General features: G+C 31.3%; 16 protein-coding genes, 1 long non-coding RNA gene and 1 other non-coding gene across 28 annotated transcripts in view; 12 read left to right on the plus strand and 6 right to left on the minus strand.

The window, feature by feature from the left end:
* LOC137808708 (UDP-glycosyltransferase 91A1) overlaps positions 1-1,199 on the plus strand; it is a 1,609-nt gene extending 410 nt beyond the window's left edge. The window contains exon 1 of the mRNA XM_068609967.2: positions 1-1,199. This exon is cut by the window's left edge and continues 410 nt beyond it. Within this exon, the coding sequence (XP_068466068.1) occupies positions 1-1,090 (1,090 nt within the window). The 3' untranslated portion in view covers positions 1,091-1,199.
* A 3,627-nt stretch (positions 1,200-4,826) lies between these two features.
* LOC137808707 (receptor-like cytosolic serine/threonine-protein kinase RBK1) lies at positions 4,827-8,034 on the plus strand. Its single transcript, XM_068609966.1, has 7 exons — positions 4,827-5,741; positions 6,001-6,258; positions 6,358-6,509; positions 6,604-6,683; positions 6,773-6,911; positions 7,345-7,494; positions 7,581-8,034. The coding sequence occupies exons 1-7, from the start codon at positions 5,240-5,242 to the stop codon at positions 7,737-7,739; spliced, it is 1,440 nt and encodes a 479-aa protein (XP_068466067.1). The 5' UTR covers positions 4,827-5,239; the 3' UTR covers positions 7,740-8,034.
* Positions 8,035-8,668: 634 nt separating this feature from the next.
* On the plus strand, positions 8,669-9,530 carry LOC137805999 (Tetratricopeptide repeat (TPR)-like superfamily protein). Its single transcript, XM_068605873.2, has one exon. The coding sequence runs from the start codon at positions 8,811-8,813 to the stop codon at positions 9,468-9,470; it is 660 nt and encodes a 219-aa protein (XP_068461974.1). The 5' UTR covers positions 8,669-8,810; the 3' UTR covers positions 9,471-9,530.
* Positions 9,531-12,155: 2,625 nt separating this feature from the next.
* LOC137808723 (AP2-like ethylene-responsive transcription factor AIL6) lies at positions 12,156-16,574 on the minus strand. Its single transcript, XM_068609985.2, has 9 exons — positions 16,153-16,574; positions 15,478-15,913; positions 15,286-15,368; positions 13,918-13,926; positions 13,736-13,824; positions 13,494-13,567; positions 13,363-13,413; positions 13,183-13,259; positions 12,156-12,831 (listed from the first exon to the last, which is right to left on the minus strand). The coding sequence occupies exons 1-9, from the start codon at positions 16,259-16,261 to the stop codon at positions 12,398-12,400; spliced, it is 1,362 nt and encodes a 453-aa protein (XP_068466086.2). The 5' UTR covers positions 16,262-16,574; the 3' UTR covers positions 12,156-12,397.
* A 5,433-nt stretch (positions 16,575-22,007) lies between these two features.
* LOC137808709 (nucleobase-ascorbate transporter 11) lies at positions 22,008-29,474 on the minus strand. Of its 3 annotated transcripts, XM_068609968.1 has the most exons (10): positions 27,923-29,474; positions 27,563-27,660; positions 27,302-27,472; positions 26,917-27,017; positions 26,425-26,560; positions 26,189-26,239; positions 23,750-24,037; positions 23,017-23,251; positions 22,628-22,908; positions 22,008-22,543 (listed from the first exon to the last, which is right to left on the minus strand). In XM_068609968.1, exons 1-10 carry the CDS (start codon positions 28,608-28,610, stop codon positions 22,322-22,324), a joined length of 2,271 nt encoding a protein of 756 aa, XP_068466069.1. In that variant the 5' UTR covers positions 28,611-29,474; the 3' UTR covers positions 22,008-22,321. The 3 variants fall into 3 exon arrangements, 2 of the variants coding, with proteins under 2 accessions (XP_068466069.1, XP_090156034.1); XM_090299908.1 differs by lacking the exon at positions 26,189-26,239 and having other exon boundaries at positions 27,923-29,412; XR_016519361.1 differs by lacking the exons at positions 22,008-22,543; positions 22,628-22,908; positions 23,017-23,251 and having other exon boundaries at positions 24,278-26,239; positions 27,923-29,293.
* Positions 29,475-33,345: 3,871 nt separating this feature from the next.
* LOC137808710 (nicotinamidase 1) lies at positions 33,346-35,965 on the plus strand. The gene is made up of 5 exons (XM_068609969.1): positions 33,346-33,644; positions 33,784-33,967; positions 34,295-34,428; positions 35,006-35,191; positions 35,706-35,965. The coding sequence occupies exons 1-5, from the start codon at positions 33,501-33,503 to the stop codon at positions 35,781-35,783; spliced, it is 726 nt and encodes a 241-aa protein (XP_068466070.1). The 5' UTR covers positions 33,346-33,500; the 3' UTR covers positions 35,784-35,965.
* Positions 35,966-37,330: 1,365 nt separating this feature from the next.
* LOC137808713 (uncharacterized) lies at positions 37,331-38,347 on the plus strand. Of its 2 annotated transcripts, none has more exons than XR_016519362.1 (2): positions 37,331-37,556; positions 38,051-38,347. It is a non-coding gene; the product is annotated as an uncharacterized LOC137808713 (long non-coding RNA). The 2 variants fall into 2 exon arrangements; XR_011080728.2 differs by having other exon boundaries at positions 38,126-38,347.
* A 216-nt stretch (positions 38,348-38,563) lies between these two features.
* LOC137808711 (protein NETWORKED 2D) lies at positions 38,564-42,690 on the minus strand. 2 transcript variants are annotated; one of them, XM_068609970.1, is made up of 2 exons: positions 42,362-42,690; positions 38,564-41,797 (listed from the first exon to the last, which is right to left on the minus strand). In XM_068609970.1, exons 1-2 carry the CDS (start codon positions 42,453-42,455, stop codon positions 38,829-38,831), a joined length of 3,063 nt encoding a protein of 1,020 aa, XP_068466071.1. In that variant the 5' UTR covers positions 42,456-42,690; the 3' UTR covers positions 38,564-38,828. The 2 variants fall into 2 exon arrangements, with proteins under 2 accessions (XP_068466071.1, XP_068466072.1); XM_068609971.1 differs by having other exon boundaries at positions 42,134-42,690.
* Positions 42,691-45,573: 2,883 nt separating this feature from the next.
* LOC137808714 (Pre-rRNA-processing protein TSR2, conserved region) lies at positions 45,574-47,431 on the plus strand. The gene is made up of 4 exons (XM_068609972.1): positions 45,574-45,846; positions 45,944-46,032; positions 46,111-46,227; positions 47,042-47,431. Exons 1-4 carry the CDS (start codon positions 45,663-45,665, stop codon positions 47,249-47,251), a joined length of 600 nt encoding a protein of 199 aa, XP_068466073.1. The 5' UTR covers positions 45,574-45,662; the 3' UTR covers positions 47,252-47,431.
* A 1,199-nt stretch (positions 47,432-48,630) lies between these two features.
* Positions 48,631-52,286, plus strand: LOC137808715 (basic helix loop helix (bHLH) DNA-binding superfamily protein). 2 transcript variants are annotated; one of them, XM_068609973.2, is made up of 2 exons: positions 48,631-48,773; positions 49,451-52,286. In XM_068609973.2, the coding sequence occupies exon 2, from the start codon at positions 49,488-49,490 to the stop codon at positions 52,101-52,103; it is 2,616 nt and encodes an 871-aa protein (XP_068466074.1). In that variant the 5' UTR covers positions 48,631-48,773; positions 49,451-49,487; the 3' UTR covers positions 52,104-52,286. The 2 variants fall into 2 exon arrangements, with proteins under 2 accessions (XP_068466074.1, XP_068466076.1); XM_068609975.2 differs by having other exon boundaries at positions 49,456-52,286.
* Positions 52,287-54,591: 2,305 nt separating this feature from the next.
* Positions 54,592-57,309, plus strand: PAS2 (Protein-tyrosine phosphatase-like, PTPLA). The gene is made up of 9 exons (XM_068609976.1): positions 54,592-54,871; positions 54,965-55,076; positions 55,225-55,243; positions 55,348-55,436; positions 55,546-55,599; positions 56,296-56,366; positions 56,461-56,542; positions 56,837-56,933; positions 57,034-57,309. Exons 1-9 carry the CDS (start codon positions 54,801-54,803, stop codon positions 57,102-57,104), a joined length of 666 nt encoding a protein of 221 aa, XP_068466077.1. The 5' UTR covers positions 54,592-54,800; the 3' UTR covers positions 57,105-57,309.
* A 5,460-nt stretch (positions 57,310-62,769) lies between these two features.
* LOC137808717 (kinesin-like protein KIN-14B) lies at positions 62,770-79,718 on the plus strand. Of its 5 annotated transcripts, none has more exons than XM_068609978.1 (24): positions 62,804-63,338; positions 64,637-64,760; positions 65,178-65,264; positions 65,456-65,626; positions 65,726-65,832; positions 66,054-66,185; positions 66,305-66,483; positions 66,951-67,112; positions 67,796-67,887; positions 69,196-69,347; positions 69,551-69,724; positions 70,324-70,470; positions 71,632-71,817; positions 72,515-72,592; positions 73,057-73,112; positions 73,197-73,422; positions 75,830-76,021; positions 76,162-76,353; positions 76,757-77,107; positions 77,653-77,751; positions 78,299-78,439; positions 78,525-78,683; positions 78,887-79,366; positions 79,440-79,718. In XM_068609978.1, exons 1-23 carry the CDS (start codon positions 63,120-63,122, stop codon positions 79,340-79,342), a joined length of 3,882 nt encoding a protein of 1,293 aa, XP_068466079.1. In that variant the 5' UTR covers positions 62,804-63,119; the 3' UTR covers positions 79,343-79,366; positions 79,440-79,718. The 5 variants fall into 5 exon arrangements, with proteins under 5 accessions (XP_090156035.1, XP_068466078.1, XP_068466079.1 ...); XM_068609980.2 differs by adding an exon at positions 64,875-64,944 and having other exon boundaries at positions 62,898-63,338; positions 78,887-79,718; XM_090299909.1 differs by having other exon boundaries at positions 62,770-63,338; positions 69,177-69,347; positions 78,887-79,718.
* A 1,857-nt stretch (positions 79,719-81,575) lies between these two features.
* Positions 81,576-82,722, plus strand: LOC137808718 (uncharacterized protein At4g38065). The gene has a single exon (XM_068609981.2). The coding sequence runs from the start codon at positions 81,618-81,620 to the stop codon at positions 82,413-82,415; it is 798 nt and encodes a 265-aa protein (XP_068466082.1). The 5' UTR covers positions 81,576-81,617; the 3' UTR covers positions 82,416-82,722.
* Positions 82,723-82,864: 142 nt separating this feature from the next.
* On the minus strand, positions 82,865-86,514 carry LOC137808719 (ribosomal protein S5 domain protein). The gene is made up of 6 exons (XM_068609982.2): positions 86,160-86,514; positions 86,034-86,075; positions 85,507-85,622; positions 84,020-84,125; positions 83,824-83,877; positions 82,865-83,213 (listed from the first exon to the last, which is right to left on the minus strand). Exons 1-6 carry the CDS (start codon positions 86,454-86,456, stop codon positions 83,055-83,057), a joined length of 774 nt encoding a protein of 257 aa, XP_068466083.1. The 5' UTR covers positions 86,457-86,514; the 3' UTR covers positions 82,865-83,054.
* A 1,645-nt stretch (positions 86,515-88,159) lies between these two features.
* On the plus strand, positions 88,160-88,241 carry TRNAS-GCU (transfer RNA serine (anticodon GCU)). Its single transcript has one exon. It is a non-coding gene; the product is annotated as a tRNA-Ser (tRNA).
* Positions 88,242-93,891: 5,650 nt separating this feature from the next.
* Positions 93,892-96,524, plus strand: LOC137808721 (cyclin-D4-1). The gene is made up of 6 exons (XM_068609983.2): positions 93,892-94,475; positions 95,007-95,093; positions 95,185-95,283; positions 95,374-95,575; positions 95,667-95,788; positions 95,899-96,524. Exons 1-6 carry the CDS (start codon positions 94,164-94,166, stop codon positions 96,112-96,114), a joined length of 1,038 nt encoding a protein of 345 aa, XP_068466084.1. The 5' UTR covers positions 93,892-94,163; the 3' UTR covers positions 96,115-96,524.
* Positions 96,525-103,852: 7,328 nt separating this feature from the next.
* Positions 103,853-111,146, minus strand: LOC137808722 (ATP-dependent 6-phosphofructokinase 5, chloroplastic). 2 transcript variants are annotated; one of them, XM_068609984.2, is made up of 13 exons: positions 110,540-111,146; positions 109,965-110,055; positions 109,574-109,647; positions 108,489-108,600; positions 107,646-107,741; positions 107,420-107,521; positions 107,223-107,297; positions 106,777-106,917; positions 106,563-106,679; positions 106,381-106,485; positions 106,191-106,271; positions 105,082-105,210; positions 103,853-104,330 (listed from the first exon to the last, which is right to left on the minus strand). In XM_068609984.2, the coding sequence occupies exons 1-13, from the start codon at positions 111,103-111,105 to the stop codon at positions 104,163-104,165; spliced, it is 1,857 nt and encodes a 618-aa protein (XP_068466085.1). In that variant the 5' UTR covers positions 111,106-111,146; the 3' UTR covers positions 103,853-104,162. The 2 variants fall into 2 exon arrangements, 1 of the variants encoding a protein (XP_068466085.1); XR_016519364.1 differs by lacking the exon at positions 107,646-107,741 and having other exon boundaries at positions 107,420-107,604; positions 110,540-111,128.
* An 8,180-nt stretch (positions 111,147-119,326) lies between these two features.
* Positions 119,327-120,739, minus strand: LOC137806000 (zinc-finger homeodomain protein 1). Its single transcript, XM_068605874.2, has one exon. It carries the CDS (start codon positions 120,605-120,607, stop codon positions 119,948-119,950), a length of 660 nt encoding a protein of 219 aa, XP_068461975.2. The 5' UTR covers positions 120,608-120,739; the 3' UTR covers positions 119,327-119,947.
* Positions 120,740-123,326: the final 2,587 nt, after the last annotated feature.

The raw sequence follows: 123,326 nt of genomic DNA on the forward strand, positions 1-123,326 counted from the left end.
TTTTCTCGAATCTTCCAAAGCCGATTGGCTTTTCTACGACTTCGTTCCCTTTTGGGCAGCTTCTGTGGCTTCCAAACTTGGCATCAAAACCGCCTTTTACAGCATTTTCACTCCACCCTTCCTGGGCTTCATAGGACCCCCTTCCTATCTCACAGACAACAATTCACCCCGTCATAAACCTGAAGAGTACATCGTTGTTCCTCCCTGGGTCACTTTTCCCACCACCGTCGCCTTCCGTTACTACGAGATCATGCGAATCGTCGACATTCTCTCCGACCAAAACAACAGCGGCTTTTCCGACACGTACCGCCACGGTGCCGGTATTCAGAACTGCGACATCGTTGTCGTTCGAGGCTGCACCGAGTTCGACGCGGAGTGGTTTCCTCTGCTGGAGAACATTTACGGGAAGCCAGTTCTCCCGGCAGGGCAGCTCCCCAGCACGGCGCCTGTCGGCAGCGAGGACAACGAGACGTGGCGGTGGATGAAGGAGTGGTTGGACAAGCAGGCGCGTGGGAGAGTCGTGTACGTGGCGTTCGGGAGCGAAGCGAAACCGACGCAAGAAGAAGTGACGGAGATAGCTTTGGGTTTGGAGAAATCGGAGCTTCCTTTTTTGTGGGTGTTGAGGGTTCAGCGCGGGCCGTCTGACCCAGATGTGCTGCGGTTGCCGGAAGGGTTCGAGGAGCGAACGAAGGCGCGTGGGGTTGTGTGCAGGAGTTGGGCGCCGCAGTTGAAGATATTGGAACACGTGGCGGTTGGTGGGTTCTTGACTCACTCCGGTTGGACCTCTGTGGTGGAGGGTATTCAGAACGAGAAAGCGTTGGTTCTGTTAACGTTCTTGTCAGATCAAGGGATAAATGCTCGAGTGTTGGAGGAGAAGAAGATGGGGTATTCTGTGCCCAGAGATGAAGAAGATGGATCGTTCTCGAGTGACTCGGTGGCTGAGTCGTTGAAACTGGTTGTGGTTGAAGAAGAGGGAAAGATCTACAGAGAAAGAATTAAAGAGATGAAGGATTTGTTTGTGAATGAAGACCGACAGAATAGGTATATCGATAATCTCATTCACAACCTTAAAACCTTCTCTAAACGTTAATCTTTCGTATCATTGTTCTTATGTCTCATTTATGCTAAGGTTTTGTTTTACCTGTCGTTTGTTGTTTGTAATGGAGAATAAAGAGACCAAAATATTTGCTTCTGCTAAATCACATCACAATATTTAACTTAGTACATTCCAAATTAAGTTCATTCAAAATCTAATTTGGATAAGTTAACCTTATTATAATTGACTCCATTCAATCTAATTTAAATTGAACAGGAAAATTTTTATTCCATTTTATCTCGTTAAATTCAATCTGAATTTTAGATTTAATATATTTTATTCGATTTAATTTACATTTAGATTGAATTTTGAAAAATTAATCGATAATTACTTCTACCATGTAGTAAGTAGGTTCACTGCCGTAATTCTTCTTGACAAATGTATAGTTACTAATTTTTTAACTTAAAATTGACTAATTACATATTATTACTATCTCATATTTTAATTTTTTTACCACTTAAACATTCGTTGTTAAACATGTAACATTGTTTTGTTTGAAAGATGAAGATAAACTTGATGGTAAAATGATGGCAAAACCGCATAAATGGTGATATTTTATCCTGAAATTATTAAAATGGACATAATTTTTTTTATTACGACAATATAGATAAGTCTTAAAAACACGTTTGAAACAAAATTTGAGAATATAGCGTGCATGTATAATATGATTTATGTGAGAAAAAAAAATTCAGAATAAAATTTCTTAAATAACTTTATTGGTGTGTATTCTGAAAAGAACTTTTTAAAGAAAAACAAATTAGATAAGACATTTTTGTCATTTCACTTATTTTCTTTTATCAAAATAGTCCAATTCATTTTGGACATTTTTGGAATGAAAAAACTTTAAAGCACTTATGCTTTGGATAAGACACAGAGTTAAGAGGTAATAAAGAGTTAAGAGGTGATAAATGCGTTGAAAAGTTCGTAAATCAAGAAATAAAATAATAATAAAATGTAAAAGTTGAGGCAAAGTACTTTTCTTTCTTCTCATATTTGCGAAAATTAATTTATAATATATATTTTATAATTATTAAAAATTTACATAATATTATTAAAGTATTAAATTTTTCGCACAATCATCACACTATATACAAAATTCAATAAATTTTTTTCATAAATTTATCCTAATATACCTTCAATCCAAACAACCTCATTTTTCTTTCAAATCACTCCAAATCCAATTCCTCAAATCTTTTTCTTAAAAAAAAAAATACTTATAAATATCATTTCAAAACTAAAAAAAATCTACAAGCACAAGTTTATTGGAATTGATAGCGTGTTCAAATCATGTTTTGAAATATATTAAAAAATATATTTTATTAATCTTCTTTAAATTAACTTTAATGAAAGGAAGTGTAGTCCTTTTGAAGTGAAGAGAGTTTTATTCCACAAGGTCAAGTTTGAAACCCCATAAGCATGATCTTTGAAAGGAAAATAAAAGAAAATTAAAAGCGTGCAGCAAAATAATTTTAAAATAAAATTGTATTTTAAAAAATAATTTTACTAAAAAAATAAAAAAAGTTTCCCATATGATATTAATCCAAAGAAAATGGTGTTTTTAAACACGATTTACTTAAATTTATACATTTTAAAAATCGGTTCATTTCAATAATTTTGCAACATGTTCACATTGTAATAAAATCGGTTCATTTCATACATTATTTTACAATATAATAATATTTGCGATGACTCACAACCAACCAGTCCAACTTTCCTTACTGCCACAAATTAATGAATCATAGCACTGCAGTCCAAAGATAGCTATTAAACAAAATAAATAACTATGATATGAACTCATCACATTAAATGCAATCAATCACTTAAATAGAAATTGAATTTAAGGGACTGAAAAAAAGTTGTTTTTGTTTAAATTAAAAAATTATACCGTGTTAAAAAATAGTAATTTCATGGTTTTAATACTTATAATAAAAAAGTATTAGAATAAATTCTTACCAATATTTTCTTTTACGTAACAAACATAAACCATATAAGAACCATGAGATATTCTATATTCATGAAACTCCTTTTTAAAGAATATTATAGATATAATTTTTCACATGATTGTTCATAAAGTAAATACAATGTTAGTAGAAAGGGAAGATAACTTGGCCTGCATTCAATCTTTTTTCTTTATAATTTATATTTGAAAACATTATAATTTTTTTTTCCGAAATATATATTGTAATTTTCATATGCAGTATTTAGCTCTGGAGTTTTTAGTCAATATTTATTGCTTTGGTCCACCATGCTCTCAAACAATTGATTTAATTGATCGTAAATACAGAAATGGACTTTCAAAATATGCTTGCAATCTTATGTTGATAAAAAAATATGGTAAAATATTGCAATGCTAACAAAGTTAAAAAAGGACTATTAAATTTGGAACAACTCAGAGCCAAACAAATAAATTACTTTTCTATTTAGATTGCGTTTTAAAAAATAAATATAATTAAGACTATTGTATTTTTCCTGCATGTAACTTGTAATAATATTTTACAACATTTCACGTTATATTTTACTATATTATGATTATTATTAAAATTTCATGTTGATATGTTACTACAATATAATCGTATCATCTCTTCATGCCGATTAAGATTCCTAAAAAAATTCTAAATAAACCAACTTTTATCTTAGTGTATGGTCTTACAACAATTTTTTATAGTTGTATAGTACTTTGAAGTTAACCACCATTAACTGATATTTTAGTTTTTGAATGTATTAAGCTATGTAGCATAAAATTGATGCGACATGCACGCAAGAAGAAACACAGATAGAAACCAATTTTCAATTTTTATAGATAAAAATAGTTAGTTGCAATAGTAATTAAATTAGAGACCATTTTAGAAACTTTAAAAAAATGGTTTATAAATTAGTTTATATTATTGTTAAATAGTATCTAAATTGATATCTAATTAACCACCAATGTTTTTGCTACCAAATTTAAAAACTAAATACTTGGTAGTTAAAATTTGCTAATTAGATACTAATTTAGAAACTATTTAATAATAATATAAACTAATTTATAAACCATTTTTTTTTTAGTTTCTAAGATAGTTTCTACTTTAGTTATTATTGTAACTAATTATTTTGGTCTCTAAAAATTGGTTTATATTTCATGATTTTTTTTGTAGTGATATAATTATAAATTATATAAATTCACAATAAAGATATTTATGTATATAAGTATGTTATAAAAAAAATTAGCCGGAAGATGTTTTTATAACCGGTTCAAAAAAATGTATTTCTTATTTTTATTATCATAATAAATTTTTTATAATAAATTTGAGTTTTTATAAAATTAATGTATTTCTTTTTTTTTAAAACTGTGTTAGAACCGTATTATAATTGTCATAAATTCAACAATATTTTTTGAATTAAATAATACGTATTCTATGAGTTTCGTATGAGTATCGATATGTGTCTGAATGTTGGATATCTAAGCCTGCTAATTTCTAAGGTTAAGAACTAAAAAATGATATAGAAATGCAAGTTTGGAGATTTTGGTTTGGTTTAATACTACTTGACAAACTAAAATGAATGTTTGAGGCTAGCAACATTGACGTAGGTGCATGTTGCATGGGTTTGGTACGTTGGACGTTGGAAAAAATGTGGGACATTGGCCATAGAAAAAGTGAGGAAAAAGATAGAAGGAAATGAAATGTATAAATATAGTAAAGATATTCCAAACATCCTTAGTTGGTATGTTGTCCTGCTCCCAAGAATAACCACCACTCAAAGATATACCAATTTTGAATTACTCCACCTTCTTCTCTCTTATCCCCGCGGCTTCAATCCACCGAACACACGCCCTCATCAAATGGAAAAACTGAGGTAAGGAATTTCTTCCCTGCCTTTTTTTTTCTTAGTGCTGAGGGCGTCGTCAGCTTCCACTTTCAATCTTCCCACTAAGCTCTTCCGGGGAGAAAACCAACCATGCCTCGCTAACAAACCATGCCTCGCTAACAAACCATGCCTCGCTAACAAAAACCATGTCTCGCTAAACAAACCATGTCTCGCTAACAACTGCACATCCTCCTTTTCAACACACCTTTCCTTAAAGAAAACCAGACCTTCATCTGTCTGTACGAGGTAGAGTTTTTTTGTTTTTGTTTATATTGCTGCTGTTATTGTCCAAAAGATATGGAGAAATTAGATAAAAAGGGAAAAGAGATGAAAGAAAAGAAATGGACCCGGAAACTGGAGTTACCGTCAATAATGGGGAACCCCAAGAAGGAGGTTGCGTGTGACGACGACGTATTGGGGTCTCCGAGGGATGTCTTTGGGGTTCCCGTTTCGGGGACGGATTCGGACAGCACGGGGAGCGGCAACTGCGGCGCGCTTGGGTCGCCCATAACGGGCCCGAATCGGGGACAAGGGAGAGACGCGCAGAACCAGCAATGGAAGACGATGATGGACGTGTTGAGGTTCAAGTCCGTTAGAAGATTCTCGACGATTCCTCTGCTCGGGGCGAGTTACGAGATCTCGCGCCGGAGCCTGAGGAACAAGTTGGCGCGTATTCGACCCGCCAATGACGACGATGATTTAGATGTCTCCATTGACTTTGACGGCATTCCCACCAAGCCTTCTTGGAAGAACTTCAATTACGCTGAACTCGTCGCTGCAACCGACGATTTCAACCCTGGTATGAATCAACGCCAAATTATGCAACCATTTTCTTTTTTTCACTTTACAATTTATGCACGTTATTTCTTCTTAAGTTATTATTTCATGTCAAACTTAGTTTATGGTATTTACTACTGAGTTTTCATTGAGTTCGTTAAGAATGTTTGAAAAATGAAAAACGGATATCTTCTGAATGGTTTTGGATGAAATGAGCGTTATATTTAAAAGTATTTTTGTTGGAAAATTGTATGCACGTGTTTATATTTGGGTTTGTGTAGAGAACATGCTGGGAAAAGGTGGTCATGCTGAAGTGTACAAAGGATGCCTACCAGATGGTCGAATTGTAGCAGTTAAGAGGTTAATGAGGAATGAAAAGGAAATTGAGGACACAGTTGGTGATTTCTTGACAGAGCTTGGAATCATTGCTCACATTAACAACCCCAATGCAACACGCTTGATAGGGTTTGGGATCGACCAAGGTCTCTTTTTTGTTCTACAATTGGCTCCACATGGCAGCCTTGCCTCTATGCTCTTTGGTGCACCTCTCAATCCATCTCTTCTATTTTCAAGCATAACTATGAATAATAGTGTTAAGGTTACATGGCTGATAAAAGTGATGACATCTAATATTTCAGGACCTGAATGTCTAGAGTGGAATATAAGGTTTAAAGTAGCTGTTGGGGTAGCAAAAGGATTGCACTATCTCCACCACGATTGCCCAAGAAGAATCATTCACAGAGACATCAAAGCCTCAAATATATTACTCAACCACAGTAATGAAGCTGAGGTAAATTAATTATGTCAGTCTGCAATAGACTATTGTGTACTTGATCTTTGTTTTTGAAAGGTAAACAGTTTTTTTTTCCTGTGATAAACTGCAGATTTCAGACTTTGGATTAGCAAAGTGGCTCCCAGATAAGTGGGCTCACCACGTTGTCTTCCCAATAGAAGGCACGTTCGGGTAGGCATTGCGGCCTTTTCTTTTTCTTTACATATTTTCTTCTCACTGCAACTCCATTTACTGAAAAGTTGCATGATGGATTGCTACAGATATTTAGCTCCGGAGTACTTTATGCATGGAATAGTGGATGAGAAGATTGATGTTTTTGCATTTGGGGTTTTGTTACTCGAGCTCATAACAGGTCGTCGTGCAGTTGATTCAAATAGTAGGGAAAGTCTTGTGATCTGGGTAAGTCTTAGTAAGCTCTACTCAAATCCTCTCTTCCCTCACCTTCTCTCTAATCTTCTGCACTCAGTAAAATACTTTCAACTAAGTTTCTTAAATTGGGAAGAACAGTTTATGGCATGTATTAGTGAATTGCCTTTCTAGATAACTCTGACCAACTTCTACAAGAACACTAACCAATGAGTACTTAGCTTGAACAAAGCTAATTTGTTGAAAACAGAACATATTCTTTAATATCAGTTTTTGAAACTCATTACAAGTAACAGAGTTTTAATCAAAGCTCATATAATAAAGAGTGTCTTCAAAAGGATGTGTTGCATGTAGCATTTGTCTAGTTGGAAAGAGGATGCTATCATACTTGAGGGCATACAAAAGTATATGTTGCATGCAAATAATTGTAGAAAGACAGACACTGACCATGTTGTTGTTTGGTCAGGCCAAACCATTTCTGGATGCAAAGTTGATCAAAGAAATGGTAGACCCCAGATTAGGAGACAAGTATGATCTGGCAGAAATGAAGTGTTGCATGGCAACGGCTTCCTTGTGTATCCATCACATGTCCTCCAAGAGGCCATACATGGATCAGGTAAACAAATGAGAAGTGTTCCTCATTCAAATTGTGACACTATAAAATGACATGGCTCATTGATTTTGGGGTATACTTAATATCAGGTTGTGCAGCTACTGAAAGGAGAAGAGGTGCCAATAGAACTGAACCAAAATTCACCTAGTCCAAGATCACTGTTGGTAGATGCATGTGACCTGGAAGATTACACTTGCTCAAACTATTTGAACGACCTGAATCGGCACAGGCAATTACTGATGGAGTGATGGATTTATGGGTGGTGTGTGGGAGCATGTGAGTTTGATGTGTGTTTGTGGAATATATAATAATACTTTGTAGCAGTGTGTATTAGTGTGGTGAAGATGATGGGGTCCTTTGAGGCATGGCAAAATATATTATTAGGTTGTAAATTGGCATGAAGTTGTACTGAGCATGATTAGTCACGAAGCAACCATAGTTTGTATGGTTAAGGACTAAGGGGTGGTACCTTTTTGATTATGTAGTGACTAGTAATGCCATTCAAACAATTTCATACCAAAATCAATCACCCTATTTTTCACATGCTTCCTTTTCCATTTCTCCAACTCTCTTTTTCTCAATCACTTCCAGAATCTAATTTCATCAAAATTTATCTCAAATTTAAGAAACACATTAGAATACAGAGTACAAGAATTAAAATAATTAAAATACCTATAACGATGATTTAGATTACCTAAACCCCAATCTTCAAATTTGGGTGCTACAACATGTTGAAACCAAACTTTTAGATTGTCCAATATGTTTTTTTCTTAATTTTATCATGATAATTAGTCTCTTAAAGATAATATATATTTAAAATAAAATACATGAAATATAAAAGTTATACTCATTCTATTATGTAATTTTTTTCAAACATTGGAATGAAATCTTTGTTACTTTTCATTATAAAATATTCAAAACAAAATCCACATGAACAAGATTGACATGTACAAAAAGTCCCTAAAAGAACAACATCGAGCAGAAAAAAAAAAGACTGAAAATATAAACACTATGATTCTTGTTAGAACTTGATATAGTATTTTTTTTTTCTCAACTTGATTTTTATCTCTAAGAAGATTATTTTTAATCGCGGAAGTAAAACACGCTTGAAAAAAAAAATAGCTATTATATTTTTTATACAAGTATTTATCAAACCAAAAGATATTAAATATTTCTGTGTTTCTAAAATATTAAATATTTTTATTTGATATTGTTTATATAATATACTAGAAAAGAATAAACCGATATTTTTAATTTATTAACAAGGGTTTATTTTTGTTAACACACACAACTCCGTTGTTACGCAAATCTGGTTAGCCATGGCGACAGAGGCTATGGTGCAGTTGGGCATTTTAATCCTAACCCTTTCTTTGTTCTTCATCATGCACACTATTCGTACCCAAACAGCCCAAGCCCGAACCCGAAACCCAGCCCGCAACAAGAACCGCCAATCAGAACCCAACCGCCACCTAACCCAAGCATCGCGCCACCTGGCTCGGGCCAGATCCACCTCGCACCGAGCCCTACACGCCAAGAGCGCTCTCACGGAAACCGACAAAGCCCTATCCATCTGGCCCAGAGACCCGTGGGCCCACATCCTCCGAGCCCAATCCCTAGACCTAATGGGCCATCGTACCGCCGCCATCAAATCCCTCGACACCGCCCTCTCATCGCCGGCGGCCAGGTCCCTCTCCGCCGTGGAGCGAGCCGACGCGCTGGTGAGGAGGGCGGAGATGAAAGTGGGCGTGAACCGGCGGCGGCGGGTTGAGTCGGCCATGGAGGATCTGGTGGCGGCGGTGGAATTGGATGGAAGGAAAGGGGATGAGTGGGAGGTGATGTGTTTGCTCGGAAAGTGTTACGAATGGAAGGGAATGAAAGAAGAAGCTAAGGATACCTTCCAGAAGGTTCTTCAGCTTCACCCTCGTTCCGAGGAGGCTCGTAATGGGTTACATAGGTTATCACTTTTTACAGATAAATGAATTTTTTTTTTTTTTTGTATTCTATTTTTTCCACTACGAGGAGTGTTATGACTATGATCATTTATGCTTCTGTTTCTAAATTATTGTTATATTCATTAAATATTTAATTTTTATAATTCAAATTCATATAATATCAATAACTTTTTTATGGAATATATGAGCTATGTTTTAAAATTATAATTAGTCATTCTAATTATGATTTATTTTATTAATATGTTTTTAAATTATTACAAAAATAATTTAGAGATCGATAGAGGTAAATTGAGAGAGAAATTAAGATTTACATATCAAACATATTTTTTATTATTACTTTAATCCATTTGAATTTTTTAACCATGATGGTATTATTAAAAAGTTTCTATGATTGAGAATAAGCCGCCATAAATTTAAAGTACATAGATAACAAAGAAATTTGTCTTTAAAAACTTATGTGATAAAATCTCCTGTTTGGATTTAATGGTGGAAAGGAAAGGGAACGAAAGAAAGGAAAAGAAAGTAAATACTCAGATTATTTAAATTTAACAAAAGATGAATGAAAAATTTATTACTCGTGTTCTAGAAAAAAATTAAATTATTGAATAATATAATAAATCATAAAAATATTTTTAGTTTAATTTTAAGAAAAATGAAAATTTTAAAATAATTGATTATAAAGTAATTAATTTATAAAAGTAGAAATAATATTTAAATTTCTTTTGATGATAATATTTCACGATTTTAAAAATAATTACATTTTTAATATAACTTAACATTATATTAAACTTAACTTTGTTTCAATTAAAATAAAAAACCAATAAAAATATTATTTAGTATTTTAAATTTAAATAATTAATTTTATTTTTAAAATATATTATAAATTTTTAGTCATTGCATTTTGTTTATTTCATATAAAACATGGTGATGACTTTTAGTGATCAATATTTTATAGGGTTGCTTACTAAGATAATGGCTTTTGACATATAATATTTATGTATTTTTTTTAGTTTGCTAAGTGAGTATAAATAATTTTTTTAAAATTTTTTATAACCTAGAAATTTGAGGAGTATTTTGTCATTATGATTTCTTTAATTTTTTTCTTTATAAATGACTAAAGCTTAAAGTTTTATAAAACAGGTAATTTTCTTAGAGCTGTTAATATTGGTTAGTTATTAAAAAACAAACTTAATCTTTCATTTAAGATATTATTAATGTGACTTGAGCTTAGACAAATGTAATTGATATTCTCTAATAAACATATGAATACTTATGTAATACGACTTTAACTTAAAACTATATGTCTATCATTAATATGCAAAAGATTTATCATACATAAAAGAAGACAACACTTACGTTTTAAATAATATGTTTATTAAATACATATAATATAATATAATAGGTTATTAAATGCATATTATCATCTTATACACTTAATTGCTTTTAATACTTAAAAAGATCATAGGACTTTTTCCTAACAATTATTTCCATTAATTTTCACATCAAATCAAATTCTTTAAAAAGTTCCAATTGAACATTAAATTATTCTTTAACCACTAATAAAAAAATTCATGTAAAAGCTTAGGAGATCAAGTAAATAAAATAGAGTTACTAATAAGAAATATTAATAATCAAATAGTTATCTAAATTTTAACTTTATAAATTTATGTTTTTCAATCTAAGTTTAAAAACATTAAAGATCTTGGAAACAATTTTCTTACACATCTTGGACCCAATATTGATTCTTGCAAAGGAAAGATACACACACATTGTGAAAGAATAAACCATTAATGTTTGCTATAGAAAACATTGATTACTCCTATATACAGATTTCACAACTGCAACCAAATGACAAGTAATTGATGTAATTAAAGTATAAATCTTCTAAGATAAGTAATTGATGTATTCTCAAACATATATTAAAGAATATATAGAATTCACTCTTAAAATATATTTTATACTTAAAAAAGTAAAAATTATATAAACAGTTCATGAATCTCCAATTACCTACATTGATCCTTATAAATACACTATTATCTTAGTTTGACTTTGAAGCTGCAAAAGGTTTTAATTATTTAAAAAATATAAGGACCCTTTTGGTAGAATTATGTTATATTGGCACACGTTAGATAGGATAATATTATTTTGCTACTGATTTTATTATATTAATACTCTTTTTCACTTTCTCTCTCTGTATATATAATAATTAAAATATAGAAATAATTTTTTATTATTTATATATAATTTTAAATAAAAGTATTTATACTAATTTCACAAAGCTTATATAATTTGTTAATAGTTTGAAAAAAAAAACTATAAATTAAATATAAAGTTTTGTATAATATTTTTTATACGATAATATATATCATAGTATTTAATTTAATATTCTATTTGTAATTATTATGACACATAAATTTAAATTTTAATATTTATTTTTTAATAACTTTGACAATTTTAAAAAATTGAATTAAAGACAATATTTAAAAAATTGCACATAATTTGAATAAAATTTTACCATTTAAACATAATCTAATAATAAGTAATGCATGTAACCACTTTTTTTCCTGTATAAACACCATCTGAATCACCTGAAGTATGAAAACAATACATTTCAAATTAAAAAGACAATTTCAAGAAGACAGACTAAATTAAGAAAAAAAAACATTTTACTCAAGTAAAAACATCTCAGAAATGCAGAAAATCTGAATTAAGTTGGGAGAAGAAACAATAAAGTATTTATTATGCTGCTGCAAGTTATGAATCAATATGAAAGCTTTGAAGCTTGAAAATCCTCATCTTTGTGTTACTTACACATTCCTCTCCCTATAGTTACTATTTCTCTGATTTGGTATCTTTCATTCTTCTCAGCAAAAGGGTGAAGTTAAATTGCACCAAAGAGTATGTTTCCAATTGTTAGAAGAACAGAAAATCAGGTAGTTCATCATTTCAGCAACTTAAAAGGACTGAGGTGGCCATAAAAAGAACTCAGGAACTGGTGGAGGTGGAAGGATGCTCAGTGCAGTTGCATTGCTCACAATGGCAGCAGAATCTTGTGCCGTGCTACTTCCACTGTTTGAAGCATGAAAATGGTGGTAGAGGTTCTGAGGGTAACATGAGTTTGCAGAATCATATGGTATAGATGCAATTGGCTGAATGGCAGAGAAATTGATGGTGCTACTCTCCTTTGTGTACTGAAGTTGTTCATCAAAAGCTTTGTTCTCCAATTCTGGAGAAAGCTTCAAGCGTTTTGCTACCCCACCAACTGGAAGAGAGCTATTCAGTATACTCTCCACATCATATCTGCTCATCTCAAAATTGGTTACAGCACCTGCACCTCTGAACTTTATGGCTGCAATATCATATGCCTCTGCTGCTTCCTCTTCAGTTGCTGCAACAATGCACAACTATTCAACTTCCAGAAGTAGTAAACAAGCATTATAGAACACGGAAGTAGTAAGAGTTGTTTCAACTTTCGAGTCATGCCAATAAACCGGTGTCCAAGATTGTTAACATTGCTCATTTCTACTGTGAATGAATACTCAGAGGACTTGCTTTTTAACATTATTATGTCACGGACTCAAACTATATGATCCGTGTTTCAAAACAGTGTGTTTGGAAACACAGTAGAAACGTGAAAAACACAGTGAATTCGTGATACCAAAAACACTCTAGATGTCATTTGTGAAACATGATACTTAACCATATGACAGTGTTAAAGCAATATATAGTATAAACTTGCCAAATGTTCCCAGGTATAGATCCTTGTTTCCAGCAACTCGGCCAATTCTTGCTTGCCATCTACCCTGCTGATGATGCCTGAAGGGTCAAAAAGTTTAAAGCATAAGAGAAATAGGGAATATAATAACAAGGTAGCACATCAATACTGTGACAGACAAACTATGATTGTAATGAACAAAACCTCGTAACACCCCTGAATGCAGAAGCTCCCCTTGAAAATCCACTACTTTTCCTGCAAGAAGAGGACTGCAAATTTAGTTCCAGGATAGAAATATGGTGCTAACTATGTTTAAGTGGGCAGTGTATGCAAACCTGCGCAGTGATGCAATGAATTCTTGTTTTCCTGCATATTTCATCTCTTCCAATTCCTTTGTATAAGTGCAAATCTGAGACATCAGAGATAAAAAAAATGCTAAGGGGTAAGATCCATAATCCAATTCCTATTTCTACATTTCAAGTGTCACCAATATAAATCTATAAAACTCTATATTTGAGACATATAATACATGAACTAAGTGTTACGAGAACAGAACATTATTAAAAGTGACTATTACAGGAAAGTTGGTGGTTGCTGTTGATCCCCAGTACTTGATAGCTGCTAAATCATAAGCTCTAGCAGCCTTCTCTTCCTTGTCATATCCACCTAATAATGCATACAAACACAACAATTTATCATCTCTTAAAAGAATGAAGTTCAAAATAAGTTGGGAAAGGAGCAAAGATAAAAATTTCTTACCCAAGTACACTGTAGAAACAGTCAAAGGTCGTGTGACACAGTCATGAAGTGCACAATGTCACATTCCATGCAAAAATAAACACAAGCCAATGAAAAATCAAATTTAACCTTATGGTGGGGTCAAAATATTCAGGTAAAAACTACTTTTCTTAGCAAAAATGCAAAGAAGCAAAGGAAAAGTGATCAAATGCATGCAATGGCACCTGCACACAAGCTTTTTTTTACCCTCTTTTTGATGATCTCTTTTATTTTCGTTCCGATTCTAGCCAAAAGATAATACACGAGATGCCATCCATCTGCAATGCCCGTCTTTTCTAATAGCAGACAGACACTGAAGGACCCCATCAGGGTTTAATAGTAGCAAAAAGTTATTAGAAGAGATTGATGTGAATTTTCAAAATTTTGACTCCACAAAAGCTTAATAATCCACTAGAGCCAAATAAAAGCAGGCCAAAAATAAATGTGAAATTGCCTATTCTAATGAGGAGACAAAATGCCTATAATTTCCCTTTTCTTGAAAATGTGATTATTATAAGATATTAATAATTATAGATGTAATTTATGACTGCAAAAACATCCAAGGATCTGATAAATCCCGTGAATTTGTTTCAGAATCTAGAGGACATTATTATTTGCGGGGCCAGCACTGTGAAAAACCTTTCAGCCAACATGGGACTCTCCCCACATTCATGTAAGTGCAAATTTCAATAGTCTCTCAGAAATGATGTTATGGTCAAACCCAGCTTTCCTGGCGAATTGAAAGCAAAAGCAAAAGTTAAAAGCCAAACTCAGAATCAGAGAGGCTCTTGCATTTGGACACAAACTCAGAATCAGAGAGGCTCTTGCATTTGGACACGTCCCTTCCAAATTTGCAGTACTGAACACAAACACTGGTCTATTCATTTTAAAGTTTTAACATACATTTTAATACTTCAAAAACAAATTTTAAACAAAACAGTGACATGAGAGAGATTAGCCATGAAAAATGGCGGCACATTGGATCAAATCAACTGAGAGAAATTGCAGACCCCACAGTGACAAAACGGCGGCACATCGCATCAAATTAAATAAATCTCGTGCTTTATTTGTTCAGAACAGAAAAAATTGTATAGGAAAAAAATTACTATAAAAGAAAACCCATTTTTAGTTTCTTTTTCTTTCTTAAATCAATTTAAAAGTTTGAAAGAACTGAAGAGCAGCAAGTAAAATACTTAATAGTAACCATTAATTTAAGTGCACTTTTAGAAGCGTGCAACCCTCTTTCTCTGCATTACAATCCGTTACCCTTCTTCTGTATTGCTCCTGTTTTCAAAGTTCATAATAAATACATTTAACAAGATAATATTATATTAGAGAGAGAAGAAGAACCTTGACGCCCCTTCCTGGCCTGACCCTCTCTTCTACAGGTGTTGTCCCATAGATGGGCTTCATATCTACCAGTCCATCGATGTCTGCAGTGAAAAAAAATACAAAATTTCAATAATAGTAATAATAACACTGAACAGATTCACAGATAAAAAAAAATGGAAGGTTGATGATGGTGGTGTGGTGTTTTACTACCTCGTGACCCCTCTGTATATTGAAGTTCGCTGGCCAATGGCATGGGAAACCTTCTGCGGTGTATCAAACTCCGCCGCAGCAATGATGGTCTTTTCATGTGCAACTGCGTCACATAAAGACATAGCTCCTTTGCATGAGTCTCCCAAATGGGCACCTAACTCAGCGGGTGCAACCAGATTGGTCCTGTCAGAGGCTGAGTCATCCAACTCGGAGCCGGAGTTGGTGGAAGGGAATGCTTTGAAGTCCGGGAAGAAGTTCAGATCTTGCTGGTCCCCGAAGTAAACAGACGCAGACCCATGATCGTAAATTTGGGTCAATGAAGAATCGTCTTGTTGGGTAGTCTCTGTTTGGTTCTCAAAAAAATCTTCCATTTTGGGCTCCAGAAGTGGCTGGTTTTCAATCTCGGAATCCATCAATCCCTTGGAATTTGTCCACCCTGCAAATAAATAACAAATCTAAGTAAAATAAAATATAATAATCACACACACAGAGGAAGAACAGAGCAAGCTTACTACTCTGCATATAGAAAAGATAGTGAGAAATGAAATTGGAGATTGTGCAGTATAAATAGGAAAGGTTCACGTGGTGTGTGGGTGAGCGAGTGAGTGGGGTTGTGAAGAACACTTCCAATTCCAAAAGGGTACAAAGAAAGAGAGTGTTTTAGAGTGGCGTTACCATTGGTGGCATAAAAGTTATCGAGGAAGCAGTGAGAGGAGGAGTCAGGGGATCTGAGCACTTCCACGGGAGTCAACGAAAACGTAAGCCAATTTGTGGCACCGGCCATGGTTTGTCTACAGTTCGACCAGATCAGCAAAAAAACGACAGTTTCGAACGGGTTTTCCGCCGAAACAAACAAATGACCGAACAAAAAAACAAGGCGTTGCTCAAGGCGTTGCACTGTGTATGTTTGTGTGTGAGAGAACTGTGGTGATGTTATTATCAGCCATAAACAAGATGAAAGAAAATAAAACAAGGTGTTATGGTTGGTGATGGGTTAGAATGAAATTGACCAAGAATGCATGCAAGAACAGTGTGTTGAATCAAAAAGAGTTTTGAATAAAGAGAGAGAAAAAGAAGCTTAGAAGGGAAGATGAGTTGAGTGGGAAGAGCAAGGTGGTCGCTTATAAGGGGTGAGTTTAGCGGTTTCACCTGTCAATGAGAGATTATTATTCACTATTACTTTTCACATAAAAATTTAAATAAATTAGTTTCATTTTGAAAAATCAAGTAATTATTTTATTTTACTCTTATTTATTTATTATTATTTCTCAGCAGAAGAAAATGGTCTGAAAAGAAAGAAGGCTGCGAAAGATGCGGGCTGACAAAAAATTGAAGAATTTGGCAGGGCTCCTAAGTAATTTACCAAAATAGCCTCACTTTCTTTTGTATAAATAATTATTAAATAAACAAAAAAACGTTAATTTTGGTCACACACATGTCTTGCATGCAGTTGCGACTCTTTGTTTACACTCTTTCAGTAATTACTGTATTTGGATGAATGCGTTTATGACCCTATTATCAGTAAACAAATAAAAAGTTTAAGGCATAAATATATAACATCAAAATGTACTAGTTTCATTTTTTTATTATATTATTATTATATTTTTAGATATTTTCTCTAACAAATAAGAAAGAAGAAAGCAAATTTTATTTTGAAACCACTAAATTGAAAATTCCCCTTACAAATATCATACATGGTATAATCAGTTAAATTAGTTTTCTATCTATTTGTTTATTAAGCTCAATTTAACTCCTTTTTATTTTTAAAATGGTTTAGTTTGGTCCTTAATTAATGTAACTGTTTTCTGCATAATTTAAGTGGAGAACCATAAATTAGAATGTATGATCACGTTGTTTATACATTAAAATGTATTTGAGTACTTAAAATCAAATTTTAAAAAATATTTTAAAGATATATATAAGTATTTAAATGAAATTATAATATTATATAATACTTGTTTTAAAATGTAAAAAATTAAAATTTATTTATATTATATTAAAATAGTTATACGTTATATTAATATATTATATTAAATTAATATTGATGGAAAATTATATTAAAATAATAATTATTATTAAAAATTATATTCATCCATTTTGTACACATATTTTATATTTTTATTTTTATTTTAAGTATAAAATTAAATAAGATATAAATTACTCACCTATTAGAAGCAATCAATCACATATCACAGCATCATAACACATTACAAATCATTCAATATTTCTTTATTTAAACATTATTGTCTTAATAGTATATATATTAAAAGCAATACACATATCAGTATATATAATATAAACATTAATTTTTATTAGAATTTAATCTATAAAACTAGTAACAGAAGATATAGTTTTAGTTGATGAATCTCTACAAAAAGGTGTAATAATTTGTACAAAGAAGTGCAGATGTGTGTGTGTGGCTATGGAATGAAAGTTCTGAATTGAGCTATGGAATTAAAATAACTGGCTCTGGTTTTAATTTTGTTGATGTGTAAACTTGAAGTTTGTATTCTACTGTGATCTAAAGTTGGGTTGGTAACATAAAATATAACGTATTTTGATTTTAGAGAAAAGATGAAGAAACTGAGTTCTGCATGAGATAGAGCGGTGGAAGTTCACACGTAGACGAAGGGCAAAGAGACTTGAAAACACGTAACGGTGTGGTATTTGTTGGATCGGCGGTGTAACATAACAACAACGCAAGCAAAGGTAGATTTGATTTTGATGAGATGACATAGGATTCCATCATTGCAGTTTCGAATTCAATTCATCAGATGAGACGTGGCGTTTCGTTAGGTCAATTCACAGATACAGCTTCTGTTCTTAAGTTTTATTCTGCTAATCATTCTCTCTTTTCTTCTTCCACTTCATCCTATTACTTAGTTCTACCTCTTCTACCTTTAATCTTTCATTCACTCTTTTCTTCTTCTATTGCACACTCAAATGTTATATATATATTCAACACACTTGGCAACAAACATGGAATTTATTGAACACTTGTACTCACATTATATAAGCTATAACTATAACTAGTTGAAGATATTAAATTTATGTCACATTATTATATCTATTAATAAATTTTGTCACATTATTATGACTTTTAACTCTAATATAATATTTTCTTATGTCAATGAATTATTTTATATATTGATAAAATAATATTTTATAATATAATTTGAATAGATAGAATTAGAGATAAGAGAAAGCTAGAGTCAAACATACTCAAACTTAAAGATATGAGAAACTAGGGTTTGAACAGCACAACATGCATAAGGTGAAGAGGAAAAGATAGAGTCAGATTGGTGCTAGCTTTGAGGTAAGAGAAGTTAGGGTGGCCAATGTTGTGATTGTGTACTTTTGCTAGGACTTAACTTTGAGATAGGTTGTGTCATGGAGGTAGGTGAAAAATTTGAAATCCCTAGTTGTGCCTCTCATTTTTCCAGGTAGTCAAACTAAATAGTGTTTGAGTTTTATTATTTTTTTTTATAGTAAATTTAGATTGACTACACAGCTCAACATGAAGAACGCTTTTCTCCATGAAACTCTTTAAAAAGATGTTATGTTTATATGGATATTCCATCGGGCTATATGCCATTTTCCAGAATCAATTGGTGGTATGCAAGTTAGAGCGGACATTATATGGATTAAACAATCACCTCGAGCGTGGTTTGGAAGGTTTATCTCAACTATGAGAAAATATGGTTTTAATAAAAGTAATGCAGATATCACATCCTATTCTTAAAGCATCAACAAGGAAAGGTGACAACTTTAATTGTTCATGTAGATGGCATGATTATTACTGGAGATGATACCGAAAAAATTTGAAGACTACAAGAGCAATTGGCAGCTGAGTTTGAGATGAAGAACTTGGGTTGACTCAAAGTTTTTATTGGGAATAGAGGTGGCAAGGTCACAAAGAGGCATTTTCTTCTCTCAAGAAAGTATGTGTTAGACCTATTGGCTGAGGTGGGGTTGTTGGACTGCAAACCAGCAGATACTCCAATAGTCCAAAATCACAAACTCTCACAACACATAAACCAAGTATCTGCGGATAACGAAATATACCAAAAATTGGTGGGGAAACTTATCTATTTGTCGCATACTCGCTTTGATATTGCCTATGCCATAAGTGTAGTGAGTTAATTTATGCATAATCTAATTGAATAACATATGGATGCAAGAAAGGGGTTGATGTTCTCTAAGAATAATCACTTGAATGTTGAAGGGTACACTGATGATTGGGTAGGGAATGTTTTAGACAAAAAATTCACATCAGGATACTTCACATTTGTGGGAGAGAATTTAGTTACATAGAAAAGTAAACAGCAAAAGGTAGTGACTTTGTCTAGTGCTGAAGCTAAGTTCTGGCAAAAGGACTTTGTGAACTATTATGGCTGAGAAATATACCTATTACTGATGGAGATTGACTTTGGTCCTAGTATGGAAATATACCTATTCTGTGATAATAAAACTACAATTGATATCTCACTCTCACAAAATCATGTCCAACATGATCAAACAAAACATGTGGAAGTAGATAGACATTTCATCAAGCAAAATCTTGAGGAGAAAATTATTCGATTTCCTTTTGTCAGGTCGAAAGACTAGTTAGCTGATATTTTCACAAAGGTAGTGTCCAGTAAGAACTTCCATGGCTCCCTTGACAAGTTGTGCATTAAAGACATTTATGCACCAACTTGAGAGAAAATGTTAGCCTGAATTATTAGAATCACCAAAAAATAGGAGCATTAATTGTAAATGGTTATCATATCTCTTTGATCAAGTATTTAAATTATTTATATTTAGCCACAAATTGTATATAGACTAGAATAATTCCTAAATTTTTGTCCTCCTTGTATCTATTTGCACTCTGTAATAAAGTTAGTGTTTTTTGTTTGATGATACGGATGATTATGTTTGCTTGATCTGTAGAAAATTAATGGATTTTAACTTTTAAAGAGAGATTGATTTATGTTATTATTGTTGTAATTAGTTCTACTTAACATGATAGTGGTTATTCACACTATATTTATGAAAATTTTCTATTGTGATCATGATTTTATGTTGTGTTAAAAAGAGTTCACCAGAATATGCTCAATTAAGATAGGTTAGATTTGGATTGATAATGTATTTAGTGACATCTTATTAATGCAACATAAACTTTATTTTATCATGTTTACATTCAACTACTTATCATTTACATTATATGATAGAAATTAGTTTAGGTGAAATTATATGATGGTTGTCTCAAACCAACAGAAGACATATTGTAGTATAGAAAATGTTATGCATAGTTTAAGTTATGGTCTTCATATTATGTTAGTAGGACGTAAGTATCTACACAAATGTTAGAAATTACATGCACATATGTTAGCCTTGCAGACAATTTTATTCATGAACATTATTCGTTTTATTGTTGTGTATGTCTTTGTTCATGCACACCCTGATATTTTAGTATATGAATGTATACTTAGTTCCTTTATTAATAAGTATTTTTTTTTCAAAAAAACAAAAACAATATTTTAATACATTTTGAATTTCACATAATATAAACTCTGAATCTAAAAATAGATTTTGGAATGTGAAATCCAAAATGTATTTTTTTAGGAACAAATTTGTGATTTCACCTCCCTTCTTTTTGCAACCCCTTTGAAATACATGCATTGTGCTTTCTAAATGTAGCTCAACCCAGGCCCATTGTTCTTTGTCTTCCTTTTCCTAGATTGCAAGGGGGTGTTTCTTTCTATACCCCTAATTTTTCTTCCTGCACCCTTATATTCTTTGAAATACCGGAATTATCTTTGATAATTTTAAGTGATTCTGGAAAAGGGTTCCGTAAGAAAAGGTGTTTCCGGAATAGGAGTTCCATAAGCAAAGTGTGTTTCTAAAAACCTGGAAGACATAAAACCATTCTGGAATATTCTTTCCGGAACACATTTTTTTTAATTTTTGGAATGATAAATCCAGAATTCATAAAATGTGTTACGGAAAGTATGTTCTGGAAATATTCTGAAAAGAACAATCTGGAAATCATTTTTAAAAGGGTAAAATGGTTTTTTTTTCCGAGAATAATGGGTTTCAGGAAGCCATTTGTTGGGGTGTAGGGAGAAACACCCATTGCAAGGTCTTTGGCATGTTCTGAAAGGTTTTCTTGAATGTATTTTTGCTTGAGAGGGAATAGAAGGAGGTGCACAAAGAAATTTATGGTTTGGACTTCATGGGTGCATTGAAGAGTGTAATGAATTTCAGATATGATGATGAAAGGGTTTTATTGCAAAATCTTTTGATTGGAAAAAGAAATTGAGTGACAATGAATAGAGGATTTCTTTAAGAAATTGGTGAGCAATAGTTGATGTTGTTACTGAAATTTTAACTTTAAAACATTACAATTAATTTGAAAGAACTTAGATTTAAAAGAAGATATGGAATATATAACGAAACTGTTAGCACTTCACAAGTCATTGGAGGTTTAAGCCTAAAGACTACAAATATGTTGCATTATTTTCAAAAATGATTCACTGCAACAGCAATTATCAACTGAAACTATAAATATTGAACCATTAATTGATTAAAAAAATATAAATGTACAAGTACAATAACTTCTCTTTTGTTTTGTTTTCATATCAGAAATTGAGCAGTGTAAAATAGCTATAATTCACAAGCATAATCAGTGCAAAATAGCTATAATTCACAAGCATAATCAGTGCTAAACTACTTCCTATTTGGTTGCTGTGAAATCCAAGTATATATTCTTCATGAGCTTCAATATCTTCTAAGCTCCAGTGATTAGAAGTGAATCTTAACACGAGTCCTTGGATAGAAGAACTCAGACATAAACTAATATTCAGATTCCCAAGCATTTCGCCCAACCGAAGCATCTAGCAATTTTCTTTGGCAAAGAATATGCAGATAGCAGAGAAGGATGAGTTGCAATGTCTTCAGGTCGTGACCATATATACACCCCTCGTTCTTGTTGACTTCCTGGGACAGTGTTGTCCAGTATGAATGCCACCAACAGTGTAACCACCATGTTTAAGGACATAAGACCATTGATTGCAAAATCAAGCTGAAACATTAGGGAGAGAGGAGATAAGTTCCTTCTCATACTATTTGATTTGGCAAAGGGTGTGAGAATAGAGATGGTGCTTACTTGTTTGATGCCAGAATGGAATGGTCCACTAGATGCAGCCCCATAAGGTACGAGGTAAGGTGACAGTATCAGAGTGGTTTGAGGCTTGTATTGTTGAAAATATGCAGGGATGGATAGACCAAGGAAGAGTGAAACACCAACTATTGTCATGTTCCTGAAGCTGGCACATTGACCATACTGTAAGGTTGAAAGCCCCAAAGCTGCTATAAGAGCCCAGATGAAACACAGTACAGAAGCAGCCAAAGCCTGAGGAATGGAAGCAAGTAGAGCACCCACTTTTCCTACAAATTAAAAAGGCATAGATTGGACTGTAGTAGTGGTAAAATGAAAAGGGTGTTCAGTAGTTTTGACATCAAATTATGGTTTGTCATTATGTTTTGTTGCTTTACCCATAAAGGAAAAGAGAATCATGAAAGCTGCTCCAAGTTCCACAACCCTCCTACTTGCCACCTTTGTTGTGTCAATTGTGTGAATGTTTTCTGTTAAGGTGGTTGAGCCAGTTCCCGAACCCCAAAGACCAGCCAATATACTACAGAAACCCTCCAATGCAATTCCTCTACTCACAACTCCTGGAGTTGGAGGCCTCAAATTGACTCGCAGAGATACAGAATGATAAGTTCCAACCTACAAAACCAACTTGTCATTCACTTAGTCACAATTTTATGTTGGAAATCCACATCGACTAGATATTAGAGCATTTCATAGTATATAAGTGGATGCAATTAGGTTAAGTTAGACTTAAAATACACTTCTTAACCGTTTTTTATCATCTTATTCCTTTCTTTAAACATGAAAATCCACTCAAAGGTTTAAAAGAGGTGTTTGGGTCTTAAAGGATTACCAACACCCAATTTCTTTTAACACAATAAATTTTAGAGACTCCATATGACAACCTCATTGTTCTAAACAAATGTATTACTAAAATCAGTTGATATTTGGTTGTTTTGGAAGAAGCTGGTTGTGAACACATTAGTTTGCTAAATTTTAATCCATGATACTAATTTTATTGCTAGCATTATACTAGTACAAATACACGATGTTACATTGGTTCTATAATGGTGGGATTCATAATACCATGCAGCTAATATTTTGCATTTGGAAGCATTTAAATGAATTACTTACTGAATCCACAGAAGCAACCAGTGATACTATGACCATGATTATACAAGTCCTAAAATGGAAAATAGGGAAACCCCACTGCAAAGGGTAAGGAATTCTGAGCCATGCAGAAGTTAACAACGCGTTGGATACATCAGTCCTGCAATGTTTCATGGTATAAGCATGCTTTCTGCATGCATCAGTCAGAATGTTTGAACTTGGGATTTTGGGATTGCATCCTTTGTAGTTATATGCTCCCCCAGCTGTTAAAAACGACGCATATATCCAAGTTAATGTAACACTCAAGGGAACCTGCAAATATTCCAAAGTTTGTAAACACAAGTGGTTAGTATATATTATTGGTTCAAGAACGTAACTCACTCAAAATTGAAGGGAGAGGAATTCACATAACAGAAGGGTATTTTTAAAAACAGTAACTTCCTAAAGAAATTAACATAACTGCTATTAAATAACAGAAAAATGAAATAGCAAACCTAAAAACATGGTCAAACAGTCAGTAGAAGATCCTACCACGCAACTACTGTTACACACCTTCAACACTAAGATCCCAAGTTTGATTCTTATCAATCATGGTAAGCTACTCCTGCATTGCAACCCTCCATTGCTTCACAATATCCTGCAGGTTTTAAAACTGCTACATTGCATCTTCCCTTCTATTGCTTTGGTGGGAAGTCTATTTAGAAAAAAATATTGCAGTGTTTTTTCAGACACCGCAGAATATTCCTCTGATAACCATTTCTTATGAAGCATACATCTGACCATTTCCATTATCATCTGATTCTTTCTTTCACTAACCTCATCTTTTTAGGGGTGTAAGGAACTGTTAATTGATACTTAATGCTTACTTCCTTATAAAACATGGTAAATTGTTTTGAAGTGTACTCCTTTCCAGTCTTGTTGGACCTTAAAGCTTGAATTATGTAGCAACTTTACTGTTCAATCCATTTCTTAAATCTCCAAAATATACATGCAGCCTCTAGTTTAGACTAGACAAAGTAAATCCAGCACACTCTATGAAATCATCAATCAATAAAGATGATGTAATATTTACTCCCTTTAAGTGAAGTAGTCCTTTGGGATCCAGCCAAATCTGTGTGAATCAGTTGCGACTTCTTTGTTGGTCTCCAAGTTTCTTGTTTGAATGGTAGTCTTGCTAGCTTACAATATTGACAAGCCTCACAGGTTGGTAATTCAAAACCCAAGTGAAGTCATGAACCAACTTCTTTCGTTGCATATTCAAGACAACTAGATGTATGAAAATGACTCAACCTTTTATTCCAAACCTCTGTATTGTTTACAGTAGCTGGATAAGTAGCTTGCCTCTCCTCCACCAGATCAATTGAGAAACTTTTCTCTCTCATTTTGATACTGAAATTTTCTTTGTAATCAACATCTTTAATCAAAATGTTTATTTTCAAAGATGACCTGCAATCCCTTCTCAATCAATTGACTCGCTTAATAATATATTAATTGGGGAGATTCAATATCAATGAGTCATTAGCAAACCAATACAAGAGACTAGAACACCATCTCTAACCCAAAATCTTAAGATGGTGAGTTTGTAGTTTTTCTCTTTGTATATTGCTCATCTTGCTCATTCTTATCCAATTTGGGCCTTCCAATTCACTAACCTATATAGGTTTGTGTAGTTTTTCTTCTTATAAATTGTTCATCTTGCTACCCAAGGTGAAACTTTCAAAGCAAACTTCAATTCATAACATTGTTGCATTTTTCACACTTTACATTAGGTCTTCCCAACATTTGAAAGGAGAATGACTCATTTTGGCACAATGTTTGCAATGAGGAAAACTAAACCAGATATTGCCTTTGACTTTCTTCCTTTCCTTTCCTTGTGATTTTTAATGTGAGCCATTGGATTGGTTGGTAGAGGACAAACTTAGAAGTCTCTTCAACTATTTCCCAAAGATTATTTTTCTCTAGGTGTGCCTTCATTTTTGCTGTTCATTCAGATCATCAAACACAAGCATTGCTAGTATTGTGTAAGAAGTTTCCGAATTCATCTATTTGATAAATTGAACCAAAATGCTAGCCTTATATGGTGGGTTGCACTGGTTCATTCACATTCCCTCTAACCACCCATTGGTAGAAGAAACTTAAGTCACTAAAGAACCGGAGGGAGAGAAAGTCACTAATTTATTAAATAATAATTTGTTTAAATATAGATTTGTAACATAAGGAAATTTTTAAAAATAGTAACTTCCTAAACAATAGTTATTAATAATATTTTTGAAGAATGAGTTTAAGTTGTAAAATATAGTATGGTCTAATATGTATTAGAATCAACTTAGTGTAATCTTGAATTGAAAGTTCAATGGTATTCAAGATCCAAGACTTATCAAGCACATGAATTATACATAGTGTATGCCATGTCTTAAGAGAAACCAAAATCAAATAAGGAACATGTTAATTCAAGATACTTACTGCATAAATTCGAAATGTATGATGTCCAAAGATAGATATTCCTCGAAGATGCTTCAAATAAGAAATAGATGAAACAAAGATGAGTTTGAGAAAACAACTAAAACCATTTCATTACAAAGAATGAAACAACTGAAACACAGAAAGTCTTTTTAATATGTAAAGAACTTTACAGCCATTACAAAGACTTTTCATACACCAGATTATTCGATATCATTGCTTCTTGAAATACTACTCACCAGTGTGAATATTAGAACTAGTGCTATCTGCGGAATGCTAATTTCCATGCAAGTGCCAGCTTGCGGAAAGCCATAGCTGAAGAATGCTAAACCAACAGCTGCAACAGTTGGAGCTACTACAATTGGGTTGATGATCCTATGACAAGTCGTTAAAAATTAGCACATTAGACTCATGTCTTGATAGCTTTTGCAATCAGTTCGTTCAGAAACGCTCTCTAGAAGCTCTACCAAATGCCCCCAATAATTGTGTAGGCTTATTCTGTTCATAATTCTTTTCTAGATGCCTAAACTATGGTATATGTTCTAAGAGCCATGTTAGAAACAATAAGCCTAAAACAGGACATTATGCATCTTTTTATCTATTAGTATTATGTTAATGGATGACATTTGTTTAAATTAATTATTTAACAGCATAGCAGCTTAACAAACTAGCAAAATAAACTAAATAAAAATGAAAAGATGAAATTCGAAAGATCACATGCAACTTGTTACCTGAGAAGAAGAGACATTAAACCACTAAGTCCCAGGATACATTGGAATACTGAACCAACAATTATAGCTCCTTGGAGCTCCCTCATTATGTGCCTAAATTTCTGCAGTTATTAGCAGAGATTAATATGGAAACTGGAATCAAAGCAAATAAGACTAGTGAACAACAATCCCATTCACTGGGTTGATCCATCAAAACAGAAAGAAGCAAAAAGGAAAGACCATTTTGGTGATTCAAATAGATAATGCTTGAACATGGGTATCACGTAAGTTAACATGTCCTGACATAGTTTAATTTAGCAGGATTTAGATTACTTGATATAACTTTACAAGCCTGAAAGGGCTCAAGGACAATATATTGATATTTTCTATCAATTATGGAACTTACATGTTGTGTTAGATTTCGAAATTCTTCAGCATTTATGATAACCAACGCTGGTGCCAAATACACAAAGGAGCTCCCTTGAACTAAAGGTAGTCTTGTGCCTAAGTAGGAATGCAGTATCGTTGTGACTCCGGAAAGAAACATCATTGTTGAAATTACACTTGCAGTATCGTTCTGCCATCAATGATGTAAGTGAATACATGTGAATATGGAAAAGTATCATATCAGCTTTTCCTAGGACCATTACATAAAGGCATTTCTTACATCTGTTCCACCCATGGTTGGCACCATGATTAACGGGATTAATACTAGCGACCCAACCAACGATAGGTAGTGCTGCAGGCCGTAGTATATAAGAGGAACTGCAGTTAAAGATAGATCAATAAAAAGAAGTAATAAATGTTTAGCAAAATATGAACTAATTAACCCTTGCTAATAGTATCATAGTAATAGTGATAGTATTTTGTTAATAAAAAATGGGCAAAGGAAAGATTAACAGAGCCTTTATCAAACAAAATCTATGTAGCACAGACAAGGAAAGTGGAAAGTTGCATTGCAGAAAAAATAGTTAGCATTATAACTTAAGATGTGATGTGAGAAACAGAAAATTGAATTGAAACTAACCGAGACCCGGATTTTCTGTGATCCCATACTTCAATCCAGATGCTCCCTGCCATCCTCTACCAGCAGGTTCCTCCCCCTCTGGAAAGAGATTCACCTTAACATCTTCAGCTACTCCTTTCTCCTTCTTCTGTTCGGGAAGAGGAGCAACTGCAGAAACTCCATGGCTATTACTATCCCGATTCATATTCACCATCACTCCATTAGCACCACCATGACCAGCCAAAGCCAAAGCAGGGTCGTCATCCCTGTTTTTCCTTGTCTGGTTTTGACTCCACATTGCCCCATTCCACTCTTCCTTTGACCTCAAAACTCTCTCATTCTCACTTCTCATGTCTCCGTGCTTGGACACAAAAACCGGTTCAATCTCATTGTCCCTGTTAGGCCTCGCCAACCCCAGCACCGGATCAATCTCTATCTTGGGAGAGGACCCTCCTTCTCTCTGATCATCAACACTCTTCACATCAAACCCAACACTATCAAACTTCTCACTGGCACTGGTTCCAGCTTCCCCAGAATAATCAGACACAAACCCGGTTCTCTTAGCCCACGACCTCAACTCTTTAGGACTGTGATCACTTTTTGGCACAAAGGGCTCAACTTTGGCAGCACCAACATCAGGTTTCTTGCCAGTGCCACCCTCCATAGCCTTGCCCCTATCCAAGAACTCCGAACTCGACCCAGTTTCCATTGAACTGTTTTCTTTCAAAAGATGGGTACAGACAATTGAAACAAGTTGGATTCAACCCAATATAGCATAGAGAACAAAGATGAAAGCTTTGCAACGTGACAGAACAAACCAGAGGCTTCACATCACCGCAAAGAGCCAAATTCCGGAGAGTGAGAGAGTAGAAGCAAAGAAACAGTATGTGGAGAAAAGACAATGAAAGAAAACCATCACAACAACGTGCTTTGGTGTAGCGATTAACGGTCAGTGTTGAAGGAAGGACATTCTGAGACATATCTTATCTTCACTTCAACTCATTGCAGCTCGCAAGTTGCTATCAAAGGAAAGCATGAATGTGAGTGTGTGACCTTAATCACATAAACGTCTCTCTGGCATGGCCACTTGATGTTGACAAAGGACCTAGCCACCCAAGTTTGAAGCTGAATTTTCAAATGAAAGGGTAACATAAAACATAACACTCCTGCAAAAAGTTCAACCTTCATTAATTGTTTTCTACTTCTTCTTCTCCTAATACTCTTGAAGGAAATAATAGTAAACGATCTCCAGTTTTCACTGCATTTTGGTGGAAACCAGTACAACAGGTCCTTGTGAATCACTTTGCTTCAAATGGAAGTTTCTTATTCTTATTCTTATTCTCTCAGTATTTCTTTCAAGGATGAAGGGGAGAAATTGAACAGTTTTGTGACATTATTACAATGATGATTATACGGTGGAAAACATAGAATTAAATGAGTAGGTCCCAATCCATTGGTGTTTTTGGAAAGAGAGTTTGGAACTGTGGAAGCCAAAGTTCAGTGTCACAGTCAATTGGATCATACTAATATTTTAGTTATATAGATTTGAATGATTGAATGATTCAAGTGGCCTATTTGAAGAGGGGTTACTTGCTTGTTTATGGCCACATTCAGAGTGTTGTTGAGATAACGTTGTCTCTCTCACTCTCTCTGTAAAGTCCTCGCCCAACCCAAAAATGTAGTTTCTGAATAGTATGTACCACATCTTTATGCATCACCTAATCACATGCCAAATTTTAGCTCTATATTTTATCAACTTTCATGGGGTAGGAACCACGAAGTCTAACTTTTTCTTTTTCTCCGATGTCTAATGAGTAGGTATCATATTGGTTTAAAAAATTTATTTCTTATTTTTTAATTATAATAAAAATTTATACAATAAGTTTAACTTTTTAAAAAATTAATGTATTTATCATTTTAAAATTATGATATAACCGTACTAGAATTGTCATAAATTCAATAAATATATTTTTGATACATATATGATACAGACACGCTATTTAAGAAGTTTGTCTGAGTCTTATATATTCTTAGTGTAAAGATGATATTGATGATATTGCTTAATTCTTATTAAAAATAAATTTAGTCGCTATGTCATCTCTACTAGAAAGTATGTTTGGATTAATTTAGAATTTTTTTTTCTGGTTGGTATGGATTATATGGAGTAAGTGGTGTGTAAATATGTTATAACTTTTGTATTACTGAATTTAAAGTGCAAATAATAAATTGTACATATTTAATATTACTAGAAATCTAATTAAGGGCTAAAACAAAATATGCACATGAAAAAAAAAAGTTATAATATATAAAACAAATAGAATATGTGATTTTATGTGTTATAGTATTCTGATCGATATGACATATGTTAATTTTTATAATCAATATGTAATAATATATTTTATTACAAAAAATTATCGATAAATTTGTATTTTTTAATTATTGGCGAATTTACTAATGGATATGTGTTTGTATACTATCGATAAATTTTTCGTTAATCATTTTCATTTATTAACGAAATTTTAACATTATTGACAGTTTTAGATGTGGATAAAACTAGCTTTTTTTTTATATAGTATACGAAGAATATTTCTCGCTCTATATTTTATTGATAATCAATGTAAACTAATAATGGTTTCCATCATTTTCTTTTGAATATTTTCCTTCTTTTAATGGATTTTTTTAATTGTATAGCATTGGTGTAAGATAAGGTGCTAATTTAGTTAAAATTATAATACATACAACTATGCATTTTTCACATCTAATTTTTTTTTAAAAAAAGTAAATTTTGTTGATAATTTGTTAATTAATATTATATTTTCAAATTTGCCTCTAGTGTTTCTAGTAAGTTTTCGAACATTTGACTAATGTAATAAAAATACTAAACTGATTAAGACAATTAAGATAATATTATAAGATATCATAAATCTCATAAACTTTTCATTATATTCTAAGCCTTGCTTAGTCTTCAAACCGTAATGATTCTTCTTTACGCACTAAAAGTCAAGCCGAATCATAAAACAAAGTCTATGGTCAATCATTCTCCTTTATCAAATCAAAATGAAATTCTTAGAAAAAAGTTTGATGAATAGTTTCAAGGTATAATTGAAAAAAAAACGCAATTATAATTCAAATTTATTATTTTTTATGAAAATAATTTTTAGACATGCTAAGATTTCTTTTATGATATAATCCTAATCTTATTTTTTTTATTTGTTCCAAATTCAAGTCCATTAAGATGATATTATTAGGGTTAATCATTACATCTGAAGTATATGAAGTATATTGTTGGTTTTGAAACTCAGAGTCTTGTCTCAGTTTTGTCTTTAAAATAAATCTTAAAGGATTAAGGGAGAAATGTGTATATAAATTGATATTGACTTCAACTCTTAAACTATGTGAGATTATATTAGACGTACCGAACCAAATCTCAATCAAGAGTTAAGAAAATGAGCTTTCAATACACACAGACAACGCCAAAGATTCATTAAGATAACATTCTTAGAGTCAATCACTGCCTCCGACGTATTGTCTGTTTTAGAAATCAGAACTTCATCCTAATATTATCCTTAAAAGAAAAGACATCTCACGAAGTTAGGGAAGAAAGATGTATATAAACAACTTAAACTCCTTTTCTCATAACATGCATTTTATAAAAATCATATTCTATCTGAAATATTTCCACTCTTTAGAAATGGGTATATGGTAGTACATTCAAGTATTAGATTTGATGAATTTGAAAAAGAGGAAAAACATAGTCAGATTTAATTGCATTAATTTTTTAAATTTTATTATTTAACTAGTTTGATCCCAAAATTTAATTATAATCAAACAACAACGTCAACATGTGCGATCCATAGATAAAATGGAAGGGTGATTTTTTTTAATTAAAAATATATAATACGATCTTACCGAGAATAGTAAAAGATTGATGGTCGAATTATTGGTGAAGTTTGAGGGAAGATCCACACCTACAAAAAATTATTTGACCGAACTAGCCAAATTATAAAATATATAAATAAAAAATAATAAGAGAATTGACTTAGTACTCTTATATAATTAACTTGTATTCATAAACTTTTGAACTTATACTAAAATATTTTTAAAAAATGATTAATTATTAAATATTTATCATTCACTCTATTTATCTATTTTATATTATCATATATATATATATATATATATATTTCCGTAATTCTTGAATAGTGGTAGATACACTAATATGATATAGTATAATAAGTAATTGATTAATAAATATCTTAAGTTAAACTATTTTGTTCAGAATTAATGTATGAATTTATTTTAAGGAAAGATAAGTTAGTACCACTTAAACCAACAACAATTTCTTCATAAATTTTGTTTGACTGTTTAACTGTTACGTGCTTTCTAATCCTTTAATTTAAAAATAAAAACAAAATTGCAAGGGCAATTGCTTCTTGCCCACCATATTACTGTACCCAATCACAGAAGAAAAACCGAAAACATTCTTAAAAAAATGGGGTACATATAAAATTACATTCCAATCCTCTTTTCCGGAACACAATAATCTCTTTTGGATAATTTTTTTCAGAATGTATTATTTTCAGTTATAGATTTTTTATCCAAAATGGGATTTTGATTTTTTTTTTGGATTTTTATATCCGAAACACAAAAATTTCTTCCAGATTTATTTTTCTAGAATATATTATTTTCAATTTCGGATTTTCATTTCCGAAATAAATGATATTTTTAGAATTTTTGAAATTATGTTGGGTGCAGGTTGAAAAGTGGTGGGTGCAGGAAGCATACAAAAATTTGATAGCTGCTTCTTCCTGCACCTCCATACCTTCTTCTCTCACCTCCATAGATTTTCATATTTCCAAAACTGCCCCTCTGTAATATTCCGGATTACATAATCTGAAAGTCATTTTTCAAATTTGTAATTAGCTTCCGGATTATATAATCTAGAAGTCTTTTTTCATATGTATGATTATTTTTCGGATTACATAATCTGAAAGTCTTTTTTAATTTCCGAATTATGTAATCTAGAAGTCCTTTTTCAAATGCGTTTCCAGATTACATAATCCATAAATTATTGGGTAACACAAGAAAGATAAAAATGTATTTTCATATTGTATATGGAGGTGCCAGAAGAAGATACGAAGATAAAGGAAGGAAGGAAGAAAGAGTCTACATAATCGTGACGTAGTTGATGTGCCAGCTGAATTGCGACAGCCTTTGAAAAAGATACCCAAAGAGAGAGAGAGAGAGACTTTTGCAACCATTTAAGTTAACTTGTCTTTTCTGAATTATTTTCCTTCTCTAAGATTCGTGGACAGTATCATTTAAAATACAAAATACTAAATAATTAAAATTTTAGTAACTAATAAAGTTTAACATTAATAAAATATATCAGTATATACACTAAATTAATAAATATTAATTACTTAAAACTTTAACGAGTCCTCATAGTATTTTATGATCACGGGATAAGTATTGAAGAGAGGTGAATAAAAAAGTAATATTTGAGTAGCAGAAGAAATGCTTTAGTTGAAGATTAGAAGAAAATTAGTTTGGTGAAACGCATTAAGAATCTTGACTCAAACAACACGGTTTCAGAAACATGGTTTCTTCCAACACTGTGGAGCTTCTCAGAGAGGAGATCCCCGTCAAACAACAACCTCTCACGTTGTCGGAAAACATCAAAACCGGCCTCGTACTCGTCGACGTTGTCAATGGCTTCTGCACCGTTGGTGCTGGCAATTTGGTAAATAATTTGTGTTTTTTTGTTTCTTGTAATAACTTGGCAAAACCATTCCATGAACAACGATTCTCCCTTTGTCTGTTTCGTCGTCGTTTTTTAATTAATTATTACATTTTGTTTATAATATTATTGTATTGCGTAGGCGCCGAAAGAATCAGATGAACGAATTTCTGATATGGTGAAGGAATCTGTGAGGCTTTCCAAAGCGTTCTCTGAGAGAAACTGGCCAATTTTTGCTTTGCTTGATTGTCATCACCCCGACAAACCCGAACCTCCTTATCCACCACACTGCATTATAGGATCAAACGAAGAAAAACTCGTCCCTGGTAATTTCTTCTTTTAGGATTTATTTCACATACTTTTTTTATACTAACAATTGTTTACTTTTATTGTAATTACTTTAAAAGTCATGTATGACTCTTTATATTAGATTGTTGGTGTAGTTGGACTTAGTTTTTGGTAAAGACGTGTTGGAATGGTATCTTTAAAAAGTGACATAATTTATGGGTCGAAACAAATAGAAAGGAACAAGGAGAACTATCTGTTTTGTTCCTTTAGTGTGATAAAGGCTACCTTATTTACTTTTTCCTATTGGGTTGTTTTGAGGATGTGTGCTTATTAGATTTCTGATTTGGTTGCCTTTGAGTTTATAGATCTCCTATGGTTGGAAAATGACCCCAATGCAACACTCAGACAAAAAGAATGCATTGATGGATTCCTTGGGTCAACTGAGAAAGATGGTTCTAATGTCTTCATTGATTGGGTGAAAAGTAATCAGATAAAACAAGTAAGTCTTTCCTTTGAAATTGGTTACTGTAAAAATTTTAAGCAAAAAAGTGGTAAGAGTTATTGGAGTAACTAATGTTGCACAAGAAACTTTTCAGTTTTGAAACAGGTGGTTTAAGATCAGTTTTGATGTTAGGGTTGATTATGATGTTTTAGTTTTTACTTTCTGGTTATGATTCTATTAGTTATATATATTTTCTTCACGGGTACAAATCTCTGTAGTTTTATATCTGTTCTGTAACCAATATCTTATTAAGTGAAAATACTCGAACCGATTCTTAATAAAATATCTGGACAATTTACTTTTAATAGTAGAAAGAAGATTATAGGATTAAAACTCACATGAAAAATATGCAAATTAATACTCACTGATAGGGATCATAACTAAATAGATAAAAGTATAGGGACTATTAAAATCTTTTACACTGATACTGTGTCAAAATAAAATATTTTCTTTCCTATTTGTCAAAATTGTCTAGACTTGTTCTTGGAATAGGTTGACATATTTTGGATATTATTTTCATCAGTTCATGAGATTTTTGTTGGGGTTCTAAGGGTCTGGGTTTTTCTGGTTGCAGATTTTGGTTGCTGGGATATGCACTGATATATGCGTGCTGGATTTTGTTTCTTCTGTCTTGTCTGCAAGAAACCGTGGTTTCCTTTCCCCTCTGGAAAATGTGATAGTGTCTTCCCAAGCTTGTGCTACTTATGATTTGCCATTACATGTTGCCAAAACTAACAAGGCTTTTGTATCTCATCCACAGGTATTTTGGTGAAATTGAAGTTTGGCTCTTGTTGGAATACTTTATTTTTTTAATGTTTCTTTGCTTGAATTTATATCTTAATTGCCTAAACATCAGCCCTCAGCCAGAAGACAATTTAGCTATTCTTTCTAGTGTTGGTTATGATTATTGTGAGCCTTGCTCCTAAATTATTTTTCAGAGTTGACTTGTATTGCAGAAATGATAAACTTAATCTTAATAGCTTGGAAAAAATGTATCCGTTCTCTTTTACTATATGACAATGAACACTTCGTAATAACCTCGATAGTTATGAGTTCTGATACCTTTTCCAGACCCTATTTTGCTTACCTCTGTGGTGCTAGGGAATAACTTGTGTCAGCACTAACATGGTTTGTGTCTGTGACAGACAAATTGCAAGCAATTGTCATGCTGATCTTACATGATAAATTAAAGAAATTCAAACAGACATTTCTGATAAAATGGATGAATATTTTCAATGCTTATTTATGAATTTATTCTTGTTTCTATACTGCAGGAGTTGATGCATCATGTTGGCCTGTACATAGCCCGTGGAAGGGGAGCAGATATAGCTTCAGAGGTGTTATTTGATTAATTGAGGGATGTTACTGAATGATTGAAAGATCCTTGTGTTGTTATATTTAAGGAATTAAAGATTGAAAATATTGAGAGCATTCAAAATTAAGTGTTATATGTAAAGAATTGATAACTACAAGAGAATTGAGCACTCGAAACTGATCCTAAATAAGAAAAAAAATGGTATACTTGACAGCACAATGCTATTATTACTCGAGTTTCTACTTAGATTTCATTAGATTTGATTTTGATAGAATTGGTTTTGAATTACAAGTCTTGGTTGGGATAACTATGAATTAATTGATTCAAGACTCTTCTAGCTTGTAATTTTTGAATGAATTCTAGATACACGGTTATGTTAATATTGGAAAGAAAAGTTTATCATCAGAAATATCATTTGGCTTAGGATTGTCTTCCCTAAAGAATACAATTTGGTTTTCGCATGATTGGGATAGACACTTAAAATAATCTTGCTGAAATGGACTGCGCTGGAGAATTTGTATTGCTGTTGGAACAAGCTATACAATGAAAATTTGTTTTCGTTGTTATATAGAGAAGTTATAGTTACGTGATTGGCTATTTATTTTGTCTTTAAAGGGGTTTAAATTAAGACTTAAACTATTTTAAAAAATAACTTGATTAATATATGTTGTGGAATAAACTAGACAATCCACTTGTATCGTCTACCAGGTAAAGCAAATACTATAATAGAGAAGAAGCTGTAAAGGATTGGTAGAAGATAAAGGAAGGAATAAACAAGAAAGAGACATGCACAAGTAATGTGGTTCAATAATAGTGTTAATCAATTTCAATTTATGTTTATGTCCAAATTCACAATCACATAGATTACAACTAGAAGTTTCTCTCTTCCTCTGAACTCTCACTCAACTCACTTTTTTACTAAATATATATGTTGTACTCAATAATTATAAGTGAGTTGTCAACTGTCGTTATAGGTTTCTATATATAGTAAATAACTATTATAATTAACTTTTTGTGAATCGCGTTTAACTATTATAATATACAGCTAGATATAAATAACATGAGATTTAAATTTACTATAAGGGCAAATCAAGTTAATTCCTTAATCATGATTATTTAGAAATCAAACAACCAAATCAATCCCTTAACCAGTATTATTGATGGAGTAGTTCATGTCAAACACTCAATTTCGTTCTGAGACATTGAGTTATTTGGATTATTTGACTTAGTTCAAAAGAAGAAAGTATTTTCCAATATCATTCAACTTCTAAGATCAATAATAGTGATTCCTCACTTATTAAGCTTTAAGTGCAATCAAATCAAGGAACTTAAAGAAACATGCATTTATAAATAGCAAAGCACTGAATGTTACATTGTTTTTCAATCCCAAAAAAAAATTTGCTACTCGTCATAATGTTTAAAAGACAACTCAAGATTGAATAACTAACAACTAAGGACATGTGGCTTTAGATGGTGTGTTCAACTTTAGCATTTTCTTTCTACACCTCATCTCACCTCTCTATTCATATTGTTGAGTGTTGGACTGAATTTACATTTGATTCACTCGGCGAATTGACTTTTTATGATTAATTAATTACATGCCCTCAACTAACCTCCAACCCAACCCAACCAATTGACTTTCCTTGGCCTCAAGGTTTCCTTTACGCTTAGTGCTTCATGGCCTTCACTCAGCAGCTCATTCTTAAGCTTGAGTTCTTCTCTGACACAAATCTGCTTAGCAGGGCTCAATGCTTGGAGGTCTTGAATTTGCATGTTCTTTGCCATCAATCCACTTAGCACTCAGCGGATGGTACCATTTTTCTCATTTATAACTTTGTTGCTCTTTTTCCTCTACTTTCTGCAAAATTTCAATAATTTTAACATAAGATCATTCAACTCATCAAAGTAATCATTCTAAGTGGGAAGAAGTTAGCTTTCATACTAAATATTCTCTATTTTTCCCGATCTATAGACCTAAACTAATGTAAAATCTAATAATATTTAGCACACCTATCACTTAGGCCAGCCAGTAAACAATGGTATGAAAAAAAATCTCCACCTTTTCTCTTTCACAAAGGTATAGTTGTTCAAATACTAATCATTCTTTATTTTTTAGAAATATTGATAGCAATAATACGGTTGTTTTAGTATATGCTAATGATATTTTTTAGTTGGAAACGAAAAAATTTGAAATTGATTACATAACTACTGGATAAGACTTTTACGATTAAAAATCTTGGAGAGTTAACATACTTTCTTGATCTAGAAGTTGTTAGAAATAAAATTGGGATACATTTATGTCAGAGAAAATACACTTTGGATATACTTGAAGATGTTGGTATGTTATATTGTGCATCTGTTGTCACTCCTATGAATCAGAAGCTCGCGGTCAACATGTGTGAAATTATTCCTGATTCTACCTCTTGTAGAAGACTCATTGGAAGACTGATTTATTTGACCAACATTGGGCTGGACATCATACATGTCCTTCATTATTTAAGCTATGCTCTTTTGTGATTCATATGTTCTAGTTTAATAGTTTCAACACATACATACAGATCTGATTTTCAGCACAACTATCAGTTTTACACGTTTTTTACAGATATGGATTACAATATGTGCAGTTCCAATTCAAACTCCCTATGCAGTCTAGGTTGAAGCTTTCTGATAAATGATGGTGAGGGATATTTTGAAAGAGAGAAAATAAGAAAAATAAGTATGGTTCTTAATGCAACTGCATCAGTATAGTTATTTTTATTCTATTTGTGCTACAAAGAAATTAAGAACAGAAGTCCTTCTGTATATATACAGCATGAGTGATATCAATGAAAAAGTTATGAGAATCTTGCTTTACAAGGAGTGATTAATACATATATGATGAAAAGGGCACACATGACAAACTGAAGCCTACATTTGGTAGTACTTTCTGGCTATTTATAGACAAGCACAATATGAATTGCTTCCTTTAAAGTAAAAAAGACATTGAAATTTCAATACATTCTATCTAGTGAAACCAATATAGGAATTTTGTCCAAGACAATAAAAGTTTAAGAAATGTGGTACAAATATTTTACATATGGCTTTATCCTTTATAAGCACGGTATTTCCTATTCATTCCAGGGGTCATGCAGGAGAAGATTGATTGTTTTTGTTTCTTTGGTTTCACACCAAAGATAAATGACCTCAGAGGAACAGAGTTTGAATCTGTAGTTCTTTGTGTTTTCTTAGAACTTGAGAGTCCAAATCGTTCATTCATCTTTGCAAGAGCCCTCTCCCCATCAAGTTGGAGAGTTGTTACTAGATCTAAACCTGCTTGAAGTTCATCAGCAACTCTGTGGTTCTCTTGTTTCATGTTCAAAACCTCACCTTGGAACTTGGCTGCTTGATAGCTGGTGAACTTGAAGTCGTCATCTTCAGCACTTGTTTTCAGTGCTGTGGTTATCTCTTCTTGGATTTCACACAGGGACGAAAATCTACATTGAAGTTCTTCCTTCAACATTGCACTGTTTTCCAACCACGATGTTAGTTCATTTAGAATCTCTGAAAGGTGTTTATATAGCGGTCTTGCATCAGATTTCAAAGAATATTTTGCACTACTACTTCCTTCTGATGATTTCCATTTGTCCTCAATTCTTGATACCTCGCTCAGCAAATCTTTTATGGTGGTCTCAAATTTCTGAATCCCAGTAAAAGAAGTACTGAACTTTAACCAGAAGTCTAGATTCTCCTCTAGAAGTTCATCAATGCTCATCCGGAACCTCTCTTCAGTGGCTGATATTGCAGTTTCTGGTTCTGCAGCTATCAAATATTCTTCAATGTCATTTCTCTCTAGTACAGGCTGCACTGAAGAAAAGTCTCCCAAATCCTCCCTTCCCTCCAAGTTTTTCTGCAGAACACCTAGTTTCTGACGTAGGAGTCTAATTTCCTCATCTTTCAAGGTATTTGCAGTCTTCAGTTCTTTCAACATCAAAGATGACTCAAAGAGGGCATCTTGATTTTTCTTCTCTATTTCTGCTAGTTTCATCTTCATATCATCGTAATTTTGAAGAGCATTAGTATATTCTGACAGCAAAGCATTTTCCCTGTCCCTCATTCCATTCAACAATTCCTGCCAATCAGGTTCATCTTCTTTTGATATTCCTTGCTCCTTGGAATCACCTTTAATCACCTGATTTTCTGTAGTTTTCAAAGCACCTGTTGATTTTGTAATATCACAGTTGCTAGAATCTGGAGACTTCTCTCTTTCTTTCAATTCTATTTGTGATTTGTTTTCAACTGGCTTTTCCTCTTTCATTTCTAGTGAATTGGTGACCTTAACATCATTTTCTTGTGAACTTGCCACTTTAGGCTTGTCTTTTACCACTTCAGCAAACTCTGGCTCCTTATCTGAATTAACAGTATGAATTACACTGTCTTTTACCACTTCACCAGCCTTGAGCTCCTTATCTGAATTTACAGTGTGAACTACACTGTCATTCACCACTTCAGCAACATTGAGCTTCTTATCTGAATTAACAGTATGAATTACACTGTCTTTTACCACTTCAGCAACCTTGAGCTCCTTATCTGAGTTTACAGTATGACCTACCACAGCAGTGGCCTTGTTCTCCCTATTGGACTTTTCATCATTCAATAACTCACTATCTTGATTCAATGCATCTTGTCCTTTAACATCACATTCAGATTCAGCTTCTTTTGATGAATTCCTTTCGGTTAGTGATACTTCACTCACCACATCTGGTTTCACCTTCTGAACTTTCTCTGAGATTCGATCAAGATTACAATGTGCTTCAGTGAAGTGTGTTTGGAGGTTGCTATTCTGGTCTACAACAATTTGGTTTAGATCCTGTACCCCTTGCAACTTATCATTCATTTCCCTTAGTTGATCGTTCAATTTAGCTTTATCATTGATCAAACTTTCCTTATCAACTTCTAGAGTTCGAACCACGGAATGAAGTTCATCTGTTTCTACTTTTAACCTTTTCACAAGAGCTGTCTGGGAAGAAACTGCTGTTTCTAAGCTGACAACTTTGTTAACAAGTGAATCAATCTTTTCTGCCATATCTTGCACTGTTAGAGTTGAATAAGATCCAGCCTCAAAATGCTCTTTTATTTTCTCCTGCAACACCTGCAACTCCTGTTTCTGCTGATTCATTTTCTCCACCTCTTCATCCAACTGCTGTGTTCCTGCTATTTCTTTTACATCTCTTCTAGCCCTTGGCCCTTTAGAAATGGTTTCATCATAATTGCATTCGTTCATGAGAGAACGTAACTTATCCCTCACTTCCTTTACCTTTTTAGACTCAACTTTGGCCTCATCAAGTGATATCTTCTGCTTCTCTTCCAACTTTGACAATGTCTCTTGGCATGACTTAAGTGCTGCTGCAGCCATCAAACACCGAGCTTCCTCATCATCAATAGCAATACCTTCTCCGAGTTCATCTTGCAAATTGGACACTTTCTCTTGTAATGCCTTGATCTGGTTCTCAGTATCCCAGTACTTGGCAATGGCATTATCATAAGAACTCTTCACAAACTCTTTCACAGTTTGCAACGACAGAATCTCCTTCTGCAGCTTGTCCATCTCTTTAAGTGCCCCCTTTCTGCTCAATCCAGATTTTGGAACTTTTGGAGCTGCAGCTGCGGCTGCTGCCTTCTTTGTGCCGAGTTTCTTCGTGGCTGTTGTTATGACAGTTTTTAAATCTCTGAGTGGAGGCTTTGGAACCTTTGGTACATTTGGAACATTTGGAACATTTGGTTTGTACCCTTCTCCCATTTTTCTGGGAGTTTTTGGTCTAGGTGAATCCTCTTCTTCCTCTTGCATATACGGGACTTGATCTGGGCACACAGAAGCAATGGTGTTGTTGGCATTTTGCAACTCTGTTGAAATGTGATCATACCTATCAGCTAAAGAACGGTATGACCTGAATGATTCTTCCACAAAGCTTATCAGTTCTGGTCTCCTTTTGTAATACATTTCTGCTCTCTTGGCAAAGGAATCCCCCTCTTCCTCTAGGAGCTTCAACACAGCATGCACCTTTTCCTCCATATCTGCATTTTTCTTCAAATTTTTATTTTGACAAATACACAGGATGTATAAAATTCTCTATAAGTGAGATTTGTTGATCATACAATGGCATTTAAGCAGCCTTGCATGTTCCGATTTGTGGAAAGAAAATTTAGATATAAAATCTTTCGAAAAAAGCCAATGAACATCCATCATCAAGTTCTTAAATTGCAATGGCCTAATCACAGACCAAATTGGTCACATCATAAGTTGAATCCTCTGATTGCAGTCATATATATATAGCATTCTATTTGCGCGTGAGCAAAACATAATTTGAATGTTGAAATCAATAATTGACTAACAGATCATCCAAATCTTACATGTTGATTCGTTCATGACAAGTGAAAACAAAGCAGGCCATTTCAATCTCTCTCATATGAATTTGCCACAAAATTTCCATGCTCAATGTATCAAACCATGTGGCACAAACTAGCAAATAATGTGGGATTAAGATCAAACCAAACAACTAAATTATATTATGAATTGAAAAGATTAAAAGCAACCCATTATTTATTTGAATACAAGGAAGATGATAAGAAAAAGCTGACCGTGGAGGTTTTGCTCCATCCATTTTGATTGCTTTGTTCTGATGTGGCTAGCCCACCACCATGAATATGCACTGCTTGCAGCTCTCTGCAACATGTTGGTTGTTTCTTCTTTCTATTCCTCAAAGGTTTTATGTATATCCCTATCTACTCTCTCTGAGTCTAGAGAGGGAGAAGATATAAGTTTCATGAGAAGAAGAAGAAGAAAAGAGAAAAAAAAGTGAAAAAAAAGTTGCATTCAACAATAAGAAACAGATTTTATGTTGTGTAAGAAAAGAGAGAACGTGGAACTAATAAGTTCTAATTATGGGATCATGATGAGAGAAAACTTCGGCCGAACTTAATGTCCCAACTCTCTTTTTTCTCAAAAACCACAACCAATGACCTGTCTCCACGTTTCACTCTCATGCTCATCCAACCAACCAATACCTACCACCTTTTCTATAATCTTAGTTTCTAAATTTTACTTTTCATATTTCAAAATATAAAAAATATACTTAATCTATGTAAGATTTAAAAATAAATCACATTAACACAAATAAATAATATAGTCTCACATAGTGGATACCAAAAGCACTCTGTAACGGTTGTAGATCTCACATCGACTAGAGATTAGAACCTTTCATTGCGTATAAGTGGGTGCAAACCTTAACCTCATAAGCCGGTTTTATGGGGTTTAGTTAAACTTAAAGTTCACTCTGTAATATGGTATCGGAACCATTTCGAGCTTATTCTAGCGAGTGTTTGTGTTTGACCTATCGTGTCACCCTATTGGACCACCCATAATATATAGTCTCACGCACGAGTTGGCAGTCTCGGCGTGAGGAGGTGTGTTAGAGATTCCACATCGACTAGAGATTATAACCTTTTCATTGTATATAAGTGGGTGCAATTTGGTGGACTTATCTGACCACCCGCTATCGGACCGTTATCGGACCACCCATAATATGTTATCCAACCTCCAAAGTGTATTAATTTTATTCAACTATTTTCTTCCACAATTTCAAATATAACAATATTATTTACAAACTGCAGAACGAAAAACTATAACAAAACCATAAAATTAATTGTAAGAAGAAGAAAAAAAAATAAAAGATTGTTCTATGATCTCATAAACATGAATAAGAGTTGTTGACTGTGTTATTCAGTGCATAACTTTTTCCTCTATCACAATATTTAAAAATTGATTGAGATCTTTTTGTCATTACTTTCTTATAAAATTAGAATTCTCTGAGTTGAATAAAACTGCCGAAAGTTATAGAGGATTAACTGATTCTAGAAATAGAAAGGGATAAAGAAAATAAACTAAGATGAAAATCAACTTAAAAAGAAGTGTCTTTCTATTGACACATATTGTCTTCTTCATCACTCATTAGAAAAATAATTAGGAAGAAAGCCTAAAACCACAAAGATAAATTAATGCTTAACTAACATTATAGAAGACAATTATAAAAGGGTCTTCTGAGATCCAACTTCAACAGTGCAAACTATCACCATTGTCACTGCTCATAAAGTCTAAGGTTCCAACCACCCAATAATGGACCAATTAGATCATCATATTTCATAATTGCACCAATCAATATAATGATGATCAACACATTAACACATTCATTAAGAGAATACCAACAATTACTCACCACAAAATAGGGTCGATTTATTTAGACTGAATTAAATTAAATTAAATTAGATACATTGTGTCCGTTCAATGTACACAAATGTTACTAAAATAAAAAATAAGTGGTTGAGATAGGTTTAAGAGATAAAAAAAATTAATATTAAAATAATATTTCGTATTAAGTAATATAAGTATAGTATCAGTTTAGTCGACTTAAAGATTAATTTAAAAATAAAAAGCAAAAGAAGAAGAAATAAAGATATAAATGAGTTTAATATACACAAAAATAATAATATTTTAATATATTAGAGTTAGTTTGTAGGACGTTTCTTTAAATAATATAGTAGTGTGGGTGTGATCGATTGAGAGATTAATTTAGAAACAAGATATTGAAGAAAATAAAATAAAAGTATGAGTAAGCATAATCAAGTAGATTTTCTTAAAAAGTGGTTTATAACAATCTTGATAAAATTTTAATATTTTTTTTTCAAAACAACATATTCATATTTTTAAAAGAACACTTATAAATTTTAAAATAAATTCAACATATTATATTTGAAACAACTGATTTTTTTAGTTACAATAACAAAAAAAAAAATTAACAGATTAAACTTAAACTTGAAAACAACTTATTTTTTTTATGTGAAAAAAAAATATGGATCCATATTCTATTACTAATCATCCATTATTAACATCTTTCTTGGTTATGAAGTGATTAAGTAGTTGATTATTTTTTATTAAAAATATTGGTATAATTGTATTTTTTTTTCGAGAATATTATTGATCCATTAGCTCAAAAAATAAATATATACCCACTACTTAACCTTAGCGATGTTCAGCATGTATTGTACAGTCTTAAATTTGACCTATGAATGTCCTGGATCTTATTATGAAATCATAAGCCCTAAACAAATATAAAGTATATCGGTTAATTTTATTCAAACTTATTCAATAAAAATAATTATTATTTTTCCTTTACTTTTATTATTATTTCACATATTTTTGGAACTATAAAGTATTTTAAATATTATATAAAAATAAAATAAAATTAAAACAAATTTTTAAAATAATTAAATATAGATCGATATATTATAAGAAAATAAAATTACATATAGACTAATAAATAAGATCATTGTATAAATGAAAATAAATTAAATTAAATAAATAGAATGGGTATGTAACTAAAGATAAATTAAATAATATAAAATTATTATAACTGAAAATAAATTAAATAATATAAAATTATTATAACTGAAAATAAATTAAATAATATAAATATAAAAAATAAATAAAATCAGAATTAATAACATAAATACAAATAAATAAGATCGATAATTACCTAAAATAGATAAATATAAATAAATAAATAAATTAAATATATATATATATATATAACTAAATATAAAATAAATAACATAAAGTAAATAATTAATTAAAAAAGAATCTTACCTGAAAACGTGGAACAATAATGATTAGTTTAATAATAAATCAGTTATAATGGTTCGGGGAAGGAGAGAGATTGGGCCAATTCGGGTGATGGCCCAATACTCTTAATTTCTGAGTCTTTCTATAATTTCATCAAAAAAAAAAATAATAGACAAAACCCTAATCATCTCTTACCTTAGAACAAACCATTTACGTGGCTGCAGAAAGACACAGAACATAGGGTTTGTTGCGTTGTGGTGAACGATGGAGGGTGCGCGAAGGCTACAGGGACAGTCCATAGGACTTTTCAATGAAGGAATTGGCTTACTCTTGTTTCGCTGGTCGGCTCTTCGAACTGCTGTTGAGAACGAATGGGGTGGTCGTGAGTCCCGCGTCAAAGCCGATCAACTTGTCACCGATGTTCTTTCATGGTTCACTCAATCCAAAGGTATATCGATTCGCGCAACAAAACACAATTCAATTCTATGGATCCGAAACTCTGTTTTAATTTTTGTTTTTTTACTGTTCTGGTTTATGTGTTCTAGACCCACTTTATATTGATGATTTAGAAGACATACTGGATCAAGGTATGCTTTCGCTCAATGTGGAGGTCGAAGATGGCAGCGTTGAAGAGGTATAAGTTTTTTTATTTTTTTTATTTGTTTGTTCTGTTAATTTCACGTGTTCTTATTTTTTTTATATGATTATGTAGGTAGCTGAGAAATTAATGGTTATGCATGAAGAATTCTTGGACGAAAATTTTAGTTCCTTTGAAAATCTCAGGAAAGCCAATCTTGAGCAAGCAGCTCGTCCTCCTCATACACCACAGGTACATTACTGACTGTATGTGCATAATGAAATTTTACTGTTTTTTCTTAATATCATATTTACACGGTTTTATGCTGGTTTAATCTAGGGTGTTTCGATTTCTAAATGATGGCTATCCATAAACATTAAGTCATAATTGTTGTGTGCCTCAATGCAAAATGTCATCTAGTGCCTCTACTCTTGCCTCTCAAACTACCTTTCAATTTTAAGTCTTGAAAACCTTATTGGAATTTCTCAAACAGCCACTATTTTTTTTGCAATTATTTGGGTAATTCTGGTATTTCTGTTTCATTCCTTGTTTCCTGACTTAGAAGTTGGAATGATGGAATGTATTCAAAGAACGCAAATAAGCCCTGAATAATTATTATGTTACTCTATGTTTGAAATAAGGAAAAAATACCACTCTTCTTGTGAAGAGTGATGTTGAGAAATCTTATGAAAGTTGTGATTTCTCCCACTTCCTTTTTTCCCACAATTTTCTTCCTACCTTATAGCCAGTTCTGAAACCTCCTATTTTAGGCTTCTCCAAAAAAATGTGAGGAACAATTCTGTTGATCTCCCAAGTGGACTGGGACTAGATTATGTAATTTTCAATTTGTTACATATGTTTACAGAGCATGTTTAGTTTTTTGTACTCATTTCTCCTTGTTTATATATAGCCAGGAAACTATTGGCTGATCTTCCACTTGCATTGAATTTGAATGCAGTAGTACTGTTAGACGTTTTCATTTCTCCTTATATAGCCAAGTAACAATTGGATGATCTTCCACTTCCGTTGAATTTGTGATAATGTTAGTCGTTTTTTGATGTTTTAGATTGTAAATGGTGATGAAGATGACACTGATGAAGATGATGATGATGAAACCATGAGTGTAGATGATAATTCTTCAAACAAGAATAGGGAGATTCCCAGAACTGATTCAAACAGTAATTCAGTTAATGAGCCCCGGCCAAATGTTTCAAGTGAAGCAGATGATGGATGGGTTGTGGTTTCAAACAAAAGAAATAAGGGTAGAAAAAATTAGATAAAAAAAATATTTATTTTGTTTCAATTTTTTTGTTTCAAGCGTGGTAGTTGCTTTTTGAGGTTTTGCAACATCTTGAGGTGTGTATTATGTAGCCGGATTTTTTGTTGTACTCATTTGAAGGTCACCCCGGTGATCAGCATTTAGAAAGAGAAATGGATAAGCATATATTCTCGAAAATCCTACGTTGTATTGTATATGATTTATTCATTATTATTTTTGGTTTGTGCATTATGTTTGAGGTTGATGTAACTTTTATTTATGGGCACCAATTTTTCTATCCATACACTAAATTGTACAGTTGGAAATGGTACATGTTAATCCAAATTTTGACCTAACTCAATTAATTTGGTTAAGTGGGGTTTATCTTTTATTAAGTAACAATTTAATTATGATTGGATTGGTTTATTTATTGAGTATTTTTAATCATTTATTAAGGAAAAACATCTCAATAAGTATTTTTTAATATTTCTTAATTATAAAAAATAATAAACAAATTCTTTTTATAATTATTTTTTATGTTACATTATTGTTTTTTATTTTGCCGTTTAATATTTGTTTTTACCACTAAAATGAAGGGAGAGTGGAAGCACACTCAAAAAGGGTCTCTTTTTTAATTCCTTTCAAACTGCGGACTTCTTTTTTACGGATTTAGGCAAACTAATTTATGTAACATAAAAATTACATTAAAAAACTAAAATCATAATTGTTAAATATGAGAATTTAGGTTAGTACATGTAAATCAGACTAATTTCTAAAACGAGTGTTTTAAAACAAAACAAAAAAAAAACATTAAATTGAGGGGAATTGTGAACGGACTCTTTCTTCCTATACCTCCATACCTTCTTGTGCCACCCCATACTAAATACGAAAATATCATTTTATCCTTTTTTTCCACCCCTTGAATTTGAAATAATAAGCCTATATCTGGATTACATAATCCAGAAGTCAATTTCATATTTAGAAAAGATTTTCGGATTATGTAATCCGGAAGCATCTGAAAAAAAGCTTCCAGATTACATAATCCAGAAATTAATCTTATGTATAGAAAAGACTTCCGAATTATGTAATCCGAAAGCTAATCAAAAAAGACTTCTGGAGATTTCTGGATTATGTAATCCGGAATATTAAAAAGGGTAATTTTGGAATATGAAAAATTTATGGGGGTGGCACAAGAAGGTATGGAGGTGCAGGAAGAAGCAGCCTTGTGAACGTAAAAAGGGTGTGAATAGCCCAGTTACAGAGACCAAGTTTTAGCCCAAACAAAATTAACATGGCCGAAACAAATAATTCAGTTTTTTAATTTACTAACTTTCAGTTTCAACGGCTAGTTTTTTCGTTTCGAAAACAAATATAATGTTCTCTCCAATCCATTATCTACCTTTTCGGTTTGGTTTTTATCTCACTTGAAAATCAGTTAGTACACAATAACGGTAACTTGCGATCTGTTTCTCTCTTTCTCTCCATTTGCATTTCACCATCTTCACTCCAACACAACACTTTCTTCAGCTCTTCAAACCAGGTCAGTTTCTGGGTTTCAGACCTTTTATCTTGAAACTGTTCCCCTTAACGACTTGGAAATTCTCTTCTGATTTGGAACACCTTAGCAGGGTACGAGGTTTAATTTTATGTTATGTACTGAAGTCTGCATACTAATCGTTTTCCGGCATTTTACTCCTTTTATATGGTAAATTGAACCAATTAGCTTTTGCGTAAGATGTGTAATGTCTCTAAGTTGATGATTCAAAGAGAAGTGCTTGAAACATACTCACACTATCATACTTGCTATTATTAAGTAAAATTTCTTGAAAACACAAAATTATGAGAGGGGTTCATAAATTTATGGTTAATCTTCTATCACTTCTTATGGTTGAATAATGTTCCTTTTTTAAAATTTCTGGTTGTTGATATGCTTTAAGAAATAGGAGAGTCTCTTAGAGACCTAAAGTTAGATATTGTTCCAAATATGATTTTGACCATGATCTATAGTTATCCTAGGATGAAATTTGAGTAACATGTTACCTATTCAGTATAATTTATTTTTTGGAACCAGTTAAAATTTTAGGAAACTGTATCTAGTAATGATTCTTTTTGAAGTTCATTCGGCGAGATTTTTGGTTAAAGATCATTTTTTTAAAACATGTACAAGTTAAATGAAAGGACAATGAACACTTGTTTTAATCTGAACAATGCTTGCAGAACAGGTTTTTCTTGAATTTCTTAAATGTAAAAAGAAATGGCCAAGGTTTACGAAGAGCTCGATGAAGCAAAAGCAAAAATAGAGGAACTGAAGGCAGATCTAAGAGGCAAGATAGATTTGCTTGAGAACTTGAAGAAATCCCATAATGCACAGGTCAATCAGATACAGGAAGCAAAGCTCAAAGCTGAGAAGCTGGATCAAAAACTGTTTCAACAAGAAGATGAAATTTCTGAGGCAAAGCTGGAATGTGAAGATCTCAGAGGGAATTTGAATAAAAAGGAGACGATGATCAAACATCTCAGTGCTGCAAATGATAAACTTCGAGTGGATTGTGATGACAAGTTCAAAAAGTGGGAAGAAGAAAAAAGAGGGTTGGTGTTGGCCTTAGAGGAGGCGAATGAGAAGACACAGAACCAGGAACAACAGATTTATATGTGCAAACAGGATATTGAAAGACTGAAAGATTGTCTTTCGGTTTCAAAGGAGAAGTGTTTGGAATCAGAGAAAAAAAATAGAGTATCCAAAGAACTAAGAGAAAGAGATGACATGTACCAGAAGTTAGAGGATGAAAAAAGGAAGGTGGAAGATCAATTAAAATGGAAGAAGGAACAGTTTCAGCATCTGGAAGAAGCCCATGACAGACTTCGACAGCAGTTTAAGTCTTGTAAGAAGGAGTGGGAGACAGAACAATCTACATTGATAGATGAGATTTCTTCACTTCAGACTAGGTTAGACTCTCAGATCAGAATCTCAGAGGATTTTCAACATCAGATACACACTTGCCACCAAGCTCTTGCTCATGTTGAAAGCCAGAAAAAGCGATTGGAAGTTGAAGTTTCTAATCTTAAGGTGCAGCTTGATGATGCTGGTAATGAGTACCAGGATGGTAGGTTACAGCTAAATTGCTTAAACACTGACCGTGACAAAGATATTGCAGATTTGAAATACTTGCTAAAAACAAAAGAGGCATATAATAAAGAATCAAAGTACAGAATTGATAAGCTAGAGCAAGAAAATAAAGAGCTGCGAATGTCCCTCAAAGAACTCCAGGAAGCTCAAATTCAAGAGGCAGGAGCTTCATATTCGCAGTCAAAGTTGCGGTCCAGGCTCAAAAGTTTGGAACATACTCACAGAGAGTGTTCCTCTACTTTAAAGGCTAAAGAAGCTGAGTGGAACATTAAGCTAAAACAGTTGACAGCAGACCTGAATAGATGTCAATCTGAGTTGGAAACTAAAATTGAAGCAGTTGAAGGCCTGCAGATGGAACTAGAGGGGTCTTATTCTTTATCCATTGAGATGAAGTTATTGAATGAGGAGATGTCTGTGATGCTGTTAGTGTTGAAACAGGGAATTTCTGAGGCTCATTTGAAGCATGCTAGTGGTAAGGATGAGATGGACCACATCAACAAAGCGAGAGAAGAGGAGATTTTTCAACTGATGAAGCAGCTGGAGATGAAAGATGCTGCTTTGATGAGTGCCCAGAAAAGCCTAAATGAAGAACGTGAGATAGCAGCATGTTTTAGGGAGGTAGAGTCTTGTGGATTCAACAATGAACTGGATAGGCACATGGTTTTGCAAAATGAACTGCAAAATGAGCTGGAGGAATCAACTATGAGCCAGCTGATTCTCAAAGAGAAGGTTTTGCATATGGAATGTAACTTTAAAGAACAGATTAAAGAAATTCATGATGCTTTAGACAGTGCAATCACTGAATTGGATGAGACAATATGTGAAAGAAATGAAGTGGAATTTGAATTGCAAATATGGAAGTCAATTGTTGAGCGCTTGAAGAATGAAGTAGAAGAAAATCATGTGGTGCGTAGAGAACTGGAAACTTCACTTCTTGTACAAGTAGACTTTGGTGAAAGCCTCAAGCAAGAGAAAGACAGCTTGGTTTATAGGTTAGAAGAGCTCCAGAAAGAATTTGAAAGAGCTGTGATTGAGAAAGGCACAATAGAAAGAACCTTTAAGGATGAGAAAAATAATCTTGTCCAGCTTATGAAAGGAAAAGACAAGAGAATGGATGAACTTATGCAGCAAGTGACTTCACTGGAGCAGCAGTTCACTGACTCGTTGACCACCTTTTCTTTACAGCTTATTTCTTCTCAGATTCTATCTGCACTTGAAATTGAAGAGAAGAAGTTGATGGTAGTGGAACTTGAGGATGATATTCGTGCTATGCAGCAGAAACTGAAATTGCAGGAGGAAAACTGGATCCAATCAGAGCAACTAGCATTGGATACTGAAGTAGAATTGAGTACAAAGCAAGCCAAAGTAATGGAGTTGAATGATCAAATGGGGACTAAGCTAAGAAAGTCAGATACTTTGCTTCAGAAACTCAAGATGGAGAATGGAAAATTACTTGAAAGTGCTACGAGACAGTCATCAGAAAGGGAAAATTTGTTAGCTTTTATTCAGGGATTCAGTGACAAAATCTGTGAGTTCTCTACCGCAGACACTCTATTAATGGACATGTTGAGAAGCATGGTGCAGTCTTTTGAGAATGGTTGTCCAGTGATGAATTTGAAATCGGATGATGGTTTCCTTGTAAAGGAGAATATGTTTATTCAGTCTCCCAGGAGGATAAAGAAACTTGAAGCCAATTCTGATAGTAGATCACCATTCAAGGAGCTAAATTTGCTAGAAGAATAGGAATGTGTGCAGTGTTGTATTCTCAGCAAAAGGGTCATGAATCATGATCATTCTTTGGATGTGTTCACAAAGATCATGCAGTTTTAAACTTTACTATCCTAATCCTTTGGATTGTATATGCCATTTATTTATTTATTTGTATTTCATCCTATGTTCTTCAAATAATCCTGAGTTACATAAGCATCTAGAAATTAAAATCAAATATATATCATGAAGAAAAGAAATGGAAACTAAGGATAAAAAACACAAATATTAGCTGCAATTTATATAATGGAGTTGGAGATACAGATGATGTTTCTTATATATGATTTTAGAGGCATTCGAGAAAGTTCTTTCATAATGAAAGTCAAATATTTTATAGGTTTACATATATTTTCAAGTCTCCACAAATATTATTATGTATGTTTTTAAGTCTTTATAAAAAATTGTATTTTTAAACCTCTGATATTTTCTATCATTAAGTATACTTAGTTTAATACAGAACAGAAAAATATTAATTAGGATTATTAAGTTAACAACAAATATTTCAAATTAAGAAAATTCTATATTTTAGACACATAATTAACATATTTATTATTTATTACAAACAAATAATTATATATATAATATTGTATTTTTTAAAAAATAATTATGTTTTACTTATAACTTATAATTTATTTTCTAAATTTAATTTTGATATTATAGTATTAATTTAGTGTAAAATAAATTTATAATCTATCATAAACATAAATTGTGTCATTTAATATGTTTCATAAACAAGGATCTTAACCCTTACATATGTATAATAAGGAGTAAATATGCTTTTGGATTCCAAATTAATTATGTATAATTGTGGTCCATTTTGATGTGTTTGGAAATGCTTGTGGTGATGGGGTATTTATTTTCTATAAAGACCTTCACATGATTGAACATAGAGTTTTATAGCAAAATCAAACATTCAATAAAGTGGTAATAATAGAATTAAGAGTTTGAAAAACAATAATCATCAAAATTAAAAAGAATACAAATTTAAAATATGTTATTCATCCATTGAATATAGATCATTTTCAATCTAAGAATTAAAAATTTATTTTCTCATAATATAAATATCCTCAAAAACTAAGTATCACAGATAAACAGACGAATTTAAAATCTTCAAGATTTTCAATCAAAAGTTATATTTTTAATAAAACAATTGATAAAGCAATAAAAGGACAATTTGTTTACAAGTGTTATGATCTGAGTATTTAAAAATAAAATAATGATACTTCATTTATATGTTATTAATTGTGGTCGACTTAAAATACAAATCCAACTTATCATATATATATACTATGAGAAGTAACCGTGGACAAAAATCCACAAATAAAACAAAATGACTTGTGAATATGAAAAATATATTATACAAAACTATTGATTTATTTTCTTCTTAGTATTTTAGTATGTTGAATAGTTTCATAAAAGTTAGGTTAATATTAATTTAAATATATTTTTTAATATATAAAATGTCTTTTAAATATAAAATTATAATAAAACTTTAAATTTTAAAGCAGAGAATATCTTAAATATAATAATTGGTTCTAATAATACTTTTTAACGAAATCATTAATATCGTATATTAGAATGAATATTTGATGTTGAGGTTTAAACATGTAGTTTATTTTTTAGTTTAGATTAACATTTTAGAGCCTTTGTATGCTTTACTTTACATTTAATTATTTTTATTTTATTGAACTTAAATCTAGTTTACTCTTTCGGTTATTTATTTTCAAATTATTTTATTATTTAGACCATTCACGTTTTCTTTAATTACATTTCTGCAATCCTTTTACATTATTATAAATTTATTTGCATTATTTTACAAGTATTGCTTTTCAATTAAATCACTTTAATTAATCTTTACTATTTCTTTAAGTCGAAACTTATTATTTGACAAATTCTAAAACATTCTATCATAAAATAACAAAAATCTTTAGTTTTATTTACATATTTTTAATCACATGCTGAATTTAAGATGATGCTAAACATAAACATTAAACATTAGTTCTTATAGCAATAACTCAATAATTCACATTGATTATTATAGCATACTCCGATCCCATATTGTGTTTAAACTATCGTCTATTAATATTTATATTTAACGACATTAATATCGTATTAGTGTAATAAAAAATTTTGAATAAAAAATTTATTAATATTTATATTTAAGGATATTAATATTTATATTTAAGGATATTAATATCGTATTAATGTAATCAAAAAATTTTGAATAAAAAATTATTTCAACTCACATACTTATTATTTTGTATATTTTTTACTGATTTGAGCCCATAAAACTTACAAAAATACGAATGTAACAATATCAAAATTTAACCGATTAAATTGAATATTTTAGATTTAACATCGTTAATACTCTTTTATGAAATAATTGTATTCTTTTAAATTCATAAAATATCACATAACAATATAAATTAAAATTATAAAATATTATATTATAAATTCATATTTTGTTCTTAGATCTTCCAACAGACAACTGTTACCAGTCCCACTGGCATGTTATTACAGATACCAAAGTCGTTGAGGAGTTGAGCTTCCCAACCAAACCGTTTTAAAAGCTGTAACACGACACACCCCATCCCACGTTAAATCTCTTACTCAGCCTCTTCGATCTCTGAATTTTTCACCCTTGTTTCTTCCCCGAGTTCAAGATCTCTCTTCATGGCTGGTTTTTTCTCACTTCTACGGCGCCTCTATCTCTCCCTTTACAATTGGACGGTTTTGTTTGGATGGTACTCTCACTCACCCCTTCTATCTATGTCATTGTGATTCATTCATTTCTTGCCCTTTCTCAACCATCTCTCTCTCTCTCTTAATTTGTTCAGGTGTCAAGTTCTGTATTTTGTTCTCAAGACATTGAACGAATCGGGTCATGAGCATGTTTACGAAGCAGCGGAAAAGCCTCTGCTTTTTGCTCAAACAGCTGCTGTGTTAGAGGTGCTTGTTCCAAAGTTTTCATTTTTCTGAACTATGGACACACCCTTTTGATTGTTTTCTAGGAATATGTTTTAAGTTTATTATTGGAATTATCTCAAGCTTTTTCTAACTTTTTATTTGGTGGGTTTTCTGTTGAATGGTGTGCTAGATTCTTCATGGTTTAGTAGGTGAGTAATCTGTTCTCAGTATGCGGGGTAATGCTTAATGAAAATGATAATTGAAGTTAGAGTTGGTTTGTTTATGAAATTCTGTGTTGTTTCCCCTTGTGAAGGACTGGTGAGATCTCCAATAACAGCGACGTTGCCTCAGATAAGTTCAAGGCTGTTCCTGGTTTGGGGCATTTTATGGAGTTTTCCTGAGGTGTAGAAAAATTTGGATTGTTTTATTTTTGTTGAACGCATTTAATTTGTTTATTCAGCATTCAGTCGTATTCTTCTATTGAAAAGTTGCACCAATCTTTTATTGCCAGACTCGGTCTCATGTGCTTGTTACTTCCCTACTAATCAGCTGGTCCATCACAGAGGCAAGTGTTTATGATTGCTCTTTCATGTGATATTCAAATTATCTGTTTGGATTTTTGTTATTTTGTTTGATATTAGCTAGAAATTATAAATGTTACCTCTTCTGACTTTAGTACCTTTACACTTTATGTGACTATTTTCTTACAGTTTTCTGTTAGTCATTTTCTTTAGACTTCCCAGTTCATATTCTGCTATCTTTTTCTAATTTGTTGTGTGTTTTCCTACTAATTTCACCATCATATTTATTACTATGTTCTTAATTCACTATAGCGTTTTCAGAGATGTCTGCTACATGTTGATACCAAGATTGATAACTAACTATGGTTAAGATATAGCAAATGTATTAAGTGGATAGATATTGAATTGAGTATCCTGCGATTTTTTTCTTTACATTTCTGAATGCATACATAGTTATACATGTTTCACTTACTAAAATTATACATAATTATACATGTTGAGTATGTCTTGCATAAAATGGTTAATGTTTAGATTTGATGATTCAAACTTTGAAGAACCTAATACTATGAATGGGGTGACAGCAATTTTTTGGCTTGGTGCCCTATGTTCCTCAGTAATTTTATTCCTCATTTGTTTCTGGTATCCATATCCCTTTGTTTCTGTTGTGAAGTCATTGATTAAAAAGTAAGAGAAGTATTAATAAAGATAAATATTTATCTTCTTTGTTGTTGCAATTATAGATCATTCGGTATTTTTTCTTTGGATTCAAAGAGACTTTTGGATTTACTCCATCATGGCTTTTGTGGCTTAGGTACGAAGTTTGATTGCTAAGCCTTGTTCATGGAGTATAGTACTAGGCAAATCAATTTTTTCTCTTACATCAACTACAAATTGTTCCTTTGCAGATATAGCAGCTTCCTAGTTTTGTATCCAACAGGCATAAGCAGTGAAGTTGGTCTAATATACATCGCCTTACCATTCATTAAGGTAAATATTTGAATACCAAATGTCCACCATAGAAACATTTATCTAGATCATCTGCCCTTGTTCATAAATCACTTAACAAAGAACAAATCTTCTAAGAGAATGGGATTGATGAAGTTTAAATCATTTTCGGTTAATATTTGGAAACCTTATAAATCTGTAATTTCTTAGCATTCCTAAAATGATAAAATGGAAATGGAAGAGAATAGTCTAATACTTATGATATAATATGGTGAAAATTTTGGTGAGATGGTTTCTCAGTAAGTTGGAGTTTCGAGTTAATGACTGTATTTTCAGGCTTCTGAGAAGTATTGCATAAGGATGCCAAACAAATGGAACTCTTCGTTTGATTACTTTTATGCTGCGATTGCTGCATTGGGAATCTACGTTCCAGGCATGAACAAAACATCTTTTCTCTGTTAATGATGACCTTAGGGTGATATTTATTTCACTGAATGTATTTTAAGTGATCGAGTTGGCATAATTCTATGCAGGTAGTCCTCACATGTATACATACATGCTTGCACAGAGGAAGAAAGCTCTCTCCAAATCGAAGAGAGAGTAATCTGTAGCTTACATTGATTTTGGGTCAAACATAGGATATGCATGTCATGTCTTGGTTTGAATCCACACACACAGGCACCAGAAACAATTACTTTCTTGTTAATGTATCATTAAAAGGCAACATGTCAGAGATAGATAAACTATTGTATTTGCTCTTAAGTAACATGGAGAAATGTAGCTTCCTATAGTTGAATGTTTCTCAATCATATGCTATAGATGTTTAACATGAAATAATAAATCATACTTCACCTTCTAACCTCGTAGATACAACAGATTTATAAACATTAAAGATCTCAGAATGTCATGAGATGGTGATATACAATGAGGGATTTGTCTAGAAGATGGTAACACATTAAAGAAGGGTAAAAACGTAAAAGAGTTGAAGAACAAAGTCATAGAAGTCACTGTGTTTCTGAAAAGCAGAAAAATAGAGAAGGGGAAGTCCTCTCGAAGACTTTTATTTTTGTGTGAAATGGAGGTTCCATCGAGAGCCATGGAGAAGGAGAAGTTGTGACTAGAGATGAAGAAGAACACCATGGTCTAGGTAAGGAAAAACCAAAAACTATTATTTCTGTTATTGAAAACTTACACTATAAAAACTTAACCTTATTTACAACACAACTTATTTATACAGGGTTTGAAAACCCTAACTAAAACAAACTGATATTGGTAAAGAGTGGGCTCGTCTTCTATAAATTAGACGGTCCTCGTCTTATATGTGTTAGATGATCCTCATCTTCCCCAGCCTATATATCATAACATCCTCCTCTCAAGCTGGATGATGTATATTCATCATACCTAGCTTGGTAATAAACATTTGAAAAATGACCAAATTTAGGGTTTTTTATGAACGTATCTGTCAGCTGATCGGATGGGTAGCATATGAAGGAGATTGTCTTGAATTTTCTCGTGAACCACATGAGAGTCTATGTCAATGTGTTTCATTTGTTCGTGGAAATTGGGGTTATATGCGATATGGTGAGCTAACTGGTTGTTGTGGTAAAGAGCAACAAGAACAAAATCTTGCATATGAAGATCACAAAGGATGTAGCTAAGCCATTATAGCTCACAAGTAGTAGGGCAGGTGCTTTGTATTCTACTTCAAGATATGAGTGAGAAAAGGTACTATAATTCTTTGACTTCCACAAAATAAGATATGACCAAAGGAAAATGCAATAGCCAGTTGTAGAACGTCTTATGTTTGGGCAAGAAGCCCAGTCAGAGTTGTTGAAGGCCTATGTACACTTCAAATTTAGCATAAAAAAAACAATCCATGTGCAGGGTTGGCCTTGATGTAGCGAAGAATATGTTGAACAGCTTGTTGATGATGAGTTGTGGATTCTGGTATCAATATGCTGAGAATATGAAGAATAAAACTTACATATGACTTAGTGTTAGTAAGATATAAGAGTTTGCCAATGAGTTTTCTATTGGGATTTGGACCCCTTAGCTTCTCTGCAACTTCATAAAGAATTTTGTTGTTAGACATAAGAGGCATAGAGCAAGGTTTACTTACAAGCATCCCATTTCTTTCAAAATGTCAAGGGCATATTTCCTTTGACATAAATGAATCCCCTTCATAGATCTGACCACCTCAAGCCTTAGAAATTATTTGAGTTCTCCAAGATCTTTGATCTTGAAAGACTTATTTAGAAAAAAAATTAATTCTCTCAATTTCTTGTAAGGAATCTCCTACGAGAATTTATAGGTGTTAGACAGTCTCATGTTTTATACACTAGATGATTCTCATATAGTATGTGTTAGAACGTCCTCATCTAATGTGTGTTAGACGATCCTTATCTTCTCCCTCTCTTTATGTCTTCTAGGTGTTAGACGATATCGTCTTTTATATACTAGACAATCCTCGTTTAATATGTGTTAAACGGTCATCGTCTAGTGTTTGAAATACGGTCCTCGTCTTCCCTTGCCTATATATCACAAAAATTTGGAATATAGGATGTTAATTGTACTGGTACATTAAAAGTTTATTTAAATAAAAGCATGTTCTAAAAAGTTGTGCTCTTTTGAGACTATTTTACTTGTAGAATAGTCTTTAAAATTTGGACGATATATATTCTACCATTGATCTTGAATTTGACATCGACTAAAAATATCATTAATTTATAATATCTATAAATAAGATAGTTCTCATTTTAGAATTTAGTTTTGTGATAATAAATTAAATTTGAATTCACTTCTTAAATTTAAGAAAATATCAGAATTTATGTTAAGAAAGTTTGTTCGAAATTTTAAATATTTTACTAATTGATGATTTTAAAAATAAAATAAAATGTTACTAATTTTATATTCAAAACAAATTAAATTATGTATAAATGATTACTTAGAAGTTTGGCATAAAGATATGACTATTAGTGATAATAGACTCAATATCAAATTTATTTTAGTGAAAAATTCTTATATTTTCCACCATTAACTTGCAGTCCGTTTAATAAGAAGCAAAGTGTTATAATTATTTTAATTTAAACAACTTCTACTTGATTATTTAATAAGATCCAATAATCAATGTTTGTTATTATTATGATTTGATATGTTTTATCTTTTTCTTTTCATTCTCAGCTTTTCACCCAACAACAACAAATATCTTGTATAAATTAATATAATCGATGTCAACCAAAATAATTTACTTAACAACAGTTTAAAATAACATTACTCGATAACAATTGATAAAAATGTTTCTTAACCTCAATTAAAAACTCTTATAGAATATAATTAAAAGATTGTTTTGATTGACTAAAAAATATCTTTGAATAATATTTTTGAATCATTAAATTTTATTTAAAACTAAAAATATAATAAATTTATTTGGTGCATTAATGCTTGATAACAATAGGCAAACAAAAAGCCTTCAAGTAAAACGAGTATATGTAATTATGGTCCCAACCAATACAGGTATGAAAATAGGTTTAATGCATATTTTCTTTTCCCAACCTGTTAAGCCTATATTTAATTAAAATGAAAATAATATTATTATATATATATATATCAAGTTATTAAACTTTTTAAAAATTGGTGTTTTTATTTTTTTCACTTGAAATTATTTTTAATTTATATTTTTACAATGGTCTATTAGTTTGAGATAAAGCGGAATCAAACCAAAAGTTATATTTAAAATATATATTAAATGTGAGCACTACAAATTTATTAGGTGGGCCATTTGTTCAGCCAACATGATACCTCTAGTTACCTTTTATATAATAACTAGTTTGATACTTATATTGTGCAAGAAAAAAATAATTATATAAATTTAAATAGATAAGATAATATAAAATTATAAAATAAGTAATTCTATTAATAGAAATAGTATTTTCATAACTGAAATATTTAAGAAATACAATGAATTATTGTCGTGGCAAAATTAATTATCAAAGAAATTTACCCTTTTAAATTTGATAGTTACTCTTGGAATAAGAATCATATGAACAATTTTACTTATAGTTAAAACTTCATATTTAATAACATAAATTCTAATCGATTTCTTTTTTGTAGTTTCACCTCCTTACAAATACCATTTGATTATAGGTATTTCTCTTTTTGTTGAATATTTTGCAAGACCATCTTCAACTTCTAAAAATAATTCACTAATTTTTTTTATTGTAAATTTAACTAGGTTATTTCTTATGTGATTTTTTTTTTGTTCTTTCTTAGTTTTTGTTTTCTGTTTATATTTGTAATCTCATTTTTTTTTTGTCATATAATTATTTGTGTACTAAGTTTTGGTAGATGCTTTTGTAGTGAACTTGTTCCACTACTTCACAATAATATCTAATATAATTAATCTTAATTATTCTAATGATTTATTATTATGTATTTTGAGGATTTTTCTCCACACAATAGTATATATAATGCAATTTTTGTTACTCTGTCTTGTATAGTTCTTCTTCGTTCGTCCGCATAACTTTATGCAAGATAAGCCTAAAAGATTATATTTCAAATGATACAAAATAAAATAAGAATCAAATTAAAAACTTTAAATAATTAGATATAGATAAATATATTATAAGAAAATAAAATAACAAAACATAAACCAATAGATAGGATTAGTGTGTAACTGAGATAATTAAATAACATTATTAAATGACATAAGTATAAGTACATGATGAAATCAATATCTAACTAGAAATAAATTAGGTTTAGATTACATAAATATAATATAAACCTGATATATGTAAAGATTAAATTACATATATAACAAAAGAACAAAATAAAATAAAAACAATATATTTAATTCAAAATAAATAAAATATTAATAAAGCATACATAAATTTATTAAAATTAATATAAAAAAAAAACTTAATTTCACTCTTCCTTGATTGGAGTGAGACAATAGAATAAAATATACAACCTATGAAACTCAGACACTCCTCTTAAATGACGTGCTGGTGTCCGATACTTGTGTTGGACATCGACACTCGTATGACACCCATAAGACAGACATGTATTCGTGAAGTGTCCAATTTAAAAAGTATTTATTAGATTTATGACAATTCTAGTACGGTTATAACACAAATTGTTAGATTTTAAAAAGGAAAAATACATTAATTTTCTCAAAATTCAAACTTTATTGTATAAATTGTTATTATGATTATAAAACTAAGAAACAAATCAGTGTGAACTAGTCATAAAAAACATCTTTCCGCTAAAAAAATAATAATTTGGAACATACTTGTACACATAAATCTTTATTGTCAATTTATATAATTCATAATTATATAATATATAAATTCGTGTTTCATATCTTACATTTTAAAAATTTTATGTATCTTCATATCCGTATTAGTGTCCCTGTTAGTGTTTTTAGTACACAGTGTACAACTTTTTTAGAAGATTTAAACTCTACTTCTCTCTCTTTCATACCGTAGATTACTTTTCTTTTAAGTATCACTTATCTAAGCTAATTTTATTTCTAAAACTCATTATTACATTGATTAAATATATTATCTTCCTATCTTATTTTTTATATTTTATTCATTATTTATTTATTGTTCTTTCTTATATAATAGAAGGATATTTTAAATAATTAACTATTATTATTATTTTAAATTTTTTCTTTTTATTATTATTTATTTTAGTTTTATTTAGTCACAGTGTGTGTCTGAAAAACTACTTGAATTATTTTTTAATGTTTAGACGTTATCTAGATAATATATATATTGTAGGAACTGTTTTAACTTTTTAAAGTGTGACATAATATAATTAATATATGAAAATATTAGTTTTAATATTGGATGGTTTTTAATAACGTATACTGAGATAATAATAAATGTAAATAGTTTATATATATACATTGAATAATATATTTTGCGTTGTTAAAAACTAAAGGTTCATTAATTATTGTAACGAAGCATAGCTTTATTTTATTCACACATGTAATACTTTTATTGAAACATTAATTTCTTTTATTCAAACTCACAGTGAATGATTTTTAATCTCACACTGTAATTATTAAAGTGACAAAAACATCATAATTATTTTCTTACAAGTCAAAAAATTAAATATAGATAAAAATAAAATGTCATAACCTTTTAACATAAATTAACAATAATATAGATATATTTTTATCCTTGGTGAAGATTGAAGAGTGTGTTTGGGAAGCAGAATTTGACGTGAAGGCGAAGGTTAAAGAAAGCCTTCACGTGGTTTGGCTTATCCTATAAAACAACCAAACACTTAAGACAGAGAGAGAGAGAGAGAGCAATAAGTTAGTGAGAGCGAAGGTTAAAGAAAGAAGAGACACAAAAATATTATGTGAGCGAGAAAAACCCAACAACACTGTGTCTCACTCTCGCCCACTCAAAACGACGCCGTCCACACTCTCCCAACCAAAACCATCTTCTCCCTCCATTCATTATCACACCCCAAAACCAAACCAAAAAGCCACAGAAGATTATATCATAAAGCTCATCTTATTTATTATTTATATATATATTTATATATGTTTTCGAATCCTCTTTTTCATTTCAAATTCGAAGCCACGAAATCTCAACTCTGATTCAAAATGGCGGAGCAGACCAACCGTTGGAGCTGGGACGTCACCGGCTTCGACCCGTGGAAGTCGTCTCCGGCGTCGCAATCTCCGCCGCCTCCGCTCGACCAAGCTGATCGGAAACCTACTGCGCCGTTGCTGCGGCGCTACTCCATTTCTGCTACGTCGGTTCTTCCACAATCCAGGCAGTCCGTCGCCTTGAAGCTTAACCGGTTGAAGGACAAAGTCAAGGTAATGCGTTTTCGGCTCCACTTGTCACTGTGCTGTTGCTTCTTTTTCTTCTTCTTCTTCTTCTTTGCAACGGCGACGTTTTGGCCTTCTTCCTTTTTATTCTTGTTTTGGAAAGTGTTTCAATGTTTTTAGTTTCTGCTTCGTTGCTAGTGCTCGCAACGGCGACGTTTTGGCCTTCTTCCTTTTCATTCTTGATTTGGAAAGTGTTCCAATGTTTTTAGTTTCTGCTTCGTTGCTGGTGCTCGCAACGGCGACGTTTTGGCCTTCTTCCTTTTCATTCTTGATTTGGAAAGTGTTCCAATGTTTTTAGTTTCTGCTTCGTTGCTGGTGCTCGCAACGGCGACGTTTTAGCTCGTGTTTCAGCTGTTACGTGCTGTGTTGTGTGGTTTGTACAAGTAGTTTCAGCGTGTGAAGAAAGGAAAGGTGCAATGCGGGCGGAGTTTGGAGGCTCTGTAGAATCTCTAGGTACTACGCTGGGGTAGCATCAGAAACTGTATAGTGTTTGTTTCGGGGTTGTGTATTGAAGGATGTTTGCACCTAACATGAGCGCGTTGATTTTTTGAATGAATGACTGAAGATTATGTGTTCTCTTCTCCTCCATTGTCCTTTTGTGGACTTCTATTAATTATTGGAGGGCTTTTGCTGCTTGTATTGTTTGTAGTACATGATGGTTCCGTGATGACGACGATAAAGGGGGTGCTCTTGCGGTGTCAATATTTTGAATTCAGGCTTAGGGTGTTTTAGAAGAGGCTGTTTAGAATAATATGATATGAGCAAAAAGAATTCGGCGTAGGAATCAAACCATGGATGCTAAAAATGTGATGGTGCATGTTTATAATTTGACTTCTAGTTGTAAAAAAACAGAGTACCGACCGACGTGCCCGTTTTGAAAACTCGTGGAGTGGACTATTTTTGTTTGTTTTCCATGTATGCTATTTGACTAGTATAAACCAAATGGTTAGTTTCATATGTTATGAAATGATTACACTATTCTATTATACAGAGTTGCGTATTGAAAATCACTTTCTGTAATGGAATGTGCTGATAAGGGATTTTTGGGTGGTTTGGTTTTAGGTTCCAACCTCCATGCAGCCATTTATCAAGGAAAAATAAGAGGGATAGAAGATGTAATGCTTTTTATACTATTTAAATTTTTAAATTACTAGCTAATTTTTACTGGTGTGTCTTCTATCTGGTTTGCGTTATTGTTTTTCATGTGGCAACTTTGCCAATTCTTTCGGATCATGCGATTTTGGGTTTAGTCATGTGTTAACAATCACATCAGATATTTTGCACAGCTTGCTAGAGAAGACTATATGCAATTAAGACAAGAGGCAAATGAACTTCAAGAATATTCAAATGCAAAACTTGATCGAGTTACACGATATCTAGGCGTTCTTGCAGAGAAAACCCGCAAGCTAGGTAAGAAATTAATTTTTCCTGACTCTTGGCTCATGCTTAGAATGAACCGAAGGTTTTGGAATATTGACATTTCTCCTGTAAATTCTTTTGCTTGAATGAAATACTTAATTTCAGGACAACATGAGATTCATTCTTTAAACCCGTGTAGGGAAATGAGAGTCTTGGTTTTTCTCACAGTTACAAGGTCTGATCTATGCTACCATAATAGATAATAGATTTGGCATTTTTAGCATTTAGTTTCTTGAAATAAATGAAGTTAAGCAAGATTTTATCTTTTCTTTCTAGTACCCAAGAATTTTCGGGGAAGGGTGGTTTCTCTGTTTAAAACTTTGGTACATTTTTTGTTCTTCTTTTGTATGTGAAATTGTACTGTTGGTTTTCTGTCACTAAATTTTGAAAATTTACTTTGAATTTCAGATCAAGTTGCCCTTGAAACTGAAGCAAGAATAGCTCCACTGATCAATGAGAAAAGAAGATTATTCAATGATTTATTAACATCTAAAGGTAGTTTATGCGTAAATTTTCCTTGAGTGTTAGGCAGTTTCTTTACATACACTCAATTTTGGTCTTCTGCACTCTCTTTATATAGTAACCGGAAGTGAAGCTGGTTAAATACACAATGTTCCTCTTATTTAAGCATACTCATATATAAGCTTTTCTGAGCTGAAAAATGCAGCAATTAATATTATTTGCAGGAAACATACGAGTATTTTGCCGAGCAAGGCCATTATTTGAAGATGAAGGTCCTTCAGTTGTTGAATTTCCAGATGGCTATACCATTAGTGTAAATACTGGTGATGAATCCTCATCTAATGCCAAGAAAGACTTTGAATTTGACCGAGTTTATGGACCACATGTGGGTCAAGGTAAAAGGATTTTATCCTTTCTTACCATCTCTTTAGTTTAAACATGTCTTTGATATGTACTTTTTAGATCACTCATCACCTTTGATTTTCTGTTTGCAGCCGAGTTATTCAGTGATGTTCAACCACTGGTACAGTCAGCTTTGGATGGATATAATGTTTCCATACTTGCATATGGACAAACCCTTTCTGGAAAGACACACACTATGGTTGCTTTCTTTCTTTTGCTGTTTGTGTGTGTGCATTCACATATCAATTCCTCTCAAATAAATTACAATAAAATAAAAAGAGTTTCAAATTCAATGTTGTCTAATATTGGAAATGAAATGGCTGCCCTATGGGTGAATTACTTTTACATGTTCTTTTTTGTCTTAGTCAATGATGATTGGCCTAATCAATTGCTTCTTTGATGTTCATTTGTTACTCCCAGGAAGGATCAAGCTATGATCGGGGACTATATGCTCGTTGTTTTGAGGAGTTGTTTGATTTATCCAATTTAGATAAAACTTCTACTTCTCAGTATAAATTCTGTGTTACAGTTTGCGAGCTATATAATGAACAGGTCTCTTTCTGTTTTCACTTATTGCATGCACCCTTCCTGTTGTGTTTCTGGTGTACTTTCTGATTTTCTGTTCACTTAGGATTATTAATTTTTTTTTATATACTTTTATGTGTTTTCAGACAAGGGATCTACTTTTGGAGGCAGGGAAAAACACTCCTAAACTCAGCTTGGGATCACCTGAATGTTTTGTGGAACTGGTGCAGGAAAAAGTTGACAATCCTCTTGAGTTTTCTGCAGTTTTAAAAACTGCATTGCAGACTCGGGAAAATGATTTAGCAAAGAATAACGTTTCTCATTTGTACGGTCTAAATTCTCTGCCTGCATTATATTGTGTTGACAGTGGTTTCACTTATGTCATTTTGAGTTGCACGATATACTATTTTGATAGCATACTTTTTATCAATGTAACTGTTGAGATCAATGCAAATGGAAGATCGTTTTGTTGATATAATCTACCATGATATATGTCTCTGTGTGTGTATTGGTTTGAGAAGACATTGCTTTCTAATTTGATGATTTCACAAATAATTATAAGTGTCTCCCTTTTTTCGCTTTGTTTTCTATTTTCGAATATTTGTACTAGAAACAGTGTAAATAACATTTTCTATTAAATGTATCATTGTGATATTGTATTATCGGAAAGAAGATTGTCAAAGGTTCTTCTTTTGTAGTTGTTAGTATTTTGATATTTCTGTGCATTTGTTGCCATATTTTTTGACTGCTGTAGACTAATTCACCTCTGGATTTCATGTATTTTTGTGTCAGGATTGTCACGGTACACATATTTTATAACAATTTGACCACTGGTGAAAACTCATATAGTAAACTCTATCTGGTTGATTTAGCTGGAAGTGAAGGTTCAATAACCGAAGATGATAGTGGGGACCATGTCACAGATTTACTGCATGTTATGAAGTCTCTTTCAGCGTATGTAACTTCAATGCTTTATTTTTCTCCATTAGTAAATTTATCAGTGTTTGCTTATTAGTTGGCTAGGGTTTTGTCCATCCATGTCTTTAGGTGGCAATACACTTAAAGTATTTTCTGTTGTCCTATATATGTTAATTTATCAGTTTTCATTACTTTGTTGCAAATGTTACCAAGTAAGCTAACCAAATTTTTAGGTCTGCTTCTGCCTAGGGAACAAATGTTTCGATAATTAATCTCCTAATAGTAGATGTGGGTTTGCATTTCATGTATGGTGTTTCGGCACTATACTTATATTTAAGGGCTATACTTTATCTTGCATTTACTTATTTCCTTAAGTCCCCTATCAATGATGAAATGGATTTTAAAGCTCCAATAAGCATATTCACAATCAAGTTTAGATGTGGTTTCTGGTTAAACTAGTTCTGGAAGGAAGATTGAGGAACAACAATAGTACTTGAACCTGGTCCTGATTTGTGTACTGTAATGAACCATGCTTAGATAACACTTCTTTGTATGTACAAAAATGAAATGCAATTTGATTCTTCGTAACTCCTAATATGTGCTGGCAATTTTCTTCTTTTCTGTATAGGTTTTATTTTTGGGCAAGTTTAGTTGAAAGAATGTGGTGCAGTGAAAAATTTAAATTTCTGACTTGTTGCATTTTTAAAATGAATATGCAGGCTGGGAGATGTTTTGTCTTCTTTAACATCAAAGAAGGATATAGTACCTTATGAAAATTCAGTGCTAACAAAACTGCTTGCAGATTCACTTGGTATTGATTTTTTTCTTCCCTCTTAGTATCTTTGAAGGTTGAACTTGTTATGGTAGCATCTATATGGTTGTAGATTTGTTATATCTGATGTAACATTGATGTACTATTAACAGCATTGTCTCTGCTTATTAAAATGCCAATGAGCTTTTACAACTTGGGTGTGGTTTTTTCATTGTTAGAAGACTGTGGCCATATATCACATGCCACATAATTTTTTGTTTATGTGTATTATTGTTTAGAAGGATTCAATTATTGTAATTCTAGGGAATAGTCTCCACTAACTGTATCTAGAGTCTTTATATCTGAATGACATGCTCAACCTTTGTACCACATTCTTAAAGAATAAAAAGCTTTTCATTCTCTAATTCTCTCCAAAGAGACTCTGTTCTGTCTCTCTCAGTCTCCCCCTCTAACTTTAACATGGAATCAAAGTGATATGAGCTGCCATAACCTGTCCTGTCACATAGTCACATCACATGTGCTACTGTCTGGGTAATCATGAAGCTGTTGTCTGATATTGTCTTCATTTGATATTCTGTTAGTCTTGTTGCTTATTCAGAAATATGTTGCTGCATATGCATTCTTCTGTTGCTATAACTGTTTTCTTTTATTTCTACAATTACATTTTATTCCAATTAGTCCCATATCAGTGCTTAAAAGGACCCTTGTCTTTGTCTTTGGATTAATTTGGTTCTTTTACAGAAATTTGAACATCCCCTTTCTTTAATTGTCCATCTTTGAAAAAGAAACAAATATTATTTCTCTTCCTCACAAATAAAACATTTTATTTACATTAGCCAATAAAAGATTTCCTCCTTCAATTTCAGAAAGAGGGCAGATTCAAAAGCTAATTTTAAGGTGATAATGGCCATGGAGCTTCTTTCAACTTATTATAAAAATTTTAGGTCGTTGCCATTAGGAAGAACAGTGGCTTCTCCATGAAGTTTCCAAGAAAATATTATGGTCCCTGTATTCATTGCCTATTTTTCTTTTGTTGAGGGTTTGGGTGGCTTTGCTACATTGATGTCTTTTATTCCACCAAAGGATACCTTATCCTATGATGGATAGACAAAGACATTGGTAAATGAAGCAACATTTACAAATTACCTGCATTTTGTGTATAAGAAAGGATTTACCTTCATTTCTAACTATAGCTATTTTTGCTTTTCACTCTTTTTGTTCTCTAAATTGATTCCCCATGTAATTGTATACTTTTTTAATGATTCATCCTGATTTGAATCAGTTCTTTCTGATCAATTTCAGGCACGTGATCTAATTTTTGCAGTTAGTGCTATTTAATATGTGCAGGTGGGAGTTCAAAAACTCTGATGATTGTGAATGTGTGTCCAAGTGTTTCAAATTTATCTGAGACATTGTCGTCTCTCAATTTCTCTGCTAGAGCTCGAAACTCTATGTTAAGCCTGGGAAACCGAGACACAATTAAAAAGTGGAGAGATGTTGTAAGTTCCCATTCTCATTTCTCCCTTTGATCTCTTTACTCATCAGTGATAATTTTTGTTAGAAGATTTTTAAAGTCATTACTACATATTACACATGATAAGATTGTATGTGGATTCAATGATGTTGAGTGCAATCTAGGGAGTTAGTGATTTCAAATTTTTCTATTTATACCATGTATTGTGTTTGCCATATTTTTTCTTAGGCAAATGATGCACGAAAGGAGCTCTACGATAAAGAAAAAGAAATCAATGATCTAAAGCAAGAGGGTTTGGAGCTCAAGCAGGCGCTTAAAGATGCAAATGATCAGTGTGTTTTACTCTTCAATGAAGTGCAGAAGGCATGGAAAGTTTCTTCTGCATTGCAGACTGATTTAAAGGTTTGGTATTTGAATTAGCCTGTCACAGTTTTCCAGTTCTTCATGCAGTGACATGTTATTTGGCGACTTGTAAATTATGTTTTGAAAAGTGTCATGCTTGGGTTATGTCAATCCATTGAGCAATTCTACATTATTTGTGCCACAACATGTTAAAAGAGCATATATACATTTAAAGTTTTAAATCAGTCTTTTGACTGCCTACTCAGTCAATTATAATATCAAATCCAACATTGTGCATCTTCTTATGTCATCTTGATTTAGGTTTGCTGAGGTGGGTGTTCTGTTAAATGTTTTAAACATTTTGTGTTAAGTTCTGATCCATGACATTATAATAACTGTTTGTCAATTTTCATCTTCTTATCCGAACTTATACTTTACACATATTTGACAATATATTATTTTTCTTTTTCTAATTTTATGAATTGTTCATTAACAACATATTACTTTGTTTAGTTAACACGTTTCAATATTTTAGGCTGCAAAATATCCCCTAATTCCTGAGAACATCCATCCTTTATTATCAACACTAAGTTGATATGTTTTAATATAAAGGCATCTTCCTTGCCTGTGACCTGCATTATTGTTTTTATTTGTTGTAGTCGGAGCATGAATTTCTGTCAGATAAACACAATATAGAGAAAGAACAAAATACTGAGCTTAGAAATCAAGTTGCTCAACTTCTACGGTTAGAGCAAGATCAAAAATTGCAGATACAAGAACAAGATTCAACCATCCAAAGTTTGCAGGTTGGTCCTATGTTATACTAGCTTGCATTACTTATTTATGTGAACTTCTTGAATGGTGTACAAATCCAATTTCTAAGTACTTTAACAACTACAGTTTCTCGATAAAGGTTAGAATGGTCTAACATAACTTTTCTAGTGAATGAATGTTTATCAGTTTTGTTTGTTACTTGAGTATATAAATTATAATTGAGCTTTAAATTTTTTGCAATTGCTTCTTAATCCTAAATTCTTATTACTTTTATTTATTTATTTCACTCTCCCTGTTGAGTTTTGGACTTTGTACTCTGGTTCAATGCTCTGCTTCTGCAGTTCTTTCTTTTGCATGCTACCAACTGCTATTTATATTATCAAATTTATGTGTGTACAGGTGACATTTCCAACACAGCTGTAGCAACGATACTTTGTCATCATTGAGTAGTTTGAACCAATGTTTTTAAACCAAATCAGTCATTGAAACGGTGAAAACACTGATTCAAGGTTTTGTGGTTCAAATGTGTTTGAAAAAGTATTAATAAAATAATAATAACTAAATAATATTAATTTTTAATAATTATATAACAATGAAAATTAAAATAAAGCACCATTTTATAGGTTCTTAACAACTTAAAGAGAACATGAAAATAGACCAAACCAAATATAACTTAATACTTTATGTTTTTACTAAGCAAAATAATGTCCATTAACACTATAAGTGTATGTATAGAATAAAAAAGAAAATGGCAAATTGATATAATATAGAACAAATAAATCAAGATATTTTTTTTTAAAGTAATATAAGTGACTAAATTATGTTTTTGTAAATAAAAAATTAATAATAATTGGTAATTAATTTATTTGTATGTTCTGTACTTATTAAAAGTGTTTTTATTTGCCTTAAAGATGCTTTATATTATTTTTTTTTAAATTAGTGGCTTCAAACTGGTTTGACCAGTTCTGTATAGAGCTGAGTTTTTGTGTAGCTGAACGTGTAACTGGATTAGTCAAACTGGCCAGTCTGATTTTTAAATCACCGGTTTGAACAGTATCAATTTCACCCTTTCCTGAATTCTTTTATTAAAATACAAATAATGAAGTTAATCCTTATTTAGGTGTAATGATGTGCGTTATTTCCATGCTTGCCAGATAGTTCAGTGTTCCATTTTTTTTTTCTATCTGATGCAGGCTAAAATTAGAACCCTCGAAACTCAACTCAATGAATCTATTAAAGCTCAACCTAGGTCAATACCTGTATCAGAGCCAGAGTCTGCTGATGTATCCAATTCAAAACTAACTGGAGATGGCATAGACTCTTCTGCAGTAACCAGAAAACTAGAAGAGGAACTAAAGAAACGTGATGCGCTGATTGAGGTTTGTTATGGTTGGCAATTGTGTTTGATTGTCAGTCTTTTCCCCCCCATTATTATATGGTTATTGCTTTCAAACATAAACCAAAATCTTCATAAGAAATATTACTGGCCATAGTACTCTGTATATCTTTTAGATGCAAAATGGTATAAGTAGGAGTATGTGGTATGGTTGAATCATCATGTTTGAAAGCAGCAATTAAGTCTAAAACTGAAACGATGACATAGTTACTATGGTGGCATTTTTAATATATATAATATAATGAAAAGGCAAAAAAGATAAAACTAAACCGGCGGCCAACAAAACACAGCTTAAAATTTTGGTTTGTATATTCTGATGACCTTCTAGATGCTAAATGGTATACATACGAGAACATGGTGTGGGTGGACCACCATGTTTGAAAGTGATAATTAATTCTAGAACATAAATGGGGATATTGTTAGTATGCCTTATTAATACATATGAAGAAAGGGCAAAAAATATAAAAGGTAAACCGGCAACCAAGAAAACACAGCTTAAAATTTTGTTTTGTATTTTCTGACCTTCTAGTTTGTATAAGATATACCCCGTTAAAAAAGTTCTGGATATTTATTTTGTTTAATTCTTCAGATGTATTGAATTTTGATATGCCTACTATAGTTGTATATTGATCTGGAGAGATGAGAGGCTAAACCTAAATTTGATATTTGATGGTTTGCAGAGGTTGCATGAAGAAAATGAGAAATTGTTTGATAGATTAACTCAGAGTCAGAAAGCATCTACAGCTGGATCACCTAAGGTAGGAAAGTTTCACAACTCACTAGATTAACTGTATACGATCACTATCTGTGTTGTATGAAAAGGAGGTATTGTTATCGACTTTTTAAAATTTGACACCAACTATTTTAATGTTTATGGTCATTTATTTGAATAAATCACACTGCATAATATGGCCCTCTTTCTTCTGATTAATGGTTCTGTCTCAAAGCACTAAGTGCTTTATATCTTGCGCATAAGTCATATTTGATTGTGAAGAACTTCTAATTCAAAAAACTGTCTTCTATTCTATGGGCTGCAACCATATATGTCTTTTTTCCTACCATTGCTTGCTTTAAAATGAATCAGGATTTCAGCAACACATGGTAATGTATATACATACGTGTCCCAAATAGCATCCAAAGAGTAATGTAACAATTATTTTATATCAATGGTCATGCTTTTTTTTGCTTTGTGTGGGTACTTCTGGCTCCCTAAAATTTTCAGTTGTCAAGTCCATTAGCTCGTGGTTCAGCTAATGTTCAGCCTCGGAGTACAGGAAGGTACGATTTTATTCTATTCCTTGTAATTTTTGTTTTGTTTACTAGCATATGATTATTGACCATATTCTGGTTGGCTTGATACAGAAATGGAAGTGGCAACAATACAAGTTCTCGTTCTGTGGATGTTCTTCCTTCACCTTTAGCCACTGATAAAAATGATGGCACAGTTGCTCTAGTTAAAACTGGCTCTGAATTAGTTAAGAGTACCCCTGCAGGTGAATATCTTACTGCTGCTTTGAATGACTTTGATCCAGACCAATATGAAGGGCATGCTGCCATTTCTGATGGTGCAAACAAGCTTTTGATGCTGGTATGCATGAATGATCTATTTATGATTCAGTTTGCTAAAAACAGATTTATTGTAATATGAACAGATGTTTGTTATTTTCAGTTATGTTAAGCTGAGTCTTTCTGGGAAGAATGTCCAAATCCTGATCTAGTGTTTTTGAACATTTTGGTATGCATATAAGGCTCTACTCACTCACTGTCAATACAACGACTTGGATTACATCCCATGGTATCAGAATTTGATATGTAGAAAACAGAGAAAAGCTTTAACAAACAAGAACTGAATATTATTTTCACTCACTAAGTACAAAAACAGAGTCTATATATAGACTCAAGAGGTTACACAACCATAACAGAAAACAGAAACAACAAAAACACTAGCAGCTAACATTCAGTTGAATAACTGAATGTGTACATTACTAATACAAGGGATCTCATTACACTATGACACTTCTCTTGTCTAGGATACATTGCCGCCAGTCTTTGTTGATTGGGATGTCAGCCATGTACAATTTATCAGTAAAATGTCCAAACTTCCTGTTAAAGCTTGCCTTCCTTGTAATTGAAAGCACAGATTTCCATCTTCATCCTCACATCTAAACATGGCTTGATACCAGAACCTAATACCAATACATCATCCTCGCTAACCCTATGATCTAGTGTATTTGTTCATCCAAATCATTAAAAAATCCATAAAATTCTTAAACCTTTAAGCACCCTACACAAATAATTTTGTATCCATTGTTTATTAAGACCAAGCACAAAATTGATGGATACCAAATGATTTGCCAATTGGTAACAATTTATAGGAGCCCTAAACATTGTGTTTTAATATATGCCTTTGGTGCACCCACATAAATCTGAGGGTCTTACCAATTGATTTCATAGCTTTTAGCCATGTCTTAGGCTCTCAGCTACTAGTGAACAGTATGAGTGGTGATGCTGGCATTGTATTATTTGCTTAGGACCAGTCAAAGGGCTAGTGCATAGCCAACTTGCATTGTTGTTGGGGTTGTGGAACATGTGGTGGGATGTTGAGCACCAATTACAAGGTATGCAACATGAGTCCTGATTGGAAGTAGGTATTCTAGTTTGAGGAATTTAAGGTCAGATTTCATTTTAAAACTAATTGACATTAAGTTGTCCAATAGATGTATAATATAAGTCACTCCAAAAATTGAGATAGGCGATGCGGGATTGCCAACACCCTCCTTCACAAATGTTTGTGGAAAGGGCGAGTCTATTAGAATAGGTGATTTACTTAGAAAGTTATAGACTCTGATACTAGGTCAAATTTCATCTTAAAGCCATTTGACATTGAGTGAAGTTTTCCAATAGATATATAAGACATACTTCAACAATTGAGGTCGGGTGATGTTGTACTTTCCAACAAACCCCATCCATATCTACTTGCCAAACTAGACGAGCTTAGCAAAATAGGCAATTACCAAGATGAGCTATGGACTTGAATAGCATTTCAGATTTCATTTTAAAATCAATTGACCTTAAGGGAAGTTGTCTAACACATATATAAACTGCACTCCAAGAACTGAGGTAGGTAATGTGGTACTTCCCAATATTTATAAAGCCTTGTGCTATGGTTCTCCCAAGGTTTTTATCAGCATCCTGCAGCAAAGAAATCTCAAAGCTGGAGGATGGACAGGAAGTTCTTAACAGCCATTTTCTCCTATTAAGCCTTATGAATCTTTCACATCATGACTAAAAGGTATCATCAGCTCATCAAGTTCTTCACAAGTTGTATTAAGCTCATAAAATAGGCTGAGTGGTCTAACCTGTTCTTCTACCTGATTGAAGGCTTTACACACTTTATAGATACAAGAGACATTCCCTTTAATAAGAAATTTGAATACTTAGTCAGCACCAGAATTGCATCAACATTAGTGTTTCTTTTCTTTCTGCCATTTGGGAGGCAAGAAACAAGAGAACAACTGACTCCTTGCTGTCACATGCTGACGTATGACAGAGGACTGAAACTTGGAGACAAGCCTGTGATACCAGCACACCTCACTGCCAGAGTTAGGATAGGCCAATTGGAGGATTCTGAACCTCATACAGTGGGCAGTGAGACCTAAGTTCACTAAACAAATCAGGGAATTTTTTGACAAACTCTTTATGGCACAGAACATAGTGTGCTGGAAAAAGAATTTGTTCTATGCATAAGCACTGTACATAATATATATACTTGTGTGTTTATAATACTAACTGCCAATTCCTATATTGTGCTATTTTAGTTTGTACATTTACTACGAGAATATGTACAGCTGGAAATTGCTCCCATACTATTACAACTTGAAATGATAATGTATTGAACATCAAAAAGAGGTTGTACATACAATTTTATCAATAACAAATGTGGTTGATTGCACCAATTAGGCTAAATTTTTATGAGCATATCCCAATGATTGCAGGTTCTGGCTGCTGTGATCAAAGCTGGTGCCTCTAGGGAACATGAAATTCTTGCTGAAATTAGGGATTCTGTTTTCTCTTTTATTAGAAAGATGGAACCTAAACGTGTAATGGACACCATGCTTGTTTCCCGTGTTAGAATTCTGTATATAAGATCTTTGCTTGCAAGATCCCCAGAGTTGCAGTCAATTAAGGTAACAGCAGTAGAGGCTATGGAATTTCCCTTTCAAAAGAAAAAAAGTTCCAATAAGGCCGCCTTTTGTATTTTGTGATTTTTCTGAGTCTAGTGGCATGCGTTTTGTTAATTTTGTTTGTCTTGCACATTGAATTGAAGGTTTTGCCAGTTGAGTGCTTTCTTGAGAAGACTAATACTGGGCGTAGTAGAAGTTCCAGCCGAGGGAGTAGTCCTGGTAGGTCTCCTGTGCTATATGTTGACGAGCAGATCCAAGGATTTAAAGTGAATCTAAAGCCAGAAAAGAAATCAAAGTTTTCATCTGTTGTGTTGAAGATACGTGGGATTGATGAGGTAGCTGCAAATACCTATTAATTTTATCTCTCTCTCTCTTGTTAGTGCTGCTCACATTAATTGGCAGAAAAGCTCAGTTAAAGTGTGAAAACTGTTGAGGAAGGAAATTGTAGTTTTTCCTTAGATTTGGTTTAGATCTTTGAACATTATAATGCCATTTTACCATTTATCAGTGTCCTATCTTCTGTTATCTGCCAAATTGTTGATAACTGGTTGAGGAGTGAAGGCTGAGAAAGTAAAAATTTATTTAACTTCAAAGTTTCCACCAAGGCGTGCAACTTATTCTTTTAGTTTGTGTTGGTTTTGTGTTTTATTCTCTTTTCTGGTACATACCTGGAAAAACCTTACATTGTTTGAACCTTCGTCACATGATTCTGTTTTCATTTTGAAATAAACTGCACAGGACATCTGGAGACAGCAGGTAACTGGTGGAAAGCTCAGGGAAATTACTGAGGAGGCCAAAAGTTTTGCAATGGGGAACAAAGCTCTTGCTGCACTCTTTGTACATACACCTGCTGGTGAGTTACAGCGCCAAATTAGATCCTGGCTTGGCGAGAATTTTGAGTTTCTGTCAGTAACTGGGGATGATGCATCCGGGGGGTCAACTGGTCAGTTGGAACTTCTTTCAACTGCAATTATGGATGGTTGGATGGCTGGACTTGGTGCTGCTCTTCCTCCGCATACTGATGCCCTTGGCCAGCTATTGTTTGAATATTCAAAACGGGTCTATACTTCTCAACTACAACACTTGAAGGTATGGCACACGTTAGTTCTGTGTGTAGAGTGAATTATAAATGCATGATTATTGGAAGAAGCTTGTTTGCTCTAGGACTTTGTTGAAAGATGGCACTCGTACAGCTGTCACATTCAAATATAACAATTGTTCTAAACATAATAGACTGAGTCCAGCTACTTGTTTTGGCATGTTTTATTGGATGGAGTATTTTCGTAGCTTCTATCAATCTAGGGTAAACTTTGGTCTTTTTTTTTTCTTGAACTGTCATACTAAATTCAAGATCTAAGTCCAGTGTTAGTTTGAGAAAAGAAAAAGGATTTCTGCTTAAAATTTCACAATATCGTTTTCCCAAATTTTTTACATGCATTTTGAATTCATACATGCAACTTGCATAAAGACCATATATTTAGATGCAGACCTCCATTTCCTTCCATGGGAAGTTACATTTATGTGATTTGTTTGATTAGATTGTGTGCTGTGGATGTATACTTTAGACCAAAAAAATGAATGAATTCTTTTTTCATTGTGTTGGATTTCTGTTTTCTGATATTTGTGATTGACAGGATATTGCTGGTACCTTGGCGACAGAGGAGGCTGAAGATGCAGCACAAGTAGCTAAGCTACGTTCAGCTCTAGAATCGGTTGATCATAAAAGAAGAAAGGTGCATTGTTTTTTTCAAACAGTTAAATCTTATGCATGCCAAAAGTGTTATATTAACATATATGTCTTTAGTTGCTGCATGACTTCATGCTTGTCATCGTGTTAGTTGCTAGATAAAAATTGCATGTAAATGCGGATATAGCCCCTAACTATAATGCAACACCGTTTTTATTTTTGACACTAGAGACTGAGAGTTGATGTGGTGATAAGGTTGGTGCCTTCTGATCAAGTATCTGTAACAAATTCTAGTTGTATAAATAGCTCCCTTCAACCTAAACTGGCCAACTGGGTATAGAACAAAGACAAATTAAATTGTGTGCATTTGATATTGTGGAGGACAAAAACAATACTCGCCTGAGTCAATGCTGGGAAGAGAGCAGAGACAAACAATCATTGAAAATTATGATAAATTTAAAAAAAAAAATCAAACTTTTAGAAACTCGGTAGTGTTGTGGTGATTCGATTGGTGAAGGAACTTACTCTCTGTTGTCTTAAATGAATTTGTTCATCATACGCTGACATTGATTTTTTCAATTTCCTTTTATCAGATTCTGCAACAAATGAAAAGTGATATAGCATTATTAACGTTAGAAAATGGTGGTTCCCCTATTCAAAATCCTTCTACTGCAGCTGAAGATGCACGATTAGCATCTCTTATTTCGCTTGATAGCATATTAAAGCAAATCAAGGTTCTTACATTATTGCTCAAATCTATTTTCAAAAGTTAGTGTACGGATTGAATGTTTATTAATAATTCAAGGCATGATTAAACAGGATATAACAAGACTTTCTTCTGTGAACATCTTGAGCAAAAGTAAGAAAAAGACAATGCTTGCTTCTGTTGATGAATTAACAGAACAAATGCCTTCACTTCTCCAAATTGATCATCCATGTGCTCAGAGGCACATTGCAGATGCTCGCTACATGGTTGAGGTATGCAAAATATTGTGTATTGTACACCCCACTCCTTTCTTCTTATCTTAGTTACAGTTTTCAATTAATCATCAATCAATACTGAAATAGAACAAAATTGTTTATTTTGTTGTTTGGGTCCATAGCTTAGTTATATGCTTAAGGGCTGAACTGATGAAAATTAATTTGGATTGATTTTTGTTTTTTATTTTTGTATGATACAGTCAATTCCTGAAGAAGATGACCCCATTCAAGATATATCTCATGGTCACAAGCCATCAACAGATCTGAGCTCTGGATCGGAAACGGACGTGGCACAGTGGAATGTACTCCAATTTAATACTGGCTCAACATTACCATTTATAATAAAATGTGGTGCAAACTCTAATTCGGAACTGGTCATTAAAGCTGATGCACGAGTTCAGGAACCTAAAGGTGGTGAAATTGTGAGGGTTGCCCCTAGACCCTCCGTTTTGGAAAATATGAACTTGGAGGAAATGAAACAAGTATTTAATGAACTACCCGAGGCTCTAAGCTTGCTCGCTCTAGCAAGGACCGCAGATGGCACACGAGCACGTTATTCTAGATTATATAGGACCTTGGCTACAAAGGTTCCATCGCTTAAGGATTTGGTCAGCGAGCTTGAAAAAGGGGGTGCACTCAAAGATGTTAGAACGTGACCTTTGAATAGCGACATGCCTGTGGTATTGCATTTCTCACTCTGCTTGCACTTATGTTTGTATGTAGCAGTAATTATTTAGTATACTTCTCCTGCAGTTTTGATTCTAGTAGTTAATGCAAGTAGCTCAAAACGCAGTTTCTGGTTCAGTTCAAACTGGTGTAAACGTTGCAGCATCAGATTCGATTGTCATATCAGGTTTTAAAATTTCATATTCATTGTCTAGCCCCTGCCGTCTTTTACTCATTTTCCAACCATTGTAATTGTAGTGAACTTCTTGCAGTAAATATTACAAGTATTTGTAGTTCAGTCTGGATCTATGTTTATGTAAATTTGTTTGATCTGATTATAAAAATAAACGAGAAATCTTGGTGTCAGATTTTGCATCAAAGAGAAAGAGAGAAGTTTGAAATTTATTAGATGAGGGAATGCGGAGAAATAAATAAAAATGGTGTGAATTGTATGTGTATCACATCTTAGTAACTATTATTATAATTTAGTTTGAATTGAATACAATACAATTTGATTAGAAGTAATCTAGAGTGAATTAGAATAAATGATTTAGTTGTTTTGGAACATGTGATTATTAATTAACAAATTTAAAAGTATTTATATTTATTTTACATATTTTCTTCAACTATTTCTAGTTTTCCTTTAATTTTATAAGAGTTTTTATTAATAAAAAATTGTTACAAAACAAGTCACTCTTGATAATAATATAATTTAAACTCAAGATTGTTAAATTGAGTGCTTTTTAATACTAACTCATTTTTGAGAGAGAAGCTACCAATGAAATGTTTAAGCTTTTCAAAACTATTATCAATTGTTCAAACCATTATACAATACTTCACAAAATATAAGAACACTTTCAAGTTACTTTTTCAATCTTTGTATTTTTTTCTTCTTATATTATTATATTGATGATAGATAATTAATGAAACTTTAAGGTGCCAACTTAATTAAGATGTTAAAGCTTTATAACGATGCATAACTTGATCTTAATAAAAAATAATTAGGAATCTTCCCAGGTGTAAAAACTAAAAGGGTTCCACAAAATCCATGATTTATTTGGATAAGAAGAATGTAATGAAATTGCTCTAAGAAATTGAAGCTCAAAAGAAAAGTTCGCTTCGGCTCGTCTTATGTATCAAGGTCAAAAGTTGCAAGAGTCTGAAGCTTAAGCAAAATGAAGATGATGCAATTTCTTTTATGTCCAAAAGTTGAAAACATTTGACAAAACTGAGAAAAATGTTTTTTATGCAAGAAGCAACTGAATGTCCAAACTAAAAAAAAATGGACAAAAGGTATGATGATGGCTTACAGAGAGGAAGAAGGACCAATTTGATTCTAAAAGTGAATCTAGAAAATTTGAATTAGAGGCATGTCATGATGATCTTCATGAAAACTCACACATACACTTAATTGAGGGCTTAAAGTTGAAATAGAAAAGAAAAAAACCTTAGAGTGCTTTAAAATTTATGACTTTGTCCATGCTCTCATGCTATTTCAAGGGTGGATGGTAGAACCTCTAAGAAGGGTGAATATATTGCAGTTGACTTTTTTTTGTTGTGTAGGAAACCACCTAAATCAATTGGGAACCATATGTATATGCCTAAGTCAATTCTTTTAAAACTTTACTTCCTGAGTAATTGATTTTAAATTATAAAATTCTTAAAATTTGTCAAAACAATTTATTTATTTGAGATGGTGGAATTTCAAAAATAGGAATTTAACAAATAAAATGATAAAATGATAAAATTTGTTGAAATTTAAAAAAGTGTTGATGAATTATGTAGCATAAACACTAATACGGATATTGATATGACATGAAAACAAACACAAAAATACATATAATTTTTAAAATGTAAGACACGAGAACACGAATCTATATACTTATAAAATTATGAATTATATAAATTGACAATAAAAATTTATGTACAAAATATGTATATTTTAGTTTTTTTTAAAAAAAAATATTTATTTATGACTATTTCAAAAATATTTGTTCTTTCATTTTTATAATCATAATGAAATTTTATATAATTAATTTGAATATTTTAAAAAATTAATATATTTTTTAAAATTATGTTATAACTTTACAAATGTTTAAAAATTTAAAATATATTTTTTGAATTACACATATTTTACGAGTATCGGATTATCTAATGTTTTTTTACACGATACGACGTGTCGCTGTAACGAGAGAATTGACAGTAGAATTTGAAATGAGAGTATAAAAGGTGGAATTTGGTGACAGAAGTTAGGGTGAAGAGAGAATGAAGGAAAAACCAGACACAGACAACCACGCAACATCGGAGGGAACCAGCGACTCCGACACCCTCGCTCTGCTTCGCCCTGCTCTTTCCCTTCTCAACCGTCGCACTTTCACCGCCTGTCGCGACTTCACTCGCAAGATCGCCAGATCCGAACCCAACGCCTCTCTCCAAATCGAACAAATCCTCGCGGTTGCCGACGTTCTCGCCGCCGCAGAGCGCCGCCACGACCCTCTCGACTGGTACTCCATCCTGCGCCTCAGTCCCGGCGACGCCGCCGCGGACCGCGACCTCGTACGGCAACAGTTCAAGACCCTAGTGCGTCTCCTTGACCCTAACAAGAACAAGTTTCCCTTCGCCGACGAGGCCCTCATGCGCGTGCGCGAAGCCTGGCGTGTTCTCTCTGACCCCGCACTCAAGGCCAGTTTTGACAGCAAGGTTCAAGACGCCGCCGCTTCTTCGTTCTGGACAATGTGCCCCTACTGCTGGTACCTCCACGAATACCAGAGCTGCTACGAGGATTGCACGCTGAGGTGCGCCAATTGCCAGAAGACGTTTCACGGCGCGGCGGTGAAGCCCCCTCCACCGGAGTCGGTGGTGGCGGGGAAGGAGGAGTACTACTGTTACCACGTGAGTTTGCCGCTTAGATACCCTGTTGGTGAACAGGGTAGTTTTGGTTATGAGGAAAATGGGATGCGAAAGAGATTTAGGGTTAAAACAGTGGCTAATAGGAGTAGAAGGAAAGGGTTTGTTCATGTTCATGCTCTCTCTGATTCGGACGACGCCGAGGAGAAAAGATGAGGGAAGGTTGGTTGTGGGAATTCCTGAAAAGGGGAATCTTTGTTGGGTTGGTAGTGTGGGTGCTGTTTACTGTGTGCTTCTTCTCACACATTTTGGGAAAACCTGAAAGGAGAATCTTTTTGTAGGGTATCATGTTTTCTTGGTTTTGTAGGAAAAGGAGCATCATCATGCATTGCTTCTATTTTGCTGTTTTGCAATGCTGCTTCTGCCAGAAACATGATGAATTCTTTATTTTGGGTGTAATAGTTTGTCTTTTACCACTGCTATTTAGAAAGAGATATCTTGATCTTATTCTTGCTCAAGAAAACATAGTTTGCTATCCAAAAACCATAGTTTATTTATATTTTAGTCCACAATTTTGTGCTGTTTCTATACAAATTATATAATTTGTTATAATTTCTCTGAATTTGCAAATTATGTAACATTATTAGTAAAACTAAAGACAAATATTTTAGTTTTTAAACTATTCTGTAAACAAATATTATTAGTAAAACTACTGTAAACAAGTTCTCCCATTTCAAATTAGTCAAAAGTCATATCTACATGAAAACTTTTATAAAAAAAAATAGTCCTGATCTCAGGTAAAGAAGTATGTTCCATATAATGAGAAAAATATAAAAGATCTCATGTGAACATTCTTCACTGCTTATAAAACTTCAATTCTCTGCTACAATTGGCTTTCAGTGCATCCTCCAATTTCTCAGCTTGGTCAAAATCAACTTTAAAAGTAACCATAGATATGCCATCTTTACCGGTATCATAATCCTCCTTCATGTCTTCTGCGTTAAAAGATTTCACCTGAAAAAAAAACAAATGAGCAACAGATTCGGAAACATTTAGACTCAGAAAGAACACAGTCGTATATTGTTCTTGCAATAAGAAAAATATACGAGTGGTAATTGCAAGGGTGCAGCTTATGTTTTTATACACTTCGTACCATCTCAAGCACAAGTACCAGCAGTGAGATTGATATCATTGCATTAGTGAAATCAAATTAAAGAGAACCTGTGATTTCTGAACTAGTAATTTTTCTTTCCCTCAAAAACGTTAAAATGGAGAGATTACCAATGCAGTGTAGACATATAATGTGTTTGTAATGGCTGTAGGAATCCACGATGAGGATAAAATCATGGTGAAGTCACCACGAAAGTAAGTAGTTGTTGCTTTAGAAAATCACAGTGAGTTCACCTCACCATGTTACTAAACATGTACGGGGTGAATAAGTAGAAATTAAAAAGTGTTGCTCAAATTTACGTAAATTCATTCATTCGCAGGACTTGTTGCAACACAAAAACATGAATATCCAAATCTTGTACTTCTCATTAGTTTTTTCAGTCAAATCCAAGTCTAACTTAAAAACTCATTCAATATCATCAGGAAGTTATCATATACATTTGCCAGAACTAACCTGATGGTAGAGAACTCCAAGTAGTTCAGAGGGCACCTCTACACCCATTGGCACCTACATTTTTTACAAGATTATACATAAATTGATACAACCATAAACAAGCATAATGAGTTCAGAAAACCTTAAAGAAAGTGAAAAGCTGGGACATGGGTACAGCTAAAACTAAAGATGCATCGTGGGCTAAGAAAAAAACTACCTTTGTTTTCGTAAAACAGGTTGGGGCATTCCTCAAGCATTCTGACGCAATTCCTCCATAAGCCCTGACCAATCCCCCAGTACCTAATTTGATACCCCCATAATGCCTGAAATTTAATATAGATCACAATACAAATTTATATTCCAAATCCAGCATCAAAACAAAACAGCTTAGTGCTTATTACACATAACACACTAACAGGCTTATGTACAAAACCATCAAAAAAGAAAATCCCACCGATAGTCTTAAAAGTTTTTGGTTAATGTATAAGACTTACAGTTAGCTTTCTGTTTTAAGTTTGTTGATAGTTTCTATAGCTGATATATATACATACATACATATATGTATATATCAAGCTTTGTTGTTAGATGACTGGTACTTAGTTTTGCTTTTATCTTGTAATCAAAACTTTATACAAGTTCCTTCCCTTTTCAATGCAATTCAGTTTTTCTTTTGGTAAAATCCTCTAATCCACTACTCTACAGCCCAATCTCAAATGTTGCTTCTTGATCCCTTACCTTCTGCTACTAATGTTTTTTCTATGGTGGTCCAACAAGAAACTTTAGCTTTAGTGACCTAAATTCAGCCTTCATCAAAGTTTCTTGGAAGAGGTTGATCCAGTGATAAGAAACAATAAGATAAGCAATGCATTCACTGCAAAAAGACCAATCATACTGTGAAAACATGCTTCTTTAAGCATGGTTAGTTTTCTCCCAGGTTATTGAACCACAAAATCTGCCTCCAACATGATTGCATCCTCCCCGGATGACCCTACAGCACCAAATCTTAGTGCTGAACAAATTCAAGCATCGGTTGCCCTTCCACTGTCCCTACAGCCACAACATTTACTTCCAACTTGGTCAGCAGAAATGGTGTTAACACTTCACCTCAAACTTCAGGTACCTCTCCTAGTAAATTGATTTTGGACTCAGGAGATACTAACCAATAGCACCCTCTTTACGTTTCTTTTCCTTAAAGAAAATCAATTTATACATGTTTCTCTTCCAAATGGTAAACATTCTATGGCTAATTTTTCTGGTAGTGTGATTTTATCCCCTCGTGTCTCTCTTCACAATGTGCTTTATATTGTTAACTTGTTCAATTTGAATCTGTTAACAAACTCACTTCCTCTCCACCTTGCACTTTGTTTTTTTCTTCTAATGATTATGTTATCATTAACACAACTACGAGGAAGATTGGGATGGCTAAAGCACAAAATGGATTCTACATTTTGAACTTACCTTTCTACACACATTCCCCCACAATTATAGAAGGACTTCGTAAAGGGGAAAGAACCCTTAATTTTAAACACCTGAAGGTTGTATACATTTCATTAGAGTGTCAAAACATACTTTTCTTTTGTTTTTTCTTCAGGTAAGAGGGTGAGGGGCGATGATAGACATCAAATGCATGCAAACCGAGACGTTTCATTAATTCAAAGTTGTAGACATTGATATGCACATGTGAAATATAAGGTCAAGATTAACCTGATCACCACCACCATCACCCTGTCTAATCCTGAAGAATCAATAACAGTTTGTATTGGTTTCCCAGCTGTTCCTGGAACCTCACCGTCATCATTGGACCGGTATAGATCTCCCACCTGTCATACAAAAAAAATATATGAGCAAAAGATGATAAAGTGATCTTCCTTTTTATGTTTTCCAAATCCAATCAATACCCTTAATCTGTATATAAACTAGCTAATGAGCAAAGTATGATATGCCACCTTTTAGGCTGAAACAAGTGAATGAACTATAGCTGCCACAATAAAAACATAAACCCCAATGCATGCTGTAGGGACCAGAAAATAGAAATCTCCAACAATAAGTCAGGCAAGAGAGAAATCATTTCCAACTCATACCATACCATTTGACTGAAATATTCATATAAATGAAAGACAATAAAAAAGAACACTAAATATTCAGAGACCCCCAAAATATATGCAGTGGAAAAAACACAAGCAACCATTACCAACACTTCCATTAAAGTAAAAAACAATCCTTTACGGTACCTTGTAAGCCCAGGTATTGTGGGTGGCACGTGGATCACGGACCTAATAATAAACCAACAAAACTTAAAATCAATGTGAAAGAAAAAAAAAGAGTACAATAAGCGAAAAAAAGTGAAGGAAATGAACCTGAGAAAGGAAAGACATGGCGGATTTTTCATCGGAGATGGGGCCAGCAATGGCAATGAACTTGCTTTTCTTAATCTCTTTCTTGACAATGACCCTCTCTTGGATTGTGGTGAAGGCACCACCAGAATTGCTGGTGCTGGCCATGGTGGTTTTGTTGGATTTGGCGGTGGCAAAGAGTGAAGCGCAGAGGCGGTGCTGAGTGTTGGGTATCCTTATCGACAGAAACATGTGTCTCTGCAAACAAGTTTTCCTTGGCTGTCTCTCAAAGCTACAAAATGAATGATCAATCGTCGCCATTTTCTTTCTCCTTCTCCTTATTCCCCATTATAATCGTTTCTCGAAACACGACAAATTTATTTTTCCTTTATCCTTATTAATATTTTATTTGATTGTTTTATTTTGGATATTTTAATCACTTAACTGCTTTTTTTTATTTTTAATATTAATATACCGTTATTTCATAAAAAATAATTATCAATTTTAAATTTTAATTATGAAGTAAACACGAAATAATTAAACTTTTTTTTACAGTGATAGGTTGAAGTTTTTTTTTTTCATATCATCATCTCTCATCTCTTAGAACTATAAAAGTTATAGTTGGTATCTATTTTTATCATTTGATTTAATTATTATCCCTTTTTATTATTTAATTTTTATTTATTTAAAAAATATATAATAAAAAAATGTTGATACACAGCACGCAGCTGTGTTCCTAATAATAATAATAATAATTTAGGATGGATGTATAAAAATATAAATAGTTATATATTTAATAAATGTGATGTAAATTATTTACATTATATTATATTTTTACTTTATGATTATTTTGAATTTTAGTTCTCAGAAAAAATATTTCTGTTAAATATTTTTTACATATTTTCATTTATTGTTAATTTTTAATATAAATCATAAATACTGGACAACATATAAATTAAAATTACATATCAATTGTCAATAATAATAATAATACATTAATGTCAACCGTTAAAATATATTTTAAGATTATTGAGACAGAAAAAAAAAATTATATTAAAGGGGATAAATATATTTTAGTGTTCTCGTTTGGGTATTGGGGCTTGGACAACGATTGCTAGACACACCCTATCGGTTGATCGCTTCAATCTTGAGTCCTCTCTTCTTACTGCCTTTCCTTCCTTCTTCATCTCCTTTTGCGATCGCTTGGGAACACAGACTCGGGTGTTACCTACAAAAGGTACTTCGAAGATCAAGTTAGTAAAGGATTTGACTATCGGTTGTCGATGCATTGTAAATAATGACGTACTTGATTCTTGGAATCTACATAATTTATATTACCTTATGCCTTTGTTGGTGGGCAAGATTATATGATTAGTTCATGTTTATGATTGCGCTAAATAGGTCTTAATCATGGGTTAACTTTGCTGACTTTGTCAACTCATGACTCGTCAAAGTGGGTCAGTCGGTTGCATGCAAACTAAAGACCCCATTATTGTAAACAAACGATCAGATGATCTATGTTACTAATTACTATTATCTCACTCAAATAATACAGTAGCACAAAAAATATGTTTACAATTTTGTTTATAAAGATAAATGTCTTCTGACTTTCATTCTAACACTACAAAAAAAATCAATAGAAAAAATCTTACATATTTTATATTTTATTTTTAAGTTGTTATTATTATTTTTATTATTTATAAGTAATTTTACATATTTTATTTTTAATTTTTCATTATTATTTTTTCTTTTTTATTAATTATAATTATTATATATATTATCATAATTATTTAACCACTACCAGATAAATTTTGTTGTAATAATTCTTGTTATCCAATATTTCTGTTTACACTTTTACAATATTTAAGCCTTTCATCATAGCAAATAATAAATTTATTTAGTTAGCTAAAAAAAACTTGAACGAGGACTGTACTTTGTTTATGATTATTATTTTATGGAAATTAAGAACATTTTAAAAAGTAAAAACGTTAAATTTTAAATTAAGATTTAGGAGAATATCCAATGTCGCTTTGGCCGAGTGGTTAAGGCGTGTGCCTGCTAAGTACATGGGGTTTCCCCGCGAGAGTTCGAATCTCTCAGGCGACGTTTTCTTTTTCTTTTCTTTTTCATTTCCTCTAATATATTTACAATTATACCCTCATCCTCATAAATTATTTTTTTAAGAACTCCTCAATTAAAAAATAAGAAACAAATTGTCTTAATATGAAAAAATTTTCTATTAAAAAATTAAAATATACTCACATAAATTTTTATTATCAATTTATATAATATATAGATTTGTATGTTCATGTTCTATATTTTAAAAATTATACGTATTTTCTTATTCATATGAATATTCGTGTTTATGTTAATTAACTTTCCATTCTTTTATTTGGTAGCAAAAATCTTGGTGGCTAATTAGACATCAATTTAAAAACTAGTTAACAGTAATATAAACTAATTTAAAAATCAATTTTTTTTAATCTTTAAAATGGTCTCTAATTTAGTCACTATAGCAACTAATTAGTTTTTTATCTAAAAATTGATTCTTATTTCATGATTTTCTTGTAGTGTCAGTAATATGCACATATAATATAAATAAAAGTAAACTATAAAATATTTGTCCTCTTCTCTATTTCCGTATCGAATGGGAAATATTCAAATTTTAAAAAACATGATTTTTTGTTCTTATTGAGTTAGAGTGTTGAAGTCCCATGTGATGAATGGGAGGTTGAGTTAGTTGGGTATTGGTCGAAAATAAAATAATAATAATAATATTTATTTGCGAAACATTATTAAACATTCAAGTAAATAATATGTTAAGAAATATTATGTAAGTTCTTTTAGGTAATATTTTATATTTATAGATTTTTGTTTATTAGATCTTTGATAAGATATTAGAGTGATTATTATGATCGTTATTCAGATGATAGTTATATTAAGAGTATTTAATTATTATTTTTATTGTACGATTGTCGATTTAAGTGTATTATTCCCTTATTATGGATAGGTACATAAGTTTTTTAACTCAAAATTCGAAAATAAATATAAGTGGATCAAATTGAAAGATTAACGAGTTTAAATAAGTCCACATTTTCACAACTTTTAGTATGACAAATATATTTAAATGATGCAGCTTAAAAATTTATTATTTTTAAATAGCAATAATGGTATTAGTGAAGAGTTTTTAATGATAAAGTTTAATTAATTTAAGTATATCATAAATGCAACAATTAATGTCATATTTTCAGTTTCCTCTAACACATAACGTTTTCGTGTCACATTGCCCTAGGTTTTCATATTTGAAGTGAAATCATCTTTTCACATTCAAGTTTAAGCTTTTTACCATTTATTTTCTTCTTTACTTTTTACCTTTTTTGAAACTAATCTTCATCATTTTTTATTAACCCTACCTTGGTACGTTTCCATGGCCTCATCTTCATCTTCTTCACTTAAATTATTGGTATTTAAATTATATAGATGTGTCCATCTTCTTTTATGATAATAATAAATAAATAAATAATTATCATAATTTTCTTATTAAGTTTTATAAAAATATATTCATAAAAAGAAATTATAAAATAAATAATTTGGATAATTTTATTATAGGTATTTTTTAAAATAGTTAATTAAATTAAAAACATTTACAAAATATAAAAGGTAAAATAATAAAATAAATTATATTAATAAAAGTATAATTAATAACAAAATATGTATACTAAAGATAATTTCATTTATAAAAGAATCATCTTTATCTTTATTAATAGTTATTAATAGTTATAGATAAATAATTACTCTAAATCACAATTTCTTTATCAGTATCTTCATAAGTTTACCAAGTACTCATCTTCTTAAGAGAAATTCATTAATCTAATAAAAGAAATAAGTTCAAAATGAAATTTAGTAAAGAATTTTTAAATTGACAAAATAATATTGAGATTAACTGAAAAATAACCAGATGAAATAATTATGAGGCTTCCTAAAGAAAATGTTGAACTTGTACCAAGTAGATATGGCATAAAAATATTTTCATAACCTAAAATCAGAATCTATGGTTGGTTGATGGAATTACTAATTTCCAATCATAAGTGTTTTAAAAATATGCATTATTTTATCTTCAAGTGGGAAGCCACAAGGACGACATATACTGCTTTGCATACACAAAGATTCTCTTTTTATTCTAAATTTGTGCAATTACACATTTAGAGTAGCTTTTCATCGTTTGAAACTTGACATCTCAGTTATTACAAAACTTATATCTCAGTTAGACTGACACCTCAAACAATAACAATCATTTATCATTACATAAAAAAAATATTATTTAAAAAAAATATTAAAATATGAGATTATTAAACCCTACTTTTTGACTAAGCAAATTTTTATACTATAACCCACCCTTAAGCAAAACACATAAAATAACCCACATTTTCATGTATATTTTTTGACATGTCTGTAACAACCAGAAGGGACTGATCAAGATTAATTTACACGTGATTCTGGCTATGGTATAAAGTCTTCCATTGATGACCATATCAAGAGTTTTTTTTGGAGACAACTCTCATTGAGAGTTGATGGAAAGATAAAGAGGAAGCATCTTTGGGTGATGAAAAAGGCTTGGAATATTTCTTCCTAAAGGTTTAGAAAGAGAGCATGCATTTCATTTTAAAGTCACCTTCTTCAAGGGGTTTTTCCATTAAAGAACTAGAATCAATTTCATCACAAACTTTTTAAAAATCTAGGAACCCTTTTAAAAATATTTTGAAAGAATTAAATCTAACTCCACTTCGAAGAGTCAGTTTATAAGATCAAGTTTGCACTTACTTATATAATATGAAATTTTTTTTTTTTTCGATAAAATCAATTTATAAGATGAAATTTACGTTCATTTATATGCCATAAAATGTTCTTATCTCTAATCAGTATTGTTGGATCTCCGACTTTTTAGTAAGTTTTTTAAATTAAACTTTTATGTATAATTAGTTTTCAATGTGAATATTGATTTATTTTGCTTTCCTTTTAAAGTTATAGCATTTCTTGATTGCAGGTTTTGCTATACTTTTGTATGGTGGCTGGGCTGGAATCAGAAGTTCAGAAGTATTGCAATAGCACATGACTACCCACTTGTTTATGCTTCTTAAACACTTCCTTTCTTACAACATTCTCAATACTTTTTTTTTTATAAGAATTACTGAAAAAACAAATATTATTTTAAATCACTTGTATTTGTTATGTTTACGATACTCTTGTTGGAGATCCCACATCGATTAGAGATGAGAGTCTTTCATAGTATATAAGTGGGTGCAAACCTCAATCCTATGAGCTGGTTTTATGAAGTTGAGTTAGGCTTAAAGTCCACTTTTGTAATAACTCTTGCAAATCATTTTACTATTTATGTAATTTTAGATTTTGTTTTGCCTTTTAATGATAATAGATAAGTACAATTTGGTATGATGAGTGAAAATGAGAAAGTAAAAAAGAAAAAGAAAGGGAGTGATATTTGTGATTGTTTGAATTAAGAGAAAGAGAACTATGATTGGATTTGTGACTAATTTTATAAATGTAAAAATAAAATAAAATGATATATTTATCAAATGATCAAATAGTCTTTATTATATTTTAAATTAAATTTGATTAATTATTAAATTATAATTTTATTATTAATACTAATGTTAATAATATTATTAAAAATGTTTGTTATAATTTTTTTTACTAAGGATTTGGTTCTTCTTAATAAGAAAATGGTTACGCGAAGGATTTAGGACTAATTAATATTAAAAAAAAATTTAATATTAAAAAAAATTCACTTATAATAGTATAGTGTCAATTAGATTAACGAAAGACTATATATTCAATAATAATAATAATAAAAATAATATAGCATCATTAAATTACACACATATATATATATATATATATATATTTAGTAATAATAAAAAACAAGACAACTATATATTTTTATAATAACAAATATTATATAGTTTTAATTAAGTCGGCATAAGTGTATATACTTAGTAACAAATAAATAAAAAATTATATAGTGTCGGTAAAATTGATAGATCACTATATGTTTTCATAATAAAAGTAATATTATATAGTGTTAGAATAGTCAACACAATACTATTTATTTATTTTGTAATAATTTTTTCAATAGATTGGTTCGACTTAAAAAGTCTTAATATTAGTTGTAAAAAAGTAAAGTTGAAGTAGTGGAATTGCTTTTTATTTCACGAACACTGTTCTTTTGTGGGTAACTCAACATTGCATCACCAATTGATAGGTCTGGAGAAAACATGTTAATGATCATGAAATCAACTAGTCTAAGTTTCTTATATTTTGTTTGGAGAGGTTGATATGTAATTTAACTTATTTTATCATTTTTTTAAAATAATTTTTTTTATAAGATTAGAGAAGTTGTATTAATATAACACGATTTTATTATAAAAAAAAATAAAATTATGTGAATGTAACATAATTTTTATAATAAAATTCTTTACTAAAAATAACTAAAATAAAAATTAAATTTAGAGACTAAAAATATTTAATCACTGTAGTAACTAAATTAGATATTATTTTAGAGATTAAAAATTTATTGATATTTTCTATTATTAATAAAATTTTATAAAATAATTTTTAAATTAGTATTTAAATTAGTTACTAAGGTTTTAGTTACTAATATTTTAATTTTTAAATTAGTCTATAAAAAATACTAATAAAAATTAATTTAAGATACAAAGTAGTAGCTAAAACATTGATAATTAATGGTTAGATATCATTTTAAAAACTATTTTATCAACTTTTATTAATAATAAAAACTACTTTAGATACTAATAATTTTTTATATTTATAAAATAGTCTCTATTTTAGTTAAATAATAGCTAATTATTTTAATCTCTAAAACTAATTTTTATTTAATATTTTTTTTAATACGTTTCACATTAATATAATTTTTTTTATAAATAAAGTTGAGACAACTTTTCCAATCTCATAATATATTAAAAAGGAACTAGGAGAGAAAAACCGACTCATTCTACTAAAAAAAACTATTTTATCATCTTATTCTAGTGTGTTTTTATTGCACATATTAATATATGCAAATATTTTAAGTAAATTATATATGTGGTAGTAAAACAATCATTGACCTAAATATGAGCCGTTCATAAAAATAATTAAAGAATTTAATAATGTAAGAAAAGAGTTTCTTTCAATGATTAGGTGTTTTGGTAGTGAAAAAAATACAAGTATGAGAGTATATTACGGTTTCTCTCTCTCCCTCTTCAATCCTGGAAAAAAAGTTTTCTTTAAATATTTTTTAGTGATGTTACAATGGTCAAAGTTATAAAGACAAATAGCACATTAAATTTGTTATTAAAACTTATCATTTTTACATGTAAGGTCAAAACAATAAAGTATAGAGAAGTATAAGAACAAAATAATAATTACTCTTTTTTATTTTACAAAAAATAAATCAATACTTCATTTAAGAATATTAAAACTAGTTTTTTATTACTTGTATATTCAACATAGTCATAGTTTGGCCAAATTATTGAGTCAAAAACAAGTAACCAGATAATTATAGAAAATAATTGTGTTTTTTTAACACAAAAGAGAAACCCTTGTTTGATTTGATACTATGAAAGTGGAAAAACCAAACAATTTTGGTAATGTTTTAAGATTTTGATATTGTTTACTTATTTATTTTGTTTTACTTGATGAGACCAGATGAGACCCACAATTACACGTATGAACCAATAGAATCTGGCGGCTTCACAAATATTACTGTTCTATACCCTTTTAAGTCTTTAACCTAAGCCACATGCTCAGTTTCCTACAAAAACGTTGTCCCCTTCCCCACCCTCTTCTTACATCCTCCACTTTACACTACTCTCAATCCTCAAGTCTCAACACTGTTTTCTCCTACCCTTTTTCATTCTTCTGCAGAAAATGCTGCATCAACCTTTTTTCATTTAATCCAGCTAGTGAAAGACTAGTTTTTTAGGTTTTTTTTTAATACCATTTTGAGGTGTATCAATGGAAGAGAGCATTGACCCTGCAACCTCAAGCCTTCTGTGTCTGGAAAACAATGACATGTGCTTTGATGATTTTGACTGTAATGTTGCAGATGAGTCTCCTTACTGGGACCGCAAAAATCCTAACTTTAACAATCAATGTCTGATTGAGGACAATCTTGGATTGGATTCTCCTGTACTGAGTGATGAAATTGTTTTGGGTTTGGTTGGGAAGGAGAGGGATCATTTGCCCCGGGATGATTACCTCCAGAGGCTGCTTGGTGGGGACTTGGACTTGAGTGTTAGGAGGCAGGCTCTTGATTGGATTTGGAAGGTGGGTTCATTGGTTTTCTCTAAATGGGACTTCTTGATTCCTGATTCTTTGATTGATGGAGAATAATTTCTTTTCATCAATGAAAGATAAAACTGAATCCCCTCTAAGATTTTTTTCTTGGATCCTTTACCTTGCTGGTTCAACTATATTTAATTAATGGGGTTTTAGCATCTAAAGATTAACTTTTGCATTCTTGTATAAATTTCTTTGCGATTTATGGTTATCTTATTGGATTTCAATCGGCTCTTGTATTGGAATTTTCTTTATGTTCATCAGTTCCATAACTTTCGAAGTGAGTATCAGTAGCTGTGCCACTTAATCCGTACACTGGTTTTGCTAGGCCAAATTCCTTATGTTGCTTCTTGTTCTTCTCATTCTATTGAGATATTGATCATGTTCTACTCATTACTTGTTGCTGCTGTGCGATTTGGTTTTAGATTTATAACTCTGTTAACCCTGTAGCTTATTTCAATGTGTGAATCATTTAGATTGATAACTCTCACCAAAGTTTACTCTGTCTAATGTGAACAGGCTCATGCACACTATGATTTTGGACCCTCTAGCTTATGTCTATCTGTGAACTACTTGGATCGGTTCCTATCGGTCTATGAATTACCAGTAAGATCTAATACTAAAATGACACCAGTGTTATTTTGCGTTTATCTTTTCTGATCTCTTTTTGACAGTCTAAATTCACTCTGCTGACCAGGGAGGCAACACTTGGAGTGCACAACTGTTAGCTATAGCATGTCTGTCAATTGCTACTAAAATGGATGAGATCAAAGTGCCTTCTTGTATAGATATACAGGTATAGAAGAATGTTTTACAAAGATTGTAAAATATACTTTTGTTATGTACATTTTTCTCTGATTTTATGACCTTTGTTTGTGATTGGTAGGTTGGAGAACCTAAGTTTCTATTTGAAGCTAAAACCATTCAAAGAATGGAACTACTGGTATTAAGCACATTGAAATGGAAAATGCAAGCTTTAACTCCATTTTCCTTCGTAGACTACTTCCTCAAGAAGATCACTTGTGACCAACTTCTAGTAAGGTCATCCATTCTGAGATCAGTTGGGCTCATCCTTGACATAATTACATGTATATATTCTCTTCACTCTGTTAGTATGTTTAGTTTTTATCCTATGCACTTGAGAAACAATGCAGTGATTGTTGGCAAAAATCTATGTAGGTGTCAATTTCTTGGAATTCAAGCCTTCTGAAATTGCTGCAGCAGTGGCAATTTCTGTGTCAAGAAAATTTCAAGCAGAAGAGATTGATGAAGCTTTGACATCTTTTGTGATTGTAGGAAAGGTAATATGGTGATTTGACTCCCACTTCCCACACAACAATCATCGTTTGATATTTACAATCTTCATTTGTAAATCATTGTTTTACTAAATCATGAGGTTTTCATTTTGCAGGAAAGAATTCTGAAGTGTCTTGAATTGATTAGAGATTTGCCTTTGATCCAAGCTTCTACTAATTTGGGCAGCAACTTAGCACCATTGGTGCCTCAAAGCCCCATTGGGGTGCTGGATGCTGCATGCTTGATCTCTATTAGTGATGAATTAACCCTTGGATTTTCTACAGATTCTTCTCTTGATACTCCAAATTCTAAGAGGATGAAATCTTGTTGAAATCTTGTTCTGACCCTCTTGATGGGACTTTCAAGTCATGAAATTTTAATTTATCCCTTTCACCAAAGTTCATTTGGTTTGGTTGAATAAGAGGCTAGTGTGGTCTTATAGGCAGTTGGTAACACACTCAATGAGAGTGAATCTTTGATGAATAAGACAGAAATTTAAGCAATTTGATGCTTAAAGCAGGAAAAGTAGGCTATGCTAGCAGGTTATAATCAAGTTATAAAAACACTTGCTATTGCTCCCATGATGTGGATGACAGTTTTGATGAAACATTGTGTTGCTAGGCAAAATTTGTCAAGTGACAAGAATTTAGTATTTGGACAGAATAGTTTTTTTTTCTTTAAATGTCCAAACTTTTCATTGTTTCGGGAATAGAATGAAATACAGATTGGATTTGTTTTTTAGTTTGTGTTCTTTACAAATTCTGGTACAAAGTACTTAGCTTCCTATTATCTTGTTTTGTTTGGTCTGTGAAAGTTGTTTGGCATGAACAAATGACAAAAGAGAGTACATGAGTATTATGACGCAAAGGAGCTTGTACACTCCTCTTAAATTATGTGTTCGGACATACATATTGGACACTTACACTCATAGAACACGTTTTGGTAAAATGTCCAATTTAAAAAATATTAGTTGAATTTTTTATAATTTTAGCATGATTTTAACACAATTTTAAAAAAAAATACATTAATTTTCTAAAAACACTTAAACTTATTGTATAAATTTTTAGTATGATTATGAAAATAAGTAACAAATTTTTTTAAACTAGTCCTAAAAAACATCTTTCTACTCTAACAAAAAATTGAAACATATTTGTACACATAAATCTTTATTATCAATTTATATAATTCATAATTATATAATATATAGATTGTGTCTTTGTATCCTACATTTTAGATATTATATGTATATTCGTATCCGTTTCTGCTACATATATTAATTGAGTTAGGGAAATTGAATATTATATTAAACATTTTTAAGGAAGCGATTAATCAATGGTTTATGATGGTTAATGAATAAAAATGGGTGAAAAGAAATGAGTGTTCACATTAGTTAGTTGATATATATTGGTTTGAGGTAATATGGTAAATGTGGTTTGGACCGTTGGTTTGGGTGGGTCGTTGTCAGTATTTGCGACCAAGATTTAGTAATGTAGCGGAGATTTGTCTTTGTTGGAACACGGAATTGCTGAGAGATGGCTATCAACAATATCATACTTATATATCGATTATATTAATTTAACACTCAAATAAATTATTATTTTATTTTATTATAATATAATATAATATTTTATTTTAATATTTATTTGATATTTAAATAAATTATTATTTTATTATAATATAATATTTTATATCAAAAAATAGTTGTAAAATAATTATATATATTATTTACAGTATTAAATAAACTTTATTCATGGAATCGAATAATGGGTCACTAGGTTTTGTTTTAGTTACCCACCACTAAAAAACTATTAACTTGAGACATTAATGGTAAATTTCATCTTAGAACTAGTTGGTAATTATGAGACCCAATTTCAAGTTGACAAATTTAATATTTAAAATATTTTTTCAAGATCATTTTCATAAATCTCTAAAGATTAATTATAAAAATAATAACATGTAATAAAAAAAAAGGTTAAATTTTTTTTACACAAGGTATTTTTATATTGATTCATTTGATAATCTAAGACTACATACAATTCTTTATCAACACAATCAAGATCCCATTAATGCATAATAACACACACTGAAAGTACTAGGCACGTATTATTTGAACTCAACCATTTTTTACTAAACTACAATTATTCTTCGTATTTAGCCACTTTTGACTAAATATGATTGTTTAGAACACAAACATTGCTGACTAAGTACAAGTATTCTTTGGACACAATCACTACCACTCCTGACTAAACACAGGTATTCTTTGGACACAATCACTCCTGACTAAACACGAGTATTCTTTGGATACAACTACTCCTGACTAAAACTCTTTGCTAAACAAAAGGTGTGATCTATAAATTCATAGACTGTTATCTTGTGATCTATAAAATATTTTAAAGTAAAATATAAATATTATATATATATATATATAATTATCTTGTATTCATTAATAATAATATAACTATTAGTGGAATATTCCATTATCACTTATTGTTAACATAAGTTAATATAAATATTATGACTAATTTTTTGATGATAAAACACTCCTAATTTTTGCGTTTATCTTATGGAAAAATCATTATGAATATTTTGGCGTTTATAAGGTAAATTTTGACACTTACCGTAGTATGCCAAATTCCATAAAGAAGAACACAATTATGAAAAAATAGAAGCACTAAATTACCATTTTTAAAATATAGGAACTAAAAATATTTTTTTCTATAAGTATTTGTGAGAAGATTTTTTTTATGATATAACATAAAACCAATATATGTATTACCCATATAAAATGATACCTTATGCAAGAAAGAAGGTTCTAACTTAGGAAACTTCACTTGTAAGGAAAGTTTAATTGTGACTATGGGTCACAAACAAATAGATTATAAAATTTATAACTTTCGATCGTTTTTCTATTTTGTGAAAGTTTTAAAGAAAATCAAAAAATTATAAAGTTTTTAATGTGATCCAATTATATAGAGGTAATCCCTTGTACAATTTTAGAAAAAGCATAATAAAATAATTTGCATTAACTTAATGGAAGTTGAAATCGATTAAGAAAATCTGAGCTATACATTTTAAATTCAGATTTCTACAACATGTAACTTCATCCATGTTGATATATCATACAATTTAAGATCTAAATCTTAAATAAGATTATAAATGTTACAAATCAAAATTAGAAAAAAAAGACTTCAAAATTATATAATATAATGAAATTTACATTAATATAATAGGCTTGTTTACCTTTTAGTCTACAAAATATTATCCTGATTCCTTTTTTAAATTTAATGTATTTCCTTATATTGAATTGTCTTCATTTAAATATATTTACTTTTCAGTAATTCAGTTTGTCTTTTACCATTTTAAATCGTTTTAAAAAAAATAGAATTACCACATTAAATTATTTTAAAGGAAGTTGAGACACTTTAAAAGAAAAACCTGAAATCAAATTGAATTTAAAAAAAAAAATAGAACAACATGGGATTTTAAAACTATGAGATGAAAATGATTTTTCTCCTTAATAGAGAGACTAAAATGATAATTAAGTAAATATAATAATGGAAATTACACACAAAAAAATGTAATTTAAAATATTTTAAGTAAATTGAATTAAAAATAAGTTGTGAAATTAGGATTGATACAATTATAAATAAATACAGTAAAATTTAAATAATATTTATAAAATAATGTATTTTGAACAGTGACAAATCTTCTTATATTTATATTTTCTAACATCATACTCATTTATCATATTATAAATATTATTTAAATTATATCTCATATATTTATAATTATATCAATCTTAAATACTATTTCACGAACATAATTTAAATTGTTTAAAAATAAAAAATAGTTAAATTTAAAAATATTTAAAAAATAATAAATATTTTTACTTTATCTATTTTTAATCCAATTTATTTAAAATGCTTTATATATATTTTTAATATATCAAAACTTATTTGGATAATTTTATTTTTTTTAAGTTTTAATTCTTCATCTTTATATATGAATTTTTAAATAAAAAATGAAAATTTTAATATCATATACTAGAAAATAAAATTTTCATAACAATTTATATAATTTTAAACAATTTATAAATTATTAATTATGATTTTGATGGAAAAAATATTTAAATACACAATTTTTTTTTACTGCAGATTACTTAATTTAAATTAAAATGGTAATCACAGTATAAGAATTTGAAAATGAATTGCCAATTTCCATAACTTTTGTCTACATTTGTCCATTTTCGTTGTTTCATTATCAAATTACACATTTTAGTATAATTCCCAATAATAACACTTCTTAACCATTTATATTTCCTCTTTATTATGTTTTGGGTTGACTTGATCTGGTTGATTGTAGGGAACTATTTTTTTTTAATTTTTTTATGTAAATGAGTTAGAACATAATACAATATTTTATTTAATTTATTATTTGTTAATTAAAACTTTTATATTACAATAAGTCATTTAATATGATAAATCCTGAAAAGAGGAATGTATTATATATATTATGGATCCCAATAGCATATATAAACTCTGACACTGCATATGAGACGAATTAGGGCAGACAACTTTCTTGAAACCCTAAAACAATAAATTGATTGTTAGAAGCAAGAGGAATAATTGGGTGAGGGTTTTTCAGCATCTCATCTCACTGCACGTGTATTCCAGTCACAATTATCAATACTTTTTTTAGTTTTTTTTATTGAGAAAGGTATGAAATTTTCAAAGAAATTAAAATATTATTTTAACTAGTATTTGTTGGGTTTATCAAGTTATTTGTTATCAAGTTGTTATTGGACCGCGTATAATATATAATTTCACACACGAGTTAATAACATCAGTGTGAGAAAATGTGTTGGAGATCTCACATTAGTATGATATGAGAATATTTAGAGTCTATCTTGACTAGTATTAGTTGAGTTTATCAAGTTATTTGTTATCGGATTGTTATTGGACAACGTATAATATATAGTTTCACACACAAGTTGATAACATCGGCGTGAGAGGGTGTGATGGAGATACCACATCGACTAGAGATTAAATGTTCACTATATAATATAATGTTTTATATATTTTTTTTTCTAAAAATAACTTTTTTAAACTATGTATTACCAATATGATTATTTTACTTAATAACTAATATTTTGTATCATACAATTCAAGAATAATAATGAAAGAAAAAATAATTAGAAGGTTCTGTTTATACAGAATATCTCCAGATATAATGTATATTATTGTATATCATAGCTAAGGAAAATAAATAAATAAAACATAAAAGAATTCAGATAAAGCATAATTTAATATAGAGACAAACAATAAGGATTTCTTTTCTTTCTTTTATAGTATGAACATTATTTAAAATTAATATTTTACACTTTTCTACTTTATAAAAGAGACAACGTAATAAATTTAAAGTATTTAATAAAAGTAACGCAATTATAAAATGCACCTTCCAAGTTGCTACATATACTTTCCCGTTTTAATTTTTCTTTTTGCAAAAGTATATACTTTTGGAAAATACCTTTTGGAAGGAATTTTTATCCATTAATAAATGTTTCAAAAATTATTTTCTTAAACATCGATTTTTAAATTTTGAAAAATGTAACTTAAGATTATATATGAATCAATTTCTAAAAAATGTTTGGATAAGAAGATAAAAAATATTTAATATATAAAAAAAGTTCTTAGTCTTCATTTTTTATAAAACATATATGAATAATAAATTAAAAATAAATAAAAAATTATATCATAAATTAGTTAAGTTCATAAATTTATCCCCAAATAATAAACACATGCAGTTAATAAATTGAGGTTGGATTTTATCACATAAATACTAAAAATATTGAAGTCATAATTTTAATTTTAAAAGAGAGAAAAAGTTCCAATCTAATAATTGTTTTCTCTTTCGCACAATTTTAAGCATCTTTTTATTTTCTTTTGACATGGCATATTTTCAGAATAAGGATAGAATAAAGTGAAATTCTTACCAAAAAATAATCATTTTTCAAACAAATTACAAAAATCAAACCCGTTGAAAATTATTTGTAAAAGTATACGTATTTTTAACTGATTAAAATTTGGATTTCAGAGAACTTAATTCCAAACTTTCCTTTTTAAATAAAGTTTAATAAATAAAAACTACTTTTTATTACATAAATTTTAGAATTACATTTTAGTTAATTAGTTTTAAAATAAAATACTTTAAAATTTAATTAATCAAAAAATATTTGACATTTTATATATAAATTTAATTTTTGCTCTTTTATTTCGTTTTTTTAAGAAATTAATGATCTTATTTTTAAAAATAATATTTTAGAAATAAATTAATATTAATTAACTCATGGAACAAAGTCGAAATATTACGGTGATTAATTTAATAAATTGCATTTTTATAGATATTTTTAAAGAGTTTTTCATTTAGGTTTTTATTGAAGTAGGTGACTAAAAAGGCCTTTTAGAATCATTTTTTTTAATATGTAGAGTATTTTTTACCATCTTTTCACGTTATAGTATTTATTACCAAATGTAATTGTGTTAGTAGTATTTATGCATTAAGTTGTAAATTATGCTAAAAAATTATATATATATATAAGAATTTTTTGAAAACCAAATTATAGGTAAGTTGTTGACCTTTCTATGTATGCTTTTAATTGTTAATATGGTTATATTTTAATTATTGTTTGTAGTGTATATCATTATGTCTCTATATAATCTATGTGTAAAATATAATCTAAATATTCTTAATTATATTACAAGTACTCTTTTATTTCTATAATTATAATAAAAACTTAAACAATAAATTTTCTAGTTTTTAACTTAAAAAAGTAAAAGTCATTTAAAAACCATATCAATTTCGTGTTAAAGCTATATTAGAGAGAAAAATGTTGCATATAGTAATACACGGGCAATTACTTCATGCACCATACAACTGCACCCAAAACCCAATTTCAGTATGTAAAGACGAAAATGCCCTTAAATAAAATGGAATACATATAAAAATAATTCTGTACCCCTTTTCTGGAATATGTTTCCAGATTTTTTTTTTCAGAACAAATTTTTTGTATTGTGAAATTTTATATAGAGAACAGAATTTTGATTTTTTTTCCGGATTTTTATTTCGGAACACAATAATCTTTTTGCAGATCTAATTTTCCAGAATGTATTACATTTTCAATTCCAGATTTTTATTTCTGGAATAAACGGCTTTTTCAAAAATTTAAAAGTATATTGTTCTATGAATGTATCTGCATATCCTTCAAGGTAGTTTCTTCCTGCACCCCACAATTTTGTAAATTTCGAAACTGACCCCCACAATTTCGAGATCTGGGAGTGTGCTATGGATTCATCAATCTGGAAGTGAATCATGTTGCATTCCGGATGAGAGGGTGTTCTCGAAGCAAAATTTGCATAAATTATTGATTTCCAGATTAATGAATCCAGAAGCCTAATTTCTATTACGGATTGGTGTATCCAAAATGATTTTTTTCAATTATGGATTTCTGAATCCGGAATACATATTTTGAATTACGGATTGGCAGATCTAAAATGGTTTTTTCAATTATGGATGTTTTGCATTTTTTATTTTGGATTAACACTATCATTCATGTACTACCGAAAGTATCAATCCGAAAATTTACCGGATTTCATAATCTGGAATACAAAAAAAAATATACAGTTTACATAGGGACAATTTTGTCTTTGTGCAACTTTGTGGGGGTGCAGGAAGAAAAATGTAGAGGTGCAGGAAGAAACTGCCCTCCTTCAAATGTCTCATTGACCATGGTAACTATGTAAGTACCAATCCAGTTACACCCATTTATGATGAATAAAAAAAGGCTGCTACTATTTCTTCAATGCACTCAAACTTCATAAAACTCTCATTTCCAATATACCCTTTAGGTTTTCCCTTCCTTTGGTTAGTGTTCTTCAGTGACATAACCCTAGATCTTTCTTCTATCAACATATCCTTAACCTTGAACCATTTAGTCACATTTTTCATCTCACAGACTACAATTATAGACCTACAATCTAATGTTCAAGAAGTGCATTTGGAAAACATAACACTTTTTCATCTGCCAAAGTACTCTCATTAAAAATGTGGGTCATTTTGCCCCTAAAATCGGTTAAACAATGTTACCACTTACAAATTCATCAGAATCAATTTAATTTGAATGCAACTGGCAGGACTTGAAACTGCCATACTATACAAGAAACCAATTTTTTGGATTAGGAGGAAATGACATCCTCAGTATTATTTTCACATACTAGTGTTCAACAAATTAAGCACATATATTTTGAAGTTGTCTTCCTATGATAGCCCTTTGGAAACCTGAATTTCCCAGGGTTTTGAATTTATTGGAAAAAGTGTAAATTATTAGATGAAGTCAGGTTGACCTGTTGAAGTTAAGCAACGATGCCACATTCTACTGTTGGGGTCCACCAACCTAGGATGAGATATCACTTCAGGGATGGGGAAGTAGACATAGTGGGTGTTACACAAGCCTACTGTAATGCCACTATATCCTGCAAAAGCACCATGAACCTGCAATGCAAAACCTGTGAATCAGTATCAGATACAAAAAATAACAGAAGAAATAGTGATTGGGTTTGGGTTTGGGTTCAAGAGCATATAATTAAGCTTTCTGTAGGAACTATTAACCTAGCTATCAAATTAAATAACTCAAGGCATAAACAAAGGACAAATCTAATAGAAACACCACTTCCCTAGAGGTTTTTGACACTGTTGTGCCAGAAGGGTAAGAATACTAGGATTAAAGATATAAAATATACCAATTTGCTTGCAAATAAATAGAGAGTTATAGTGCAAACTAAGCTAACACAAGGTTCCCTAGTATCACTAGCAGAATTATCTGAAACAAGGTGATTAGTCCTCAGTAGACATCTTATTTTGAAACATTTTCACCGGTTTGTTGGCCTTGGATCCTGATGGTCTGAAATTTCAGTAACATTTTCATGGTTTTATATCTTTCACCCAAAAAAAGTAAACCAGATAGGTGCTTAGATTGATATTTAAATTATCAACATGAAATTGAGGGAGTGAAGTATAGCATGATCTAATAACTGCTTGATCTGGAAAGTGTTAGGCAGTTAAATGATGATGAGAGCAAAAATCTGACAAACTAATAAACTGACATTGCACACAACAGGGAGAGCCACTAGAATTTGACCGGCAGCAACAGATTTAGATAGCTTTCAGAAGTTCAAAATTCAAACCTATCTGCTTTTATTGCAAAAAGAAATTAAAAAAATGACAGAGAAAGAGTATGACTAACAGCATTCTGTCCAAGTACAGTGCATAGAATTCCATCTGATGCATTTGCCCGAATTGCACGGATCATGTATGTTGGATCAATATATTTTACATCGGCATGAATACCAATCTCCTTGAAATACTTTTTGGTCTGAAACATAACATCAGTCAGCATAAAATATGTAGCAAAATACAAATTTTAAATGAAAGCAGCTATCTACATTACAAAAGAACTTAATACATTTGTTCAGTTTGACATACAACCATAGTACACAGCATAAACCAAAATAACACGGTGGACGTTACACCTAATATTGAAGATGAGTTCCACTAATTTTTAACAGAAATAATAGTAGGGAAGTAGCTAAAGATCAGAAATTTACAAGAACACATCTTTAAAAGTTTAAATATTGAAAAGATTCAAAGAATTTTATGTTTCACTGGTTTCAAAATGAAGTCACAGATAAGCCTTATATTTTGGTCTATAAGCATAGTTTATAACAAAAAAACATCATCATATGCTGGTTTATGTCATGTCAGAACATCTCTAAAGCTTTGACAACAATGTGTTCTTTAGGAAACTTTCCCTGTTCCAAAATCAATTATGCTTAAGAACAAAGAGGTGATTTTTTCGGAAAAAATAACACTCTTCAACAGCTACCATCATCATAGACAACTGGAAAGATAAGTCATCACGTTGCTACTTGCATAAACAGATTTACATAACTGTTGCCTTAAAATATGGAAATTATATTTTCATGTTTCCCAAAAACCTAGCTCCTTTCAGAAATAGCATGATCTCAATTTCAAGGATTTTACTTCTTACTGGGTGGAAATTGGCTTCAAATTCAATATGAATATTTACAGAATATTGTTTAGTTTTGCTGTGCTCAGAGACCAAAATCACAAAGATAGTAATAGATTGATAATTTAAAATACACAGTGGTTTTGTATGTGAAGAAATTAAAAGTTAGACTTTCTACATACGCTGGGCTAGTGTCACATTAACTTGATAGTAATTCTGGACAGCTTAGATGTTATTTCCTCATTTGTTTCAAAATTTACTATGTATAACAAATTATAAAAAAAAAGATTCTATAATCAGGTATCCTCCATAAACATAATACAAACCTCTTGTTGAATATATACTCCAATATCTCCAAATACAACATTTCCTGATGCATCTGTAGCATGTGTCTTTTGGAGTAAATTCTGCATACAAATCAATTAACAAGTTAATGTTTCTCCATCTGAATGTAAAAAATACAATGATTTTTTCTCAGTCTTCTTAATATGACATTGATTCTATATATTAAATAACCTGTCCAGCTCCCTCTGCCACACAGACAACAGCTGATCCCTTCGTTTCTAAAAGGAGCTTGAGATGATCCAATACTCCAGAAGGTCCATGTAAATTGAAAGGTACCTTGGAACCATGTCACAATTTCTGTAAGTTTATCAGTATGTCAGAAAATGACCATCGAACTAATTTATCTTATATACCTCAGGAATCAAGCATACGTCAACCTGTCCACTAGACAGGGTTGCCTGCATTGCTATGAATCCACTGCTACGGCCCATCAATTTCACAACCCCAATTCCATGATATGCACTATGTGCCTAATAAAAGTAATGGAAGATGAGTCAATATTTTATGTACTGACAAGAAACTATCGATGAACTGAGTAAACATGACATGGAATTAGAAGTTATGCACCTCAATGTATGCAGAATTTATTGCTCTTTGTGCCTCTTCAACAGCAGTATCAAAGCCAAAAGTTTTATCCATCAATAAAATATCATTGTCAATAGTCTTGGGCACGCCTATTACGGATACCTTCATCTGTCTTTTGCAGCACTACAAGAAAGAAAAAATCTCAGCTCATGACAACCGCAAAGTAGCATGTCAAACCCAAAAATTAAAACATCATCCAAAAGATTCCTGAACAGCCAACAAATCACATAATTCACATTTCAAATAACAGAATATTAATGTCCATCTTAATGTCAAACTGAACTATACAAAAACCAAAAAAGGTATCGTAAGTCAAGTCAAACTGAAAATTGACACTCCAAAATTTTCAATGAAAATTTTCCATACAAGATAACATAATAACCAAAATTGAATGAAACCAGGTGATAAAAGGTCTAAGGATTAACAACCTCGTGGTGAATTGCATTTGCACCAGCATGTGTACCATCTCCACCCAATACAAAAAGCATGTTGATCCCTCGTTCCTGAAGTCAATAATATACACATTTGAGAATATTGATCTAACAAAATAGCACCTGTATCATAAAAAACTTATATTGTCTGAAATTGTCAATCAGTTTGTTGATAGATTATATCATTAAACCACCTCCAAACTGTCCACAATATCACTGACTGCAGGTCCTCCTCGTGAAACTCCCAACAGGCTTCCACCAGAAAGATGAATATTCTGCACTACTTTTCTTGATAACTGCGAATGAAAGCCCCCAGACAGTCAAGAGTCATTAGAAAGAGCAACTCGTGTTCTACAGACTGTACCTTTAGATGAATCACCTGCTACAGCAAAATCAGAAATGAGGGAAAAATGAGATTACCGGTACTTCTGTCAATTCTTTGTCGGAGAATCCTCGATAGCCAAAAGGAATCCCCACAATGTTTTTTACACCATATATTTCAAGGGTGATTACAATCTGCAGAACATTCATTATTAAATCATTACACGGAAAGAGAAAAGTCATACATACTAGTGACCAAAATAACTAGAACTAAGTTTAAAAAGGAGAGCTGATAGGAGCATCCTGTACGTTATATGATATAAAACTACTTGGAATTATACACAAATGCAATGGAAAAGCTTATAACATATTTAAGACAGGTACACTTAGATTATGTTAGGCAAGACAATGACTGTCCCAAACAGACCCTACAAATGTATTGTAGGAGGAGGAATAGGAGGACAGATAAGTTGTTTAGTTGGTTATCTGGCAGCTAGCTGCAGTGTTAGTTTTTCTACTATAAATGACCCTCAATGAAGGGGTATGGATGTAGTTTTTGTTTGAGAATCGACTGGGATATCTAGTGTAAAAGAAGAGAGTGTTCCTTTGGGTACATGTGTACATTTTTTCTTTTCTATTCTAGGTTAATGCAGAATCCTTTCTTCTTTCACTTTTTTCTTTCCCAGACTCCAAATTGTTCGTTCTGTAAACACAATTGGTCAATATCTTAGGTATGAGCATTTTATAGACCAGAAAATTTGGTGATCAACAAATAGAAACACATATACAGGAATATAAACTAAAATGTTTCACTCATCATCCAATAACTTTTCACTACCTTAACTTTCAGAGCACCGGCTAGCCTTTACTGCTTTAGGGATTTACTATATTCAAAAACATAAGGTTAAAACTATATGAAAGGCAACATAATCACAAACTAACCTGTCTAATGACATCATTGAGACCAGGGCAGAGCCCTCCACAAGTAACAATTGCTGCCTTTACTTCTTCTGGTTTATAGTATATCTTTTCACGAGGCCCAGCTCGATGAACCCTAAAAAGATTTCAGAACCACTTAGTATATAAGCTAATACTAGAAAACCACTTGGTATATAAGCTAATATAAGAAAATAACATCATACAGCAGACAAAGATGTACTAAAATATTGAGAGACCAGAAACTAGAAGTAAAACAAATATTTGATAATCCAAATAAGAAATAGGAAAAAATAAATAGTTGGTATTATTAGAGCAATAGTGATTTTCACATCCTAATTTCCAACAAAATTTGCATGTTTTGAACGTTTATTTAGTTGTTATCATATTGCATATCCAATTTTGAATTTGTCTATCAATCAGATTAGTATATGCATTTTTGAAGGATAACTTCCTGTTATTATATAAAAAAAAACACATGGTTTTATACATCAATAATAGGCTTAGGCAAGCTTGTTAATAACAACTTCGATTGAGATATTTTTACATAAGTAAACTATGCTTTGGTGCGGAATCAACAGGTTATATGTTGATTTTTAGTAAAAAAATTATTCAGAATGCAAGTTCTGTTTAATGTCAGCCAGCAATATTTTGGGGGCAAAAAAGTGGAGATTACACAACAAGTTGCAGAAATAAACCACTAAGTAAAGGGAAGATTGATTGGGTGACATACATGGAATTCAAATTTGAGAAAATGAAATGGAGAACTACTAACTCAAAGGAAAACCCATTGAATAGCTATATGGCTAGTAATACACTGTGGTGGTGAATGTTGGGCAATGAAGTGCCATCAAAAGTAAACAAAATGATATCCTGAAGGAAAAACACATTGAATTCTCAAAGTGATCAAATTTCTCTTCATTTCAGATAAACTGTCAAAGAAACATTTTGGTATGTTAAAGTTTTAAGTGTCATTTATTGAACACTTACAACTCCTGTCCAGCATTTCAAACATATCAAGTTGCGCTGACTGGAATCTGTTTAATCAATCACTATACTCAAGTTTTAAATTTGTGAATCAAATGCATTACCATTGTTCCACCCAAGTACAATCCGGATCAATGCACTCAGCACCAGCAGATGTTGGTGACGAATAGTATATTGTCTGAAAGAGCAAAGAACACAGGAAATTAACTTCCAACACAACTCCTACTTTTTTAAACTTGATTGAATGAAAGCATCAATCAATATCCAATGATAGCATTTCACTGTAATTCAATTACATACAATCTCAACAGAAGACATCAATGCAAGGACAACAAAAAATTAAGAAACTGTGTAAAATAAATCCAAATATCATGAACAAAGAAAAGGCCAACGATATTGTAGCTGAATTGATACAGGCCCGAATTATCAACAGTTGTTGATAACCAAACTCTACCAGTGAAATTTGTTTCCAGGGATGAAAAAAAACCACCATACCTTAAGAAGCACTCTGTCATTGTTATTAATATATCCATGCCAATCCTCATCGGAAGAATAATGTCCATTAAAGTCTCTATCAATCGAAGTTCTGTCACAGACAAAACACATTAACAAAGACAGTACTCATGGTATACTTAGATGGGAGGAAAGAAAACAGAGAAAAAGACGAATAATCATGAATTTTCTTTATTCGGTTAAAGAGAAAGAAAAAAAAAATGAAAGAAGGTAAAGAAAAGAGAGAAGAACATACAGGAAAAATAATGTATTTTTTTAACTTGTTGGAGAAAAAATGAAAAAGAAGAAGAGCGACTAAAGAAACTATTCTAACCTATTCAGTCATCAGTTTCTAATCCAAAATGTAGTAACTTTCGAAAATTGTTTTCAAATCAAGTATTTGAAAACTGGGATCATCTTCTTCTGTTCTCATTTTACGTTTCCCTCAATTCTATACTTCCACCAACAATCTTGTTTAGTTGAATTTTAAAAACTAAAAACCCTGACCCCAGTCAAAGTAATGTTTCCGTGGTAACAAACAGAGGATAAAGAACAGAAAACTAGACCTACCAACGAACCTCATTTTGAGACAAAAGGTGGAAGGAATGGCAGGAGCATCTGGGAAGACGTCGGTGAGATGGGGAAGTCTGAAACGAGCCTCCCAATCTTGCTGGAACTTTGTTTTCCAATCGGGGTCGCTGAAATCAACGGCGGAAGTTCTGCTACTTGGGCTGCTCACCTCCGCAAAGACGCCGACTTTTCCGGCGACTCTGGTGGGTGGCAGCGGGGGGAGGCCGGAATTGAAGCGCGAGAAGCGGAGTGCGGTGGAACGTGTAGAGGGTAGGTGGAGGAAAGGGGGGTTGGTGGTGATCACGTGCGAGATGGAACCCATCACAGAGGAACTTGTTTGGGGTGTGAAGAATCCAAAAGCAGAGAGAGAGAGAGAGAGAGAGAGAGAGAGAGAGAGAGAGAGAGATTGATGGGTGTTGAAAGGAGGAAGAAGCAAAGATAATTGGTAAGAGAAGGGTCGGAGAGAACGAGGAAGAGTGAGAGAGACAGGGGAGTTTGGTTGGACTTGACCTAAGAAACAGAGGAGAGAAACAGAGGAGAGAACAGAGACTGCACTGTCAAACACATAACTCATGAAACACTACAAAGTTGTTCTAACATGGAAAGAGAAACTTTGACTCTTTGCTTTTTCTAAATTATTAATAAAATATTAAAAACAAACTTTACCTTTTCTTTTTTATATTTAAACTCTATTTTTTAGTCTTTATTCATATTATTCTTAACTTTCTATCACTTTCCTTCATGTTAATTGTTTAGATCAAGTTTTAGAATTTTTAAAATTAATGAAATTTAGTTTATCACTGATTTGCCACCAATAATTTTTATATTGGGTAACGTGACACAGAACGAGATTTTAGCTAACATAAAGTTTTTTTTATCACGAAGACAAAAAATATATATAAACATATATTTATAAAATATAAATGTGTGAAGAATTAAAAATGCAGTAGATTCTAGATCTGTGTGTCGTACAATTTATTTACATTACTAATCTTAATAGTTTATTATTATTTAAATGTGTGCGTAAATAAAATTGGGTTTTTGTGAAAATTTATTGATATGTGAAATATAATTACATTGAAACTAACCATTTATCTTTGTAATTGAAATTTATTATCAGTCATTTAAAGTTAAAATAAATTTTAAACTTGCTTAATGTTTATATATTAATGAAGTAACTTTGAAAATATATTAATACTTTTAGAAAATAATTTATAAAATTTCATCTCTTGTAGAAAATATCACAAAAAATATTTAAGAAATACACACACAATCTGTAGTATTTTTTTTTAAAAATTTAATAACATGTTTTATATTTTAGTATATATAGATAATAATTGATTTTAATTCATATTTTTGTGTAATTAATGAATTATTAATTGTTATATTTGAATGGAATAAAAGTTTAAGAATGGTTTTTTTATCCTTGGGGTGAGAAACTAATTTCATAGTATTTCATAGTGTTTATGAGTTTTGTTGTTCATCTAATGAATTTTCATACCGGAGGAAATATTAAACATAATATTTATCGTAATCAGGTTAATTAAGTAACGTATTATAACCTCATGTATATTATCAGGTTATTCACATACACAAAATTATTTAAGAGAATCAATAACATTAAGTTTCTTACATAAGAAACAAAATTGAGCTTAGGAGAAAGGTTTGGTAAGCATGTCAATAATTTGGTCACATGCAACAATATGGGTAACAATCGTTTTAACCTTTTTTTTAGAAAGAAATAAAAATATTATATTCTATGTGTTTTGTTTTATAGTGTAAAATGGGATTTCGATTTAAAGTAATAATGTTTTGCATTAGACACTTAAAAGAAAAATTGTACCAAATGATCGTGAGAATATAAATCGAATTGAAATTTAACCTACTCTAAAAACAAAAGTACAATACGAAGGAAGGTATGTAAAGAAAAAATTAATTACATTTAGTAAACTGTTTAATCGACCATCATCTATTAGATCGTTAGTAGTTATGTAGAAGACGAAAAGAGAAAATATATCATCTAATGAAGAACATAGGAAATTACAGAAAAATAGAATGACTTGCTGAAAATAAATTAGTACAACGGTTAGACTATTTAGTTAATAATCACTTACTATATTATCTAATGGTTCTACTTAGAAAGCGCAAGAGAACAACAAAACGATAACGTTTAAAAGTAAATTGCGAGAAGTGTAAATGGTTGCAAAAAATAAATTGCATAAATATTAAATTGTAGAAACGTAAATATTGCAAATGTAAAACAAAGCATGATGTAACAAAGCTTGAATCTTTAAAGAAGAACCACACAACTTATCGGTCTTCAAAGAAACTAAAAGGTGGTTGATGCAAGTGGATGTTCAAGAAGGAGGAGGGAATACTAGGTTTAGAGGGTAGGTGTTTAAGGCAAGACTAATGGCAAAATGTTTTATACAAGTAGATGGGTAGACTAGCATGTTCATTACACGTCCAAGATGTGCTCATTGGGAGGCTTTGAATGAGTGTTGAGATATTTAAGTGAAACAATATTGTTTGGTCTAGTGTATATATGATCTACCCATAGTGGAGTTATTATAAAGGGGTTTGTAGTCATTGATTACGTAGGGAATATTGATACTAGAAAGTCACTTTTTTGTATGTTTTTATTGGAACTATAGTTTGTTAGAAATCCAATTTGCAATCACTGATGACTTTATCTAGTAGGCAGAGTTGGGTATTGTGTAAGAGTGTGTGACTATTCACTGATAATCAAATATGGGTGATCATTAGATTTACCACAAGAGAATCAAACAAATAAATGTTTGAATGCACTTCGTCAAAGACATTATTAACTATGGGAGGTCGAAATCATTAAGATAGCCTAAAAGGGAGATCCCACATATGTGTTTATATAATTATTGTCAAGATCAAGGTTCAAACGATGCTTAAAGCAAATTAATTCTTTTTGTAGGTAAAGGGAGATGATGTTGGGAGTTCTTCCCTGATTTAGAGCCAAGTTAGAAAATTGTGATGATTGACTCTAAATTATGTTCAACATAAACTTTATCGAAGAGTTCAACAAAACGATGAAAAATCATATGATGGAAGGAAACATAAGACCGTCTACTAAAGACGGTCTAATTGTGTTAAAACTAATTAGATCATCTTATAATTGTCTCAACATTTTTTTCTTTACCAAACAATATAGAAAAACTCTCACAAACTAATTATCATAAGATTTTAAATTAACTTAATCACTTAACATATATCACAAGATAATTCATCTCTCCTAACAATATTAACGAACTATTTTTAACTATAGAGCATTTTCAACTACTTATAGTTAGGTATGCTCTAGAGCTTATTTAAAAATAATTTTCTTATATATTGATATATTTTGCAATGTATACTTTATTTTAAAAAGTGACATGATGAGGATACAAAATCTAACATTGACAAGTGTGTCTTTGTAAAGAGAAATTGTGAAGAGAAAAGTTATGAGTGATTGTAATCATACATTCTTCAGTAGAATTGTTTTGTTTTTTAGGTTTGAATTTTATTTTATTGTTCTGTGGCAGCAAATAATAGACTGTCTTGTAATGTCATGTCTGATTCATAAGTATAATTGAAGTTATGGTTATGATGAGATGTTTATTTTCTACTAAAATTTTTCTATCTGTTATGAAATGCATGGTGGTAATTGGTGCACATTTTCTCACTCATCATAATGCTGCCTTTCTAATTAACACCAAAAGGGAGAGAGAGAAGAACTAAACAGACACAGTGCATTGACATAACAAAACATTGCAGTTTTTAATGCTTCTGAAACCTAAATTTCATTGTTTTCATGTTGGGGAACAGTGTGAGCAAGCTTTGAAGTTCAAAGATATAAACTATCAATTTATAATTTAATTAATGATAGTTTAAATATATCTTTCTCTTTTTTAAAGAGTGTGTTTGTTTAGGAGAAAAAAAAAGGAACTAAAGAAAAGTCAGAAAAAAAAATGATAAAAAATTTAAAAAAATAATGTATTTTTATTCTTTCAAAAAAAATTTATGATGTGAAGAGATTTGTGAAGTTTTTTTGAAAATTAATTATATATAAAAGTTATGTTTTAATATAAATATAAGTATAATACTTGATATATATTTTATATTATAATAAAATGTATAATTAAAATAACAAACAAAAAGTAATTTAAAATTTAATTATGTATTTTTATTATTATTTATTAATTTTTAATTTATTAAAATTTTAAATTTTTGTATTAAATTATTTATAATATTTTAAATTTAAGTCACTCATAAACTTTCATACAACTATCAAATCATTCACGACACTACAAGAAAATCATGAAATAGATTTGTAAAGAAAGTTGATTGAAGTTCGCACTACAAGAAAATCATGAAATAAACACCAATTTTTAGAAACCAAAATAATTAGTTGCAATAATAACTAAATTAGAGATCATTTTAGAAACTAAAACAAAAATTAGTTTCTATTATGGTTAAATAGTTTTTAAATTGGTATCTAATTAGCAACTAAGGTTTTAACTATCAACTATTTAGTTTCTAAATTTGGTCTCCAAGTCTTGGTTGCTAATTAGATAGCAATTTAAAAACAATTTAACAATAATATAAACTAATTTAGAAATCAATTTTTGTTGTAGTTTCTAAAATTGTCTCTAATTTAGTTATTATTGCAACTAGTTATTTTGGTCTCTAAAAATTGGTTTCTATTTCATGATTTTCTTGTAGTGCGAACTTGAATCAACTTTCTTTATAAATCTACATTAATATACTTCAATCTAAACAACTTCATTTTTCTCTGAAATCATTTTAAATTCACTCTCCCAAATCTCTTCTCCAATCCAAATACACCATACAAGATAAAATCGTAACCAAATATCAACTTTTAAAATGGACAATATCTTAATTACTTGTTTAATTGAAAAAGGAAAAAAAAAACTTTTCCTTCTTCCTTTGGAAATCTGAATTTGGCTTTGGAAAAAGAGTGTGAATACAAACGAATCTAAATGAGGTCCCTCACAATCTTAGACAACTTCATGAAGAATAATACCTTCTCTGCACTTTTTTTGTATCTTTATAAATGTTTTTTTCTTCCCCATTTTCCATTTACTTTCTTTTTTCTTACCCTTTCTTTCTTTTAATTTCTTTTCTTTTTCTAACCCCATGTAGGACCCAGCTTTAATTATTGAGTTACATTTGGTTCTAATTTTTCCTTTAGTTTTGTTTGTTTTTTAAAGAGAAAACAGGTAACTTTGATGAGATAATCAATATGTTTAAACTAATAATATGATAATTTTTTTTAATGAAAAAGCTGCTAGCTTCCACCATAAAAAAAAATCATTAAATTAAATTAAATTTAGAGACAAAAAATAATTAATCATTATATTTTACTAAATTATATATTATTTTAGAGATTACAAAATTATTTATATCTAGAATAATTTTTATTATTAATCAAAATTTATAAAATAGCTTCTAAATTGATATCTAAACTAGTTACCAAAGTTTTAGCTACTAGTATTTTAGATTATAAATTAGTCTCTAAAATTCTAATAGAAGAATATAAAGTAGTAAGTAACTAAAACCTTGATAACTAATGGTTAGATACCAATTTATACATCATTTAAAAAAATTATTAATAGTAAAAATTAATTTAGATTTAGATACCAATTATTTTTTTAATTTATAAAATGTTCTCTGATTTAGTATTTAGTCAAATAGTATCTAATTATTTTAGACTCTAATAAAATTAGTTTCTATTTAATGATTTTGTTGTAGTGTTAAAAATGAATAATACCTTAAATACGATGATTCACGAACTTCAAGGCGAAACAACAATTAAAAAAAAAACTTTTGTAATAAGAAAGTGCTTTGCAAAGTGAGGAAAATTGCATAACATGATTATAAGGAATATTGGATTGAGATTAGGTGGTTCAAATTTAGTTGATGGAATGAGAAATTTAGTCTCTATGTTCTTTGTTCATTTCTTCAATTTAAAAAAAAAACTTTTTTTTTACCTAAGTGCAATGAATATTTTACTATTGTTATATTTTATAATATATACTTTTTTTACTATGAATTATTTTGAAAAGTGATACGAAAAAGATTTAAGATCATTAAACCATGAATCAATTATTATATAAGAGATCATTGTATATCCTCTCAAATTAAAAATCTTGAAATACAACTAAGTTAATTTATATATTTTTTAAAGAACTCAATTTAATATATAAAGTTTAAACACTATTCGTTAATTTTACCTGAACATTATAAAAACATAAATTTGAATATTGATAATTAATTCAATCCGTAAAATTAGCATTGTTACGAGTTAATTAGTTACTAAATTTTGATATAATTGGTTAAATATTTTGTTAACATTACAAAATAAGTTATCATCGACAACCGTTAAACAATTTGGTGTTAGAAAATTTGTATTACTCATCAATTTAATTCCAAACATTATATCTTCAATTAATCATTTTATTTTCTAAAATTTGTTATATGTTTTCTCAAGTTTTCATTTTTCTCACATGAATAATGACTTCACACATACTAATAAAAATTAATATATTAACTGATGTAAAAGTTAATGTGTGAAATTGTTTTTTTTTTTTTACCTATAAAAATGAGAACGAATGTGGCAATTTTCAAAACAATACATAAAGATGAATGACGAGGGATATTTTTTTTTTCTATTTTTTATATAGTTGATTTTAAATTTTAAAAATACAAACTATTTAATCTGACTTCAAATTGGGGTTTTTTAACCAAAGTATTGTATTTTTATTTTTTGTAATTACGATTTTGGGTAATTTTTTTATTTTTTTTACAAAAATGGATAAGTTGTATCCTATTATATGATTTTAGATCAAAAGTCACACCTCGTTGATATGACTTAGGATAAAAAAAATTATTAAAATGAGTAAGTTGTATCCTATGATATGACTTTTGATCGAAAGTCATGTCTCATGGATATAACTTTGAAACGGAAAAATTCTACGTGGAAGTCATACCCACCAATACAATTTTTTTAGTAAAAATCGTATGATACTCTTGAAAGGTCCGAATGATCCACTCTGTAATCAGTTATTAGAATCAATAGGTCTTCAAATCTTTCATTTGAAAAAAAGGAAACCCTTATTATTGGATGACCAAGATACTTCCCAAAAATCGATATTCTTGATCAATGGAGGAACAATATCACCATTTTTGTTCAATAAGATACCAAAGTGAAAATACTTTACCTAAAGTCATAATTTGACGACTCCAGTGTATAGTATTTTAACTGAAATTGTATCCCTTTGTACCACTTTCACTTAATAGTACAACTTATCCATTTTTGTAAAAATAATTACCCAAAATTATAATTTAAAAAAAAACACTACTTTAGTGAAAAACCTCAAATTATGACTTTCACTTGGAATTTTTGAAATGGTGTTAGATAGAAAAATATAAACAAAAGGGTGTTAAATAATAAAATAAAAGTATAAATGGTGTTAGATAGGTTATTGAACCCTCAAATTGATGTCACATAATTAACCTTAGTTGACTTCATACCCAATGGAAAGTAACATGTTTGAATTAAGAAGAATGATATATTTTGATGAGCTTCCTTATATAATTTCTAATTAATAATATAAAAAAGTATTTTCGTTATTTCATAAAAAAAAATTGAAATTTTAGAGAAAGAAAAAGGATTGTACAGTGAAACAATGAAACAATTGTCCATTTATATTTTTCTTGAATTAAGTTCTGAAGAATAAAATTGATCGATTTGTTTTAGTTGTGAGTAAAGAGTATAAAAAAGAATGATAGGTGTGACAGTGAGAGGTGAGGTGAAATGCAAGCATGGTGGTGTTGTGATTTTGAGAGAGAATCGAGAAATCATGTGGTTGTGCAGTAATAGAATCTGGCAAGGGAGCATATAGACAAAACTCATTAACATGTCTGCATATATAAACTCTTTTCTCACTCTCTCATAACCCTAAACTATCACCAACCTTTTCATCACTTTACCACACACCTTTAACTCATGCTTAAACCAAAACCACCTTCAATCCCTCAATGTTAATGTTGTTGGATTCAGGAGTTGCAGAAAACTTGTGTTCGTTCATTGGGTGCTTCTGAATTGGTGGAGAGGTGAATGTTTTTTCACTTGATAAATAGTGAATTGAGAAACTCAAAACAATAGAGTAAAGTATAGGAGACAGAAACTTAAGTAACAGTAACAGAGAGACACTGACATAATACGATACGGACACATGAATACATATAATTTTTAAATGTAGGACATGTAAGCACAAATCTATATATTATAGAATTGTTAGTTATATAAATTGACAATAAATATTTGTGTGTTGTTTCAATTTTTTACAGAAAGATGTTTCTTATGATTCAAAATGATTTATTTATTTTTGTAATTTATTGTTTTTTAAAAAATAATGTATTTTTCATTTTTTAAATTGTGTTAGAATCATAATAAAATTGTCAAAAATTTAACAAATATTTTTTAAATTTAACATTTCACCAATATGTGTTTTACATGTCGATGTCCAGTATATATGTTCGACACGGACACACCATTTAAGAGAGTTCGAATCTCGTACACTCATACATAGAAGCACAACACATTTAATAATATTAATTAGCTTAATTCCTTTATGCATAAAGGATGGGAGGAAAACAAGAAAAGCTGGCGAAAACAACGGAAATAACGAAAACAAGGTTCTGTAAAAACGAGAGAAAATGCATGAAAGTGGAGCTGAAAAGTTTAGCACACTTTGCAGTTAGCAGAAGAGAGCGAAGAGAAAAGCATTCTATTGACCTTAGTCATTCATGCACTCCATCTCTCACCAACGCACACATTATTCAAACTAACACACACATGCACACACAAAACCACTGCTCATAATAACATTTAACCACCACCAACAATGCTCCTCCAATTACAATCTAACCCAAAACATTAATACTAATTAATATACTTTGCAAAGGGAATAAGGATAACACCCCATCCTTCTCCAATCTCATCACAAAATTAAACAACCAAAACATAAACCCTAACAACTATGATCCTCATCACCTACTGCTACGGGACTTGTCACACATTCAGCAATGCTATATCTTTCGGTGTTTCATCTAAAGTCCGAGAGATAGCATCATTAGAGTCAATCATCGCATCATATGAGATATTGTCTGTTTTGAAGATCGGTGTTTTATGATAGTTTAATTTTTAAAAGACGACTTGATGAACTGAAGGAGGAGAAAGTATATAAACTGTCACTGATCTCGACTATGTCGGACTATATTGACGATACCGAAAGACATACCTATAACTTCCAGCAACTTCGAATGGTGGTTGTGATGTTAACTATATATATATATAGAGGGGTGTTGATTAATATTTTCTAGGGCTTCTTACCAAGTGTGTGTTTGTTGTTATGCATCCAAACCTTGAGGACGTGACGCTGAAGGCCTGTTTGGGAGCAGAACTCCTGCACGAGACTCTCGTCGTGCTTCTGAATCCTCCAACCCAGTTTTTCGGCGAAAGCGAGCATTTTGTCTTTCTGTTCAAGAGAGAACTTAGTTCTGAACCTCTTTTTGTGGGACCCGCAACCACCACCACCACCACTTGGCTCCGACACATCTTCCTGCTCCTCCCCCGGGCTCTGGGCCCCACCGCCCGCACCTGACGTGGACGGGAGTGCCAGCGTGGCGAGGCCTCCACGCTGCGGCCCCGCCACCTGCAGGTACCCCGCCGGGGCCCGGTAGAAGGCCGCCGCGAACTGCGGCGCCCGGTGGCGGCGCAGCTGAAAGGAGCTCTCGGCGGGGTCCTTCCGGTGGAAGTTGCGGTGGCAGTTGCAGGCGGCGCATTTGAGGGCGTCGAGGGTGCCCTCGGCGCCCGCCGCCATGAACTCGCCGCAGCCGTCGAGCGCGTGGCCGCCGATTCCGACGGCGTGGTTCTTGAGGCACTCTTTGTAGTTTCCCTTGGCGGTGTTTGGGTTGGTGGTGGGTGGTGGAGTGGGCGGCGGCGGAAGGGGGTTGAAGGGCTGGTCCTCGAAATCCATTTAGTGGTGTTGAAGGGTGAGATGGCAGAGATGAAGAGTGATGGAGCTTAATAAGCAAGTGTTGCAGAGGAAACAAACAAATTACTCATTAATGCCACTTTCATGCACTTTTTTCTCTCTTTTCTCCATCCTTCTCTTCCACTTACCTCAACTTTTTTTTATTTATTTTTTCAGACCACTGTTCATCTTCATTATACCACACATAAATTGCTTATTGCTACAGAACCTTAATCTCACACACTATTTCACACTTTGGATTTGGATTATAATTTCTCCTTTCACTCTTTATTCTTCTTAAGCCACATCAGAATATATATTGACTCTACTGAAATTTTCAAATTGTGAGTTAAGGGAAAAAAATATAGGATTCTTCGTGAGACAGTGTAAATATTCCGAACTCAAAGTCTAATAGATAACATTTTTAGAATTAATTCATCGGTGTTTCGTCACAATTTTGTCTTTAAAAGGTGTTTTCGTCTGCTTTCTGCTTTGATCTGTGTTCTGTCCTATGAAGCTCGGACACTTTTCTTAAATGGTGTGTCGGTGTCTGATACTCGTGTCGGACACCGACACTCGTATGACACCTATAAGACACGTATTCGTGAAGTGTCTAATTCAAAAAGTATTTGTTATATTTCTGACAATTCTGGTACGGTTCTAACACAATTTTAGAAAGAAAAAATACATTAATTTTCTCAAAATTCAAACTTTATTGTATAAATTGTTATTATGATTATAAAACTAAGAAACAAATTATTGTGAACCAGTCATGAAAAACATCTTTCCGCTTCAAAAAATAACATATTTGCACACATAAATCTTTATTATCAATTTATATAATTCATAATTATATAATATATAGATTCGTGTCCTCGTATCCTACATTTTAGAGATTTTACGTATCTTTGTATCCGTGTTAGTGTTTGTGCTACATAGGTTCTGTCACAATTTTATCTTTTAAAAATATCTCAATATAAACAAAATATTATTTAAATTATCATTAACCTAATATTGAGATTTCATTTTTCAGTCAAATAAATTAAACTAGTTTGTTTAATATAAACCTTAATTACACTTCAACTTTATCCTATCTTTCAAAACATGTATTTATGTAAACAGTTTATTTTAGTTTAAAAAAGTCAAACAAGATATTTAATTTATTCCTGCAATAAATGTAATCTTTATTACTAGGTATGATTAATATATTGAATAATAAATAAGGGAATTTTGAGGGGAGTAGTTAAAGATGTGGTTTAAGGTGAGCACTGATTTTAACAGTTCATCACCATTTATTATATACAGACGCCATCATACGGATTATTTGGGGATTATATGAATGTCTGCATTTAATCATTTATACCAATTTACTATCTATTTCAATATTTATATTCACATCATATATCATTTTTGGAAACTAAACTTCTTTATCCTTAATTTTATTCTTAATCATTCTTTTATTTATATGATAAATCAATATATTTGTACAGATATTATTTAAATTTATTTTAATTTTGATGAAGAATTATCGCATTATTTTTTATATGGGCATGAATATAGATAATATCGAAAATTTTAAATTTAGTATGAAATTGATAATTTGTATATGCATATTCACTCTTTCCATATCCCAAAACTCTTCTTTCATGTGCGTTCCAATTTTAAATATTAAAATACCTTTAATTTATTAGATAACATAAAAAAAACTCATATTAACTTATTTTTTTGTAATTTACTTTTAGAAAATGCATTGGATATTTTTACTTTTTTTATAATTAATTGGTTTTTATCTAATTATTATTTGATATTTTTATTTTATATTGATATAATTATAATTTATTTCTTAATATTTGATATTGGAGAAAAATAAATATGTATTCTTTGAAAATTGAGTAATTGAAAATATCATGTTTGCTTTGCTATTATTTTTATTTTTTATAAAAATATTTAATTAATATTTGTAGATACATATGTGAGGTGTGGGTGGTAGAGCTAGACAATGATGAGAAAAAAAAAAGTAATATGTTGTTTAAATATAGTGTTTTAAAAGAATTTCATATATTAATGTTTTTATAGGAATTTGATTATATAAAATTAAAATGAAACCACATTGACATGAAAGTACACATGCATATATTAGTTTAAGAAGGTGGTTTCTCGTGGTAAGTCAAACAGGAGTGATTATGACAATTTTTTTGAAAAAAAAAGGTGATGAAGAAGATTTATTTTTTACATAAAATTGATTAGTTTACATGTTAAAAAAGACATTAAAATTTATTTTTAAAAGTCAAAATACTTCAAAAACTGTGAGGATTGATGAAGAACTTACTCAACTAATATAAACTAACCAAGACAAATTATAATGACTTTCTTCTTTGTTATAATATAAGTGTGTGAAAGTAATTAAAAAATTATATGTAAAGTTATTATATATGTTTAGACTTTAATTTACTTAATAATATGTTTTAAGTTACGTGTTTGATATAGGTGAGTTTATTTTAGATTTGAGTTTAGTGTAATAGTTATATTCACTTGAAGAGAAGTGAAAATGGTAATTTGGGTATAGCTTTTAGTCATTTAGGTGTTATATATATATAACAAAAGGGGTGAACTTAATTATGCATGATGTGCCAATAGAAGATCCAAATTCCTTTTTTATTTTAATTTAAAACCTTATTTGATTTTTTATCCATCTTCAACCCTTCTTCCTCCTTCTTCCCTC

The sequence above is a fragment of the Phaseolus vulgaris genome, chromosome 3 (genome assembly GCF_051622355.1).
Source record: "Phaseolus vulgaris cultivar YP4 chromosome 3, ASM5162235v1, whole genome shotgun sequence".
In the NCBI taxonomy this organism is placed as follows: domain Eukaryota; kingdom Viridiplantae; phylum Streptophyta; class Magnoliopsida; order Fabales; family Fabaceae; genus Phaseolus; species Phaseolus vulgaris.

What these genes read in the sequence shown, in the direction of transcription:
- LOC137808707 (XM_068609966.1), top strand. Translation starts at nt 5,240, where the DNA reads ATGGAGAAATTAGATAAAAAGGGAAAAGAGATGAAAGAAAAGAAATGG. An exon ending in AACCGACGATTTCAACCCTG is followed by an intron (nt 5,742 to 6,000) that starts GTATGAATCAAC and finishes GGGTTTGTGTAG; the next exon opens with AGAACATGCTGGGAAAAGGT. An exon ending in CCTTGCCTCTATGCTCTTTG is followed by an intron (nt 6,259 to 6,357) that starts GTGCACCTCTCA and finishes CTAATATTTCAG; the next exon opens with GACCTGAATGTCTAGAGTGG.
- LOC137805999 (XM_068605873.2), top strand. Translation starts at nt 8,811, where the DNA reads ATGGCGACAGAGGCTATGGTGCAGTTGGGCATTTTAATCCTAACCCTT.
- LOC137808723 (XM_068609985.2), bottom strand. Translation starts at nt 16,261, where the DNA reads ATGGCCGGTGCCACAAATTGGCTTACGTTTTCGTTGACTCCCGTGGAA. An exon ending in TAACTTTTATGCCACCAATG is followed by an intron (nt 15,914 to 16,152) that starts GTAACGCCACTC and finishes ATTTATTTGCAG; the next exon opens with GGTGGACAAATTCCAAGGGA. An exon ending in CAGCAACCACCAACTTTCCT is followed by an intron (nt 13,568 to 13,735) that starts GTAATAGTCACT and finishes CTGATGTCTCAG; the next exon opens with ATTTGCACTTATACAAAGGA.
- LOC137808709 (XM_068609968.1), bottom strand. Translation starts at nt 28,610, where the DNA reads ATGGAAACTGGGTCGAGTTCGGAGTTCTTGGATAGGGGCAAGGCTATG. An exon ending in CACAGAAAATCCGGGTCTCG is followed by an intron (nt 27,661 to 27,922) that starts GTTAGTTTCAAT and finishes CTTTAACTGCAG; the next exon opens with TTCCTCTTATATACTACGGC. An exon ending in CAACCATGGGTGGAACAGAT is followed by an intron (nt 27,473 to 27,562) that starts GTAAGAAATGCC and finishes CATTGATGGCAG; the next exon opens with AACGATACTGCAAGTGTAAT.
- LOC137808710 (XM_068609969.1), top strand. Translation starts at nt 33,501, where the DNA reads ATGGTTTCTTCCAACACTGTGGAGCTTCTCAGAGAGGAGATCCCCGTC. An exon ending in CCGTTGGTGCTGGCAATTTG is followed by an intron (nt 33,645 to 33,783) that starts GTAAATAATTTG and finishes TGTATTGCGTAG; the next exon opens with GCGCCGAAAGAATCAGATGA. An exon ending in CTTTTGTATCTCATCCACAG is followed by an intron (nt 35,192 to 35,705) that starts GTATTTTGGTGA and finishes TCTATACTGCAG; the next exon opens with GAGTTGATGCATCATGTTGG.
- LOC137808711 (XM_068609970.1), bottom strand. Translation starts at nt 42,455, where the DNA reads ATGTTGCAGAGAGCTGCAAGCAGTGCATATTCATGGTGGTGGGCTAGC. An exon ending in GATGGAGCAAAACCTCCACG is followed by an intron (nt 41,798 to 42,361) that starts GTCAGCTTTTTC and finishes AGAAAAATGCAG; the next exon opens with ATATGGAGGAAAAGGTGCAT.
- LOC137808714 (XM_068609972.1), top strand. Translation starts at nt 45,663, where the DNA reads ATGGAGGGTGCGCGAAGGCTACAGGGACAGTCCATAGGACTTTTCAAT. An exon ending in ATGGTTCACTCAATCCAAAG is followed by an intron (nt 45,847 to 45,943) that starts GTATATCGATTC and finishes TATGTGTTCTAG; the next exon opens with ACCCACTTTATATTGATGAT. An exon ending in AAGATGGCAGCGTTGAAGAG is followed by an intron (nt 46,033 to 46,110) that starts GTATAAGTTTTT and finishes ATGATTATGTAG; the next exon opens with GTAGCTGAGAAATTAATGGT.
- LOC137808715 (XM_068609973.2), top strand. Translation starts at nt 49,488, where the DNA reads ATGGCCAAGGTTTACGAAGAGCTCGATGAAGCAAAAGCAAAAATAGAG.
- PAS2 (XM_068609976.1), top strand. Translation starts at nt 54,801, where the DNA reads ATGGCTGGTTTTTTCTCACTTCTACGGCGCCTCTATCTCTCCCTTTAC. An exon ending in TCGCCTTACCATTCATTAAG is followed by an intron (nt 56,543 to 56,836) that starts GTAAATATTTGA and finishes CTGTATTTTCAG; the next exon opens with GCTTCTGAGAAGTATTGCAT. An exon ending in ATTGGGAATCTACGTTCCAG is followed by an intron (nt 56,934 to 57,033) that starts GCATGAACAAAA and finishes AATTCTATGCAG; the next exon opens with GTAGTCCTCACATGTATACA.
- LOC137808717 (XM_068609977.1), top strand. Translation starts at nt 63,120, where the DNA reads ATGGCGGAGCAGACCAACCGTTGGAGCTGGGACGTCACCGGCTTCGAC. An exon ending in ACTGCTTGCAGATTCACTTG is followed by an intron (nt 67,888 to 69,195) that starts GTATTGATTTTT and finishes TAATATGTGCAG; the next exon opens with GTGGGAGTTCAAAAACTCTG. An exon ending in CAAACAAGCTTTTGATGCTG is followed by an intron (nt 73,423 to 75,829) that starts GTATGCATGAAT and finishes CAATGATTGCAG; the next exon opens with GTTCTGGCTGCTGTGATCAA.
- LOC137808718 (XM_068609981.2), top strand. Translation starts at nt 81,618, where the DNA reads ATGAAGGAAAAACCAGACACAGACAACCACGCAACATCGGAGGGAACC.
- LOC137808719 (XM_068609982.2), bottom strand. Translation starts at nt 86,456, where the DNA reads ATGGCGACGATTGATCATTCATTTTGTAGCTTTGAGAGACAGCCAAGG. An exon ending in ACAATACCTGGGCTTACAAG is followed by an intron (nt 85,623 to 86,033) that starts GTACCGTAAAGG and finishes TTTGTATGACAG; the next exon opens with GTGGGAGATCTATACCGGTC. An exon ending in GTGATGGTGGTGGTGATCAG is followed by an intron (nt 84,126 to 85,506) that starts GTTAATCTTGAC and finishes ATTAAATTTCAG; the next exon opens with GCATTATGGGGGTATCAAAT.
- LOC137808721 (XM_068609983.2), top strand. Translation starts at nt 94,164, where the DNA reads ATGGAAGAGAGCATTGACCCTGCAACCTCAAGCCTTCTGTGTCTGGAA. An exon ending in CTCTTGATTGGATTTGGAAG is followed by an intron (nt 94,476 to 95,006) that starts GTGGGTTCATTG and finishes TAATGTGAACAG; the next exon opens with GCTCATGCACACTATGATTT. An exon ending in CTTTTGTGATTGTAGGAAAG is followed by an intron (nt 95,789 to 95,898) that starts GTAATATGGTGA and finishes TTCATTTTGCAG; the next exon opens with GAAAGAATTCTGAAGTGTCT.
- LOC137808722 (XM_068609984.2), bottom strand. Translation starts at nt 111,105, where the DNA reads ATGAGTTATGTGTTTGACAGTGCAGTCTCTGTTCTCTCCTCTGTTTCT. An exon ending in TCAATGATGTCATTAGACAG is followed by an intron (nt 107,742 to 108,488) that starts GTTAGTTTGTGA and finishes AATGTTCTGCAG; the next exon opens with ATTGTAATCACCCTTGAAAT. An exon ending in GAGTATATATTCAACAAGAG is followed by an intron (nt 105,211 to 106,190) that starts GTTTGTATTATG and finishes GTTATGTTTCAG; the next exon opens with ACCAAAAAGTATTTCAAGGA.
- LOC137806000 (XM_068605874.2), bottom strand. Translation starts at nt 120,607, where the DNA reads ATGGATTTCGAGGACCAGCCCTTCAACCCCCTTCCGCCGCCGCCCACT.